Source organism: Phodopus roborovskii, unplaced genomic scaffold, assembly GCF_943737965.1.
Source record: "Phodopus roborovskii unplaced genomic scaffold, PHOROB, whole genome shotgun sequence".
Lineage (NCBI taxonomy): Eukaryota > Metazoa > Chordata > Mammalia > Rodentia > Cricetidae > Phodopus > Phodopus roborovskii.
Genome location: NW_026125059.1, coordinates 12,618,788 through 12,740,683, shown reverse-complemented (window position 1 = coordinate 12,740,683; position 121,896 = coordinate 12,618,788). Strand labels below are relative to the sequence as shown.

Genomic DNA, 121,896 nt, shown 5'->3' with positions numbered 1-121,896 from the left:
GACTAATAGATAATAGTAGATAATTGAGAGATGATTAAACCTATAGGTTGATTGACAACAGATAATAGATTGGTAGATAAAGAATAAATCACTTTTCACAAGGCAGTCAGCACCAGTGATGCTATGCTCACCAGAGACCACTAGGGGGCAATGTGACCACAAGCTAGCCAAGCTGTGGGACCAGATATCAGCAGTACAATGGACCTACCCTAGACAGGATTTTGCAGAGCAGTCACCGCCAGGCTCAAGAGTTATCAGAAGGGCACTTTGCCGGTGGCCCACACTCAGACACGCTGTCTATGAAAGACAACAAAAACGGTGGACCGACATCTCTGAATACTCTCGTTTTCCACAATAAAATTGTCATCATAATTTAGATTATTTTGGGGGAAATGCTGGGTTTTTTGTTTGTTTTCTGATGGGTTTTGCTTTTGGTTCCTTGAGACAGAGTTACATGTAGTCCATTCTGGCCTCCAACTTGCCAGGTAGCAGAGGCTGGCTTTGTATTCCTGATCCTCCTGCCTCCAACTTCCAGAAGTTACGATTCATACCACCACACCTGGTGGCATTTATTTATACACAGTAGCTCATTCTAGGATGGTGATAAATCAGCTTTGATCAGAAACTGATTTAAACATCAATATTATACCAGGGACAGTGGCACATGCCTGTCGTGCACTTAAGGGCAGACTTAAGCTACAAACTGAGTCCCTGTCTCAAGGTTGGCATACACACACACACACACACACACACACACACAATTAAATTAAAATTCAACATTACATCTGTGGCCAGAAATGAGTACTGAGTCTTCTGACTGAAAGCTGAGTGTTCTATTTCCTGTGAGTGGAAGGAGGTGTGGGGGAGGGAGGGAGGGAGGGAAGGGGAGAGAGAGGGAAGAGACAGAGGGATAGGGAGGAGAGAAGAGATGGGGAGAGACATAGAGGAAGAGAGGGAAAGAGAGAGGAAGGGAGAGGGAAAGAGGGGGAGAGGGAGATAAGGAGAGAGAGAGAATTGACCTGTGAACCGTGGTGATATCTCGCTTGCACAAATAAAGCCTGCCTGAGGGTCAGAGAATGGAGCTTGCCACTAGCTAACTGTAGAGGTCTGTACAGACAGACAGGAAGTGAAGCAGCTGAGCAGAAACCGGATGTAAGCAGGGAGAAACATGCTATTACTCTCTTGTCTGCCGAGATGCTAAGGGGGTAGAGTGTGGAGGTGGCTTGCTCCTTCTGATCTCTCAGCATTTTCCTCTATATCTGACTCCGGGTTTTTATTACTTAGAACAATTAAGAACTCCATTTACAATGAACAGCAGCTGTTCAGCCTGAGTTGGGGGCACCCTGTGGGAATCTAGACTGGGCCACCTCCCAGCTGTGAGGTCATGGGCTGGCCATGGCACCTGAGCCTCAGTTTCCTTCCTGTGAATTTAAAGTTCTTTAATTTTATTTGCCATGGCTTGTTCAGAACCAGTGTTCCCCAAACGGGCTGTGACATTGACTCAAGACTAAGGATGGAAAACCACAGGACGTGTGACCTCGGCTGGTGGGGTTGGTAGGGCTGGTTTGGAAGCTTGGGAGACCCTCATGAAGTGGAGGCTCCAGGGAGGAAGTGGATCACTAGAGGCAGCCGTTAAGCTTTGAACCCAGTTTCACTTCCTGTCCGCTCTCGGCTTCCTGGATACAACATGATGCTACATTCACCACACCATGGGATGCATCCGTGAGCCAAAACGAGCACCCACCCCCCAGGTCACTTCCCGTCAGGTGTTCAGTGACAGGTACACATGGTTACACATGCTTTATTCTGCACATGAAAATGAGCTGTCATTCTTCCGTTTTTTTCAGAGTTGTATGTCTCTGTGCTGCCTAGGCTGACTTGAACCACTGGGCTCAAGTAATCCTCCTGCCTCGGGATTGCCTGAGGAGTCAGTCACACATACATGCACGCCTGGCTGCCGTGTGTATTTTCATCATGGAGGACAGCTAAACAGTTTGGAGACAGAGGCAGATGAATCACTGCACAGAGAAACCCTGTATCAAAAAAACCAAAAAAGTTCCATCATTAGGCCTTTTATTTAAAAAAAAAAACAAAGTCCGGATTAGCCTTCAACAATTGGAGCCACCTAGAACGTGACATATGTGGTTGATTTTATTTCCAGTGAGAATGCGATTTCTCTGTGGACAGAACCAACCCTATCTTGGTCATGACTGTATACCCCATGCTTGGCTTGACAAACTACGGAGCTGGAATGAACACTTTCCATCCATTTTTCTGTCCCCAGCAGTCTCGTCTGAGCTGCAGTTATGCACATAGCCACTAGGTGGCAAGAGCCAGCCTCTGCCATCAATGCAAGCTCTTGTTAAGAAGGAACAAGGTTAGTGGCCACTTCTGTGCGTTCAGACCCCTTCATGAACTTTTCTCATTCTCAGATTTAGCTTGGCATCTGAAAATACTTGGCTGGGGGCCTGAGATGTAGCTCCAGTAATGGTAGCCTGTGTGAGACACAGGGGTCCACGCCACCTCAAACACTCCTTGCCCACTCCAACCAAGGTCACAAGAATCCCGCAAGCTGTGTGTCCCCACCTACCTGCCACACACACACTGGCCACCTGGGCAGCAACTACGACTCCACTGAGACCAGTGGGGACAGTGTGACCACTTCCCCACTGGAAGGAGCAAGGACATTCTGCATCTCCCTTGAAACCCTGAGTGAAGCCAGGTGACTGACGGAAGGTGTCACATGTACTTCCTGCGCCCTTGTGTATACAGAGTACTGTGTAAATGCGGGACACTGAGGGACATTCGAGGACCCTTTCAAACCTCTAAGCAGTAGTCATGTGACTGCATTTGGTAGTTGAACAAATGAAAAAAAAAAAAAATCAAGGTTCACATCATGTATTTATTCACTCTTATTTGAGGCAGGGTTCCGCGTAGTTCAGGTTGGTCTCAAACTCATTACCTAGCCAAGGGTGACTTTGAAGCTGTGATTCCCCTGCCTCCCCCCTCCCAAGTGCTGGGATTGCAGGCATGTGCTACCATTATGAAGTGCTGGGTGCCTTCTGCATGCTAGGCAAACACCCTTTCAAGCAAGCCCTAGTCCTAAACGTCAATTAAAAAAACAAAAAATAAATAAAAATAAAAAAAATAAAATAAAACCCACCATTTTTCTACCCATGAGTAGGCAAGTCAGCTCTTCAAGTCTTTTCTTGTGTGGAAGGCTTGGGGGGGGGAGGCAAAGGAGAGGAGGGCCCAGAAGCTTTGGAGGGTCCTCAACCCTTTTTTAACACCTGGGGACACAGGATGGAACAGTGTCAACCCTCCCCCTCAGAACTCGCAGAGACATACTTGAGCATATGCACCTACATGAATATATATATGAATATATATGTATGTCCACACACGTGACCCAGTCCAGAGATATGGGTAACTCCTACCCAGAAAACCACGGGAAACTTCAGCCTTCCAAGATGGACAACTGACCTAGAGCAAAGGCTGATGGACCAGTTGCTTCCAGGATATCACTGCTGACGATGCACTCAGAGCCTGGTGGCTCTTGACCCACTGCCTTGACCTCAGCAAGACTGCAGCTACCCTGGCTGGGACCTGGCCAGGCAACCCTTGTAGGGTGTCTAGGACCTTGGGGGACCTCCTAGTGTTTAGACATTCAGACCTGACAGCCACACCCTGACACCCACGGGACACTATCGTGATCAAACCATTTTTTTTTTTTTTTTTTTTTTTTTTTTTTTTTGCCAAAACAGTTTAGTAATTAAAAAAAAAAAATTGGGATGTTGAGAAGAAAAACCCCGAAAGATTGTAACCGCGCAAGACCACTGGCTCAGTCACAAAGAAACACCATCATCAAAAAAGATATTTAAGTTTAATACAAATTTTATACAAAGAAAATGTGAAAAAATACTCCCATATGCTAAAAGCAGTTACGCTTCCCAAATAAGGCCAGCTAGGCTAGATTGTTTGTTTTTTGTTTTGTTTTGTTTTGTTTTGTTTTTTTTTTTGACAACTGCAATTCACAAATGTTCTTTCTCTCCTGTTTTCTTCTAGCAGTTCTTTCTCTTTCTTCTCTAGTAGGGGGTAAACTAGCTGGACAATGCACAGCTTGCATTCTCTTATCAACAATGAAGAGAAAGTAAACAAAGACTAAAATGTACAACGGAATGTACTGGAATGATATACAATTAATTTTTCTCATATACACACATCACTTTTTGCTTCGATCGAGGCTTGTTTTACACAACATACAAAATGGGAATACAGCAGACATAGCGTTAACGGGACAGCATGACCGGTCCTGGCTTTCTCTCACACTGCCTGTGTTTCATGCTTACATAAAAACGTAGAACTCCAGCATATAAATAATACATACATGCTCCATCCGAGGGCTCACATGTCCTCAACGTGCACCTTGCTTTTGAGTCCTTGCTTCTGAGACACATATCTCTTTACAAACGTGTGTGAGTGTTTGTGGGAAGCACTCAGCAGAGAGAAGGGACATCCCCACATGTATGCTATCTGCATCCACCATGGACCTTCTGTAAACAGCAGGCTGCCCTGCCGCTTCCGGAACCATAGCGGAAAGCATACCGAATGCACTTGCTTCTCTGTGTCCTTGGAGCCCAGTGAGCTTGTGTTTCATGACATCGTCTTGTAGGGTCTGCGAGGGGCCGATGGCTTGGTGTGGTGGGTCCAGGACAGCACAGCCTGAGAGCCCCGATCGTGGTGTGCTGCAGAGTGACAGTGGCTCCCTCCCTCCCCTGAGTATCCAAGAAGGAGTGCCTCTGTGAGAATAGCAATCCCTGGGCCCAGCCCTGACACCAGTGAGGCCAGAGGGCTAGCTAGCCAGCCCTCTGTATTAGCAAAACATTCTTTTTGTTGTAGATCTGTTATATATAACTTGTTTTTATAAGTTAAGGTCAGTATAGATATGAAAAAGGAAGGTAGGCTAGGTCAGTGACATCACAAAGTGTACCTACTTACACCTACAGTGTTGGGCTCACAAGGTCCAGCAGTCCCAGCAAGGCCCATGCTGGGATGGAGTCAAGTCGCTGCCTTGCAGCCAAGCCCACGGGCAGAGCCTGAGTGTTGGGTATTGAAAAGGTGGCTGTTCTCCAGTTTCTGTTGCTTCCTGTTGTTTGGATTGTTTCCCCCTACAGGGGGGTGTTCTGGCTCACAATGCGTGCACCCTAGTCCCAGAAGGTGTCTAGTCGAGACTCCCGAGACTCTTTGGGCAGGAGGTTCTTCGTGCTGGTCCCTGTGCTGTGCTCGGAGCGGGCTGATCCTCGCTTCTCCTCACTGCTACTCCACAAACCTGTCTTGCTGCTCCTGGAATGGTCTGTGGAGGAAAGGCAGCAAGCTCAGCTTCCCCTGTCCACCTCCCCTCATCCTCCAGCTGCACAACCACTAGAGTTGTAACACAGCTACCACTGAGATCCCTTATCTGGGGTATACAGAGCAGAGGGACAGCTTCAACCATGGCTAACTGGAAGATCAGCAGGGTGTCATGCTTGCAGAGTGAAGGTTGGTGAGTAATGGTGCCCCATCCATAGGGAATCCTTGCCCCTTAAGTGACCGAATGACACCACTCGACCTGACACTGGCTCTGGGAGACCCTTAGAATCTGGCAAAACGTGGTCTCTGGATGTTAACAGGACTCTGGGTTAATTTAAAAGACTCATATCCAAACCAGGAAGAGATTGTAAGAGAAGAAATGAGGCCCAGATGAGATGGCAAAGCCTCCCGCCCCAACCCTGCCCCGGACACACCCCCCATGGGCTCCCAGTAAGGATCATGTTAGGGGTCAGTGACCAAAATGGACCCCAACAGACACCTGGGACGGCTTTGAGGACACAGGCACCAAGCTAGATAGTGGCTGAGGAAGCAAAGAGGAAGCTAAAAGAAGAGTCCAGAAGCCATCTCAGAAGAGGACAATAGCCCCAATCTGTGGGCACTACTGGTGGCTGCGATGACAGCCTTAATGGCTGTCCACTACGACAGCTCGCTGTTTAGACCATTCCCTAAGGCTCCCTGGTTCTCTAACTCTCCTGAGCTCTGAAGTGTCACCCTGAGAGATGGAACAGGGCCAATGAGGAAGGGCCACTGCTGCCCCTAAGGGACTATTCTTCTGTCTGTCACAAAGTGCATGCAGAGAATGCTCCGGTTACTTTTATATTCAGCCAGAAGAGGACAGTGTTCTAACAGGCAGAGGGGGCAATTACAAACCGCCCTCTTAGGCACGCTTCTATTCCTGGCAGTTACACTATAATCCTATAGAATGTCTTTGAGGGGCTGACATGGACTGTCGGTACACATCGCCAAGTCCTTCCAGCTCTGGGGAGAGCCAAGATCAGTGGGGAAATAGAGCCCAGAGTCTGCAGGCCTGAGCCTCAAGTGCACGGGGCCTGGATGCTGGCTGACATACCCCATCATGGCAGGAGAGATGCAGGGTCCAGCTAAGACAAAACAAAAGCTCCGAGAAGCCAGACCCATGCTGTCCTCCAGCAGTTTGCAAAGGCAGACAAGAAGACCAACTGTAAAAGCGGAGGACTTAAAGAACAGGACACGCCCACAAAGACACACACGAACACATAGAACGAGGCGTCTGCATGCCAGGAATGACTCCCCAGCAGCTTCCACGAGACAGGGTCATACTTACACTTCTGGGCTGGGTAGTTGGGGTGCGGCTGGTGGTCTGTAGTGGTTGGGGTATAGGCAGGTTGCTTGTCACACCTCTTGCTAACTGAAGAGAGCACAGGTAGCCTTAGAGTCTGTCCCAGCTCAAATTCCACACAACCCCAGGGGCCGACACCCACGGTCATGGATGGGCTGGCTGCTCCTTCACGTATGTCACTTCAATGGATGTGCTTGCAGGTGAAAATGTGTGCAACCGCAAACAGGGTCGCTGACGCAGCACCACAGGAGGGAAGTGGACATACGGGGACATAAAAGCAACCCCACACTTTGCAAGGCACAGATTCTCCGGGTTTTGAAAGCTCTGCCAAGAGCCTGATTCCAGCAGGGAAACTGAGGCTGGAGTGAGGCGCACTAGGGTGGCAGACACCACACGGTAGAGCAGAGAATGGACTATCTGTGAAAGACAGGAAGGCAGGCAAAGATGCCACACTGAGGACAACAGGGGACAGCCAGGAGGGAGTAGCTGACTAAACCATAGGCCACAATAAAGAGACGCCCACAAACCACATCCAAAGTCAAAGAGCCCCTCCCCCACGTCCTCAGGAAAGCCAAGAGTGCTGACAGACACCTGTCATCCCAACACTGAGGAGGCTGAGGCGGGGTATCGGGACTTTGAGGCCGGCCCTGGCTCCACGGCAAGTGGAAGGGGTATGAACACCAATGAATATCCTGAAGAGTTTAGTGGGGGGGGGGGGGGAGAAACGGAATTAAGAGCGAGGAAGGAAGGAAGGAAAGTATCGCCACAGTAGACCACATGCCTGGGCGATGAGTGGCAGGCATTCCAGTCACTGCAAATGGAATTGTGGGATTGCAACTTTTCACACTCAGAAAGGAGGCGAGAAGAGACAGGGAAGCCGCATGTTCAGTCTTGATGCCAGCAGGCCACAAGTGGGGCAGTGTGGATGTGGCAGAGTGACAGGCGGGAGAAAGCGAGCTGCCAAGAAAAGACTGCCTCTCCTGACAGGCTGGGAATAGGGGAGGCTCACACAGCCGGGGTGGTCAGACCACATAAAGCACCGGCCTCAGAAATCAGGGAGGGGGAAGGGAAGCCCACAGATAAAGTCTAAAGACAGGCTGGAAGACAGGCCTGTACAAGTCAGGTCCCACAAGGCCAGCGTGTCAGCAGGGCCAGCGAAGGGCACCTTGCCAGCTCTAGTCTAGCCTCTGTGTTTGCATGCAAGGACACTCTGCTTAAAGGACAAACTGCCCCTGAGGATATGGCTCCCTGGTTTACCCAGGATGCACGGGAACCGAGAAATCAATCCCCAGTACCACACAAAAGTCCATCAAGTATAAAGGACAGAGGCCCATGCCCATCTACTGAGGTAGCCAGTGCCCCTCCTAACATCTCTGTCCTCCCAGACCCTTCCCTTCCCACACTGAGGGCAGATGCAGACACAGCCAGGACCTCAGAGGCCTTCGTTCCTCAAAGATACACCACCACGGGCAGTGACCCCAGGGCCAAGTACTGGAGAGAGGGCTCAGAGGTTAAGAGCACTGGCTGCTCTTCCAGAGGTCCTGAGTTTTATTCCCAGCAACTGCATAGTGGCTCACAACCATCTGTAATGAGATCTGGTGCCTTCTTCTGGCCTGCACACATGCAGGGAGAACACTATATATAATAAATAAATAGGGCTTTTAAGACTGAGGAATGGAAGTGATGGAAAGTCATCAGCATAGATGGTGTTGGTGGAGAAAGATGAGGAGGCTTCCAACCCCCCAGCACTCACTGCCAGGAAGCTCCCTTCCCCTCCCCATTCTGCTCTTAGGGAGGGTGGGAGGGGGGTGTACATGTGAATGTGGAGGTATTACGAGCACTTTCAGGCTGTCTGTCTGTCTGCCTATCATCTATCCATCTTCTAACACCTATCTTTCTTTCTATCTATCCATCTATCTGCCGGTTTATTTTCAAGGTGGGGTCTCAGTAAAACTCGTGTCTGGCCAGCGAGTCTGAGAGATCGCTAGGCTATGGCACTGGAGTTACAGACACATGCTCCCTCACCTGGCTTTTTACATGGTTGCAGAATCCAGGTTCACGTGTGTACCCACCAAGCCAGCTCTCCATTACCCCTGCCTCATTCTTTACCCTGGACTCAAGACAAGGCTCCTTCTGAAATCTCTACCTGTCTGGGCATTGCCTGAGATGAAATGTCAGAACGTGTCGGTTGGGATGCTGCTGAGAAAGGAAAGCACCAGCCTGGCGGAACCAGGGCTCTGAGGTCTTTCCTGGGCACAACACCAGTGCCCAGCACTTTCAGACATAAAGGAATTACATTAATAATAAAACTCAACAACATTTAGACTTTTTAAAAGTTCTTGCTTGTCAATGTCTCCCTTTTGGTTTTTCTTTGAGATATTATCTCACTATGTAGTTCTGGCTGACCTGGGACTCACTATGTAGACCATGCATGCCTGCCTTTGCCTCCTGAGTTCCTGTGCTACTGTATATGGCTGAATGGACGGTTTCATCCGAGACAATGGTGACATGCCAAAATAGAAGGCAGCTGAGTGAGCTGAGGTGTGAGAAGGGAGCTGGAGACGGGGTACAGGAGATGCTGTACTTGGATTGGGGAAGCTGAGTGGACAGGGTTCAGGTTGTGCTGCTCAATCCTGTAGGCATGTGCCAACAAAGTTACTATTTTAATCATCTAAAATAAAATGTCCAGTCCCAACCCTTAGTCACATAAACGCAAGGGTTCGGTATATATTTCCAGGATGGACAACACAGACCCGGCCACGGCTCTTGTTGTAGAACTTTCTATCAGAAATATGAGGTGTGGAGTAGAAGAAGGAACATGGGAACACGGGTGAATATCAATTCTCCCCAGGAAAGATCGAGAGAGACAGCTTAGCTGCCAAGGACAGGAACAGAGAGGGGTAGGTCAGGTGCAGGAGGCCAGCCTAGCAAGGAAAGGCAGAGAAAATACTGGCACTCGGCCTAGGGCAGTGCCCACGGCCGATGCTCCAAAGGATGAGGAGGCAAGGAGGGCCAGGCAGCTGGTCTGACAGACAGGGAATAAAACTTGGGATGCTGCTGATATGGAGTAGGGAATCAGAGACTCACATTAGGGACTTACTAAACAGCAGGTGAAGAACTGTGCCCCGGGTGTGTGTGTGTGTGTGTGTGTGTGTGTGTGTGTGTGCGTGCGTGCATGCGTGTTTCTCTTATTGGTTAATGGATGAAACACTGATTGGCTAGACAGGAAGTGACATAGCTGGGCAGAAATCAGGATATAAGCAGGGATAAACAGGAAATTACTCTCTTTTCTGCTGATATGCTTAGCAGTCGCCATGTAGACCACCAAAGGAGTAACATGTCTGGACCCTTCTCCAGTAAGGTAAGACCACATGGAAATACTTAGATTAAAAGAAGCGTGTTAATAATTAGGATAGATCTAGCCAATAAGAAGCCCTAGTCATCAGCCAACAGATTTATAACTAAAAAAATAGCATCCTTGCGTTTATTTGGGGCTCAGGGGCCGCAGGAAACATTATTGGTACAGGGAGACACAGCTGGAGGGGAGGGGAGACACAGCTGGAGGGGAGGAGAGGGACAGGAAGGAGTGGTGGGATTGGACAAACCAAGACCCATGTGACAGCCTGGGCAACCATCTCTGGCTTCCACTGACAGCAATTTCTGGCATGCACTGCACCTGGCATACTACAGAAGAAACATCTGCATAGATGCCCCAGCTCTGACATCACTAGCTAAGCAGCCTAAGTGTCTAAGTCAACTCCTGTGGACAACCTTCTCATCTGTCCCCCAGAATCACAGGGGCTGCTTCCTCAAAGAGTCAGGGGCAGTGGTGCTCCCTTGGAGCACAACTCTATTCTGAGCACGCATTGAACTGAAGGCTGACCCTCCATTCAGAGCTATTCTTTCCAGTCCCTCTGACCCAAGATGCTCCAGGTCAGGGGTCAGCAAAGGGAACCCACGGGCCAGAGCAGACAGCCATTTCTGCTAGCCCGTGGCCATGCATTTCGCTCTCTTTATGTTTGGTCTGTAACTTGCACAGCTGTTAGGGAACACACAGACTTCTGCAGAAAAGTGTGGCTGCCCTGGCCTCAAGAGGAGAGACACAGGACACTCCTGGGAAGAGTCCTCAAGCAGGTCCCCACCAGACCTCAAGGTCATCCCTAGATATCAATTCTCAGCTCTAACTCCTCTACAGCACCCCAGAGTCCCAACGACAATCCTCTTTATCTTACTCAAGTCACGGTTTTCTATGCTTCTTTATATTTGAGAGTTTCACTCTATAGACCAGGCTGGCCTTAAACTCACGAAGATCCACTTGCCTCTGACTCCTGAATGCTGGGATTAAAGGTGTGCAATCACCATGACTGCTTTTATTTAACACTTTATTTTTATTTAAACACCATCACTAAAAAGTGGAAAATCCACAAAGGCACCTGTTCAGACGTGATTTTAAAAAAACACAAAGTGTTCCGTACTAAGGGCAGCGAACTGCTAGAATCCCGTCCACTCTGTCTTTGTGAAGAGCAGAACTCAAGCCAGGCAAGGTGGCACAGGCCCACTGACCCAGCGCCCAGGAGGCTGAGGCAGGAGATCAAAGACCAGAATTTAAAATGATCTATGACGTTAATGACATCGCAGAATGACAGAGCCCCTGAACTCAGAAACATGCAGGGACTGAAGGAGATATTGTGGGGGAGGGGGTATTTGTCCACTAGCAGTCTTCAATTATATTGTACCAAGTTTTCAAATTTCCAAAAAAAAAAAAAAAAAAAAAAAAAAAAAAAAAAAAAAAGCCCAGCATGGTAGCACACACCTTTAATCCCAGTACCCAACACAGAGGCAGGTGGATCTCAGAGTTTGAGGCCAGCCTGGTCTACAGATGGAGTTCCAGGACAGTCAGGGCTACACAGAGAAACCCTGTCTCAAATAACCAAAAACAAAACCAACCAGATGTGTGTGTTTATGTCCTCCCTAGTGTCAACTCCTTCAAACCATCTTGAGCAAACTTTCTGTCTACTGTGTAAGTGAAACATTAATGTTTGCTTTTCAGCCAAAGAAAACCAACGGACAGAAAGATCCTGGAGCCAAGACAGGAGAGAACTTCAAATTGGCCAAAACGGTTGTTGAGAAGGAAGCCATGGTTCTGATCTCTGGGAACGAGTTTAGAAGAATGTGGAAAGAATCCCAGGAAGGAAGTGTGGCTCCAGCTCCACCAGAGAAGACACCACATGGCTAGCAGGGTTTGGGGAGGGGGAGGTCCCACTCATCATCATTTTCTCACTAAAGGCTTTAAGGGGTCTTTATGAATCAAATATGGCCTGAGGACCTCAGGGATCCTCTGCCCTCAGTAAAGACAATAAACAGAGATGACCAATGCAAGGAGGCACCCACATAACACCTTGCCTAGCCACACCCCATCAGAACCCATCCAAGGTACCCCAAAAGATCCCAAGCTTTTGACTTCCCCCAACTTGACCAAGTGAAAGATAAAAACACCATCTGCCCACCAGGGGGCGACATACCAGAGCCTTGGTTGGAACCTAAGAGAACGGAGGAGGGCGTCTCTCTGGAGCCAGAAAGGTCCAGGGTCTAGAAATGCAAACAAACAAAAAGATGGGACCACAGAACCCCAGGAGTCATGAGAGGGCTCACTACTCCCCACCCCCCACCCCAACCCAAGACACCTTACAAGGCAGAGCGTAAGGTGGCCACACACCTTAGGCTCTGCCTGCCAGATTCAAAAGGGCAGAACAAAGCTTGGGGGTGTCCCACTTATCCCTACTGTCTCACTCCTAGAACATCCAATGCTTCCGAAGCTCCACTGACAGACCTATCCAGTACCATTCTGTGCAAAGAATGTATATACTGCTCAAAAGTGCTAACATATTACTGGGCGACACTATCTGTGAAGTCAATAGAGATATTACTGACCATCTAATGATTTGGTCTCTTGAAATACACAGTTAAAAGTATAAGCAATGATGACCAAAGCCCTTAAAACAGCCTATGTATTCAACTGTGACCACAGACACCATGGGAAGTAAGCAGCTGTGACCCCTGAGATCCAGTGGGACAACACTGACCACAAGGGGCCACTTAAATATCAAATAATTTATTTTAAAACAAGCAGGTCCTTGGTCAACATCAGCCACACTTGTGGTCCTCCATAGTGACAGGTGGCTAGAAGGGGCATCGATTTCACCTCTGCAAAAGGTCTTGGCAGAAGCACCCTTGTGAACTTTGAGGGACCCTAGAGAATAGCTCTCTACACTCTTGCCTATCACTGGAATCTAGGGCATAGTGGCCAGAAAGAGCCAATCCCCGCCCAGATAACCCCAGACAGCAAGGGACAGTCGGGGTGGCAGATACAGAGGATGACAGTCAATGGGGACCCTCACCGAATTGTCCTTGCTCTTCTCCGCTGGTGTCTCCTTCTCTTTGGAGGCACTGGCTGTTTCTGAAGGTGCTGACTGTGCATTGGAGGAGCTGCCCTGGGATGACTTATTTGCTGTGTCCGTGCTTGCCTCGGCATCTGCTTCCTGCTGAGGGGCAGTAGCTGGGGACCAATGAGAATGTGAGAATTCATGAGGATGCTTAAGACTTGTGATGGTTTCAGGCTTCATCTGGGGTCCAGCTGTAAACCTGTGCCACAATTAGAGGACCCCGTGGCTCAGGCCCTATCTGACCCCACCAGGCTCCATCCTCCTCAGTCCCACCTAGAGATCTGGCATGGGCCATGGTCTCCAAAAGCCAGAGCTCCAAACTTTATTTGCAAATAGGTCTTTTAATATTGAGCAATTCACATTTGAAATCATTTTGCTGAGGAGAACATGGTCTCCGAGCAAAGGAAGCTTGTGCAGACCCAGGCTGTGACAACCCCACCCCCGATCTTCATTTAGGCTTAGATCTACCTCAGGCCAGTGAACCCGTTTCTGAGGGGGGACCAGAGCTTCCAGGTGAATAGAAAAGCAGGGAGGAATTAAAGACACAGATATCACCATGCCACAAAGAAAGTTGGAAGAGTTAAACAATCCACATGGAGCCCTCCCACCTCCCACGTGCACATTACCAATCATGGCTTTGAATACCCCAGTGCCATGTTATCATAAATTCTATATATACAACTTAAAATCACTAAAAATGTGGACAGTTAGTGGTTCCTACTGGAGGGGGTGGGGCTCCGGGCCCTTCAGCTCACAACAAGAGATGATGGCTACTGTGGTACCCTAACAACACATCAGTTAGTTCCCAGCCAACAAGCACGTCTTCCTTGCCCTAAGAACAGAGATTCTCAGTGCCAGGACCACTGATTTTGGGGGCCAGGCCACCTGATCAAAAACTCTGCCAAGCTAACTGTTAGAAGTTGCAGGCCCTGTGCCAGGTGTGATGTGTAAACCCCACAAGGGCATCTGTTGTGTATCAGAGCAACAGCTGTTTGCAGGCAAGAGCCCACCCGCAGCCTCCCAGGCACGCGCACCCACAGTACCTGACTGGGTACAGGACTTCATGTGCTCAGGCCAGTGGGCCTGCTGACAGGGGTAGTCGCAATAGCTAGTGTTCCAGCAGCAGTAGAAGATGGCCTCCTTCTTGCAGTTGGCACACCACTGCTTCTTCTTGGTCTCATCTACTGCTTGCTGCTTCTCCAGCTCCAGCTGCTTCTTCACCTCGGCAATGAGCCGATCCCGCTCCTGCTCCAAACTCTGCCTCATCTCGGCCATGGTGAGCTCTGGAGGAGGAGGAGACCAGCTGCATCATTTGACCCAGCACGGGATGCTAAGCATCAGACACCTAGGATCACACAGACCTGATCTTAAGCCTTAGAAATGGCCCCCCACTAGATTGGTGACCCTGGGCCATTAATCCAGCTGGGACATTCATCAGTCAAGTCTGATGACCTGCCACGCTGTCAGCGATGTGCCCAGGATGTAGGTAACAGGAGTTCCCAGCAATACCATCTCAAGCAACTTGAAGTTGTAGGAATTCCACAAGGCCTTCAAACATTTTCGACTGATACTCGTTCTCTCTTATTTTTTCTGTCAATCAAACATGTATATGGCACCTACTGTGTGCAAGTGTGGGTCTTGAGACACTGAATGAACACCATAGTTGACTGCTATGCTAACGGGGCAACAACCGAACCACTCATTCCAAGACAGTTCTACTCCAGGCAGTACATACACTTACAAGTAAACCTTACATTGAAAGTAAATGGCCCTTTGATCCCACACAAGCTCTTCTTGAAAACACCAACAAAGGGCCACGAAGGTGGCTCAGCTGGTAAAGGTACTGTGGCCAAGCCTGATATCCTGAGTTCAATCCCCAGAACCCATGTAAAGGCAGCAGGAGAAACAAAATGTGTTATTATCGTGAGAGGGAAGGTGGAGTCTGCAGCCCCAGATCCCTGAGGACTGTGCTCTCCCCAACTCCAGGTACAGAGCAGCCAGGGGCTCAGCCCCTCAGGGGACCCTCACACCCTCAGGGGGCTCACCCAGATTGTGCTTCATCTCAGCAAGCTCCTGCTGGTGCAGCCATTGCAGCTTCTCGATCTCGATCCTCAGCCTTCGAATCTGCAGGGAGGACACCGGAGCCTGAGACACCACCCATGCAGCTGGTCCCCCTCCTGTCTGTCCCTGAGCTCTGCGTGGCAGCCTGCCTCTGAGCCTACCGTCCCCAGCTCAGGTGGTGGATTGTGTGGTGGGAGGGAAGAGGTCGCATTCACACACACACACTTGAGGATCCTGGTTCTGAAGGCCAAATCAAGTGAGCCACCCCCCCCCAAATGCAGCAGGAGGGAAAACCAAATAATACATTAAATATTTAATTAACAGGGGCTGGAGCGATGGCTCAGAGATTAAGAGCATTAACTGCCTGCTCTTCCAGAGAACCAGAGTTCAATTCCCAGCAAATACATGGAGGCTCACAACCATCTATAATGAGATCTGATGCCCTCTTCTGGGATGTAGGCATACATGTAGACAGAGCATATATATAAATATATAATAAATCTTATAAAAGAAATGTAATCAGCATGGGGCAGTGGTGGCACACATCTCTAATCCCAACACTCAGATCTCTGTGAGTTAGAGGCCAGTCTGGTCTACAGAGCCAGAGAAAGCTACACAGAGAAACCCTGTCTTAAAAGTTTTGGAAATAAAAAGTTAAATAATAACATTTAATTAGCATGATTCTTTAAAGCATATGAATCAAGGCTACCGAGGTGACTCAGCTGGTAAGGGTACCTGATATCAAGCCTGATGCCCTGAGCTTGCTCCTAGGGATGGACAAGTTACAAGAGAGAATGGACTCCTCTAACCCTACTTCTGTGCCCCTCTCCCTGCCCCCCCCCAGTCCCAGTGTCCCATATCATTCTCGACATCCCAAATCCTGCATCTCTGAAGACCAAAGGATCTTGGGGGAAGGATAAATTTGAGGTCACTCATTTGGAAGGGAAAATAAGCCCAGACTTCTATGGTGGTTCTCCAGCAGGACAACCTGCCCACCCATGACAGCGATAATGCCTGGTGTCATTCTGGGTTGTCACAACTGTGTAGCACTGCTGACTCGGGAGGGTACGGAGAGCCAGCAGCTGCTCTGTAGCCTCCAAGATATATAGGACACCCCAGAGCCAAGGACCACCTGTGCCATATGCTTGGGCAACTGAGTGAGCAGTCAATGCAGTCATATGGCAAGGTTGGGGGCTGGAGGGGCGTGGTCATCCTAGCATAGGCTGGACCCAAGGTTTCGGGGGAGACACATGACCAGAGTTCAACCACACACAAATGCTTAAAATGAACAAAAAGGGCCAAGTGTGGTGGTGAGGCCTTTAATGCCAGCTCCCAGGGAGGCAAGGTTACTTGAACTCACTTGAGTTCAAGGCCAGCCAGCAATGCATAGTGAACTCCTATAGACACCACCCTCACCGCTGCCCAAAGCTCACTGGGGACAGAGAGATTTCTATTTGTTGATTGACACTGAAAAACAAACAAACCGATTCGAAGGCCATTGTTTCTGCTTGGGATTCATTCTCTGTATGTCACCTGATGACTGAATACAGGCCACTAGGCCACCGCCAGCACCATGCTGTCCACACAGGTATTAGCAGGTGCTCGCTCTGAGTGGCCTCCAAGGGAGAGGCAGGGATAGACTAACTTTTATGTGTGTTTCATGATATAGGAGGTGACTTCGTAAGTAAAAAGTTAGCATTTTAATTTTTTTTTTCTCTCTTATTTTTTAGCTGGCATTTTAATTTTAACCACTGTCTTAGCTCATAGAGCTATGGTGCCTCTGGTATACAAATTCTTACCTAAGTACTTTTGTCAGGCTGGGTGGTGGCACACACCTTTAATCCCACCACTCAGAAGGCAGAGGCAGGAGGATCTCTGTGAGTTTGAGGCCAGCCTGGTCTACAGAGCGAGTTCGAGGACAGTCAGAGCCATCACACAGAGAAATCCTGGGGGGTGGGGGTGGCGTCAGCTACAACACTAATCACACACAAACCAAAGCTGGTGTCCAGTCTCACTGTGCTCTAACAGGATGTAGGCAGAAGCAAGCTGGTCTCCCTAGCCACCTACTTAATTTAATACCCACACATGCTCCCAGCCCAAAGAGCAAGCCGGGCGCCCGGGCTCCCTGCCCAGCTTCCCATGGCCCTGGCGCCCAGCTTCCCATGGCCCTGGCGCCCAGCTTCCCATGGCCCTGGTGCCCAGCTTCCCATGGCCCTGGCGCAGGCCTGAACTGCTGGGGACCCCCAGCTGCTGCTGACCTCAGCTACTGTGCTTCCTGTGGTGTTTTTGGAGAGGTCATTGTAGATTTCCGTCATTGTTCCTTTTATAACATCCATCATCTGAAAAGATAAAAACAGAAAAGCCTTACGTGAACGAGGGAGGGTGGCGCTCTGTGGCTATTGGAGGTGACAAGACACACAAGCCTGACACTAGTGAAGTCTGGGACGCACTGTCCCTCCCAGGCTGTCAAGATGCCTGGCAGGGCAGGACAGGGCTGCTTCTAGCATCCCAGGGGTGGAAGCCTAGGAGGTGACTAAATGACCTACAGTTTACAGGCCAGCCCCTTGCTGAGCTGAGAAACTCTGCACAGAACAATGTCAAAGCCACCTAGAATCCCTTTTAGAGCCCAAACACCACCCCCCCCAGATGTGTCTTGTTCAGCCCACACAAAATGTTTAAGGTTTTGTTGCTTTAAGTTCTTTTTATCTTTATTTAAAATTATTAATTTTTTTTTAAAGGTCAGGCATCCATCTGGTCTACCTCACTATGTAGCTGATGACTCAGGTTCTGAAGCCCCCGACTACAACCAGTTTTTAAATTCAGTGGTAAGGGTGAGTCTAGATGTTCATGCATTCTAGACAGGCACTCTACCAACTATGCCACAACTCCAGCCCACTGATATAACTCTTTTGAAGGTGTGTGTGTGGTGTACAAGCAAACAACTTTGTGGAGTCAATTCTGACCTTTCACATTTACATGAAAGATCAATGTCAGGTTACCAGACTTGCACAACCATCATACACAGAGCCATCCTGCTGACCCAAAAGTGCATTTTAATGAGATATAAGTAATGCATTATCCGTTTCACCAGCTACAATGCACAATCTGCTGGCTCTGAGGTTCTACGCTTCAGTGGCTGTGGGCCAACTCACACACACACACACACACACACACACACACACACACACACATTTAATGGCTTTGCATGTCTGGAGCTATACATCCAACAGCACAAGCAATTCTAGAACATGTTCACCACACACACATCCAAGAAGACAACCCTACTCTCCCCCCAGTCTTCACTGTGTCTAAGGGTGTCCATTGCAGTGGCGAAACACCACGACCAAAGTAACTCGGGGAGGAAAGGTTTTATTCCATTACATTTCCACAGCACAGTCCATCATCAAAGGAAGTCAGGACAGGAACACAAGCAGGGCAGGAATCTGGAGAGCTAATGCAAAGGCCATGGAGGAGCGCTGTTTATTGGCTTACTCAGCCTGCTTTCTTACGGAACCCAGAACCACCAGCCCAGGGGTGATACTACCCACATATTGATGTGGGCCATCAATCAGTAAGAAAATACTCTAAGGCTCTGCGTACAGCCCAATGTTATAGAGACATTTTCTCAACTGAGGTTCACTCTTCTTGGACGACTACAGCTTGTGTCAAGTTGACTTGTAACTGGCCAGCCCAACTCCCAACATCCCCATCTTCACCCAGGTTCCTGGGAACACTACTCTACTTTCTGTTTCTATGTATTTGTATGCTTTGGACCCATCACAGAAATGTCAATCACCCCCCACAACGAGGCCTTAGGACTATGGTCTAGGACGCCTCAAATCTACAGCATGTACCATACAATGCACCTAGCCTTTTCCTGGTCCATCAAGTGGACATGGCTGGCTTGTCACTATAATGCCTTTTAGGTTCCATGAAGCAGCCAAACTCAGAAACATATTTGTAATGTTCCTTCTGCCCCCTACTGGCCCTTCCCTAGCCACTGCAGCAAAAAAAAAAAAGGGGGGGGGGTTTTAATCCTTAAAGTCCTTAGCTATTATTGCTCCTGTGTTTCTAGTGGGAAGGGAAGACAAAGTGTGCCTGTGCCTTTGGTACTCATTCATATTCTCTTTCAGAGCCTCCTCCTCCCGGATAAAAACAGACAACGGCAACCACACGTGGGGGGCACACCTCAATGGAGTGAGAAAGCAGGAAGCCCACACTTCCAAGCCTTTAATCCCAGCACTCGGGGGCAGAGACAGGCGGATCTCTTGAGTTTGAGGGCAGCCTGGTCCACAGATCAAGTTCCAGGACAGCCAGGGCTACAGAGAAACCCTATCTCAAAAACCAAAGAAAGAAAACAGAAATACCTGTTCTGTTCACACACACACACACACACACACAAAACCATGCTAATGAACATGAAATTACTTAACTACCTCCAAGAACAAAAGCAGTAACCCAAAATGGGTGTCAAATGAGTAACTATTTGCAGGGAGTTACACTGCGGCCGATGCTGCCAGCACATGCCCTGGGCTTCCGTGGAGGCCGGCCTCCTCCTGACTCCATCTTTATACCTCACCCACCACATTAATATTTTTTAAAAAATTTTTTGCTTTAAGAGAGAACTGAGCGGGATGTGGTGGCGCTCGCCTGTGTTCCCGGTGTTCCCAGCACTTGGGAGGGAGAGGCAGGTGGATCTCTGTGAGTTTGAGGCCAGCCTGGTCTACAGAGCGAGTTCCAGGACAGGCAAGGTGGGGGGGTGTTTTGAATAGCCAAGCCAATTCATCACTAACATAATGTCTCTAGCTTTAAAGACCCTGAGAATTCATGACTGACTCACTTGCAATCACAGCAAAGACCGAGTGCCCCTCTCTAACCAGATCTGGGACTTTAAAGACCTCATCAGGACAGGCTGCTTCATTAGCTCCCCGCAAATGTCACCATGTTCAGTTTGAGAACTGCAAAGAAAGTATCTCCCTAAACAGGCCACTCTTCATTTCGATTGTCAGAATCCAAATGGTTGCAGGAGCTGTGGCAGATCATTCTGCAGGCCTCAGTCTGCCCATCTGTAAGCAGTCTCCCCTTTGGTAACTGAACAGCTTGGCCCAATCAATGAAGGTAACAATGGAGGGGGGGCGATTGTGAGTCCCCCCCTTAAATCTGTCCACCACCACTACAACCTCCTTTCCCACCTCTCATCTTTACCTGTAGAGTCACAACACTGCGCCTCCCCCACATGGATGTGTGCAGTGTGCACGTGAGTGTGTGTGCTGGAGTGTGCGTGCCCACGCAGATGCCAGCAGATGCCAGGTGTTACTTCAATTTCTCTCCACCTTCTCCACTGCGGCCAGGCTCTCACAACTGACCTCACCTCTCACCGGTAATCTAGTTAGCCATCTTGCTCTGAGTATTCCAGCTCTGGACTAGAGAGGCGGAATCACAGGCAGGGCCACAGGCCAGACCTTACAGGCGAGTTCTTTGTCCCGAGAGCTTCCCAACTCCGACAATACCTTCTTCACCGAAGGAAGGGTGGACAGGGCTGTGTATGTATGTGCTGTATGGTTTCTTTAGGGTCCGTGGGACTCTGCCACAACCACTGGGTAACAGGGTAACAGGTAACAGGTAAAAAGGATTCCGAGGGACAAGGAGCAAGGAGCAGCTATCGGGACTATAAACCACCCAGAATTGTACACGTCTACTGTCAACCCTATGCAGTAATGTTTAACACAAGACTTATCTATGGCTTTCACGTAGGGGGCTGGAGAGACTGGACAGTGGTTAGAGCACTGGCTGCTCTTCCAGGGGAAGGACCTGGATTTGCTTCCCAGCTCCCACATGGCGGCTCACAACCACTGTTAAAGCACATTCCAAAAGGTCTGTTTCCTTCTGATCTCTGAGGAAAAGGATTTCACAAGTGGTGTGCTGAACCCTCACCCTACCTAACCCTAACCCTGCACATATGCGAAACACCCATACACATCAAAATAATTTATTTTAAAAATAAAGAAAAAATTCCAAGCTGGGCAGAGTGGTTCACACCTATAAATCTAGTACTCAGGAGGCCAGGACTGGAGGTTTACTAAGAATCTGAGACCAGGCTGGGCTATACAGCAAAAAACCCTGTGCAGGCAGGCAGGCAGGCAGGCAGGCAGGCAGGCAGGCAGGCAGGCAAGCCAAGAAAGAAAGAATGAAAGGAAGGAAAGAAAGAAAAACTGTCCTCCATTCTTTTCAGCTGCCTGCTTTGTAACTTGAACAGCTCTCTCACTAATTACTAAAGAATGATTTCCTCATTAGTAAGAAAACAAATTGTTCTCACTCACACAGTAATTTACTAAACAGGAAAGCATTTACCATTAGTGACCAAATCAGTGGCAGTGATAAGCCCAATAAGCAGGCAGCTGCCTAGCATGCACTAGGTTGGCAGTGATGGACCAAACATCCACCAGCCAGGGATCATTACTGTCCTTGGGGTGAGCCGCCAGCCAATCACCAGTGTAGCTGGAGCCCTGGGGCCATTATCACTTATCTGCCGACACCTGCAGGCCACTGCAGAAGGCTCCATGATGCCAAGGAGATGTGTGGGTTTTGTTCCTTCAACCATACAAGCATTGGCCAATTAAGAGAAAAAGAGACTGCCAAGTTCACACATGGTGCCAGGCCACCAGCAGGGACTGGGTCCTCTAGTGGGTGACTTAAGGGGAGGCCTCACAAGCCCCAGTCCCTCTTGGTTCCTGGCATCTCACCTTGCTGGTGTCACAATGAAGTCTGTCACTGACTTAGCTTTCCTCCCCTCAGTCAGCTGTACACAGGACAGTGACTCGCTCCAGCACTTCCTGAACGAGCAGCTGGAGATCTGGTGATACACTGGGCCCACATCATAGGGACTTTAAAAGCCAGCCCTCTAACCCTGGCCAGGAAGTGTTTCTGGATTACTGAAACTTTCCCTCTTCAGGGAGGAGAGGAGCAACCACACAAGGAGCTTCCTAAAGTTACAGAATTCAGAGGCACTGAGGTCATAGGAAATAGTAATGGTAACTCCCACAGCTTCACCCCCTGCCAGGTAAGCATCAAGGTCCAGGGAGGCAGCAGGGTGGTGGTGGCACACGCCTTTAATCCCAGCACTCGGGAAGCAGAGGCAGGCGGATCTCTGTAAGTAAGAGGCCAGCCTGGTCTATAGAGCGAGTTCCAGGACAACCAGAGCTGTTACAGAGAAACTCTGTCTTAAAAGAAAAACAAACAAACAAAAAACAAAACAAGGTCCAGGGAGGCAATTTCTTCATCCCTGCCAATTTTTGAATAATGCAGTTAGCTGCCTGAATCACTCCGACTCCTACACCCAACCCTTACAAACTCAAAGGTCCACCAAGTGAGGACTTCTCTTGTCTGTCGTTGGTGCCTTTTGTGGTGTCAACAGACATTTGTTCACATCTTCCCAATAAATCAAGAACACACCTAAGGTGGATGGGAACACGGTGGCATGCCTGCAACCCCAGATGCTTAGGAGTCCCTGGAGGCCAGCCTAGCCTACAGAGGAAGACCCCGTCTCAAAATAAAATAATGCTGGGAATACAACGAGGGTGGATTGTTTCCATGGCATATTCCAAACCCCAGTTTTGACCACCTGTGTGACCCCAAGTGTAAGATTGCCCTTAGAGATCCTGTTGTAATGCCAGCAACTTAGCCTTTTTTACAAACCACCAAGTCATGGCCCCAAGAATCCCACCACAGCCACAGTACCCCCCACTCACTTTGCTGGTGTACTTGGCAATGTCGGCGGCCACATCAGCTGAGGCAGTGGCGATGGGCAGGTCGGCATTGATAGCGGATGCCAAGGTGCTTGCAGAGCCGGAACTGCTGACCAGGGCTGCCGGCTGAGTACTGGTCACCAGCGTGATGGTGGAAGTGGATGGACTCTGTGTGACCTCCTTCTGCTGGACAGCTAAGAAAGCAAAGGGTCCGGTCACCCTACCCATGTGAGGAAGTGTGACCCAGCACACAGCTGGGCTAAGAAAGGGAACTCTTCATGTAACCAAAGGCAGCTTTTGAGCTATGAATGCCAGTGTCTCACCTTGACCAAGCCAGAGCTAGGCTCCTGTGAATTCTTAACTAGGCCCTAACCTTGGACTACAAAGACTTTAGCAGATGCAAACATCTCTAAGAGGTCAGGGTGGTACAGTTTAGGTGAGTTAATCTAGCCTCGAATAGCCAGGTTACCAAAAAACTAGAGGTGGACAAGCCAACATCTGAAGATGTGGCACAGGGCCGTCTCCATCTCTATGAGAAGAGCCAAAACCAGCCAGCATCACACACAGACCCTTCTGCTCTCTTCCAATATTTAATTTTCCTTTCTCTCAGCTGCCTCCTTCTACTTTTAAAAACATCAGCCACCCCTGTGCAAGTCACATTGGACCCCTTCCTCAGGCAGGGCAGTACCAGGGTTCTGCTAATTAAAAGCACTTCCTAACACATTCACTGAAGGGAATAATAGTCCATCGCTCGATAAAATCTCAGACCTTGACATTTTTGGAATTCTGTAGCATTGAGAACTGAACCCAGGGCCTTGTGCACGCTGGGCAAGCATTCTAAGACTGGACTATTCTCATGACCCAACAACTTCAAAAGTCCAACAGCACAGAAGTCATTAAAATCAACACCTACCTCTTTAATTGGTGGCAAAACAGTATTGGGGGGAGGGGCGCTTCACCGATCAAAGCTGGGCCCAGCAGACTCCCATACAATCTACGGTTGCAGCAGCTGTGCTTACTGATTATAACCAGTCCTTACCAATTGAACTAAACCTTTCCTATCCTACCGACACAGGACTGCCTATCTGAAAGCTGAGCCCTCTGCTGCCACCAGGTCTGAGTGCTGCACCCACATCCGCAGAGACCGAGTCCAGCAAGGAGTGTGATCCTAATCTCAGCTCAGCTCAACTAGCTTGTGTGCCCAGCATCAACCCAGCTTATCTTGAGCTTGGCCTGCCTTCTCCACCCACTCCATCTTCAATCCCTGTAGGTATCCCTGGGACAAGCCTCACACCAGCACTGTCAAGTTTCCACACTGGGGCGAGCTTTAATAGAGGGAACACCGGGGGAAAGGGTGGGTGTGGAGGAAGCTATTTTCCTGTAAGGAACCAGGCCCAGACTGATGCTGTCCAGACCCACATTTGGGCTGAGCCCATCAGCAATATGACAGGGACAGGCTTCCAGCATTGAGAGCAGAGTTGATCGTGTAACTGGATTGCAGAGTTGCAATAAGGCTGGCTCATCTTCTACATGGGACAGAGTTTTAAAAGGAAACCTTTCTACCTGCCAACTTCTCATACTCTATAAACCTTCCCAAAAGTGCCAACAGGGTCACCAGACATATTACACAAAGATATAATGATTGCAGCGTAGCTTATGGTGGGGAGAAACCTGAAAGCATCCTAAATTAAATCTCTAGCAGGGGACTGTTTTGAATAAATTAGGGAATACTACGCAGCAGTCCAAGAGAATAAGACACAGACAGACCTCTAAAACATGCTGATGGATGAGAGGAAAAAAAAAGTCAAGAATGGTACCATTTTTGCTTTAAAAAAAAAGGGGGGGTAAATTTTCATGGTATAAAAACATATGTATATACATGCACTGGAGAAGGCTTTTCACAACAATTACTCAAGATTGTCACAGAAAGGTGAACAATGACATGGACAGTGAATGGGCCCACACTTAACATTCAAAGTTCTACGAATGGATTCTGTCTCCTTTGTAAGGAGGGGACTTGTGTATCATTTATAAAATGAAAAACTAAACATCTTAAATAAAAGAAAAATTCAAGCAAATGGTAAACAGCAAGCCAATTAAAAAAATAATAATAACGACACCATATGGGGTGGGTAAGGCCTGCAATGACCATGACACACACAGGAATGGGGGGAAAAATTAAATAGCGGTGGCTTTGTCTCCTGTTAATGTGGCAAGAAAAAACAGGGGGGGCAGGTGCCACAGAGAACAGAAGGGGCGAGGTACCTTTCACGGCCTGTCTGGTCTGATATCTTGTCCCCTGGGAAGAGTGAGGCTGCTGCTGCTGCTGTTGCTGCTGCTGCTGCTGCTGTTGCCGCTGTATCTTCTGCATATGCCACTTTTGGGAGGACGTTTGAAACTTACTTGATGAGTTCCACACGACCCGCTGCACGGCCGGGGCAGTCTCCTTCGGTAAGAGCGGCCTCTGCTTCTTCGCTGGGCTTCCGGTGACGGCGGTGGCCGGTGCTGTGACTGTGACAGTAGACATTGTGCTGGTGGTGGCAGCCACGGTGACCCCAGCCGAGGGTGCTTGGGTGGCTGAGCGGGTGAGCACCGGCGTCTCTGGGGGAGACTGGTTGCCCGCTGCAGTGGACGGTGGCGGTTTACCTATAGCTACAGCCAGGCAGGCATGGAAACAAGCAGAAACTGGATTGAAGTCATGAGCAGGGACTTAGGTCACACCACTGGCCAGTTCTGGGTCAAACCCAGTAGAGGCAGCCTGCTGAAGGGATTCAGAAAGCCCCTGCAGGTCCAAGGACAAGCACAGCCTCTGTGGCAGCTATGAGTTACACCTTACTGAGAGCAACTTCACATCCCAAATCAAGATGTGACAAGTGTGTGTGTGTGTGTGGGGGGGGGGGGGTTGGCAAGACCCAGCCCCCTGCAGAGCAGCCATAAGCGATGGCACAGCTGGGAATGATGAGGACACCCCAGGAGCAGCCCTCCAGAGAGGGGAGAAACCCTGGGCTAGAAAGCCAACAGGGTGTGGGCTCCAAGCCTAGATGGCTGATTCTGTCAAAGGTGTACAACACCTAATCTTTCTTCCTACACAAAGCGTCTGGGAGGGGCCTCCTAGACATTTAACAAAGGAATTCAGCCCCAGGCCCGACAACCTAACCCCAAACCATCAGCCTGGACATCCTGACCTTCACATAGCCCAGCTTCACCTTGCATTCTAGATGTTCCTGCCACGGCCCTTCCTGGATAGCTCACAACCCTGGATGTCCTATTGCGAAATACGCAATTTAAGTCTTAAACAATTGGATGTTGTTTTAAAGCATTGTTTTAAAAGCAGTAGTCAAGGGCATGGGAAGGAGCTTGTGGTGGGGCACCAACCACCTGTGCTTAAAGACATCTGGGGGTGGCCGAGGGGGGGGAACAGGATGGGAGGGCAGCACAATGGGAAGTCAGTGGTGAAGCTCCTGGAAAAAATGAGCCATGGCACTGAGCTCACTTATGAAGGGCGGACGGCAGCTACAGAGGTGCCAGCTTGCACCAAGGGCTTCGCCTTGGTGGCCCACACTCCTGGGCACTTCATGAGGATGGAGCTTGTCCTTTGTATTCAGACCATCCAGAAAAACACATAGGTCATTTCGGACAGGATTTGGGGCAAGCTTTGGGTTACAGGATGCCACGGAGGAGAAGGGAACAATTTCCTGTCTGGTGATCACACTCCTCTGGAGACCAGTGTTCAGTCAACTGAGTGAGGAGGCGGGGAGGCAGGGCTGGCTGGTCCTCTTGGATGGCCTGACATGACACCAGACAGACCCTGTCTGCCCTAGGTCCAGAAGCAACTCTAAACTTGGCCATTCTGTAGGTGTGGTACCCAGCAAGGGTTCTAACCCAAAAAACAGCTGTGGTGGCTTGTGTCTCTGCCAGTGACATAAGCGTCATTATCACTGCTGACTAGCTAGCCTGGTTCACTTTTAGGGGCTCAAAAGGTCAGTTCCTCTCTCCCGACTGGCTTTTTGAGGTGTGACCTTTCCGCAAAGGAAAAGTAGAACAAAGAAAAACAAGCGCTATGTAGTGTTTCCTCAGGCTATGGCCTGGGGCTATCAAGAGACCGGACATTTCTTCAATGGGACAAATTCCAGAAATTTCTTCAATGGGGAGAATTCTGGTGTTTGGGGTGTGGTGGTTAGAATGCATTTGTCCTATATGAATGAAATGCAGATTGCCTACTAGCCCATGAAGTTAATAAACCAAAAGACAGAGCTTTGCATTTATAAGGACTGACTAATAGCCCTGTCAGGGTGATAATGCTCACAGTGATGGGTAGTTGGGGAGGTTCCCCACTGGTGTGAAAGCTCTGTCTGCATCTGCACTGTGCACTGGACCTTGGGCCAGAGAATGGCTGTACTCCACCTCGGACCAGAGGGAACATGGTTGTAAAACACACTAGCAGCGCCGGGAGAAAGAGGATCCACCATCCACCCATTGAGGGGCATCAAGGGGACTCTCGCTTATACAAGTTTTGCCTCAAAAGCCTTGGAAAGTTACTCTGATTGTGTTGTGTTCTAGAACCATCTCTAACTCAGTTTTCTACCATTCACTCAGGTTTTCAGGGTCTGCAGGAGTGTTTCATCAAAGGCGGGAAGAGCTCTGCTCTTAGAATGGTTTTGATTCTTTAAAAGTATGAACTCTGTTAAGGAACTATGCCTCCCTTTTTGCTTTCCCTGCTAGGAAGCTCACAGTGGCAATGCAAACTCTTGTTCATGATTACCCTGAAGCTGGGGCAAGTTAGAACAGTATGGTTTAGGTGTTTTTTTTTTTTTTTTTTTTTTTTTTTTTGGTCTGTTTTGTTTGAGACAGGGTCTGATGTAGCCAAGGCTGGCCTTGAACTCTTTATTCTCCTCTCTCTACCTCCAAGTGCTGGGATTAAGTTTGTGTCACCTTGCATACCTTAGTACTTATTTGTATATAAGAAATTTCCCCAAAACCAGAGCAGACAGCAAGTCAATCAAAAGGTGTGTTTGGGGGCTGGCAAGATGACTCAGTGGGTAAAGAAACTTGTCACCACGAATGACATGAGTTGTCCTTGACCCACACATACACAAAAAGCCTCTCAGAAACAATGGGAGATTCAAAGTACATACACACATGCACACGCACAAAGCCTCTTTTACAAAGGACGGGAGATTCTAAGTATACACACAGACAGCCTCTTTTAGAAAGGAGTTTCTAAGTGTTCACACACACACACACACACACACACACACACACACACACACACACAAAGCCTTTCTTAGAAAGAATGGGACCACAATCCCCACATGGAGAAAGTTACGCCTGAGTAGTAAGTAACAGGTGTGCACAGGTGTGCACGCTCTCCACCTCCACCCCACCCCACATAGACTTCTGATGTCTTCCAGCCTAATCAACAGTTTGAGCATGCCCTACCTTCTCCACCTCACCCCCCCCCCCCATCACAGGTATCTCATTCCCTCTTTCTTGGTCACAGAAATCTATCTTGATTAAGAGCTGAGATTCCAGACTGCCCATGTGGGCACCTCATAGGGAAAAGTGCTCTGGACACAGAAAGGACTTGTGTTAGGCCACCAGGCTATAAGAATGTGGAGGACACAGATTCATACCTTACTCCTGGGTTACGATGAGAAATTGGCTCCTGTCAGAAACTAAGCACAATCCAAAATGACACCTTGCTGTAGCTCACCAAGTACACCCAGCTTGATGGCTAACCTGTAGCGTCTACTTAAGTCATGCTATCCCTGGGCCCTAGCTGAATGATGTTGTTTGAGTCCTCTGGCCCACCAAAAACTTGCTGCTACTCAACCCCTTCTAGAGAGGTTACCAGCATGCCCACTGCAGGCGTTGCTTGCCCACGCTTCTAATCACAATAGCAACAAGCCTAAAAAGGCTCAGGTGGTGATCCTCTGGGCGCTGAAGGTTTCGCCCACTAGGTAAAGACATGTTTGATGGGCAAGTGATCCTGTCATCTAGTGGCTAAAGACGAGAATTGCACTTACACCACTTCACTGCAAGGGACAAAGAATTAGTGAGAATCCCAGGGTTCAGGTAGTTTCAATGCACATAGGACAGGTTGTCATTTCCAGAGAGTGCTGACTCTTCCACTTTCAATGGTCCGAAACCCCTAATGGATTCCGCTCCTAGTAAGAAAAGCTATCTGCCCATGAAGGGCACAAGAGAAGGGGAAGCCGAATCTAGATCTTTCTACTGAGAGAGCCCTTGATTCCTGAGCCTCACCCAAATGTCTGAATGTTAAAGGCAGTTTGCTGGAGATGGATGGCATGTATTGGTAGAGAGCTAGCCTGGCTACGAGGCCATGGGTTCAAGCACCAGCACCGTTAAATCGTGGGTAGTAGTCTGTCACATGGGAGGTGGACGCAGGAGAATCCAAAGCTGAAGGTAACCGTTGGCTGTATACTCCCAGGCCAAAGTGAACTATATAAAACCTTAAGTAGGCAGACCCAAGGCTAAAAATGAACTTCATAAGCAGCAGCTACCAGTGACGTATCTTTCTTAGTGATGAGGATCAAGCAGGCCCATGCGCAGGTCATGGCTCTGGCTGAAGCAGCTGGGGACCAAGACACTCCCTGTCATGCTGGGCTTGGCAATCACACAAATTCAAGATGCAATGGCTCAGTGGCAGAGCGCTTGCCTACCATGCACGAGGCCCTGAGTTTGATCCTCGCACATCAACACCAAACAAAATTCACACTTCACAATCTACAGGCTGTGGATGTGGCTTACCGTCGCGCTTAGGTGATGGCACTTTGGGCTCCTTCTTGTTTTTGCGACCCTCCCGCCCAGAAGGGTCTTCTCCTAAGTCTATGACAAGTTCACTCTCTGAATCGGAGTCCAAGCCCAAATGCACCGTGGGGGAATCTGTGTCATCTTTTCCCTTCAGTTTGTCCTTTGTGGGGTGAGGTGATGGCTTTGCCTGCTCTACTGAGTCCTTCTCGGGCTCAGGGCTTGCCTTGTCCTTGGAGGGTGCAGGGTCTGCCTTCTCAGTGGCTGGCGAGTTGCTTTTCACTTCCTCTTTGACCTCCACCGGGTTTGCGGGTTTGGGCTTTTTTTTAATGGCGGGGGCCTCTTTGTCCACCCGGCTCCCCTCTCTGTCTTCAGGTTCCTCTGGCTCATTCTTGGGCTTCTGCTCCTCGTCGCTGACATACTCACTGTCGCTGCTCTCCGACTTTTCGGAATCCTCCGAGTCACTGTGCTCCACGGCTGTGTAAACATCTTCCGAGATCTCATTTATGCCTAAGGACAGAGAGAAACCAGCACAGCTTTAGCTACAAAAGAAAGGCGGGAGGGAAGCGCTCGCCGCCTTCAGGTGGCACCGCCATCTCAGTGGGGACATCAAGAGGAGAACATGGGGGAGATGGAGATCCAAAGAAAGCAGGGGACCTAGGGACTGCCGGGTTTATGCTAAGTCTGCAGCACTGACTGATACAGAGATGGGGGACATTAAAATAAGGGCACAGAGAAGCAGAGTGGCTAAGCACAAAGAAAAGTGACTGGGAACGAAACAAGAAGCTCGGGCTCCCGACCCAGCACCCCTCCCAAGTGTGAACAGGCACCTTCTGCCTAGGTCTAGGGCTCCACAAGGCCAGAGCCTTACTTAGCACGGCGGCCGCTGTTCAGTCCGTGTACATCTGCCCTCACACTTCCCATCTGCCTTGCCTGTATGCATTGTCTTTCTGCCTTTTTTTTTTTTTTTTTTTAAATTAGAATTCTCTGCCCAAGTCACGACTTAAGAATTTCCATATAGGCCTCAAGGCGGTGGCTTCTACGCACAGAGCATAGAATCCAGCCTCTGTGGGATGCTGGTCTGCGAGCAGCAAGCAACAGACAGGCAAGGGGAGAATCTGCTGCATCCCTTAGGGAGGTGCAGGCGTCCAGATGACCTGGAGCCCAGCCTTCCAGCTGGCTCCTGCGCTGCACCTCAAAGGCTCATGGGAACGCCTTGTCCTTCCACTGCCAAAGGGACAAGAGGAAAGCACACCTGTCTCTGTCCATCAAAGGAGATGGAATAGCAGGTGTCACACACACAGGCTTCCAGCTCAGGCAGCAGGCAAATAAGAACAAATAAACCCAAAAGAATGAAACATTGTTTCATCCTGGTGCAACAGCCGGGACCCTGCCATGACCTGGACACATCAAGGAAGAACTCAGGAAGGTCAAGAGCCATGCAGAGTGTAGACATCGGTCAGCGGAGTTCCTGGGGTAATGGTATCGGACTCCCCCAGGGTCCAACAACCACACAAACGTGAGGTCGGAAATGATGGTGCAGTCAGAAGCTTGTGCTACTGGTAGGCAAGCATCAGGCACAGGGCACCTTGGGAAAATGACCCACTCTTAAGCCTCAGAGTTTTCATCTGTTAAATTGGGGCTGGGGATGATTATATAACTCCCAGAATAATCCAGGCACGGGGCTCAGCAGGGTGCGGTGGGTCCGGGAGGGGGGTGGTAGATGAAATAGGAAAATTCTTACTAGAGCTTTATGGAAGGCTGTAAGTGAGACACCAGAATGTCTGACCTCCAGTCCCTGCCTCTCAAGAGTCCTAATGGGACAGGGACCTAAACAAGGAGAACCATGGTGCTGGCAGGAGACATCTAGAAAGGAACCCTTGTGCCATCTCACTATTAATGGATCCCTGAGAAATTTTCATTTCCCTAGCAACTTCATGAAGGGAAGGTCACATCATTCTAAGAACATGTCAGCGCCATCTCAAAAGAGCTGAGACAATGATGGGGTCACTGATGGGAAGACCATATCTTGACCAGGATGCATAGGTATGGCATGCACACCTCTGGCCCTCTACTTAAACATAAACCACCTATTAGGGCCCCCTTTCTTATTTGTCCCTCTTCCCAATGCAGCCACAGTGAACAAATCTTCCCTTCTCTGCTTTTCTCTATTACCCACTTCTTTAACTGGCCTGTGGAAGACAGTGGCCAAGACTGACAGACCAGAGCTTTGATCCTAAAACTTAGTGATATATCCCTAGTCATCCCCAGACAAGCCCTACTTACAATTCCTTCTCAATTAAGGATCCAGGGCACCCACTAGCAAAGACCTCACTTCAGGATGACCCTTGCTCCTGGGGTCCTACTACCCATCACTTCTTTATCAGCCCCCCATATTCATTTACTACCCTCAGTCACTATTCCAGACCATATGCTGTATGCACAAAAAAACAGCTTCTGAGCAAGAGGGTGGGCTTTTAATCCCCACACTCAAAAGGCAGACGCAGGTGGATCTCTGAGTTTGAGACCAGCCTAGTCTACAGAATGAGTTCCAGGACAGCCACAGTGAAACCCTGTCTCAAAAAAGCCCCCCCCCCAAAAAAAAATCCATGGAGGGGAAAAACCCAAGGTCCCCTCTTTCTTTGGGGCAAGAAAGGAGGCCAGCCAACAGATAAAGACTTCCAGAAGGTGAGGTGGGGTGGGGTGTGTGTGTGTGCGTGTAGGGGTGGAGAGGGGAACACCTAGAGGGGAGGGTTGGGCTTTATAAGAGCCATTCAAGAACAAAGCTATGCCATCATTGAGTTTGGCGAGAAGCCAGGCAAACTTGGAACACAGGTGGTTTCACATTCGCACCTGAAGTTCTCAGGCTACCTGAGCCGAAGAATACCCTCCTCTGAATTCAAAAGGCCCTTCTGGAAAACCAACTAGCAAATCTTAAGTCTCTCCGGAGTAGAAATGCAGTGCGTTCTAACTAGGCAAATAGAGGGAGGTCAAGGCAGCTGGTGAGATCATGCTGAGCCACGCCTTCTTCCATCCAGGTGCATCTCCAAGAATGGTACCCACAGAGCAGGCAGGCAGGGGACACACCTAGTTGTGCTTTGCAGCTCTCTATGGTCTTGTCCAGGTTGAGCTGGAACCGGCTTCGAATCTGCCGCTTGGGAGAGATGAGAGGGACAGGGGCTGACTGCTGCTGGACCGACTCGCTCAGCTCCTTCAAGTCCATCTCAGCCTTGCTTCGATCTGGAAGACACCACCACATCCTCGTCAGGACAGACATGTGGGGAACAGCAAGCACCACCCACCACTCAGGTGAGCAGGATGTTAAACATGTTTTTATCAGTCAACCACAACAGTATATCCAGCTGCCAGGGTGCTGGGCAGGGTAACAGGAAACACATGGCAGGCTCACTTCCCCCGAAGAATTGATTGTATGTAGAAAATGCCGGTTCCAGCTGGCAGTAACATTTATACAGCTCAGCTGCATTGAGAAAGCTGCTAATAATCTATCCAACCTCAAGCAACACTAGGGAAACACCTGAGTACAGAGTACCGACACAACCCTCTAGCCAGAGGCATGGCACCCCCCGGAGGACAACCTGAGCACGGATCACACGGTTTCATTCCCCGGCCAGCCTGGCTGAGGCTTGAACAACAAAGACAGGAATTAGAGAACGTGTCCTTACTAGCTTGGTTGTCAGTACCCAGGGCAGGCAGTGGCACTGACCTGGACGGAAAGGTCTTCAAGTAAGAACCGAGTTCCTCAGCCTGACACTCAGGTCTCAAATCCCCTGGCTACCTCTGCCAAGGGCTGGCTGTATGACCAGCTAGACCAGATTTCTAAGGGCCAGTGAGTTCACTGTTTGAATTGTTTCCTACCCCTCCTCAGTGCCCAACACTGCAAGAGAGGAGGAAATGAAGGTAGCTGTGAAGGTCCAGAAAGGAGGGGCAACCTGCAGGTGGCGCTACAGGTCCTTAGTTGGCCTGCTCCCCACAACAACCCCCGCTGCTGAGCCCCCTCCTGCTGGATCTGCATTCCCTCCACGGTACCTCAGGTGCAGGGCCAACACTGCTATTACAGAGGTGACCCAGAAGTGGCCTGAGAGCTGGACCCGAAGGACTGTCAAGGCCTTCACCAGTTCCTCTCTGGTTCTTACTTGAGTCATGCCCCTTCCCATAGTACAGCATTCTCTAACACCACCAGGCCCCCCAAAGCTCCTGCCAACCCATACAACTCCAACTCAGTGCATCATCACCACAACGAAGGCCCCACTGTGAGACGATCCCCCAAACACAAACATTCACCTCAGGATTCCAGAAGGAAGGGAAGGAACATTCCTTAGCAAGTGGGGACACCACAATCTTTTTAAAAATATTTTTCCTTATTTTACATACAGATCAATTCCCTCTCCCTCCCATCCTCCTATGTCCACCACACACACACACCCGCAACCCCAACTCCACATTTGTAAGTCAAGCGGTCCCACTGTGTTCTTGTGTGCATCCAGGATGAGCTGGAATAGTCTAGAAGGGATTCAGAAGGTGCAAGTCCCCCTTGCTTTCTGGACCTAGCATCCATCTTTATGACCTCCTCTACATGAGTTCCTGGGAGCACACAGAGACATGCTTCAGGGGGCTTCCATGGATGGGGAGAGAGCATTTAAGTCTACCGGAGAACAAAAAGGGAAGCGGCTCCCTACACCCGTCTCCAGGCACCTGAAGGATTACCTCAGGTGGCTTGGAGGATGGCTGGACGCTCAGGGTCGCTGAAAATGGGCACCAAATGTAAGAACTATCTTTTGTGAGGAAATGAAACACAGTTTGCCTTAACTGCCATGAGTCCATGTCACAGGCACAGAGACAGAGCTGGCCTGATGTGTGTAATTGCATGTGCTTGAATAGACGCTCTCCTTGACCTGACCCTGAGGCAGGTGGAGTGCCATGAGTTCAAGGCCAGCCTGACCTACATAGCAATCAGGGCACCCTGGACTGCTATGTGTGCCTATGTCTCAAAGACTAATATTGTACTACTATAATCCAAAATTGCCCCCCCCCCGTTTTACAAAATTAGGCATTCCCTGGTCAACAAACTAATATGTATCCAAACCATTATTATTCATCTCAATGCATGAGGGCTAGTATCAGGCTTTTGGGGACTTAAGCCAAAATGGTCTGTCCTGGAGTGCTGGCTAGATTTGGACTCTCCTCTCCTGCGTGGGGAGAAAGCAAGCTTTCTCTCCCTCACCACAGGGACGGCCACCACTGCCCTTCTATACGGGGAGCCGCTCAAGCTCCCTGCTGGCTGCCAGCGCTTTGAACATTTCGGCTGACATAAAGACAGCTCCAGCTAAAAATGGAAACCGGGGAAGAAAAATAGCCATGCTAGAAACAGAAAGGCACAACTCCATTTCTTCAAGGGAGCATGAAGCCAAGCAACTTCAGGGTAACCTGACAACTCTCTCCAAATGTCAAGCCTCCGGCCCTTCCTCACCTGTCTATGGATTTCCCTCCCACGTGGACAGAAACGTCTTCATTGCAGCTACTTTCAGCATCAAAACAGACAACAACCTATGTTCATCAGTAAGGATGAAGGCTCCAGGTTACTCACAAATGGGATTACGATGAATACAAACGCTAATAAAAGACAGCAGGGGCAGACTCCTGAGTGAACATCAACAGATAACCCCTTCTAAGAAAAGGAAACCAGGGGTACAGCCAGGGAGCCTTGGAGTGGGGAGGAAGGGATAGGATAGGTATGTGAATACTGAGGTCCTCAGCATTGCTACCGATGACATGGGGCTCAGGGAAATCACAGTGGGGATGTACTGGTTCAGGGTTAGTAAAAAACCCTAGTCCCACCACCACCCCCAGTCAGGGGTGCCCACGTCCTACATTACAGATATTGCCAAGGATAAAACTCAGAGCTGAGAACCAAAGGTACAGACGCATAAAGGAAATGGGAAGCAAGTGGCAATGTCACCTAGGAGAAAGGGAAGGAGAGGGAGGAACCAGCAGAGCTACAGCAATGCTCTCCCAAGGCTGTTAGCATCACCAGAGGACAAGGACACAAAAGTCACTGTCAAGACTGCCAGCCTGCTGGGCTGCTCCGTTCTCTGGGAGACAAGAACAAGCAGGAGTCTAGAAGCAGGGGAGTCAAAAGTTCAAGGCCTGCCTTGGGTATATAGTGAGTTCCAGGTCAGGCTGAGCTATATGATAACCTGCCTCAAGAGAGAGAGAGAGAGAGAGAGAGAGAGAGAGAGAGAGGGCCCAGCGAGAGCTCAAGAGTCAAAGGCTCCTGCCTCCAAACCTAACAGCTGCATTCAAGCCCTGGGACCTGAATGGTGGAAAGAACAACTCCCCAAGCTGTCCTTTGACCTCCACGCAGGCATGAAACAAATACATGACAGGGAAGAAAAGAGGAGAGAGATTCTGTTAATCCCAGCATTCGAGACAGAGGCAGGCAGAGTTCGAGGCCAGCCACAGCTACATAGTAAGGCTCTGCCTCAAAAGAGTGGGGGGAAAAAAAACAGAAAATATAACCCACTTCAAATTTGGAGTCAAAGCCAGGTAACTGCTAGTCTGTCGGGCATTTATCTAATTTGGCTTCTCCATGCGCTATCTTAAAGGGAACCTCGCTTCGCTGGACAATAATGGCTCCATGGTCTGCAGCACTAATACACAATCAGGCAGCATGCCCTTCTGCCCTAGAAACCTCCCCACCCCCACACAGAGCCCTCCTGGGTTCCCACAGAGCACCCCTCTGAGATTGAAACTGCATGCCAGGAAACTATCCTCGTACCCAATGTTCTTGCTCCCACTGGCTGAGAGGAGACATATATCCCAGAAGGAGTTATGGGGGAAGAGAGGAGAGAAATCCTGGCTCCCCTGGAGCCACCCACTGTTACACCCACCTATCAGGCCAAGCTTCAAAGACCCACGGTGTCACTAGGATGCCCAGGGGACCCCGGTTCACAGAAGGAACTGTTCTTGCCAGGCATGACTGACAGAGAGGAAATGTCACCGTGAGAACGCCTCCACTTAATGCCTTTGTTCAGAGCCTGAAGGTGGGAGGCGGCCGAGAAAAGAAACCACATTTCCTAGAACAAATGTCCCCAAGACGGCAAGCGGCTCCCTTCTGAATCAAGTGAGCAATCAGCTGGTGGTTCTGGGTGGAATCTTAGAAGGACCTGACTATCCATCTCCAGCCACAATGCAGATAGGTGACAGAGGTGGATTGTCCCTGGCGGCCTCCAGCCCTGTTACTCTGAGATCTCCAAACCACCTGTTCAGGTCTTTGAGCCACCATCTGCAACAGCACTGCAGGGTGCTGAGAACTTACACACGATGCTGCACACAGGTGCCTCCCCCACCCCCAGCCAAAATGTTCTGTCCCAAGGTTTCCACGGCATCAAACTCCTAGAAATGCTTCCTCTCTGCCCTCCTGCCCCCTGCTCTTCCTTTTACTGATCCCTACCAGCTCCAGAGACCCAGAGCCCTTGCTCCTTCTGAACACTTTAACCCCAGCTCTCAACCTCAAGATCCACTGTGGCTGCCTCACAAGCATTGGATACTTAGCTGCACATCCAGCCTCCTACCACAAGGTGGCAGCATTCAGTTACTCAGCAAAACAGGAGCTACAGGCCCAAGTCAATTAACTTTACAGTAATCTCACCGTTTGCCCCTTGCTCCCAGGGATGCATGCAGGCCACCCACCCTAGGCCGCATAGAAAATTAACTGCAAGCTAGAACTTCATGGGTAGATCCTGTCACTCACTCATACCACTCATACTGTCTTACACACACACACACACACACACACACACACACACACACACACCCGTACCTACTGCAGCCAGGCCCAGTGGTATGTGCCTATAATCAGCACATGAGAGGTAAAGACAGGAGGCACTTGAAATCCAGGGCAGGTCTGAGCTACAAGAAGGCAAGCTGAAAGGCAGCTGCAGTACACAGGCAAACCTTGTCTCAAAACACACTTGTCTAGCATGCACAGGACGCTAAACCCTAATCTCCAAAGGTGTAAAGAAATAAAACAGCCAACCCAAAGCTTGTGGGCATAAAAGCCAGTAATTCAGGAGATTAAAAACTAACAGGAGCCAAAGTTATGAGCCAGGGTTATGAGCACTAGCTCTGCTAACAAATCCAGGTTCAGGTCCCAGTACCAACATTGCAACTTCCAGACATCTAACTCCAATTCAATTCTGGCCTCCACAGGCCCTGGGGAAGCATACTCATAAAATAGTAAATAGGAAAATTTTAAACACCCACCCAGAAATGGTAAGACTCACGAAACTCACCTCAGCCATGTATATTTACACAGGAGGAAACTGGTTTGTAAGGATCACTTGTAAGGACAGGCCCAGAATAATGTGTGGGAAAACACGTTTGCATGCCAACAAGCCTTGGGCAATCCTTTGCCCTGGTCCTTCCTCTGGTTCACCCCTTACCTGCATCCACCGAAGTTCTTACATTTCCAATTGCCAAGAACCCACTCACAAAAGAACAAAGCGCAGAAGCTGTTACTGCCACCAAACACACATCTGGAAAAGCCACTGACCCAGGTTCAAATTCAGGATGCTCCCAGTGGTGGACGTCTTGTCTGTCTTCGTCATGATGGGTGTCGGTGCTTGCGGAGAGAAAGGCTTCGGGCTGCCAGACAGACTCCCTGCTTGCCCCGTCTTTGTGGAGGCTGGGGAAGCTGGAAAAGCACGTCATGGTTAGAAGCCAGCTTCACAAATCAGCAGTACTCACAGGTTTAGGACTGGGGACAGGAGAGAAGGCACAAGGTATTCTGCATGTGCAGCCCAGTGTCCTGGATGCCATCTGATTGGGAGAGTGGCCATGAACTGCCAACAAAGGGCTGTCACCAAACAACAGGGCAGCCAAGCTGGGCAGCCTATTAAACACAGAGCTCTTAAGACAATGGCTGAGCTACCATTGCAATTGCCTTAGCCCACTCACGGGTGTTAATCTCAGACAGTGACCACAGCAAACCCCTCCCATATCAAGACCATAGGTCAGAACCAGGCTTGCCAAAGGCATGGTGACCATTACAGAGAGTCCGAGGGGCGGCTCACAGCCTGCACCACCCTCTGACCAGTGATCCTAGGGAGTTCCAGCTCCTGGCTCAGGGTTTCTCGGGATACATGAAAGCTGGGTACAAGATACAGGGAGGAAAGAAGGTTTTGGCAAATTGTCTTCTTCCTTGGTGAGGTTCAAACTCCTACAGTACAGTAAGGACAGTAAGCCTCATGTCTGAGACTTTTAGACTTATTCTTAAAACGATTTCTGTCACTGACTTAGAGAGGCTAAGAGCTGTCTAAGGACCCACCCAGTCTGGACTTGTTATCTCCACACATTACTTCAGACATTTTTGGGACCGCCCAGCATGGCTCCTGGTCCCTGAAAACCTCAGCCTGAAGTCAGGAGATGCTGTGGCGATCTGGTCCTGACATGAACGGCCCAAGAAGGTAGGAAGCTAGATAGCATCCGAGAGTATAAAAAATGTAGGCCAGGTGTGGTGTTTCTGTAATCCCAGCAGAGGAGGCAGATGCAGGAAGATCAGGAGTTCAAGGCCATGCTCAGCTATAAGGCAGGTTGCAAGCCACGCAGCTTGCACAGTGAGACCTGCCTGCTCTGAGGCAGAGAGCTGGGCAGGTATGGTCTGAGTTCTGTGTATCAACGGGGGCGGGGGTGTGAGTATGTGTGAGTCTGGGGTAAGGTGAGATGTGTGAGTCCAGGGGCCCACTGGGACCATCCGGCATCGGATCCCTCACAACTGAAGAGACAGCAAGTGCAGAGCACACTCTTGGCCACCAAGCAACTTCTCCAGCCCTACAATTTAATTTCTAGCATAAGAGCATGGGGCTAGAGAGACCTGGACTCAGAGGTGGGTATTTAGGGTTCAAATCTCAGCCCTGATGACTTTAGGCCAGGTGCCTGTGTCTGCAGTTCCCTTGGAGAGAGGGACAGAAGAGAAAAGTACCCACACCCATCTGGTTAGAGTGAGAACCGAATCCAACCGTCAATCATGTCTAGGGCACCGGGCATCCAGGAAGTGTGGTGTCCACAGCACCTTACTAGACTTTGGTGTCACCATGGAAACCAGTGGTCCTTGCATCATCCTCACCGGCACCTGCTAGGCAACATGTGCAGGTAACTCTAGTTGCCATGACTAGGGACATGGGTTGCTACTGCTATCTGGTTACAGAAATACCCTACAAGGGACAGGAAATCCCCACCATGAAGAATTATCATCTAAGGGCTAAAGAGGGGGCTCAGCAATTGCTGTTCTTACAAAGGACCCGCATTCAATTATCATCGCCCACATGGCTGAACTCAGCCATTTTTAATTCTAGTTCCAGGAAATCTAACACTCTGTTCTGGCCTATGCGGGCAGGCATTAACACACACACACACACACACACACACACACACATCCATGTGTAACTACAGTCCCGGGGACCCTGACACCAATGTAAATAAATTAAAATTCCTTTAAAAATAAAAAAACACTTCTTAAAATAAACCTTAAACATAAATAAGAAAAAAGGATCCGGTCTCAAATGCCACTCCTGAGTTGAAAAAAACTACATGAATCAAGGAGCAAACGTGGAAATCCTTTCCCGCCTCTGGACATGAGGCTGAAATAACAATCAGATGCATGTTCACTCTCTTGGACAGTGTTCAACAAACATTAAAAATTATTTGAGAATGAAGTTTTATAAATATTAAATCCATTTTACCATAGGGATTAGCAGACTACGTGGCCTAGTCACCAGGCAGGCTGCCTTCCTTTCCCTGCGGTTGTTGCTGGGGTAATCACTATTACTTCCAAAGTACTGGAACAAACAGGTTGGCGTGCTTGCTACAGGGAAATGAGAAGAAGCGAGCCATGTGTGCATGTATAAGCATGCTTGTGGGGCAAGGCACGTGTGTACGTTTCGTGTACAAGTGTGTCATGATGACCTGAGGACAGTATTGGGTATTGTGCCCAGCATGCTGTCCACAATTTGCTTATTTGTTTTGTTTTTTGTTAGCTTCTCATTAGCCTAGAACTCCCCCAAAGTAGGCAGCCTCCTGCCCAGCACTGGGATTAACAAGCATGTACCACCATGCATGCCTAGCATTTTTACATGGGTTCCAGACATCGAATCAGGTCCCCGTGCTCACAAGACAATCACTTTATTGAGACATCTTGCCAGCCCCAAGTGAGGCATTTTAAAGCATGCATTACCAACAAAACTGCTACTAGAAGAATGCTTTAAATAATTCATTCACTGCCGTTTGAGATAGCTAAAAAAGATCGGGGAATGTAATGCCCCCAAGCATCAAAGACCTAGGCTTCTCTAGCTGTGTACTGAGTAAATAAGCAGGTCTATCAGGGCTCTGCTTGGGCCTTCAGGGATGTGATGAGGCTCAAGCATGAAGGGCAACAGAACCTCAAGCCAGCACTAAACAGCAAAACGTCACAGACTGCAAATGAGTGTGCCATGTTTCAAAAGTAAAAATGTAGGCCAGCTATAGGGCTCAGTGAGTAAAGGTGCTTGCCACCTACATGGTAGAAAGAAAGGACTGGATCTCATGAGTTGATATTTGACTACATCACATGTGCCATGACAAACCCATGCATACAAATTAATGAATGAAAGCATAGATCAGATATCAGTGGCATATGTCTTTAATCCCAGAATTCTGATTGCAGAACCAGGTAGATCTCTGTGAGTTCAAATCTAGCCTAAGGGGTTGGAGAGATGGCTCTGTGGTTAAGAGCACTTGTTGCTTTTGCAAGAGGACCTGGGTTTGGCTCCCAGCACCTACATGGTAGCTCTCAACCATCTATAACTCCAGTATCAGGGAAATCTGATGCCCTCCTCTGGCCTCTACAGGCAACATATGGTACATGGACACACAAAAACAAAACAACAACAAAAAAAAAATATTTCAGCCTAGTCTATATATTGAGTTCCAGGCTACCAGTCAGGTTTATAGAGTAAAACCCTGACCCTGTCTCCCAAAAACAAAAAAGTAAAATGCAGAGTGTGGCGAAACCTGCTGACACCCAGAGGATGCTACTCTGCTTGTGATAAAAATCAGACTTAAGGCCATTGTTTTCTGTGTATATTTGCTGTGGTGCTTATCACAGCAACAGACGGAAGCTAGAGGACATGGACACATTCGCACACACAAAATGAACCAGTACTTAAAGCCTGAATCTTCTCCTGCTGTACCAGCAATCTGGCCTTATTGCATCCACATTTGTATCAAGAGCTAGGTGACAAGAAGTCCCGTGCCGCTTTAGTTCAGGATTTGGGAACCTTCAGGTCATATGCCACTCATGAAGGAAGTAACCCTTCCTTAACAAAATACTAAAGAGCAACTCCTGGGGCCAGAGAGGCGTCGCAGCTGGTGAAGGCACTTGCCCTGAAGGCTGATGACCTGAGTTTAATTCCTGGGAACTAAGTGGTGGTGAGAACTGAGTCCAGCAAGATGTCCTGTGATCCCCACACATGTGCCACAGCAGACACAGGTGCATGCACGCCTACACACTCACACACAAGTGTGGAAGGCATCTGGGGAGGCATTGTGCACACCAGTGCCCATGAGCAGAAGCGCAGGGCGGGTCACACTGAGACAGAACACTGCTTCTCATTGCCCCGCTCCCCTCCCTTCATGGCTCTGAAGTGCCTGAGGTTCAACTTAATAGCACACCGTGTAACTCCTCGGGAGAGCTGGCCATAGGAGGGAGGGTTAGTAGTGACTTAAGTATTTGTCATAGACAGCTCTTTTATGACAACTATTGATTTCCCAATAAAAGGGAGTCTGTGCGAACACTTTCCCTCCTCCCTGACAGCAGCCCCACAGAGGAATGCAAAGACCAAAGCACCATTAGCTCAGAGGGCTTTGCAGGCTCAGGACGGGACCACAGCACACATTAACATTTCCACTGGGGTCTTTTGGCAACAGCTGGCAAATGCTGATGAAGCCCCATTTGCCCAAGCGGCCCCAATGAGGGGGTGGGATTGGTGTAGAAACCACTTTGGTTTGAGGCAAAAATGGGACCCAGGGCTGTGGCAGCTACAGGCTCCCTGATGAGCAGAGGGCTGCTTAGACAGCTTTATCTGCTTCTAGGATGAGAAACGGAGTGTCCCAAATAGAAAAATGGCATTGGGGCTAGTGAGACAATGCAGCAGGCAAAGGTTCTTGTCGTTGTGCCTGGTGACCTGAGTTCAAGAAGCAGAGGCCTGGCCTCAGCAAGCTGCCCTCTGACCTTGACATGAAGCAGGCATGCTCACCCACATGCATGCACACACACACACACACACACACAGGCAACACCCCTTTAATTCCAGCACGAGGGAAATGGAGGCAGGCAGAGATTGGATTTAAGGAGGACACCTGAGCTTATATGCTGAGCCCATCACAAGAAGAAACAAAAACCAAGGCTCTAAATTCTCCTGGTAACACATGGCCCATCACAGCATAATGGGTCCTCTGGATTCTGAAAGGTACTTCCATGCTTTTTCTATTTTATACTATGATAAATTTTTCTGGCATTTTGGATGGACCCCAGCCTGATCTCAACTGCATGGTCCCTAACTGTGGGGAAGTCTAAATGAAGATGCACATCTGCTTCTCGAACTGCTAACGGAAGAGGGAGAGAAGGCGGTGTAGGCCCGCTTCATGACCTGGGTGGGAAGTGTGCCACCTTGACAGGAAGGGCTTCTGATCCTTATAGTCTACAGTAACAGCTATGGGATCAATCTGTCCCCTGCCCCTGTGTGGCTTGCTATTTAAGAAGGGTATTTAACCTTGGAGTAGGGCACCAAAAATTCAATACTTCTTTTCTTCCTGGGCATGAGTGTTTTGCCTGCATTGTTTGTGCACCATGTCCATGCCCAGTGACCAAGGTCAGAAGAGAACACCAGAGCGCCTGGAACCGGAGTTACAGATGGTTGGGAGTTGCCGTGCAGGTAAAAAGAACTGAATCCAGCTGGTTGGCATGAGCAACCAGTACTCTTGACCATCCAGCCATCTCTCCAGCCCAACTCACAACTCAATAGTTCTTAAAGCATACACTTCAGTCTTCAGTGTTCAAACAACACCAATAAAGTTTTATTGAAACTCAGTATCAATGTCAACAGCTGCAGCCATGACCAAAACACAGAACCTACCCCCAAAATGTCGGTTGTGGGTCCCAGACGGGAAGGGGTACAATTTGTGAGAGTGAAGCCATTCTGAATGTCACCCCTTTTTCTTTTTTGAGGGTTTAGTTTTGTTTTTGTTTTATTTTTAGTATTTTTGAGATAGGCTTTCATGTGATCAAGACTGTTTTTACACTCCTGATCCTCCTACACAACCCCACCATGCCTGAGACATTTGCTAATCCTATAAGATGGCCATATAAAATGAAGTAAGGCTGGTTTTATATTTTTAGGATCGGGACTTTGAAGTCTAAGCTCTCACCTTTAAAAAAGTAAAAAACATCTCTCAATGAACAATTAATTGTCATAAGGCTTGATGTCACGCTAAACGACAGGCGTTCTTATATTCCTATAAAACTTTTTGGAAATGCAGAACAGGAGAGCAAAGGGGAGCTTGCACATGAAGATGCATATTTTATTATGCACTAACTTCGAGCCAATTTTTAAAAGGGCAACTGTGGTAGAGCCCACTTGTAATCCCAGCACCTGGAAGATGGAGGCAGAAGCATCAGTCAGAGACCAGCCTGCACCATCTCAGAAAGATAAACTTAACGAATATGAAATATGCGGTTCAATTTTGTGAAGAGTTTTTTCTACTTAAATCACCCCTTCATTGTACCCCTTCTCAGATCCATGGAGACAGCAGATTAGAAATCACCAGGAAAATAGTGCCATGGCCCAACTCATTCTGTCCTCAATAGAGCCCACAGGCAGCCAGTTAGGGTTGTCATGGTTACAGTGGGGAGACTAAGGTGTAAAGACATCAAATATGCTGCCCAAAGCCACATCGGCTTTGAGTGGAAAGCCTGGGAATAGACACTAGCACTAGCATCATCCCCAAAATGCAGCCTTGAAAGGTGTGCAGTAACTGGGAGATAAGTTCCACCTTGTTTTCACAACACCTGAGTTAACCTTACCATGAATGTATCGAAAACTAAGCTTCCGAGTACAAAATAATGAGAAAAAAACAGTCACAGAACACTGCTATGAAGAGCTAAGACGCCTTGATATTGGCCTTGAGCCCTACAAGGTTTCCGCCCATCTCCATCCCTTGTGGCTGGGATCTGTTACTCATTTAGCTAGTTCATCACAGTGCCCCATGATGGCTGTGTTGACCGGCTTGCTTGTACCCATGGGTGAGTCACCCAAGGAACCAGAGTGTGCCAAACAGCCTCCTACCCCACTCTCCCAACTGGGGCTGACCTGTGCTCTTATCAAGGAAGTCCATGGACTCCTCGCTGGCGCTGAAGTGGCTGGATGGGGCCTTCTTCTCGGGGTCCTGCTCCACGTCGGAGCCCGTGTGCACAGAAGAGTTCGTACTCGTAGGGGAGCGTGGCATGTCAGACAGGGAGATTCTGCGGCCTGCGCCCCCACTCAGAAGGGGCTTGCTGAGGAGGATCTTGGGAGATGCTGTCATGTCAAAATTGAGCTTCACCTTCTCCTGTTTGTCTGTCTTGGCAGTGCCGGCGCTGGGGTTGCTAGGATCGAGCAGCATTTGGTACTGGCTATTGGGGGTATAGGGTGTCCTGAACGGGGAATAATTAAAAACCCCAAACTTCCTCCGTATGTTCTCCACGTAAACTTCCATCTCTTGCATGGCGCTGTTGAAGATACTTTTAGTCTTTTTCACAGAAAAGGGGATTTCTTTAGACATGAGGTAGCAATTATTGATTGGAACCCAGGCTCTAGGAGGGCAAAAGAGAGAGACCAAGTCAGCTTCACTCATTTCCAAGATTGTTTATTCTTTTAATTTTCTTAATGCAACCCAAATTAGCCCAGCGGCCACCTGCCAAAACTCCTAAATGTGGGTTCTCCTTTTTAAATAAGCGGCTTGTTTTGAATGGTTAATGAATGATCCACTTCACAGAGGTATTAAGGATGGAACACGAACAACAAAACTTAGCCAGGATGTGAAAAGGGTTCATGCACTTGGCCATCTTAATCTGTTAGAAACACAATGGAGGCCTTCAAGATGGCTCAGCAGGTGAAAGCGCGTCTGCCAAGCCTAAGGCCCTGCGTTGGCAGACCCACATGAGGAAAGGGAGAAAGCCACCTCCCTCAAGTTGCCTTTTGGTCTTCACCCATGCGCTGTGGCACTCCCAGGCACGCACACAAAAGTGACCAAATAAATATTAAGAGGCAAAAATAAACAAAACGACAATCCCTTTGGTTTTCTGCTGTTTCAGAGTAAGAAAAACAGTCAAAGAGTCCTGCTTGCCACATCTGAAGCGGGCACATTTCCTGGGCCAGCTGAATGTGGATCCCCTCTCATTGCAATTCCAAACTCGGGACTATTCTTTGCAAGTCCATATTCCTACAAGGAGGTGCAAATTTCAGATTCATTTGAGACAGACTCTCACTACCTAAGTCCAGGTTGGCCTGCAACTCAGGATCATCCTTGCCTCCACCTCCTGAGGACCTTGCTAGGCCTGGCAGCTTATGAGAAAGCAAGCATGGGGTAAACTAAGTAGCCTTTGGCTCTGGGCTGGGCACTCTCCACCTGCTCCTCCAGGGAGGGAGGTGCCTTTCCCCTCTGTCAGCCCCCACACTCCAGGAAGTTTGCAGAGACCCTGAAACCAAAAGCATTGGTGATGCTTTTCCAGAACCGGAAACTCCCCATGACTCCCCCACCTCCTCCCATGACAGAAGGAAGGACAGAGAACACCCAACCACACTCCTGTGGATTAGGGACAACAGAACATCTCAATAGCTGCAATCCTAACTCTACAGTCTCAGTCTCCTTCATAACTTTTCCATGGAGACCAGGAACTCTAATGGTTCCTGAACCTCAAACTTAAGCCTGCCATAAAGCCACCAAATATGGTGGGAGCCAGAAGGAAAGAAGCCACTTGCTCCTGTAAGAGAGCTACGTTGTCAGCACTGACACAGAACTCTGGGCCCAACCTTTCTGGTCTCCCTGGTCTTTGAAGAGAAGCAAAAGGCATTGGAATCCAACATCTGAAGAGGAAATGGCACACAAGAAAGGAGCCTGTGCAGAGGCCAAGCTCAGCACAGAGCCAGGCTGCAAGTGAGACCCCCAACACACAACTGACTTCAGGTGCTAGAAGTGAGCAAATCCCTGTGTGCTAGGGACAGCTTGCTGCTGGGACCTGAAGATACTCATGTCTAAGAAATTGTTGCAAGCAGCCGCAAGAAGAGACAGGGCTCTGGGCGGGGTAAGGGAGCAGTGAGAGCCACCAGAGTCACCAGGGCTGCCCCAGACACTCCCCGCCTAGGAGAAACAACTCCAAGAAAGCAAACTCCTGAGTCAGCACCAGGGGCTTCCCTGCCAGGAGCCACAAGCCAAGGTCCTTGCCCTTGCAAGGGCCATAACTGGCCCCCAACATCCCCTCCCCTACCTCCCTTCCCTACCCCCCAAGTGTCTTAAGGGCCCTAAACAAAAACAAGCTTTTTCCTCAAAAGGGGATGAGATTCTGTTTCCTCATCACAGAAGGCCTCGGGGAGGGGCCGCCACAGCAGCCTGAGTGCTGCTCTCTCCCCAGGGGCCCTGGGCACAGCACTGCCCTCTCTTGGCTTCCGCTTTCTCACCAGGAAGACTGAGGTGAAAGCAGCAACTTCAAAGAGTAGCAAAGTGCCTGGTGTCTGTAACACCAAACCCTCAGGAGGCTGAGGCAGAGGAAACACAAGTTCAAGGCTAGCCTGGCTACAACGAGGCCCTGCTCAACTACACAGAAGGCACATGGTGGCTAACAGGTATTTTCCCTAAGGCCTTGCGATCATTTGAACTAAGAGTTTCTTATAATTTTAGATAATGGTACATATGTCTGAGACCACACAAACAATTCTTTTGAAAGATAAAAAGCATGCCGGGCATGGTGGCACACGCCTTTACTACCAGCAGCACTGCTTCAATCCTAGCATTAAGGAGGCAGAGGCAGGCGGATCTCTGTGAGTTCAAGGCCAGCCTGGTCTACAGAGCAAGTTCTAGGACAGCAAAGGCTACAGAGAAAACCTGTCTCGAAAAACAAAACAAAAAAGAAAAGTCTTCACACAATCCCATGACTTTTGCCAGAGCCTCCATAGGCTTATTCTCAGGCTAAGCAACTACAAGCTGAGTGAGGGCTTCTGGGATGTGTCTTAGCCTGACCTAGATCACTGTTAACATGCCTAGGTTTTCACAGCTATGGGGCCTGATGTATGCCTCCCATGGCTCCCTGCATCACCACGGTTACCTCACACTTTAGCAGAGCAGACTGTAGATGTGCCTGCCTGGGTTGGTTTTCATACGTCGGGAGTGGTGGCACAAGCCCTCGATCCCAGCGCTCGAGGCAGAGGCACTCTGAGAGTTCCAGGACAGCCACGGCTACGCAGAGAAACCCTGTGATGATGATGAAGAAGAGGAGGAGGGGGAGGGGGAGGAGGGGAAGAGGGAGGAGGGGTCCCTGTCTGGGAAGCAAGAATTCATTCCCATGGGGAGAATCTGTACACCAGCTCCCAGTGACAGGTACACCATGGGCCTCCGAAGTGTTGGTACCAGAGAAGTAAGGACTATTCACACATCCACAGCAGGCCCACCTTGCCCAAACTGAACCCTGCAGAGGAAATAGGAAACACTACAGATAAACCGAGAAGGATGGGGATGTTGCGGGAGAACAGGAAAGCTCCCAGCTTTCAGACAACTGGCTCTAGGCCAGCTCCCAGCCAAAACCAAGGGAAGAACTATACATCTACGACAACCGCCTTGGCATGGAGGACAAGCAATGCTTTTGGGGCCTGTAATGCCCCCAAGGTCAACTTTAATGGCAGGCTGACAGGAAGGTCATAGTAGAAGAAACAGAGCCAGGAGCTCTGTGAGACAGGAACCATTTGGTAAATGGGGACACCCTGCTAGGCCACCCACTAATGTACACCCCTGTAGGTGAATCCACAGTGCTGTCCCACAGAGAAACCTTCACCTATTAAGATATGAACACAAGCCTGGGCAGTGGTGGCACACGCCTTTGATCCCTGCACTCGAGGAGCAGAGGCAAGTGGATCTCTGTGAGTTCAAGACCAGCCTGGTCTACAGAGCAAGTGCCAGGACAGGCTCCAAAGCTACACAGAGAAACCCTGTCTCAAAAAAAAAAAAAAAAAAAAAAAAAAAAAATGAACACAAGTGCTCTGTGATGAGATGCATAAGGCACAGCCAGCCACCAGCTCCTCCTGCTATCAGAACAGAAAGAAAACCCTCACTCTCCTCCAAACACCCAGCTCAAACCACTTAATTATAGCATAGCCTCTGCAGGCACAGCCCTCCACTGCCTCCGCCCCTCCAGCTCTGTGGACAGCTTCACACCAAGCCATTTCCTACAGATGGGAGATAGCTAGCCTAGCAGCCCACTTGGACAAGTATCTGCCTGCTAGCTATTGCACTGCAGCCTGGAAACAGCCCGGGGAAACACATTCCCGAAATGAAGGAATGCTGAAGTTCAGGATAGGACTGGATGGAGAGGGCCTGGGGATACAGCTCACTTGGTAGAGAGTTTGGCTAGCATGCAGGAAGCCCTGAGCTCCATCAGAACACCAGATATCAAGGTGTATGCCTGGAATTCCAGCACTCGGATGGAGAGGAAGATCGGGAGCTCAGGGTCACCTTCTAATGCAAAACAAATTGAGAGCAGCCTAGGCTACGTGAGCCCCTGAGGGGGTGGGGGGAGTTAGAGATGGGAGGGTCAAAATAGAAGTGTGACAGACACTCCCTGCCAAAGCCACCCCTATTCCCCTGACAAAGAGACCTGCTGGGATTTCTGTAAGAAACTGGATCTCTCAAATGAATTTTTTCCTTTTACTCAAAAAGCCAGGTGAAAACTTATGCTATGTGAGATGCCTGTATCACTAAAAATATGCATATGGTGTGGTACATGACTTTAACTCCTATGCACTCCCTCGCATGCCCTCTCGAAATGCTTTTGGGGGGGCGGGGAGGGGAGCTCTGCAGGAACCTTTGCTTCATTTAATCATAAGGTAACTTGTTGAAAGGGAACGCGTTAAGCAGCACCTCTGACTACCTGTTGTTCGCAGGCAGGCGGGGCGCCAAGGCAATGGGAGCTGCTGTTAGCTGGAATGACTCCATAACTCCATTCAGCCTGTGTGGGAACGAAAGGGGAGGGTGGGGAGGCTTGCGAGGGAGGGTTCACACCTGTCAAAACATCATCCCCCCCTGTCATTTCCCATTTTAGATACAGAGAAGGGGGAATGGGGAGACTACTCCACCTAATGCTAAGAGAACCATTTAGCGGCAATCTAGAAAACTACCTCAGTCCCTAAAAGCATGACTTTTAAAAGTAATTTGCACAGAGGTTTAATTTACTCCAGAAAACAAAATAAATAAAAAACTGCATATCAAACAGCAGCACTTCACACAGCCATGGAACTCGCTCCCAGCCAGATCCATCAACAGAACCATGGAGGCGTGATTCTTTCCTAAGACTCTTAAAGCCACCGAGTGAAGCCCTCCCCTCACTGCGCCTAACACAGAACCGGTAAACGTTATTTGCCAACACTCGACCAACGGTTGTTATGACAATGAATCAAACAACAGCTACAGTCGTTACTAATAAAAGGCAGAATTTGCTTTTAAAAACAGCACAAACAACAGCCAGATGCTCCGCCACCTTTAAGATCTGATGTTAGTACCCAGGGTTCCACTCGGAGCCTGTTCTTAAACTCCCACCTGTCATGTTGTCCAAAGAAACGGGCATCAACCTGCCCATCTTTGTCCCTCAGAGCTTTCGCTGGCCAGAAGGGGAACCCTTTCAGTTTTGCCCAGACCAAAGGGTGCGGATTGCTCTAGAAGAAGAACAAAAGGCAGAGTTGGCATTAGATTTGGCAGCAAGACACACAGTAAAGTCTGAAAGGTAATCTGAACGCAGGGAGATAGGAAGGAATGCAGGCCCGGTTGCTTAGGTTTTTGTCAACTTGATACAAGCTTACGTCACCCTGGAAAAGGGGTCACGGTGAGAAAAGGCCTCCCTCAGACTGGCCTGCAGGGGTATTTCTTGATTAATGGCTGATATGGGAGGGGATTAGGCCACTGGAGGGTGGGGCCACCCCTGAACCGGTGGTCCTGGGTGTGTAAGAAAGCAGGCAGAGTAAGCCATGAGGAGCAAGCCAGTGAGCAGCCCCCCTCCTCTAAGGCCTTTGCTTTGGGTCCTGCTCTGACTTCCTTGGATGACGCTGTAAAATGACATAAACCCTTTCCTCCCTGAGTCGCTTTTGGCCATGGTGTTTATCACAGTAATTAGAAGGCAAAACGGGACACAAGTCAAACATGGAAAGAAGACAGCTGCAAGCAGGGTCCTCACACGTGTCCCTCGGTGGGGTGCAGCCTGGACACAGCTGGGGAGGGCCTTAAAAGTTGGAAGTGAGCCTGGCATGGTGGCACAAGCCTTTAATCCCAGCACTCAGGAGACAGAGGCAGGCGGATACCTGAGTCCACGGCCAGCCTGTTCTACTGAGTGAGTTCCAGGACAGCCACAGCTACACAGAGAAAGCCTGTCTTTAAGAAAAAGAAATGTTGAAACATTGAAAGGAATCAGGCTTGGGTCCTGGCTCTACTCATTATTACGACAGTGACAATGAGTAAGAAAAGCCACCTCTCTAGGTACCATAGAAACAGCCAACACTCAGTCTGTGCTGTTTGGACAGTAGGCGAGTAAGCTGCAGGGACCACTCATCTGTGGGGGATACTGCAGTCCATATGCTGCTCTTTATCTCCAGAGGCAAGACGAAGCCTGAGCTATGCTTTAACAGTCACTTGTCCAGTCTTGTCCTCTCCAGCCCTCCACCCTGCCTCTCTCATATACCAGTCACTCCACCCCACAGTACACGTCTCTGTAAAATAATAGTTCTCAACCTATGGGTCTTGACCCTTTTGGGGAACCGAATGGCCCTTTCACAGGGGTTGTCTAAGACCATCAGAAAACACAGGTATTTTACATTATGACTCACAACAGTAGCAAAATTACACTTATGGCGTGGCCACAAAATAACTCTATGGTTGGGGGTCACCGCAACATGAAGAATTGTATATTAAAGGGTTACAGCATCAGGAAGGTTGAGAACCACTGCTTAAAACGTACTGGATTTGCCCTGTGGTAGTGGCACACGCCTTTAATCATAGCACTCAGGAAGCAGAGACAGGCGTATCTCTGTGAGTTCTAGGCCAGCCTGGTCTACAAAGTAAGTTCCAGGACACTCAGGGATATGCAGAGAAACCCTGTCTCAGAAGAAAAAAAGAAATTACTGGATTCAATCAACTCCCAACACTGTAGGAGAAACAGAAGTCCAAGATGGTGACTTTGCCACACATAAAATAACAATCTCTCGGGAGAGACTAAGGCAAAGGTCTTAAAACAGACCCGACAAGATTTAAAAATGACACAGCAAACTGCAGACTGACTCTGACACATCCTATGACCTGCATCACACTTGCTACATGCCTCTTTTGAGTCAACCTAGTTACCAGAACATTTAACTCTGGAACAAAACACTTCAGCCCAAGAGGGTTCACCCAAGGCCAGTTCGTTCTATTGTGCCCTGACTTTTTCAGAACTTATGTAAAACTTCCCAACCTCATCTCATGAATCCCTGGAGAGGGGCCTCTTGGTGCAGCCACCGAAGGCACCAGAGTTGCAAGAGTGAAATAAAGGGATCTCGTCCAACTTACACAGGGTTCACAGAACCAGTTGTCTCGTTTTTGGCAAGCAGCAAGATAACATTCTGGACATACTTCAATTTCATTCATCTGCAAGGCAAGAATACATTAGAGTAGGGAGCCCCGGGGAGGGCCTCACATCTGGCAGCCCTCAGTAAATCCGATATTTAAGTGCTTGTACTTTGATTTCAAGGTCAGATTTTCTTCTTTGGGTTTCTCTCCTGTATTAGGAGCAACAAGATAGCCAATAGAATCTTACCAGGTAGCCCAGGCTAGCCCCAAGGTGATCAAGGGAGTCTTTTGCCTCCGCCTCCCAAGGGCTGGGATGAGAGGTTCATAACAGTACACAGAACACAACACAGTTTGCTTAGTAATTTTCTTTCGCGCGCACGTGTGTGTGTGTGTGTGTGTGTGTGTGTGTGTGTGTGTGTGTGTGTGTTTGTGCACACATGCGCTCTTAACCACTGAGTCATTTCTCCAGTCCCCTGGCTTGATGATACTCAAAAGTTAAAAACTCTTTGAAGATGAAACCAACTACTGGTCAACACTCTGCTTCATGTAAGTGTTTCTCACCAAACCTGGAACTCACCAATTTGGCTAAGGGGATGTTGAGCAAAGCCTCCTATAGCTACCTTCCCCAGTCCTGCAAGTACAAGCATACGCTGTCATGCCTGGGCTTTTACACAGTGCTGAGGATCAAACATTGATCCTCATACTTGCACTGAACAGATGCTGCGAGCTGAGCTGTATCCACAGCCCCAGCCTCCATTCAACTCCCAATGCCGTTCCCTGAACATCCAGCCTAGTTCACACCCTACCCAACACCCAGAAGGGACTGCAACACACCTCAGCCACACCTCAGCCTGAGCTTGCCTATCTCTTACCAGCAGTTTCCAGAAACCTCTGTCACACTAGTAGCTCTGTTTGGCATATTCGCCCCTACTCAACTATGAAAATAACTTGGTAATATCTAGAGGCATTCTGGTTGTCACAAGAGGGAATTCTCCATCCTCAAATGCCAGCAGGGCTAAGCTGAGAAATTAACAAAAAACCTTCAACAACTGCTAGGTTACATCCAGGCCATGTGTGATCTGACCTCCACCACCTCCGGAATTGCAGCTGGACCATTTTTGTCTGGAATCCCTGCTTTCCACCTTCCCCGTGCCCCATGCTCAATTTCTACATCACTGTCCAGAGAAGTCAACCATGACCACTGTCACCTACATCATTTGCAATAATGACAACCAGAACATTCAACCACACAGGGGCTGTCCCCCTTCCTTTTTAAGATGATACATTTGGGGAAGTGGACAGCAGACTTCGAACCAATGGCCTCAAACTGAAGACAGTGTCTAGCATGCACTAGAGCAGAGGCTTCAGAAAACAACAGCCTGTGCCTCTGGGCCTGCATCTCTTCCGGCACAACAGAATCCACACAGCAGTAAATTCCACAGACTAGCGTGCCTTCCCTCTCCATGTGCCATGGCATCTACAGTTACACCATCTTAAACACAACCAGACCCGAGTCTTCCAGGCTGGGAATGCATTTACTCCTCACAAGTGGGACAAGGACAGACTACTGTCATCTCACCTTAAAGTTTGGAGGAAAGGGATGAAGCCCTCAAAATTCAAGTAATCTACCCCAGAGTTCACAGTGGCAGAGAGATAAGGCAAGGATCTGAACCCAGGCAGCAGATCTCCAAGCCTATGAGTCTCCTCAACGCACTTGAGAGGCTATTACCTTCCCAGAATTGATGGCTCGCATTTCTCTTTGTGTCCTGTCTCTTCACAGGACCCATGCTCCGTGATGTCTTCATCTTATAACACATATCCATCCCCGACCTCCATCCCTCCTGAGCCAGCTTAACTGGAGACTGAAGGAAATGAGTGAGGGGGGATTGGCTTTCTCTAGCACACCACTCACAGTACTCCAAAGGTTATATACAGTGAGGGGTCCGTCACGACTCGCTACCAACAGTCATGCATGCAAGCAAACTGTTCTGGGATTACATGGAGGAAACAGATACTATAACATATAATTTTTATATTTAGATGGGCTCGACAGGCAGCTCAGAGGTTAAAAGTGCTGTGTTTGTCAACACCTTGGGTTCAGTTTCCAGCACCCACCACAGGAAGCCTGAAACCACATGTAACCAAATGCCCCTCCCCCCCCCACATCTGTAAACCCATGATGTCCATAAATACACTGGCACCCATATATACATAAATATATGAACAGGGGGCTAGAGAGATGGCAACAGCAGTTAAAACCACTGACTACTCTTCCAGAGGACCCAGGTTCAATTCCCAACACCCACATGGCCACTAATTACTGTATGTAACTTTGAGACATACAGTCATACATGCAGGCAAAACACCAATGCACATAAAATACAAAGAAATAAATTTCTTTTAAAAATAAAATAAATAGCCGGGCATGGTGGCACATACCTTTTAACCCAACACTCAGGATGCAGAGGCAGAAACATCTCTGTGAGTTCAAGGCCAGCCTGGTCTACATAGTGAGTTCCTAAGCTGGAAAGAACACACGCTACCACATAGTTCCACCTCAGACTGGTACCCTCACTGTCACAGCCATTGTGGAAAGCAGTTAAGAAATATCCACTAACTAGCAGAGACATCCAATTGACCTTAGGACACATTGTTACCTATGCATTTCATGCCTGAGAACCACACAATCAATGGGGGGGGGGGGGGAAATGCGTGGACACCATCATGGCCAGGCAATGTGACAGGAGCCATAGCATAGTGGAAATAGCATCCTGGAAATAGGGTGGCAGAGACCAGCATGATCTACATAGCAAGTTCATAGGCTAAATGATAAGAACTCTATTTTCAAAAAAAAAAAAAAAAGAGAGAGGAGGAGGAAGAGATACTTTATAAGTTTATCCCCTTCAGTCAAAACCACAAACCTCTGTAAAAGGAATGACCCCATGGAACTTTGCCAACAGGCAAAAGTCGAAAACTGACAGATTGACAGCCGAGAGAACTCAGAATTCCCTGTACCAAAAATCAGTCCCATCCCCTTTAAATCACTGTGGAACTAACTAGCTCCTATACCATCGGGGACACCTCTATTCTGCTTTCACACGCTTAAAGAGACAACAGGCTGCATACAACACAGTGAACACAAAAGTCATGGTAGCCACCCACCCAGCTGCCCTGTGCCTCGAGAAGACCCCTACACCACACAGACAGGAAGCACGTACCTCATGCTCACAGATTTTGATGACGACTTTTGCTATTTGCGTCAACTTGTGATTTCCTGAGGGAGTAAGAAAACTGGATTACTTCAAAGGCAAACAACCAGCCTCGTGCCTAGGGATTACACTTACATTAGCTAGCAATTTTAAAACTTGGTTTCCCCCCCCAGATTCACCGTTTAACGGCTTAAAAAACCCAGGTTTCAGGCTTCCAACACTGATTCACATTATTGACCAAGCTTTGTCATCATCTTGCAACTGAACAGTTGCTGTGGAATTCCCTATAGATGGGGTTAATATTTCAAAGTACTCTGACAGTCTAAAGGTTATAATTACCAAAAAGGAGCCTGCTTTAACCCTATAATCCCAGAACACAAAGCAAAAAGGAAATGGAGCGTCTGGAGCCCAGCAAAGACTCCACTGGAAGCAGTGTAGGACCACAGATGAGGAGATTCTCGTTTTACTTAATGACTAAGGCAAAGTCAGAAGGCCCTGCCAGAACTCTTAGCTAATGACCTACACACCTAGCCCGGAGGTAACACCAAGCTTTTCTGATTTGCACTAAAGCAGAGGTCATGATAGCCAAATGACTGTGCTCTCTGATCCTAACAGTATTTTCAGAAAGTGTAAATGTGTTGGTATGAGGCGATGGCTCAGTCAGCATGTGCATACCTCAAAAACATAAGGATTCCACAGCCAGTCATTCAAGCCTAATTAGCCATCTACAAACCTGAGAAGGCACTGTCCCAGAAGATGAGGAAAAACGAAAATAGATGGTACCTGAGGTGGAACCTGGGACTGACTTCAGGCCTCGAACGAACACACACACACACACACACACACACACACACACACACACACACACACACACTCGTGTCCAACCACACACCCACTCCCACACCTTCCCCACACACACACCTACAGGAAGGATTATTCATCCAAACACACACACACAGCTATTACTCATCCAAAAGCAAACACACAGCTATGAACTAAACTAAACAGCAGTGCACAGGAAGAAACCTGTTAATGGCACCCTCTGCAGACCTGTAAGCACCGCTGTCCTCAATCCACCCCACACCACTGGCCATCCTAGTTGGAGCAGGTGTTATGCTCATCCACCAGAGCCAAGCATGTTTGTATGATCTGATAATCAGGGCTCAGTATCAATTTCGTGCTTAGTTTGCTCTGCAAGTGCTTTGAGACAGAGTCCCTCACTGAACCTGCAGCTCACTATTCTGAGAGTTCTAGAGTGCCCTGTCTCTACACTCCCAGTGTTGGTGTGACACCTGGCTTTTACACGGGCATTGGAAATGGATTTCCAGACCTTAATGACCCAGACACAGAAACCTAACACTATTTTCAATATTCTTTTCAATTATGTGTATGGGGGGGGGGGGCGCGTATATGTGAATGCAGATGGCTGCAGAAAACGGAAGAGAATTGGATCCCTTGGAGTGGGGACACCTGATTGATTTCATCAGCGGGCAGGAAACTAGGGCAGAAGACTGCCACGCCCATATCGCGCTATCTTCCTCGGGGACCTCCAAGCTACTCACCCCCATTGTAGATAATGCAGTTGTGCAGGATCCACTTGGCGTCAGCTAGGAAGGCTTCCGTGCAGCCGTACATCTTCTTTTTTGCATTCTGGGAGAAGAAGCCAGAGAGCCGTATGACCATTGAAGTTGATACAGGCAGCAGTGCTAACACCTAGGTCCCCTATGCCTGTCATAGAAGCCATCTGCTGAATTAATAAGTGCTCTCTGACTCATTTCCCAGGATGCTCTTAGGTTCAAGATCTATAACCCTATAAAATGCACTCGGAGTCATCACAGGGCCTTGAACATGGTCATCTTGAAGATGATGTCATTTATTCAGCAGTGTCATCCAATGAAGGGCACAGTTCATATAACTGAACATCACTACTAATAAAGTCACTGTATCACATGCCTCTCCCAAAAATCCAATGAGGGACTTCTAACAATGTGAGGAAACTGAGGGATGACAATGTGAAGACACCTCATACCTCCCCACTCCCCCACCCCACCTGAAGTTGGAATTCCAACCCTGTTTTTTTTTTTTTTTTTTTTTTTTAATGCCTTCTCTTTCTGGCACACTGCTTTTGGGGGGATTATTAATGCAGACATTATGGCATCATGTTCTGCTTAATGGATGCCTTTCTTACAGAATTGGGGATCAAAAAGAAAGCCTTGTACAGGCAATGCCAGGCCAGCCCCAGCCCCACAAAAATGTGTTTCAATCCCCTATTTAGCTGCAGAGTTGGGAAATCTGCATGAGGATAGTGGGCTCAAGCAGAGTGCTTCAAGTGTGATTTTCACAGTGGAATTCTAGCACAAGCTCTTCAGGCATTAAAGAAACAGCCTGATGGGCAAAGGGAATTCAGTTCTAAGAAGCCCCTTTAACGATAATCTGGAGGTTTCCAAACACGTCATTTCTCCTCCTCCTTCCCACTATTCTCATTAGTGCCTCGGAAAGAGGAAGTGAGAAGCCAATCAATCAAGTCACTAATTCTGAGAGGCGGGGACTATCCCTCTCAAAAGCACTGCCTGTGGATTTCAACAATCGCCTGTGCTCCCCTCCCCCTGGGGGAGGTCACGGAGGAAGGGCATGTAGGAAAAGAGATTGACCCGAATCAAACGGAGCAGGATAATGTCCCCCATGAAAAAATCTAACTGGAGCTTGGCCAGAGAAAGACAAAAGCCTTAGCCATCTCAACAGCTGTGCTACCTCAGCCAGGCCCTATAATAGAGGCCAACCTTTTCCAATGTACAAAGGTCCATGGGGTGGAAAATGTATTCTGCATAGTCAGGATGCTGCTCCAAGGGAACGGGCTTCTGGAATGCATCTGTCTGTAAGAGAAAAAGACGGTTGCACAGGCAAAAACCATCACTGCTCTGGAGACCACGCATGGACAGTAAAGGGTGCTGAAAACTAGACACACTTTCACAGGTCTAGCAACAGCCACAAAAGATGACCTCAAAAAGTTTATGGTGACCCATCTTCTAATTCCACTGACAGAGTACTGGGCCTGGCTGAATGGGTCTGGTTTTGTTATTTGTTGTGATTTCCGTGCCCTCTTGCGTTAAGGTTAACAATCACAACATTGTAAGCCACTTTAGGCCTCTAAAGGACACTTGCTGTGTGGTCTACTTGATGGTAAAATGGTGCTGACTCAGCAAAAAAAAAAAAAAATAGTTCCCTAGGTGTGAGCATAGGGTGTGACCTGGGGTAAAACATACAAAATGAGATTCTGTTGCTCCCTCAATGAGCTGGCTGAGCAAGTTTTTGATCTTACCTACTTAAGGCATCAGCTCAAGGGGCAATGTACAGGGCAGGGCAGGTATTCACTTCTCAATGTAAAGATGCCAGAAAGAGATGCGAGACAGATGGCTCTGTGTTTAAGAGCGCTTTTACTCCTCCGGAGGACTCAAGTTCGGATCCCACACCCACACTGGCCAGCTCCAGGGGATCTGATGCCCTCGTCTGGCCACCTTGGCACTACACACAAGTAGGGCACGCGCGCACACACACACACACACACACACAAACACAACCTTTAAAGAAATATAACACCAAAAGGTTTGATTGAATGCTAATTTACACTCAAGCAAGGCAACTAAGTAGCTCTCTACCTGACACTGGCCTATGTCATCTAGAACGAAAGTCTGACTACTATAAAATGTTAGAAAGATGACTCTGTGGAAGGAATGTAATTCTGTGACAGAGATCTTGCCTGACTCTACACACACACACACACACACACACACACACACACACACACACACTTGGGGTGGGGCTGCAGCCCAGTGGTACAACACTTATCTAGCATGGGAAAGGTTCTGGGTTCAATCTCCAGCACCTTACCTCAAAACAAAGATAACTTCCACCAAATAATCTGGTCAAGATGATCCTTTTATATAGAAGATCTTTAGCAGACACAGTTTATAGACTAAAAGAGTCAGAAGCAACTCCTCACCACATTTAACCTAAAAATCACTCCAAAGTAAAAACATAAAGATCTTCTTTTTTGCTTGGTACCGAATTCTGGCTATACACTTTACTCCCAAGAAAGATAGTTTCCCATTTTAACAACAGCCAACTGGAAGGGTCTGGATGTTTTTCCAAAGACAACAACAAATTTCAGGATTCTTCTCCAAGAAAAAGTTGGCTTCTATTTTGTGTATTATTACATCTACTTATTTAGTGTGTGAGTGTGTGTGTGTGTGTGTGTGTGTACACAAATCAAGAGACAACTTTGGGGAACTAGTTTTCTACTATCATACAGAACCTGGGGATGGAACCCTGTTCAACAGACTTCAAAGCAAGTATCTTTACCTACTGAGCCGTGTTTTGTTTTTGAAAGAGGTTTAATGGGCGAGCCCTAACCCTGAGTCTACATGTCTGTGAACTTAGAAAATAAACAAAGAGGAATTTCACTAGAAAATAAGGTGTTTTTGCACAAACAGGAGGGGGACCCTGCCCAAAATGTTGCTTGAATTCACCTGTAGGGAAAATGCAGTAAGCAATTTTAATGTCTTGAGGCAATGGGAGAAAGGGGGTTTCTGTGCCAGAGCCTTGCTGTGGCCCTGGCTAGACTAAAATCTGCTTAGGAGAGCAAGGTAGCCTTGAACTTCCGCCTCCCCAAGTGCTGGGACATAGGCATGTGTCATCAAGACTAGGTTTAATGTTTAAAAAAAAAAAAAAAATTACATTTTAAAACACAATATATTTTGGGAATGAGGATGGTTAGAACTCAATAACAGAGCACTCAGCTTGCATTCACAAGGCCCTGGGTTCAATCCCCATGGCCACAAGAAAAATAAAACAAGGAATTATTATTCTGACATTTTCCTGAAGCCCTGGGAAACCCTGAACACAGCACGCTGGTGCAGGAGAGGCTCTCAGGAGGGCACTGCTGTGAGGGACACACCTGGACACACAAATGTGGCAGCTCACCTCTCCCCACGGCTCAGTCAGAAGATTTAAACCCCACCCCACTTAAGGAAGGACAGCCTCACCCACCTCGGAGAGCTCAATGGTTCATTCTCACTACACTAGGCTGGCTGCACTTTGCTCTCACACAATTTCACAAAGGCATAAGGAGGAGCAGAGTCCCCCAGTCCCCTCCTTGGCCAATGGAGTTTGGACATTGTGAGGTTTGACCTCATGGCTCTTCAGAACCATCCCCAACCCCATCCTACTAGCAACTGTCTCCTGACTAAACTCTTCCGGGACAGAGTATCGTATCTTATGCCTGAAAATACAGGAAAGTCCCAAGCGTATGCCTGTGTGCCTGAAAAGCAAGGCCACCAGGAACACACAGGACATTAAAGGAACAAATAGAAGCCGCCATCGCCATTATGCTCACAGCATCGGGAATCTCTCTTACCCCGGGCTGCTTCATTTTCTGAATGGCAAACTTGAGCAGGTAGGACAGCTGTTCAATGGTCAGCATCGTCATGGCTTTGCTCTGTGTCTCGATGCATTCTGCTACTGTAATCTTCTACAAGTCAAAAACCACACACACACAGGTCCGTTAGGGGGAAAACACACCACTGTCGATGCATCTGTTCTCCTTCTATTCTTGTTAATGCACTCGATTCCCAACTAAATGAGAACAGCTATTAGTTCAAACTACCAGACCAGCACATACTGGGTCCATGGTGGGCAAAGTTGTCAATCGTATATATGGTACAGGAAGTGATCTGGACTGATGTAGACATGATGGTGGCAGATTGCAACCTTTGAATCTTTTTAGTTATTGTTTGGTTGGTTTTTTGTTGTTGTTTTATTTTTCTGTTTTTTGGTTTTTGTTTTTGTTTTTCTTCGAGACAGGGTTTCTCTGTGGCTTGGAGCCTGTCCTGGAACTAGCTCTTATAGACCAGGCTGGTCTTGAACTCACAGAGAATCTACTGCCTCTGCCTACCGAGTGCTGGGACTAAAGGCATGCGCTACCACAGCCCGGCAACCTTTGGATCTTAATAATTAAATTTGGAAAGAAAGACCGCAGAGAGTAGATGGAGGGTACTGCGATACAGAATGTATGCTCAGCAACCATCATCCACATCCTCTGGGGCCCTGAGCTATAGCTGAGCACTAGCAAGGCCTTTCTCAAGGATGCCCCTGGTGCAGGGAGATGGAGCTCCCTGTAGAAGAATTAGGGAAGGGGCTCAGCCAATGAGAAACACGCCTCATTTCCCACACCCAAGGACTTGAAGCCACTGTGGGCATCCTACAAGAGGAACTTCTCCTTTATCCTTTCCTTGTTTAAAGACCATCTCACTGTGTAGACCAGGCTGGCCTCAAACTCACAGAGAACCACCTACCTCAGCCTCCCCGGAGCTGGGATTAAGGTGTGCACCACCATATCCAGGGCTCCCCACACACACTTTTTCTTTTCTTTTCTTTCCCTTTTCTATTCCTTACCTTTTTTCTTCTTTTCCTTCCTCCTCCTTCCCTTTCTCTTTTCTCTTTGGAGAAATAATCTCACTGTGAAGCCCAGGCTGGCCTCACTCCTAATCCTCCTGCCTCAGCCTCCCAAGTGGGCTTTACAAGTGTGTGGCCCCACACCCAAGTCAGAAAGGCCACTTCATAAAGGGCATCCCTATCAAAGGAAAGATCCAGCAAAACAGCTATAAGCAGATCGCTGCAGAAGCCCCATGCCAGACCTCGGGGACTCTGAGGATTATATGACAGCAACAACAAAACTAGCAAATCCTATGACATCAGGGACTCGTCTGGCCTGTCTGTGGAAGGAGAGGTACACATTTTCTCCAATTAATTTGGAAACAGTTTCCATCTGTCACATCTCCGGGGCCTCCCAGTGAACTCCCAGGGTGGCTGGTTGTCAAGAAAGGGCCAAGCAGAATGACTCCAAGACTGACAATGGTACAGAGTACACAGATCAGCCCCATTTTATCTTCTCAGCTGTCTTTCCAATGTACCCCACGGGAAAAGCTGAGGGCCCTGGATCTGAACACATGGCAAGTTCACCTGCTTGCTGGAGTCCCGTTTCTTTGTGACTGCTACATATCCATAGTGGACATGTAGGGAGTCACCTGCCCACCCACCTGTCACGCCCTCCTAGCTCCTTAACACGGACTGGTGAGCACAGCATAGGAGTCGCAGGCAAGCTTTTTCAATAGGGAAATCGGTGAGCAATGCTGACCAAAGGCAAATCAGCTGGAGGACACGGGAAAAATTCTTCCACTTGGCAAAAGTGAAGTCTTAGGGAAATCGTTGACTATCCACACATGATAGCAAAGCCTCTCTCTAGCAGCCATTGTGTGTGCGGCCGAGGAGACAGAGAGGACCCACCATGGTGATGGTGAGACAGCAAGCTTTGCTCCCAAAAGCCTGGCTGACCTACCTCGCTGGCTGTTCCCCACACACGATGGTCACAGGCTCTGGTGTCTCAAACACCGTTCACTATAAGCATCACTTGCAGAAAAGGCAGCCTATCTCAACCACTCTCTATTTGGTGACCCAGACAACGGGGGAGGGATGCACAAGACAGAAGAACACTGCTGAAGGCTCAGGGACCCACAAAACTATGGGGAAGCAAACCCAGCTCTAAACAGAGGAGCGAGCTGCCAGTACAGAGTGTGCAAGTCTGTCTGGAATAACCCCTGGGGAGCCATCAACCAGCTTTGGCTGTGACAGAGGCACAAGACCCCTTCAATGGCATCATCATTTGTTTGGAAGTCTAATTTATTTCGAGTATTTCTTATTTTTCTCCTTTCCCCACCCAAGAGTGGCATCATGGGCGTTTTCCTGTATTGAGTTCCTCCCCCACACACATCTAGGTGACACTTCCCTCTCACACACAGGAAGCATCCTCAAAATCTAATGCAGTGCACGGTGGAAACGCAGAGACGTCCCACATGAGATGATGTGTATGGCTGACGCTTGCTTGCAGCAGTGCAGAGAGCATCAGTGAGCTACGCAGCACAGAGGGGGCTCCAGCAGTCAGCTTCCTGATGGGTCAGCTCAGCTGACGAGAGGCACAGAGTGGGCTACACACAGCCTCGCACGCTCAGCCGCAGCTCTGGACCTGTGACTTCCTCTGTCCAGCTGTCCTCCCCTTCGGATCCTCCTCATATCTCAGTGTGACCTTCCCAGGCCTGGATTCTTAAAGGGGGCACGCCCAGCGCCTCAGCTCCCTCTCCCATCTTCCGTTTCCTTTTTCTCCAATTTTCTTCAACCTATGTATAATAAGTAACTCGTCTCTGGGACTGGGCTTTGTTCCTCTTTTGCCCAAAATAAAAAGCTATCCTCTCTGTCCAATGTGCTGTGGAATTCCTCAGCACTGGAGAAGCGCTTGTCGCATGAAAGAAAGCATGAGGCAGGCGGTCACCATGTGGAACACGTGGAACACACACACACCAGAGCGGTCTTCCCAGTCGGGCGGAACGCAGGAGGGAAGCAGCACAGGATCTTTTCAAAAGGCATCAGCAGCCATTACAGGCCTACCAGGTCCCTGTCCAAGGCACTCACGGCAGAAGCAGCAGAGGTACAGCCGCAGATCTCAAAGCGCTCCCAAGGCTCGTGAAGAAGCAGGGACAGGCAAGGCGACATGTCTTCCCAAGAGCTGCCCCACTGCAGCCAGCGAGGAGACGGTCCCCAGAGGGGGCGGCCAGGGTGGAGCAGGCAGGAGGCAAGACATTTCTCTTTCCCTCTACTGGGTTATTTGAAATTTTTAAAAAATAAAAGGAAGAAAAGAGAAAGGAGAGGAAATGAGGCAGGTAATGAATTCATTCATCGGGAACTAACCTCACATTCAGGACAAAACCAGTCCCCCTCTGGTTCCGATGTCAGTCTCAGACACTTAGCGTGATAAACCCGGGGACAGAGCTCACAGCAAAGGACTTGTCCTTCCCGGTGACAAACCCAGCAGTAGAAGTCATTCCGTCCGTCCTGTGGTACAACATCAACAGGGTCTGTGGTGAGTGGCTGCTTCATATAGTAAAACGGACCATGTCTTAGCTCTGACTGAAATGTAGGCAAGAAAGACAGGTGGGGTTTCAAAACAAATGTGGTTTCTTAGCAGTAATTTGCACAAGTACATCACAAACAACATACCAACATCACACACCTCACAAGCTTACTACACAGCTAGACCACCTCCATTTCCCAACTAAACACAGCAATAGCTAGCTGGGCAGCGGTTGTAAAGCCAGTGTTAAAAGGCCGGACATTAAAGGCTAGCACCTGAGAGTTAGTGACTAGGTCACCCAAGCATACCCAAATGCACAATTTAACTTCCCCATTGACCAGCTGCGTGACCTGGGCCATGTCTCTCTCCGCCTCCTAGCCTCGATTTTCTCATCTGTAAAATGGGGTTGAGAGTCAACATGCTGGTATTAAGTGGTGGCACAGCCACTACTTGCAAAAACTGTGAAGAGCCCAATATGTCTCAGTTCAAATTTACAAAGCCAATGTAAATTTGGCAATTTGCCCTGGTATGCTTTAAATAGCAGGTATTTGGAGGGTAAAACAATTGGATTTGGTTCACACAAAATTATCCCCCATTATTTAAGCATCTCTCCAGAGCAGAAAGTATCTCCAAGAGCAGGGTGTTCGCATCTGCCAGGAAGCCCGGTCACTTAATCCCAGCCAACAGCGGCAGAGAGTGGAAAGGGCAAGCCACCTCATGGGAACCAGACACCATCCTGCAGGACAGCGTCTGGAAACATGTCTCTAGAATGAGCCATTTGAGAACACAGCAAAGCAAACACAGAAAAGCCTTCAGAAGCAGCCCCAAATAGCCAAGTTGTGACTGTCAAACGGCCTAGTAAAAGCTGTGTGACCTTCAGAACCCACCCAGAGACAGGGAAACAGGATAGCCTTCCCAACAAACCCATGGATATTATATAGATATCACATTTACACAACACAAGCTCCCTGCCAGGAAAACATTACTATTTCCTCCAAAAGATCTCACCCTGGCTACATACTGCAAATCCTTATAATATGAACAGGGAAAGCAGACTATGTGTGTGAGACCCTGTCTCAAAAACAAAACCAGGGCTGACAAGATGGCTCAGCAGGTAAAAGCCAGTCTAACAACCAGATTGATGCCTGGAGCCCACGGAAAAGAAGGAGAGAACCCCATCACTCACACACACACACACATACACTCATACATACACATACATTCACACACATATACATACATACACTCATACACGTGTGCGCACACACTTCTTACACATATACTTTGTTTTTTTAATTTTGAGAGAGTGTAATGAACAGTGGTCTCCTATTACATTTTTATGCACACATATGTCTACATTTTTAATACTGACTGAGTATGAAAGCAACTGTTATATTTTGTTAACTAAAAATCTGATTTCTCAGCTTAATGGTGGTGGTGGTGTTGGCACACACCTTTAATCCTGAGTTCAAGGCCAACCTGGTCTGCACAGTGAGTTCCAGGACAGCCAGGGCTACACAGAGAAACTCAAGTCTTGAAAAACAAAAACAAAAACAAAAAAAAAAAAAAAAAGAGAAAAGAAAAGAAGTGCTAGGCCATGGTAGCGCACACCTTTGATCCCAGCACTCAGAAGGCAGAGGTAGGTGGATCTCTGTGAGTTCGAGGCCAGCCTGGTCTACAAAGCTAGTTCCAGGACAGGCTCCAAAACAATACAGAGAAACCCTGGGGGGGGGGGGGGGAACACAACACGTATGTTTTCATTTTTCAACATACAGCAGCAAGCAAGTTCAGGCAACCTTGTAACTTAGCAATACCCCATCTCAATAACAAAAGGGGATCAAACAGGATGGGTAACCTAACATAACACCTGGGTCCACAGGCCCCAATGGGGACATTTCTTTTGTTTCTTTGATGGCTCAGAAGAAGTTTCCCCCAGGACCCATCAGCCAGGTGACTGTGCTTTCTTCAGAGACCCACCCACCCCAGGAACCTCAGTGGCAGCAGAGGACAGTCGCCCTGTCAATCACACATTCCCCTCACAAGCTCCACAAAAACAACCTGATAACAAATGAGGATGTTTTTAGAGGAAAAGCCAGCAATTTCACGTAAAACCAATTCTGATTTCCCTCTCCCATGAGTCTAAAGTATGTAGCCGGCCCTACAGCAAAGCGCACAGGCTGTGCAACAAGGGGATAATTGCAGGTTACAGAGTAAATGTTTTTATTCCCTGGCTCCTGCCCCAGGTCAGCTTAACAAGAAAATGGGAAAGACCTATTCACTCTCTCCAGGGATGTTCTCGTCTAAGCTAAAGCTGACAGATGTTTTCTATTCCGGAGTCTAAGAATAATAAGGGCTAGAGAGATGACTGGTGGCCCTCCTTAGGACCCAGGTTCAGTTCCCAGCACCCACAGTTCCAGGGGATCCCACACCACTTCTGGCCTCCATGGGCACTATACACAAACGAGGCACATACATACATGCAAGCAAAACCCATACAGATAGAATGAAAAAGAATAAATCTTTTAAAGATAGTAAGTAGCAAGGACAAACAGGCCATCAGGACTCAGTTTCCAACACCTACACAGCTCCTCACAACTTCCTACAACTCCAATTCCAAGGAATCTGACCTCTAAGGGCTCTTGCATGCACATGATGGACACAAACTCATGCAAGCAAACACGTAACATAAATTTTGAAAAAAACGGATAAATCTCCTCTGAAAAAGTCAGGCATAGTAGCACACACCTTTAATCCCAGCACTTCAGAGACAGAGGCTGGGGGATCTCTGTGATTGTGAAGCCTACATAATGAGTTCCAAGTCAGCCAGGCCTACATAGTGCAGCTCTATCTCAAAATGAGTATTTGTGATCCCTTTGGTAGTGTGCATGAAAATTGCCCCTTTCTGCAAATGCGTAAGCTAGAAACAACCAAGAAATCAAGGGGCCAGGCTCTCTTCCCTTTGCCTGGTGAGCCTGATCTGCCTGTCAATCAACCTTAGATAGTGCTTACCCAAGCCCTCTTGAAGATCTAACTGAAGCTCCTTCTACAACTACTGCTGCCAAGTCCCCAGAGGCCAGCTCAAGCAGGCCCTGTGTCCCTTCACCCTCACCCCTCTGTTCCCATTCCCTAAATGTCTTCTAAAGCCACGGAGTCCCACCCTCCGTGAAACCCTGAGCAACAGCAGTGCAGAACACTGACACTTCTATGAGGCCGCTGATAAGACAGGTGATACAGAGTTACAAACAATCACAGAGAGGATGGAGCTGAAGCATACTGAACTGGGTGACTTTGGAGAGAGTCATGATTGTTGTTTTTGTTATTTGCTTGTATAAGACTAGGCCTTGATGGGAGATGTCATTCTGTAAATATGTTTCTCTTATTGGTTAATGAATAAAGCACTGTTGGCCAATTGGAAAGCAAGATAGGTGGGACTAGGAGAGGTAGAGGATTCTGGGGAAACAGTTGCAATGTGATCTCAGGAGGAAAGGACGCGAGTCTGGCGTTCTAAAGGATAAGACCATGTAGAAATACATATATTAATAATTATGGATTAATATTTAAGACAGAGCTAGCCAATAAGAAACGCTAGTAACCGACAAACAGTTTCATAATTAATACAGTGCCTCTGTGTGTTATTCTGGGACTGATAAAACACTGGGACCAGGCTGGCAGGAAACTGCTCGTAACAAAATGTCACCCAGCATGCTAGGTAGATAGCTCAGGCTGGCCACTAACTGGCTATGAAGCCTAGGGTGGCCTCTAATTAACCATGGAGTTAAGCAAGCCTTGAACTCTGATACTCCAATCTCAGCTTCCTAAGTACTGGAACGGCAGGTGTGGACAGCTGTCACTTGGCTGAGAAAGCTACCTTGTATAGGAAAGGAAGGGAGGGAGGGAGGGAGGGAGGGAGGGAGGGAGGGAGGGAGGGAGGGAGGGAGGGAGGGAAGGAAGGAAGGAAGGAAGGAAGGAAAGACAACTGCTCTCCTGGCCACACTAACAGAAAGATGGCCTATTCTCAGAGAGCCAAGGACATGCACTTGAGAGCTCACAACTGTGTGGAGGCCAAGGGTGGCATGATGACCTCAGGCGTGACCATTAGGAAAGCCCTCTACTTCCTTAAGACAGCCTCTCACTGGCCTGGAACTCACAAAGTAGGCTAGCCTGGCTGGCCAGTAAGGACACAGTAAGGATCCTCCTGTGTCCACCCCCACCCCATCCCCCCACCTCCCATCCACCCCCCACCCCCATCCGCCCCCCACCCACCCCCCCAGGCCAATGGATTACAAGCAAACACTTTTGGCATTTTTACATAGGCTCCAGGGTTTCTCAGGTCGAGTCCTCATGTTTGCAAGGCAAATTCTTTTACAAACTGGGCCAAGCCGTTGTCCCTCTGTTTCTTTTTGAGTCTTCACTCCTACTACCTATGATAACTCCCAGGTGACAGGGGCACCAGCCACACAAACAAAGCTAACCCCTGTAGTGAGATATCCACCCTGCCTGCACCTGTTGTACTGACCACGCCCATTGGGGGGGTAGGGACAGGTGCGGGTGTGACCTAGGGGGACTAGGAAGGGGGTAGAGGCGGGAGGGAGAGAGAGGGAGGGAGGTTGGGGGGGGCAGGGAGATAGAGGGAAAGGGAGGGAGAGAAAGAGGGCCTTCTTTTCCTCTGTCACCCTGTTCGCATCATTCATTAATGGTGTTCGATGAATGCCCGAAGCAACCCTGTGGACTGGGCAGTACCACAATCCTCATCGGAATGAGAACGGCACACAAAGGGTTAACTTGCTCAAAGCCTCAGAGAGGAGGCTGAGTTGGCCACTGGCTATATAATTTGAGTGGAAATAGATTTATGCTCAGAAACATATACGCCAGGCCTTAGGCATTTAACCACTGCAAGGCCTCTTCTAGTAAAAGAGGCAATCTTGCTTAATTCAACCCTGGCTCCCCAGAGCCCACTCCAGGACTTGGGAAAGCACAGGATGGATGACAATGTCAGCACAGACCTCACAGTCACTGAGGGGACAGACATCCTATCCCAGCCAGTCCGTTCACGGCTTCTCATCGGTTCCTCCGAATACTACCGAGCCTCAACAGAGAATATAAAGCTAGAAGTTTCGTTAGACAAGATCCAAGAAGACAGCTTTTTCCATCTAGCTGACAGAACTAATGGGTTACGGGGAGGGGGGGTGTCTGTGCACCGGCAGAAGGGACAGTGACCCATGACCAAAGCGGGACTCAAAACAGTGTCCCTCCCACACTGACCAACATTTTACAGATGAGAAAATGCCCTCAGCCACGCAGCCCCCTCTGACGGCTGTCTTAGCCCAGAGGGAAGGAAAACACTAAGACCACCAAAAACTAATCCAAGGAAGAACCCCAACCCATTCCAAGAACAATGCCCACCCCAGCCTCAACTCTGGCTTACAGCTCTATCCTCTGACCCCCAAACACATCTGAAACCCCACTGAAAATTTTTTGCCCAGGCCTCTGAGCTGCCCTTTATGTAAATGACAGCTACTGCCAGGTAGCCTGCTACGTTAATGCCAACAACCCCACACCACCGCTGCCTGGCATCCATCCCACTGGTACAGAAGCCACTCCTGGTGGCTCTTTTACCTGCTCCTTATTGCTACTGTTCAATAAGCCGGGTTTCTTTTTCTTTTTAATGGGGCTTGTGGATGAGTCCTGGGGCGAATGGCCGTTGGAGGAATGTGGAGGGCTGGGGAACTTCCGTTTCTGGGCCGTTCGCTCCGTAGAGCCAGGATCTGAAAAAGACATAGAGGACCATATTTGAAAAGCTGTCAAGGAGGCCTGAGTCACTTGGAGAGGGTGTGAAGGTGACCCAGTCACAGTCAATTCTGTCCCCAAACTCCGAGTGACATGTCACTGCTTCCCTCCCAGAATCGACCCGTCTCCTCCATCAGTACAGTCAGTCTTTCTTCTTACATTTATGTAAACAAAGAGGAAGGCCTCAAAACACCTAGGTTTTTTTGGTTTCTCTTTAAAAAAAAAAAAAAAAAAACAGGGCAAGGGCCACAGACCCTGATGGAACCAGCTACGGCTATGAAGCAATCACCTATCTTCACATGGGAAGCTAGCATCTATTTTTAAAAATAAAACTACACCCTTCCCTGACCACAGCCCTGGAACAGCCCTGGAGACAAAGCCATGACCACGGCTTGGATGTGGAAAACCCCCCACAGGCTGTGTATTTCAACACTAGGTACCGGCTGGAGGCACTGTTTGTGGGAGCTGTGGTATATTTAGGAAATGGAGCCTCACTAGAGGACACGGGTGGCCAGGGGTAGACTTCGACATTTTTGAGCTAGGCTCTGCTTCCTGTCAACTCTCTATTTCCTATTTGGGAGATATGTAAATGTGAGGAGCCCAACCGCACACTCCCACCCCATCGATGAAGGAGCCACCTACCAGCAGGCCTCCTAAGACGGCAGACTACATCCCCTCAAGATGGAAGCCAAGATAAACCTTACCTTCCTTAGGTTGCTTGTCTCGTATTTGGTCATAGCAACAAGAAAATAATACATCAAGTTACAAGAAGTAGTCACAAGGCAGAGATGTTGCTCTTACAACTGAGAAACAAGTCTCCATACCATGCCCAACGGCAAAGTCAAGATGCGCAGCAAGACACATCCATTGAGCTAGGATGAGACCCTCCCACACGCACATTCTCATGCCTCACCCACCTCCAAAGGCACTGACACAAATAACACTCACTGATTCCCACCTTAAGAACCACCCACTCCAGTTCTACCCACCCACGTCTTTTCATCACATCCACCCATTATCCACCTCAGACTTGATGGTGGGCTCCTTAGCCTGGGGACAAGGGTGCACTCGGAGGGACTGAAGCCAGAGATGCTGAAGGGGGCACTGAGAGCACCAGCCGATGCTCTGCCTCAACTTTGCCTTTTACTGCTATGACCAGACACAAATTCAGAGACCACGAACAGAAGTGGCTTAATGCATGGCAGCCAAACAACAGAATATTCTCTGGCCATAAAGAATGTTTAGTGCAGGCCAGGTGTTGGTGGCACACATCTTTGACTCCCAGCACTTGGGAGGCAGAGGCAAGCGGATCTCTGTGGGTTCGAGGCCAGTCTGGTCTACAGAGCGAGTTCCAAGATAGGCTCCAAAGCTACACAGAGAAACCCTGTCTCGAAAAACTAAAACCAAAAAAAGGAAAAAAGTATGTTTAGTGCAGAACGAAGAGATGTCTCAGCAGTAAAGAGCCCTGGCTGATCTTCCAGAGGACCTGGGTTCAATTGCCAGCACACACATGGTTACTTACAACCTTCTGTTAATCCATCACCAGGTGATGCCACCTTCTGGCCTCTGCAGGAACTGCACACACATGGTGCACAGACACACACTTGTAGGAAAAACCCGTACACATTTTATAAAAGAATACTGAACATTGCCAGGAGGCAGAGGCAGACAGATCTCCATGAGTTTGAGGCCAGCCTGGTTGACAAACTCTGTCTCAAATTTAAGTGTGGCAGTTACGGGGGTGGGAAATTGGGTAAAGTGCTTGCCATGCAAGCTTGAGAAACCAGGTAAAGTTGGACATGGTTGCCTGAATCTAATCCCAGCACTTCTTTAGCAAGATGTGAGGCAGACAGGAGGATCCTCAGAGGCTCATGGGTCAGCCGCTAGCCTGGCGTATACTGTGGCAAACAAAAGATTATCTCTGACAAGGTGGAAGGAGAAAGCTGAGGCTGTCCTCGTGCCACAACATATGCAACACACACACACACACACACACACACACACACATACACACACCATGGTTAAGAAAGACAGGCATAGTCATCGGCCTTCGGAATCCCAACACTCTGGATTGCTGGGTCCTGGCTGCTGGATCCCAGGCCAGTCTAGGTAATGGAGTGCCACACAATCCCAACCCCTCCCCCACTGAAAGACTGATGAGGCAGGGCTGAGGGTGCCATTTAGTGGCAGAGTACTTGCCCAGCAGGCACAAGTCTCCAGGCCCAACACCAGGAACAACATCACTTTTGCCATAGAAGGAATGATGTATGACAATCTCCAGCCTGGGTCCAGTTACAAAACAACACATCTAGTGCCAGCAGGAGATTCACACATCCCTCTCCGAAAGGATGCAAAACACATTACTCCAGCCACTTACAGAAGCCCAGCCACTTGGGGGGATGGGGGAGGACAGAGGGTGCCTGAGGGGGAGGGCACGTGGGAAGGGATTATTTTTCAACCGTATACCCTAGTGTACTGTATTCATCATGTACCCAGATGACTTTGTCAAAGTAAGGGAAATGAAAGGGATTTAGAAGGCTCAATTTCACAGGAAAAGCAGCAGGTGCAGGCAAAAGGCAATAATGAGGAAAAGAGAGAGGCATTCCAGATAGAAGTCACAGATGGATAAAGTGGGGGGCCGGGATGCTGAGGGGCTCAGGAAGGAGTTTGGGGTTTGTTCTACATGGATCTAATAGACCCCATTAACTCCTCTCAAGTGTCAAGAGTCTATCACTTAATGCAGGTGATAAATGTAGGTGACCAGGGGACTCACAAGAATGTGTCTCAAAAGAAATGATACTCTGGCCAGTCCAAACCAGAACCTGACCAGACAAAGGTTACACTTACAAAATCTCGGCTAGTAGTTAGGTTGAGAGGAGATTCAACAAAGGGAGACACGTCCTAGTGTGTCTCCGGGTTTCTTAACTGGCTATGGAAACACCTCACACCTCACCCTTCAGTAAAACTCAATCCCTGAAGGAGCTCCAAGGGCTGTGACAACAAAAAACAGCCCACCAGAAGGGTGTAGGGCACCATGGACCAGAGCAGTGCAGCCTCAGGGACTATGCATCAGCTCAGACCAGCTCTAGTCTAGAATCCACCCCTCCAGAATCCCCCAGTGTGGGCAATGGTTCTTATGACCAGCATCACCTTAAAATATGTAAAAAATATGCGAATCACGGGGCCTGGCCTGGAATCCACAGAACCGCGGGCCCTTAGAGGAAAGGGCTGGGAATCCTGGGTTTGAGAGGCTTCAGGATGCATGCATGACTGAGGTGGGGTGGGGAGGTCAGCCCCACACACATATATGAAACCCCCTAGGGGCTGCTATGGGACTCCACAATTAGACGGAAAGGACCCCAAGCCTCTTTGCCTCTCAGGGCCTCGTCTGCCATATGGGAAAGAGGGAAATGGTAGCCAGGGGTCCTTGGATGGCTTCGTGTGAAGTCTCAAGAAACAGGAAGTACAGGACACCACTCTATATGCAAACAGTTTCCTGGATATGGGGGGATGGGGGTGAGCCTTCACCTTTGTAGAGATGTTCTAAAAAAAACAGAGTTGTGTTTAGATAGAGGCACTTGCTGAGGAACATGGAAACCAGCTCTCAGGGCCGTTCTCTGGGTTCTGGCTCCCACACACGTGAACAAGAAGAGTCCCTGGAAAGAAACCCTGTCTGCAGAGACAGACGACTGACAAGAACCAGTGATGTGGAGAGTTGGAATGATGCAAGTCCACAGACTGACCGTCTTATCCTGGGCTAGTTCTAGCCATTTCACCACTCCTTGCCCAGCTCTCTGTCAAAAGTGACATTCTGTGACTGACAGACAGATAAAAACCTTTTACAATCTATTAATGTGGCAAACCACTAGCTTCCACCAACCCAAAAGCAATGAATCTGAGGCCTATAGGAAAGCTTCCTCCATCTCTCTGCAGCTGACTCTTTAATGTTCCCACCAACATATTCAACTTGCCTCGATTTTATGACTTTGTCCTGTAAAACTATAAGGAAAAAAAAGTCCTGAAACTGCTCCTACGTCAGACCATGGAATTTGGGGAAACCAAAATCATTCCCGGGCTGTGTAAATGTACACATGGGAAATGGGGGAGGTGCAAGGCAAGAGAACTGTAAACATCTTTCTTTGAACTTTAAAATATTTTCAAGGGAAGGGGGGAGAATCACTGGAAAGTAGCATACTTGTAAGCTATGCCTGACAAGGAGTTTTGTCCCAGCCTACTAGGAAACAAAACTGAATCCCACCCACTTGGTGAGACTATGGGTCTGCCTCACGGTTGCCCAGGTCTCAGTACTCCAAACCTTGTCTCAGCAAAACATAAAAACTTCAATTCAAGATGGATGGGCATGGTGGTGCACACCTCTAATCTCAACACTCAAAGACAGTGGCACTCGGGTCTCTGTGAGTTCAAGGCCAGCCTGGTCTACACAGCGACTTCCATTCCATTCAGAGCTACATAGTTAGAAACTGTCTCTGGCAAAAGAACAAGTCTCAATTCTATTTGCTGTTACAAATACTAGGATTTGTGGACACTCAGCAGCTGTATCTAAGAGCTAACCCTTCAGCTGCTCTCTAAGACAATCAGCAAGAAAAACCAGGAGATGCCACAGAATACCAAATGGCAGGCCAGCCCTAGGGCTTAACCACCCCCCTGCTCCATAGGGAACCAGGCATCCGGTGACTGTACAGAGATGGAAAGCAACCCAGCTGCTGTCATGATAATGACAACACAAGGAGCTCTTCCAAAAAGCTGAGTCAGATTTTTACTTCTCTAATGACTTGATTCTGATGAGACTATGTTGCTAAGCATATCTCATCCATAAATTTGGAGTGATAATACCCTGCCATTGCTGGCTGTCTCCCTAAGAAATGGTTCACCTTGCATCCAAGATTTTTCCCCTCCCCCTTCTCTAGATTAGAAGGATTCTATTAACCTGGCCCTGTGCCAACCCCCTGCCTCCAATCCACTCCCCCAACCCCAGCCGTCAAAATAAATAAGTCTGGCTTTGAATGTGTTAACATGGGTGGGGGGACAGGGCTGCCTGGTGGAGGAAACTTGTGCAGGCAATGACTCAGGAACTCAGCCTGGGGTGAAGCTGGCACCAGAAGCGAACCCTCTTTGTGACGTTTCCCTGAAGCCTCAGTAAGCAGTCTCCTGGGTATTAAGAGCTAAGCATGTGATGTAATCCTTCCAGAGCTCATGCCTTGTGAACCACCAGAAACAATCACACTCAGCAGTTCCTGCATGTCCTCTGACTTAAGGGACACCTCACCTCACCATAACCTGGCCATAAGCTTCGAATTCATTCCCACTCACCCAAGACAGTACAGCTGTCAAAGTGTTGAGGCCAGGATTCGAACCCAGGCAGTACAGTAACTCCAAAGCCAATATTCCTGACTCCTGTGGGACAAGGCCTTTGAACCAGAAGGGTACAGTCACTCCTCAGCTGAGGGGAGTGGGGGGGGCTGTTGACTGGGGTCCAGGGCTCCAGCATTCATCCACTTGCTTTTGCTTTTTAAGTGCAGGGGGAGGAATGGGGACAGGAAGGACCCCGGCAGAGTCTCACAGATGAGTTCATCCTCTCAAAGTCCGTCTCTGGGAGCGCAACATACCCCTCCCCCAAGGCTACATCAGAACCTACACTACGCTCTGAGACAGCAGACATCTGAACCCCACCCCCTCCAACCACACTTCCCACCTCCACACAGGCCTGGCAACCTGCCACACCACCCACACCCACAGCCACATCCAGGACCTGAGTCAGAGCTCTCCAGGGTCTATGCAGTGACATACCTCACAGAGAGCCATTTTCTCTGGGGGGGAAGGGGTCACCGAGCTTAAAAGCTGGGAGCTTTGTGTGTGTTTGTGGGTGTTGAATTTCCTTAACGATGCAGACAGCAAGCCCTGTGGTGGTCAAAGAGCACTGGGGCAGAGGTGACAGTGTGCAGCTGGCTCCGGTCCAAGAAACAACTCTTTGGAAAGGGGGGAGCAATTAAGCACGTACTGGCTGTTCCAGGCGCCAGGTTCAATTCCTAGAACCCACTCTTAGCCGGTGAGCCATCTCTCTAGCCCCCCCCCCAACAAGGATCCTCCTTCCTCCTCATGCTTCCTCTCCCCCTCCCCCATCACAACCTAGTCTAAAAAGAGGTGGCTCTCTTCCCAATGGCATCCTAGATCAATCCTATGAGTTGAAAATAACAAAAAATGCTGGCCTCTATCAAGAGGAAAGCAAATAATCCAGGACGTGACTTCAATGACTCTGCACACACTGGATACCTCAGAGGCCTCTGGGTCAGGAACAGCTGGAGCATCAAGTATCTCAAGTATCGGCAACACTCCCAGTAACTACCAGGCTCAAAGCTCCAGCTTCAAACAGGACCACCCGTGGCCAGCTCTCCCAGAAGTGGCAAAGCCAGCCCCTCGTTAATCATTTCCAAAACTATTCCCAAAGACAGAGAGCAGGTACCCAAAAGGGCCTCCCTCCCCAGGAATCCCTGGTGTTCCCCACTGGGTAATTACATCATAAAGAAACAAAAGCCCAGTACTTCCTCCTCTCAAAGAGCAAAGGATGCAAAGGATGGGGGCAGGGGCTAAACTGTCCCTCTAGCAAAGAATGTGGGCCCTGTGCGTGGCAAAAACTCCCTGGATGACCCCTCACTCTCACGAGGAGTGTGTTTTAGGCAGGCCCTCAGAGACCAGCCTGAATGGACCTGCCTGTGCTGCGGTCAGAGACACCCAGACCCAGAAGGAAGCAGGGCCTAGCAGCTGCTCACCCAGAACCAGGAAGTGGGTGGAAGAGGGAGAAAGGTCATTCTCAACTTGGGAGAAAATGTCACTTCACCTGAAGGCCAACATGCCAGCAAGTGAGGGCCAGATGACACAGAGGGGGGGCACTTACCTGCCATAGAGGCAGCTTGGTCGCTCAGAAAGCCTAGCCCCTCTGTTCCAAAAGAGGACACAGGCAGACTCCCGGCAGACATTCCTGCTTCCGGCTCCTCGGTGGCCTCTCCCAAGGGGAGGAGGAAGCAGAGAGCAAGCAGAGAGTCACCACTTAGCAGGCCAGCTCTGGTCTTAGACGTATTAGATCGCCCAGCAGAGCACAAGGACACCTTTGCAATAGGGCAGGCAGAGCCTTGCCCAGTGTCCACAGGCTTTGGATTTAATTCATCACCCTGGACAGCATCGTGGCCATGCAGGAAGTCGTCCACACACTGCACCCAAGAGCCATTTATTATGGTAGACGTGAATAAATACACGCAATCACAATGGTTCTGATGACAGGGTGGTTATGGGAAAAGGGAGGTAGTTTGCATTTTGAACATGTTCTTAATATTTTTTATTAGGTGTTTCCATCTCCCTTTCACTACAGAAGAAGCTAGCAGATAGCTAGCAGATACATGCCCACAGTGGCCTCCACCCTCTAGGCATCAAATCAATACGTTAAAAAAAAAAAAAAAAGGCAAACCAAAGACTGAGCAGGACGGGAACTGCCGACATCCAGGAAAAGAGGCTGACGAATGGATGTGTTTAGCCCTCAGTCACCACAACAGCGACTGTGGCCTGGGCCTTCCTCATCCTCAGCTGCAGGACCCCTGGCACTTTCCTGGCTGGAAAATAGCAGGCTCCTTCCGACAGTACAGGAGGAAGAGTCGTTGTGGCATCCCGCCATGGCCTCCTAGTCCTGAGACTGCCTCCATCATGGATGACTAGTTCAGGCCCTCCCAACCGCGGCGGGCTCTGGTACCCAGCTGCATATTCATCCCCACCCCCACCCCCATGTGTGTGTCTGTGGCTCAGGCGCTGCACTGAGGGACTATGCAGACACAAAAGAAGGGGCCGAAGCTCAGAAATGGGCTGGGAAAAGAAAGGGGAAATAAAGGCACCTCAGAAAAGAGGGCAGATGGAGGAAGAGGGGCTGCCGGGAACCAGGGCCTGCTCCCCACAAGCACAGAGGATTCAGCCTCCAAAAGTCACCCTAATTAGAACAAGGAAAATGCCAGAAAACAAGGGGGAAGGGACAGGCCTTCCAGGCAGCTCCCTCGCTCTTCTGAGCAAGCTGACTTTAGATGCGGAAAGTCACCCAGATTACCCGGGTACGAGGGTTGCTTGCCCTCCCATCCCTAGAGCTCTTAGGGTGTGAGGCCTGCCTGGTACAAGGCTTGGAGCAGCCCAACACAGGAAGCAGCAGGGAGACTTAGCCAGACAGTGGATTAGGAGAATCCCATGGGTAAGGGCGTGTAGGAGAAATCCTACTGGAAAGGTCAAGAATTAGGCAGAGTGCAAAACAGAGGGCCACGGGGACCCTGAGTTTGCAGCCTGGAGGAACCCTGAAACCAGAAAATGGAGATTCCACGTCCCACCCTCCACTTGTTTGGATTGGCATCTCTTGTTTGCTACTGCATCGGCCAAGCTACCCGGCTCAAAAGCTTGAGAATTCTCATCTTTGCGCCCCCCACCCCCACAAGGGAAACACTAGGGTCACCACCTCTCAACCACAAACAGCTCCAGCATTAAACAGTCCTGGGGATCTGAACTTAAGTCCTCACGATTGTGCGGCAAGCACTTTACCTACTAAGCCACCTCCCCAGCCTTTGAAATATCTTTTTAAAGACTTATTTGCATATATATATATATATATATATATATATATATATATATATATATGTCTGTACACCAGAGGACAGCATGAGATCTCATTACAGAGGGTTGTGAGCCAGCCACCATGTGGGTACTGGGAATTGAACTCAGAACCACCGGCGGAGCATGCTCTTAACCACTGAGCCATCTCTCCAATCCCATGAAAAAAATTTTTTTCTAGCTACGGAGAATATGGAACACTCGCCACAGCAGGGACAGCCACACTTGTATCCTCAGCATGGAGTACAAGGGGACAAGGAACACCACCAATCAGGGTTTCAAGGGGCTCAGATGTCCAAAATAGTGTAAGGCAGTGGTTCTCAAAGACTAGAGACATGTTTGGTTGTCACAAAGGCTCAAGAGCATTTAGGAGTGTGGAGATATGCAGCGTCCTTCAAGGTACAGGGACTGCATGCACCCAAACTTCCAACACTGCTGAGGCTGTGAAGCCCTGGTATCTAGAAACTTGCAGTGAGCTACCTGGACGGCCTACCCAAGAGTCAAGGCGCCATCCACAGCGGCTAGTGAAGTCAGTGGGAAGGTACTTCCCAGACACCCAAACGACCAAGAAGACGCACAAGAGGAGCAGAAGCCACTGAACACTTACTATCTGGGAGGTGCTGTGCCAAAGACAAATAAAAAGTCACCACAATTCTGCCAGAAGGTGAGCTCTGAGGATGTCCATTTTATGGATACAGTAACTGGAGCCCAGAGAACAAACTGTCCCTGGTGGGCAGGAGAAAGGGCTGAGGTTGTGAATACAGGCTCTAGAGAGGGCAGGGGCCAGAGCGAAATGTTTCTGTTTCTTCCTCAAAATAAGCTCATTTTAGGCCAAGACTGTTTTTTTTTTTTTTTAAATATTATGTTGGGGGGAGGGGCACCTACCACATGCATGCCTGATAAACAGAGGCCAGAAGAGGACATTGGGAACCGAAGTCACCAATGTTTGTAAGCCACCATGGGGGTGCTGGGAATCAAAGTCCTGTCCTCTGCAACAGCAGAGCAATTATTTATGAAATGCTACTTTAAGAATTCCCCCCCCCCAAGGGGATTTCCAGAAAACTGGGTGGGGGTGGCTAACGCCTTTAATCCCAGTACTTTTGTGACAAGCACTTTACCCACTAAGCCACCTCCCCAGCCTCTGAAATATTTTTTATGGGCTACAGGGAATACGGAGGCAAAGACAGGCAGACCTCTGTGAATTTGAGGCCAGCCCAGTATGCAAAGTGAGTTGCAGGGCAGCCAGGTTGGTTACACAGAGAAACCCTGGGGGTGAGGGGGTCCCCCAGAGCCAGGATGTAGCTCAGTGGTAGTGCTTATGTAGTTCAGTTTCAATCCAGGGAAGGAAGTGGGGGACTCAAAAATCTCATGACAATGTAGGCAGCCCCAGTCTGCACTGCTCCAGGTGCCATCCCGATACCCTCCTGCCCAGGCCGACCCTGACAGCCTAGGTTCTGACTGGCAGCAGCCATGCTTGAGCCACACGTTAACACTGCCCCATAACATAGCATACTGCGGCTGTGCATACCCTGCCACACGGTACCGCTTTGAATCCAAGGGCTGGGTGCCTTTGGGCAAGTTTCTTGATCTCTCTAAGCCTCGGTGAATTCAGCTGTTGCTATTAGAATCTACGTGTGAGACAAGGGTACGATTATGTGTCAGTGAACCACCAGTGTCAGTGCTATGAGTAACCATTGTCCCTCTCCCCGTTACGGAGCCAGGGAAAAGACTCAGAAACGTCAAACCCGGTTCCCCAAAACTTACTGTGCCCTGTGAGCATACTTGGCTGGTAAAACCTCTCTGGCTGGCACAGATCCACAAAGCCAGGCTCAAAACCTGTCTAGGCTCAGGACTTAATTTCCTGGCCAGTTCAAAAATCTCCTATGCCCCATACTTCATCAGCCACTGCTCCTCTAAGTGTGTGTTCCCCCTCTCAAGGCATGGGAAAGGCTGGCAGAGAAAAGTACCTCGGGCAGCTGTGTGTGTGACCTTCACTTCCCTGAGCTTCAGACTTCTAATTATTCATTCAGAATGCCAAACCTAAAGCCAGCATGGTGGCTCACACCCGCAATTCCAGCACTCAGGAGGCTAAGGCAAGAGGCTCTTCATGAATTTAAGGCCATCCTGGGTTACAGGAAGTTCTAGGCCATCCTGGGTTACCGGGTGAGTGATCATTCCCACCCCATGCCAGGTTGAGGTATGCTCAATTCTGTTCATCCAATCCCCTCACCCCAGGCATCATGACCTCCTTCTCTGTTATATAGTCATGTTTCCTTGGCTCTCAGCTGGCCCCTCCCTCCACCTAGAATGTTCTGTACTCAGTCTTCTCCACAGTAGCTAACTTCAGCCTTTGGCTCAAAAGTCACTTCCAGTGGGCCTTCCCCAACACCCCACCCTGAGGTTGTGGGGATGTTTATTCTCTGTGCCAGCTATCCCTGGGAATTACCAGACACTCACTCCCTCCGTGGCTCACTCGCTCAGTCTCAGTGCATCTGTACCAGCTGCTTTTCCAGAGAACCTGGGTTTCATTCCCAGCATCCACACAACAGCTCAACCATAACTCCAACAACAAGGGATGACTCCTCCGACTTCCACAGGTACCTGCACTCATATATTCATACCCACATGCAGACACACACAGTTTAAAACAATAAAAATAAACCTTGAAAAAGGTTTTGTTGTTTACTTTGAGACAAGGTCTCATAGTATAGCCCTGACTGCCTGGAGCTTGCTGTGTAGGTCAGGCTAACATAAAACTCATAGAAATCCACCTGCCTCTGTCTCCCAAGTGCTAGAATAAAAGACCTGGCTTTGAAAAAGAAATCTTTTTAAATAAAGGCAGGGTTACCATAATTATGCATCCCAGGCTGGCTTTGAACTCATGATCCTGCTGCCTAGGCCTTCATAATGCTGGGTTTAGTCTGTGTCATTCAGGTTGACAATCCCTAAACTACAGTGAGGATTAAAGATCCTGGGTGGGTAACCAGCAGGCAGAGTCATGAAAGCCCAGAGGACTGAGAGCTGCTGAGAGGGAGCCAAGGTCCAGAGGGGAGGCCAGGCCATGGGACGGGAGCCCCGTTACTACAAGGGCCAGAGACTTATCTACTCAATCCAGTCCATCCACAGCTGGGAACTACCTTTAAAATTTCAGTAAACCATGGCCTGCCAACTTGGAAAGGCAAGGGGAAAGAAAGGACACTCCAAATAACAGCAGGCACCAAGGGTCTGACCCAGAAATTGGAAGCTTCCTCCATTCTCTGTAGTCCCTGACCAGGGATCTCCACCTGCACCCCCAGCATAGGGCTCAAGCGTCTTAGATCACAGCTTTCTACAGTGAAGGTGGATGCTCGGATCCTGTCTGCGCCTTGCTGTCCATCACGGAAGTCCGTTCTCACTAGAAGTGGGGCTTTGAGCCACTGAAAAGAGAAAAGTCATTCTGCTTATGCACATCTCAACAGTCACACATAATCAGTAGCAGCCATTCAGGAGGGCCTGGCAGGCAGAAGGACAATTGAGAAAGGACCCATCATCCCATGTGCCCGAGAGACTGACTCCCAAGGCACAGTGAGAGCTGAGGCCTGGGCATGACTTTGATTCCTTTCACCTGGCTTGGAAATTCTCCATTCTGTACACTCTGATCAAAGGTAGCTCCTTTGGTAATTCAGGGCTCTTTCAAGGGCAGCTTTGACTTTGGAGCCTACGGGAGTCTGCTGGCTCATAGGGATGCTGTTTATATTGGGGGGGGGGGGCTTTGGGAGTTGCTTTACAGTGCTGGGAATTGAGCTGAGGACCTGGAGTTCAACATCTGCTCTGCCACTAAGCCACATCTCCTGCACCCAAGAGACAGGTATATGAGTAAACAAAAGTCTGGGGAATTGGGCAGGGGCAGGCGGTACTGGAGGGGATGGGAAGGATGCTGGGGGACCACAATCCAAACACAACACATAACCTGGTGTCTGGGGATACACATGAGGGAAGGCAGTCCTCAGAGTTACCAGCCATATCCCACAATTCCACTTTCAGGTCTGCACCCAGAAAGAAGAGAACACAATACACAGAGACACACACAATCTCCAGACAGGATGCTCAAGGCAGCATCAAGACATAACTCAATGTCCATCAGCAAAGGCAATAATGAAGTAAGACAATCACAGACAACAGAGGTCTGGCACGATGGGCTGGCCTATACAGTCTCAGCTGCTTGGGAGGCGGGGCACGAGAATCATGTGAGCCCACAAGTTGGGATGGGAATATGGCTGGATAATAGAGTGTTTGCCAGGCATGCAGAAGGCCCCAGCACCACCACCACCCTCACCCCCAAATACCTCATGCTCTTTTGCCCAACCTAGTGCATCAAGCCTGTAATTCCAAGTACTCAGGAGACTTAAGACAATAGGACCCCCACCTCCCAAGTCCACCTGGCATACAAAATGCCTAAATCCTGAATCCACAAAACAACATAGTGAGACTCACCTCCCAAATCTCAAATGCCACTAACGCATAAAATGTAACTTGAAGAAGGAGGAGGAGAAGAATCTACTGCCACTGAAACCAAATTGAGGACAGACAGAGCATCATTCATCTCAAACACTTGAAATTTGAAATGCTCTAAGATCAAAACATCTTTGAGTGCTGGTCATGAGTGGAAAATTCCACACCCGTTATCATGTGTTGGCTCAAAGTCCTTTGGAACAAGAGCCATCTGCCAGAGAATAGTGGCTTACATGGTAACCCCAGAAGCATCAAGGTAGCAGAAGCAGGAGGCTGGGGGTAGAGTTCCAGGCCAGATGGGGTTGCATGTCAAGATGGCTTCAAAAAAAAAAAAAAAAGAAAAAGCCACCAGCAACCTGAAAATATTGTCTGAAGGCCATTGTACTATGCAAGGAATACACAAATGAGTTTCAAGTTTAGACTCAATACATCTTCAAAATACACCATTGTGCACAAGCCCATATCTCAGTTTTTCATAATCTGAACTCCAGGATACTCCTTGCATCAAGAATTTGAGAGAAGAGAGATTCAAACATGAATATTGTTTGAAATGTTTGGTTGATAAGAGGGGTCCTGATGCTAAGGCAGGCTGTCCACCTGGTATGTTTGCTCTAAGGCCTTTGGAGGAAGAGACAGAAGGTCCCTTTTAGTGTGGAAAACCATCACTTTTGGAGGCAGTCTTCTAACTTGATAAATAAACTGCATATTAAAAAAAATGGGACTTCAAAACTGGGGCAGGGGCAGTTCCCCCACATCAGCAAGAGATCAACTGCATCAAGCTGGAGAGATTGGTCGGTCAGCAAGATCCTTGCTGAGCAAAAATGAGGCCATAAATTCAGATCCCCAGCACCCCTATAAAAACCAGGTTCTAATCCCCATGCTTGGAAAGATGAGACAAAGGATTCCTGACACTCATTTGCCAGCTAATCTTGAGAAATTGGTCAGCCCCAGATTTGGTGAGAGACCTTGTCTAAAGAAATAAAGGGGTGCTGCTGGGCATTGGTGGCGCATACCTTTAATCCCAGCACTCAGAAGGCAGAGGCAGGCACTCTCTGTGAGTTGGGGCCAGCCTAGTCTGATAGGGGATGTCCTTCTGTATGCTGTGAATATGTTTCTCTTATTGGTTGATGAATAAAGCTGTCTTGGCTAATGGACAGGCAAGACTTGGGCAGGTGGGAAATCCAAACAGGGATAGAGAAAGGTAGTAGGCGGGGTCAAGGAGACAGCTGTCTCATAGCTACCCAGGAAGCAAGAGACCCGGACACCACTGGTAATCCAAGACCACATGGAGATACAGAGATTAATAGAAATGGGTTAATAATTAAGAAAGCTAGCCAATAAAAAGCCTGAGCCATCGGCCAGTTTATAATTAATATAAGCCTCTATGTGTTTATTTGGGACTAAATGGCTGAGAGACCAGGCAGGACAGAAACTTCTATCAACATTGGTCTATAGAGCAAGTTCCAGGGCAGCCAGGGCTACAGAGGGAAACCCTCTCTCAGGAAAGGGAGGGAGGGAGGGAGGGAGGGAGGGAGGGAGGGAGGGAGGGAGGGATTAAGGAAGACATCCAGTGTAACCTCCACGCCCATATGAATATGTATAGGAAACTGAGGTGGATGGGCAGGTGGGCAGGAGAATGGGGAGGGAGGCAGACAGACAGACAGACACACACACACACACACACACACAAAACTACATGGACATGCCCAGCAGGACACATGCCCATCAGGTAACAATTGCCAAGAGAAGGCAGGCAATTTCTAGTCTGAAAGCCATGATCAGACGGCTTAGCATTCTGGGATATTTTAGACCTTATTTAGGGGAGGAGGAGGACAATATGATAGTTCTCTCATTCATGAATACTTGACAGGACACAATGTAGAGTTGGCACTTCCTGGGATCAGAGATGTCAAAGTCAGGACAGTTCAAATTACTAACATTTCTTAAAGGAAAGCCTCCCTGTGCTTCTGCAGCCATGGCTCAAAAGTATTGACAGTCTGTTTTCTTAGAGATTCCTTGAAAAATGACAGAAGGCCCCTCACCTCACAGCCATGCTCACAATCAATCTCTTTGTGAAGGTCTCAATTTACATACAACAGAGAGATAGAGGATCCTGTGCTAATTAAGGTCTGGGACTAGTTAGCAAATGTCTCTAATTGTAGATTCTCTAGCATCCTGGCTCTGTAAACACATCCATAGGCAAGCAAGTTTCACAAAGAATGACACTGTTTGGGATTTTAATATGTCGGGCTTCCGCTACATCTGTGCCTGGTTTCCAAGGGGGCCGTTCTCTTGTGCCCGTGACACAACACAGACACCGCACAGCTGCACACCACCATTATGCCCACAGTGTACATGCAGCAGGATCAAGATGCAAGCAGCCTGAATGGAGAGCCTCCATCTGGGGAAGTGAACCAGACAGACTGCTTTTCAGACTTCCAGTCTCCGGCCTTCCAGGCAGGGCCTTGTGTGACTCATACAGTTATGGCCAAAACCCTGCAAGAAGTGTGCTGTGACCCGTCTTGCACAGAGAATGCAAAATTACAGCCCTGGGCCATTTCTGTCCCCTTGATGTGAGTTTCTGGGTTCACATACCGTCTTTGAGAAATTGGTCTGCATTCCTGTGTCTAAATGAGCTACCGCTGCAAGAGAATGGTGGGGCAATCCCAGCAGGCATCACCAGTGAGCCCAACTGCTGGCCCTGAGCAGTAAGTACATCCCTCCCATCCAGTGACACACACTCCCATTTCCCCCGTGCCAGCAGCCACCACGGACATACCTGCCTGTCCTGAAGGGACGTGACCTGGAAGATTAAAGGAAAAGACAAAACAAGGTCCCAGAACCCTACCTGGCCACTTCATACCTCTTCATGAGCCTCAGTTTCCAAGACTGTGAAATGGGAAAGCACCTATCAGAGCCGTGAGCTGAAAACCAGTGAGGTGACATCCAAATAATACTTGGCACCTGGTAAGAACCCAGGAACTGCTCGATGTGCCAACACTCTTGGAAGCTAGATGGTGCTTGTGATTTACTCCTGAATAGCTTTCAGCAAATTGTCACCCTCAGACACAAATGTCACCCTGACATCTTGAAAGCATGAAGGCTTTGTCTCCTGAGAAGTGAGAGCTCTGGAAAATGCCAAGGATGATATAAAGGCAGCAATAGGCTTGGGAAAGAGCCTATTAATAATAAGTGATCACAAAGGAAGAGAGCAGCTGATAGAAAGTCAGAGAACCTAGAGGCCCTACAGACAGGTGTCTGAATAGGATATGAGAATTCGGACCTAGGCCTGGAGAGAAGGCTCAGTGGATGTCTTCACATACCACCAAATGTGAGTTTCCGGGCCCTGAGCTCCGCCCTCAGGACCCACGCAGTAAGGAGAAAACCAACTCAAAAGTGTCCTCTGACCTTCACACACTCACAACAGAACATGTGCACACACACAATAAATACATGGGGGGTATGGGCGCATTGCCTTTAATCCAAGCATCCTGGGGGCAGTCAGGATGCTCTCTATCTCTAAGTTCAAGGCCACGAGGCCCGATCTACAGAGCAAGTTCCAGGTCAGCCAAGACTGTTACACAGAAAAACCCTATCTCAAAAAACAAAACAACAAAAAAGAATTGACTATGTTGACACGTGGCCTGCTGTCCCCAGCCACTCTCTTAAGCCCACAAGCTTGGGACTAGCCTGAGCAATCGAAACAACATCTCAGCTCAAAGAAAGACACAAAACAAAACTTTAACACTTGGGATATATGAGGCAGAAAGATTTTATCTGGTTTGAGGAAAGCCTGTGCTATATAGTAAGTTCTTGTACTAGGGAAATGACTCAGCAGGTGCTTGCTGCCAAGCCTGAGGACCTGATTTCAATCCTACGGCCCCCTTAGTTGAAGAAACAGGTCTTACACATAGTCCTCTGGCCTCCATACATAGACTACGACACAAAGACATCCACACACATATATCAAAATAAACCACTATCAACTCCTGAGCTCCCAGAGCCAGCTGGAGCACACTCGGATCCTATCCCCCCCCCCACATTAAAGTCTTGAGCTTCTCCAGATCCCCCCCCCATCATCTCCTAAGGAATTTTCCCTTCCCTATGGGTGAGTCCTAGTGTCTAGACAGTAGCCAAAGGGCAGACACAGACACATGGCCTGTGCCCTATTGTTCCTGTGGAGGCCAGTGAGCCATCCACACCCAGCCGATGGCCTTCCTGTCACCACCATGAGAGAAGTGACCAGTTTCCTTCCAGTCCCTTCTGTTCCTGCCCAAATGGTCCAGAGAGGCTTGTGCTGTTCTTAACAGAAAAAGAGAAACCAGACAGGACACACACACACACACACACACACACACACACACACGGCAGTGAGACACGTGTGTCTCTCTTCCCCCCCTCTCCAGGTTAATTAATTACTTTTTTTTAAAGACAGGATTCTGTCTTTTGGGGACTGAAGCACTAAAAACATTGTGAAGAAAGGGGGTCTAAAGAGACAATTACTGTTCACAGCGTGGATCACCGCACAGGGAGCCTCGGAGATAAATAGGGTGGAAAGAGGGATAAGCCTTGTCCCAACACATCACAAAGGCCTCATCTCAGCCACACAGACTTCGACTCTATGAACCTCAGTGCCCTGGGATAAAGCTCAGGCTGTAAAATACAAATGGCACTCAGGGGACCGTCAGAAGAGTGTCCTGACAGGGGTGCAGTGGTCCCTTGTAATCCCAGCACAGAAATAAGGGATACCCAGAGTTCAAGGCCAGCCTTTGCTACATAGCACATTCAAGGGTACCGTGGGCCAAATGAAAATCTGTCTCATAAAAGCACACATACCTTTAATACCAGTGCTAGGGAGGTAGCTCAAGGCTGGTCTGACTTCCAGAGTGAAACCACGTCTCAAAATACTAATAACAATAGTAACAATCACAATAATAAAACTGGCATCGTGCCACTGACACAAGTTTTTATTCCCAGCACTCAGGAGACAGAGACAGGTATCTCTATGAGTTCAAGGCCAGCCTGACCTACAAAGCAAGTTCCAGGATAGCCAGAGCTACATAACAAGACCCTGTCTCCACCAAAAAAAAAAAAAAAAAAAATCATCATAATAATGAGATGGCTCAGCAATCAAGAGCACATACTACTCTTGCAGAGAACCTGAGTTCAATTCCCAGCATTCACATCCAGCAGTCTCTTCTCCCGGCCTTCCAGGTATCCACAGTCTCTGGCACAAACATATGTAATTTAAAGTAAATAAATATTTTAAGAGAAAGATGCCCTAAAAACAGCAGCAGCCAGAGCAGGCTCCTCCCCACAAGGACTGCCAACAAAGGGCTGACAGAAAGTCCCTTAGAAACAAGGAGGCCTCCCCTCAGACTCTGAGCAAAGCCAGGGCCTCTAATCACTTTGAATAGTGCAGAGGCCAGCAGGTCAGCAGGCTGAACCACTGTGCAAAGGAGGAACACCACACACACACACACACACACACACACACACACACACACACACACACACACTTACTTCCTACTTCCCAGTCAGCCCTAGGCAGCCATACATAATAGCTTACCAAGCTGGCTGGACACTTACCTCCACACCCTCTTCTTCTGAGAGCAAACACAGCCAGAAAGAACTCCCTGTCTCTTCCAGTCTATTCTATCTAATCATGGCTAGCTTCTGGGAACACTCATGTTCACACACCATTGTGAGCAAAATTCATACTTCCCAATCCCTCTCAGGGAAAACTGAGCCATAAACTAGACTTGGGCTAGCTGCGCCCACGGCTTTAATCTCAGAACTCTCGAGGCAGAGGCAGTGGGATCTCTTTGAGGCCAGCCTGGTCTACACAGTGAGTTCCAGGACAGCTAGGACTGTTACACAGAGAAACCCTGTCTCAAAAAAACAAAACAAAACAAAGAGGAACAAAGCTCTGCCAGGGGCAAGCAGGACCCTGGGAGTCTGGCTCTCTGGCTGGTTTAAACACCCTTCGTGGGCTGTTGATGTAGCTCATCTCACATCTGTAATGGTGCATAAAGTCTGGAACATGGAGCAGTGGCAGGAAGATCAGAAGTTCAAGGTCACCCTCACCAGCATTACAAGTCTTCCTGGAATCTGTGAGATCCTACCTCAAATAATAAAATAAGTCCTGGGATAAAGTGCCCACTGCAAAAACCTGGCAACCTGTAACAAAAGCACCATGTCAAAAGCCAGACACAGGAATGTAAGGGCATAACCCCAGAGCATGGGGGAAGGGGGAGACAGACAAACACCAGGGGCTTGATAGCCAGGCAGTCTAGCCAAAATGGCCAACTCCAGGTTCAGTCAGACCGGGTCTCAAATAACTGAGGTGGAGAGCAATTGAGGAAGACAACCAAGGTTTACCTCTGGCTTCAACAAGCCACACATAGTCAAGCACTAGTGACTCGCACACACATACAAAATGGAAAAAAAAGCCACCCCACCTTTCTCTCAGATGGGAGGTAGGGCACACTTGGAAAATCCTGTGCTCTTGAAGGGCAGCAAGCAAAACAGCACAAGAACACAATGAGAATAATGATGGAGGAATTTTCTAGACAGCTAGAAGTATTATGTATTCCATTATCCTTTTTTTTTTTTTTTTTTTTTTTTTTGGCAGGGGAGGGGTTTCTGAGACAGAGTTCTCTATATTGCTTTGGAGCCTGTCCTGGAACTCGCTCTGCAGACCAAGCTGGCCTCAAACTCAGAGATCTGCCTGCCTCTGCCTCCCAAGTGCTGGAATAAAAGGTGTGCGCCACCAATGCCCGGCTCCGTTACCTTTTTTTTTTTAAGCCTGTGTATGTATGTGTGTGCCACATGTGTGTGCCCGACCAGAAGGGGTTGAATCCCCCAGCACCTGAAATTCGAGGCAGCTGTGGATGGCAGGAACCAAACTCTACTCCTCTGGAAAACAGCAACCATAACCCTTAATCACTGAGCCATCTCTCCATCCCCCATCACCCCGAGTGGATCATGGCCTACTGAGTACACTTGTTAACAGTTATCACTGTACTGCAGATCAGGCTAGAAATACTCCAACACAGTACACAAAAGGCAAGCAGGAGAGTCAGCTTTCTCAATGTTGGGACTGATGAGCTAGGGAAAGCTGGAGATGGCCCATACTAATGGAAGGGAGCTAGGGGCTGGTGAGTTGGCTCAGTGGGTAAAGTCGCTTGCCACCAAGACTGGAAACCCAAGTTTGATCCCAGAGTCCCATGTGGTATAAAGAATCAACTCCAGTATGCTATCTTCTGACCTCCACATGTATGTATATAACAGTATATGCATGTGTGTTGTACATATGCACACAAGTATTCAGACAGAATCAGTCACTGTGAGGACACACACTTGCTTCTTGATTAACTCAAGAGAACCTGGAAGCAGATCCCCCAGCATGGAAGAGCATACCCAGCACACCTGGATCTTGGTATCTAATACCTCTATTCCAGAAAGGGCCTGAAGCAGAACACAAACAGAAAGTCATAAACGGAGCCCACGGTGACAGAAGCTGTCCTAAGGATACCAAGAGCCAATAAAAGCAATTTGTAGCAAGTAGCAATGCATCAGCCCAAGAGTACAAGACTGGTCCTTGGGTCCATGATAATATAAAAGAACAAAGAAACACATAGGAGAGAGGGCTCAGCAATTAAGAGCACTGGTTCTTCCAGACAACGTGGATTTAATTCCCAGCACCCACATGGCTCACAACCACCTATAATTCCGAATCCAGGGGATCCAATTCCCTCTTCTGGCCTCTGTGGGCACCAGGCATGAACATGGTACACAGGCATACATGCAGGCAAAACACCCATACACATTAATTTTTTTTAAACAATAAACCTTTAAAAAAAAAAAGAAAAAAGACAGATTGACAGGGGAAGGCATCTCCGCTGTACAGAGTTCTAATGTAGTGGCCCTGCCTGCAGAAGGAGGGGGCTCACGGAGGGGACAGACCAGGGACACAAGCTTCTGCTCTGAGGATGTGGCTCAGTGACTTCCTTCCAAAGACTGTAGTGTGGGGACGGAGATGTGGCTCAGTTGGTAGAAAGCTCACCTAGCATTAACGAGTCCCTGGTTCCACCCCCCAGCACCAAATAAACCTCGCATGGTGGCACACGCCTGGAACCCCAGAGCGTAGGCACATCACCCTTGACTGAAGAGCAAGTTAAGGCCAGTGTGAGCTACATGAGTCTGTCAAAAAAAAAAAACTTTCTTTAGGAGTAGAATTTGGAAAATGTCAAGGTCATCAAAAATAAAGGTCTGAGAAACTGTAAAGGAGAGAATGCCATGTAGTACCGTAATAGCATTCTGGATTAGAAACTGGGGGGAGAGGGGGAGCCTTCCCAGGAAATCTGAATCCAGTGTGGGCACGAACTCTGAACATCTACATGTGCCAAAGAGGGCAGTGGGTGGGGGTTGTGCCGCCTCTTTAGTCTTCTTGAAATCTAAAACTCTTAAAATGCACTCATTTTAAAAACACGTCTCAAAACGGCAAGTGACTCCTTCAGAACCAGCAGCCACCCAAAGCCTTTTTAGCAACATCTGAGATGAATCTGTGTGTTAAGAGGCAGTGCCAGAACCCAGGACATCGTGTTCCAGGCAGACAGAGGACACAAGGAGTGAAGTCGGAGAGAGTTGGGACAAGGTGAATGGGTGTCACAAGAGGCAGATCACAGTGACTTCAGACAAGACTAAGGGTAGTGGAAGGTGGGTGGAGGGATTAGAAGCTTTGGAAGGAAAGGCATAGGGAAGAGGCGTCTGTGCACAGGCATGTGTGGAGGCCAGAGATCAACCTCAGGTGCTACTCCTGGGCTATCCACCCACCGTGTTTCTCACGCTGGGACCAGGGACTGGAGACAGGATTTTTACACGAGTCCTGCAGACTTTACCAACTGAGCCATCTCCCAACCCTCCAGGTGCTTTTGAACAGTAGTCCTCGCCACCCTGGGAAAGGCAGATGGACTCTGGTCAACCACAGCTGGCAACTTTAGGCAAGGGGGGGGAGCATTTAGTTGTGAATTAAGCACCTCTTATTGCATAACAGAAAAGGTCTCCACAGTGGGCAAGGCAGGAACCCTGGTGAGCTTTCCCAAGTTGGTGACCCATGACTGTGGGCCTTCTGGAGGAGGTTCATTTTGCCTGCTGAAGGAGTCCAGAAAAGAGACAGTCTTAACTGACCATTTACCGCCCATTAGAGCCTCAGTGTCCTCCCCCACAGAGTGGGGACACCTCCCACCTCAGAAGGGAATTGGACAGGTTCAACACCAGAAGGCTCATGATGTCCCACCAGTCTTCAAACACATCAATATCGTTGCCATAGACGATAGGTGGGAGGAGCCTAACATATAAAGTAAGCCCATATCTGGGTTTACAGATAACAAAAGGAGCCAGACACCGGTGATGGTGCACACCTTTAACCCCAGCACAATCGGGAGGCAGTCAGGTGGATTTCTGTGAATTCAAAGCCAACAGGGTCTACAGAGTAAATTCTAGGCCAGCAAGGGCAATATAGTGAGACCCAGTCTCCAAAAAGAAATAAAAATGGAGGGACACAAGTCAGGCAGGCAAAGATGGAGATTCAACCCCACCCAGCCCCTCTCCAGACTGTCCCTCACCCTCTCTACTCTGTCACATGCCTTGTCAGTCAATCCCCAGCAGCAAGGCTTCGAGGGGCTTCCTTGGTCATGGTCAACTGCCTCCAAATGCTCGGATGGAATGACACTCCCTGCTCCAGCTCTCTGGGTTCCTTGCCACTTGAAGCAATGAAATTCAGATGGCCTGCACATTCTGGGACAGTGGAGACAGGGGACAGGGCGGTGACCCTGCCTCTTCCACCCTGCTCTCCAGCACGGAGTAGCCCCAGGAAGCTCTGTGTGGCCACCTGACCCTTAGCTTGACCCAAATAACAGGCTGCCTTCTTTTTAAGCCCTGAAAGGTTCTTTTCTTTCAGGTGCCTTTAGGAAGTCACACTTTATGACATCCTGGCCAGATGAGAGTCTCCTCCTGGAAGGATCTATAACAGCACTTCCTGCCAACCCGCCCCGCAGGCCCTCCCACCTCCCACCTCCCAGGCAGAGCAGTGAGCTGCATCGAGGGAACAAAACACAGTAGTTAGCTATTACTGCAGATATGTGACAGTACTCCAACCAGCTGCTGTTGAGAGCACCCAATGCCCATGCAAGTGCTCCCTTTGGGGTGCTCCACAAACCCTCCCACTGAGCAGCAAGGCAGAACCTGCCCACTGCAGGCTCCCAGCATACAGAATAAACAGCAGAGCAGACAGGCAGTTTGCTCTGAATACAGGCCCTGGCCTCCTTACTCCCTTGTTACTGCTAACCAAGACCACCACTTTCCAATGAAGCCGGCCCCCTCCACCCCAGAGGCTTGCTGTGGAAATCAGAAACCCTGCCACAGCTGCAGACCCCGGTGGCTCCTGCAGGAAGCACATCATTTGGACTCTTGAATCTTGTAAGAACCACTCTGGGAAGAGGCAGGCAGACACCCTGGCCCAGACACACACCCCAAATTTACCACAGGGCAACTCCAGACAAGTCAGCGCACCTACACAGGCACAGGAGGACTGAACAATGTCTCCAGAAATTAGGTTCATCCATCAAAGGAGCCGACAGTGCTATGGGTGTCACAGCCAGCAGCTCGGGGAACATTTCACCCCTCCACGACAACAAAGGAAAGCCCCCCCAACCTCTTCCTCAAGAACTGAGCCGATAATCTGAGATTTTTTTACTCACCTTTGGAGCGAGTAGAGATGTCCATTCCCTCTACCACCTCCGGTTCAGTTTTTATTTCCTCCTCAGCCAAGCTGAAATAGAGCAAATTATGTATGTTTAGGTAGGCTGCCAACAGCCCCTGTGGGGGCAGCAGCTGGGGAGCCAGAGAGCAAACCCGCTCTCCCTCCAGGCCCTCCTCGTCCTGTGAATGGGAAGCACACCTGATTTCAGCCAAGTGTGAGGATGCTGAAATTACTACTTTCCATTACTAGGAGAGTTAAAAAAAAAAAAAAAAAAAACACACACACACACTTTTAAAAAGCCAAATTAGTATTTCAGTTGTCATACCATTCATGAGGAGATGGGGGGCTGTGTTTTTTAGTTTTTAAATTCCAGTACAACCTACCCACTTCTAGCCTAAAGAACCCAGCCATCAAATTAACAGGTCTCTCATTGCTTACACCAGGGCACCACACAGGCAAGTTAGAGACCTTCCACCCGGTACCTGGGATCCCTAACTCAGAATTTTACCAGTTCCCAGGCCTCCCCATCCTGAACATAATAGCTCTCCGATGAGGCAGGAACATGAAAAACGACGGACTGGTTAAATTACAAGGTAAAAAACATGGCCAGGCTCAACCAGCCTTTATCCCAAGAATCAGGACCCGGGGGTCTCCAGGCGGTCTGAACCCCAGCAGGAATAGCTTCCTTCTGAACTGTGACTAATTACACTCCAGCACAGACAGAGGGATGAGGAAGGATTATTTAGGAGACACAGGCTGAGTGGAGAGCTGGGGAAAGGAGGAAGGTAGGCCCCCTTAGCTAGGAAGGCCTATCATCCAGAACCTTCTCTGCCTCTCTGCTGGAACACAGGTTAAACCAGAGCAGGCCCTGTCAGATCTCAATACCACACACACACACATACACACACAGAACCCCTAACACTTCACAAGCCAAACCAAAGGAAATGTAGACCTGCTCTTAATACACAACTTAAGGTACTAGAATGTTCCAGGCATTTCCGGATGCTGCTTTTATGAAAAGCTAAGCAATCACTCTAGGTGCAATCCCAGCAGACCGTGGTTCAGCAAAAAGAAGCAGACGCATCACCAACTGATGTGGCTGGAATTTTCCATCAGGAAGACTTGAAGGCAAGACAGAAAAAGAGACTGGAAGACGGTCCTGTCTGTGTTCAGTGCTCTGCGTCAGTGACAAGGCAAAGGATGGGTCCAAAAGATAGCCTCATGTCTAGAAGCTCAGGGTAAGATGGAGTCCTGTTTGAGAGAGCCCCAGGTGTGTTGGGAGGACAGAACAAGACAGGAACTAGGCAGAAAAAGAAAAGATTATTGCTCCCGACAAGAGCTGAGAGTCCTCTCTACTTTAACTAGTCTCAAGAGAGGGAGACAGTTTGGGCTTGAATTTGAACATTAACATGCTTAGCATTGTGATAGAGTCTTGGTAACAATTTCATTTAGTCGGCTTCTGTAGAAAGACAAATGACACAAACCACCAAGGAAGTAATGATACACTGTCACAGGTGATCCTCCTCAAAAGACACCAGCGGGCCAGACCTGGGGATAGAACAATGCAAGGAACAGTAGAAGGTACACTTTTTACTCCAGCTTCAAGAAAGAAGCACACCCAACTCAGAAAAACATGCCTGGAACGGCGATTACCTGCCTGGGTGCTGCTGAGGAGGTGAGTCCTGCAGCCGCCAGACATGGGGTAGATGGTTTAACTTCAAAAGAACAACCCAGAACCCTTGATCTTTCTAGCAACTAGAAGTCTGTTCCCCTCCCTAGCATGAAACGTGTAAAAGAGATCCCGCCAGGATTTTGTGGGATGGGAGGGAGGATGCTAATCTGTGCTCCAACTAAAACACACCAGTGGGAAAGAAACAAGTATGATTCACAGAAAGTGCCAACCCCCCCCCCCAAAGAAACCACTTGAAGTATGTCTATCATGGAAATCTTTCGTGGAAACATTCAAAGGTGTATTGATCAATCGGGAGGGCTGCACTGAAGAGAACAATTATGTGGCTTGTAAGAGCCCAGAGGGGCTGAATACTTCAGGCAGGGGTGCAGCTGAGAAGCTAAGAAAATGCAAAGCAGTTTCTCGGGGTGGCTGTTTGCTGCTGAGTTTGAGATAATCAATTCTGAAACAGAAGTGGGGGGTAAGCTGTTTTATCTTCCCAAGCATTACCATAGCCACCTGACTTAGAGACAGCACCGCCAGTGTTGAGCCTAGGATTTCCTGCACAATTGAGGAAAACCATCTTTTTCACACAACAGCATCTGTGCAAGTACATTCGTGCACGTGTGTGCACACGCGCACACACATGCACAAGTGCACAACTTGTATTTGACTAAATTGACATTGCAGTGGCTGTGAATTTAAAGGGGAAAACAAACAAAAACACTCCATGTACAAAACCAAAGGCCAAAATATAAAATTAGTCATTTTGAAAAAAACAAAACACAAAATTAGTCATTTCGAATAGCCACATTCAAGACTTCCTTTTACCTACAATCTCGGGTTTCTTTTCATTCCTTTTTTTTTTTTTTTTTTTTCCTCTTGTTCAATGTTAAGCACTGGCGTCATACTAAGAGGGGATCATATCAAAAGTGCTGATGAGGAAAGATTGGTACCTTTCTAAATGCCCCACAGATCTTGGGCAATTCAGTTTAAGAGCTGTCTGGAGGTTGTGGGGTGGAAGTGGGGGGGGGGGGCAGGGAGCCAAACAGCAATCTTGAGGAAGAAAACTGCAACTGGAGAAAGATTTTGAACTTTTGCCATTAACATGTTAAAAGTCCTAGCATACACAGCCCCTCCGACACACACACACACACACACACACACACACACACACACACACACAGCTGCTAAAATCCAGCAACCCTGATCATTTCAATCAACAAAGAAACAAGTCCTGTTTACAAACTGACATTTCTATTTTTGTAAAGGGTCTGATGGGGGTGAATGGATGCACAAAGAGCAGGGTAAAATAAGCCAACAGGAAAAAAAAATAGAAAGTATCAACTAGTTGCTGTACTTGCCCAAGACACCTCCACTAACTGCTACAGAAAGGAGACAGGCACCTGCAGACACAATCAACTCCATCTCTTTCTCCTTTCCAAAAAAAGATTAAGGCTCCTGCATACTCATTGTCTGCGTAAGAAATCTGGTCTTACTTCCAAACCTCCATCCACTGGGGGGAAAGGAGCAATTAAAAGTTACATACGCGCTCCTGTCCATCCAGGGAGCCTTAAACCTTCTGGTTATTAATTCTGAGAACTCAGGGCTGGTCCATAATTCCCAGGCATCTCACCCCTTCCACACTTCCAAAGGAGAGAGAGAAGAAAAAGCCTATCATCTGTTTGACAGGGTATGGGGGAAGAGCCTGGATGGAGATACAATAGGCAGATAGATCCTCCTTTTCCCCAAGTGCCCTAATACTTGACTTTTACAACAATCTGTAACCCAGCTAGAACATATTACCAGCATGCACAAGACCTTGTTGCCCCAGTCAGAAGAACATCACACAGCAATTCAGGGATCATGCATCATTCTCAAACACTTCTAGGTTTTACTTTCATTCAAAAAAATACCAGAAAGGTCCAGGCTGTAAGAAATACTTAATACCCAAGGAACAGCATCCTCCTTCTCCTCCATGTCACAACAGTCAGCATCAAAATGTAAAGGGGAGGGGGGGAATAAAAGCAAAACAAAACCAAACATGCTCCTCTGAATCTGCAAATAATTTCCTTTAATTGGGGGAGGGGAGGATGGTTAGCAAAGCGCTTTCTATAACCACTCACCTAAAACGGGCAGTCATCGGAGCTAAGCTATTTATGCAGGATTCTTAAAATGGCGGCTGGCAACAGTGCCTCATTCCTGTATTGAAGCTAAAATGGTAGCAGTTTGTTCAAAAGCTGAGCTCATGTTTAAGGAGCCCTGCTAGTTCCAAAGCTGCCTCCATAAACATCAGAGCTAGGAAACGCTCCACCAAAGGACACCAACAATCCAACGTTTGAAGAATAAAAAAAAAAAAAAAGAAAAAGAGAGAGAGAAAAAAAAAACCAACAAACTGCAGTGGCAAGGAGTTAGTGAAGTCACACGTTTCTAAGGAAAAGGCCCCCCTTCCCGGCGTTCAGCCTTCCTCAGGAGACTGTGCTGGGGCCCCTTGCCCTGCACTGAGGTGGGTGGAAGGTTAGGAGTTACGCAGCCCCCTGGCATAAAGTGAAGACAGACAGGTGTCCCTGCGCGCAGATCTGTCCTACAGAGCAGGCTGCAGGGGAGGCAGCTTGTGCCCTTCTGAGTCCAGAGCTGCTCCACATCACTTCTCCAGGTAAAAATGAAAGCTCCCGGAACAGCAGGCATCGAAGATGTACAGCGACAGGGCTGCACCTCTGTCTGAGGCCAAGGTGAAAATTCAGGAAGAATGGTGATCCTAAAAACTGCCACCAAGTACAGCAGCCACCCCTGATAAGAGGGATGACCAAGGACAGACTCCCCCTCAGGTCTGCAGAGGAGGAACTCTAGTCCACAGACCACTCTCACAAACCGAGGCTTGCATCCACCTCCCCTACCAGGGCCTGGGAGGCAACGATGCATTTTTTGCAAAGCCCCCTTTCACAGGCCGAACTAATAATAATAGCCAATGTCATTGCCTGCTAAGGTCTAAAGGCTGCAGGATTCCTCCCGTGATGGGGGCAGGGAGTTTCAAGGTGACAGTTTTTCAGCTCCTAGGGAGAAAGGAGGGCACCATGCCCAAGGCTGAGCAGGGCGAGGCTGGGCCGCTGGCTGAGAGCCGGCCTGCAGGTAGGTGATCCGGGTAGGAAGGGCTGGCCTGGCAGCATGCTAGTTGCGGGCCTGGCAGGGCCTCCCTGTTTGTCTGTAAGAAAAGCAGAACCCGAGGGGGGAAGGGCAGCTAGAGCCGAGCAACCTGAGGCCAAGGGTGACTCCTGAGTTGCTTTTGCATTTGAAGAACAATCTTGGAGGCTTCTAAACCCAACACTGCCTTTTACATCTCAGCCGTGGAGCCAGGGCCCCTTGAACGTGTCTTTCTTCTCAGGGTCAACCAGAGGCAAAGATATCCACAGGCTAGCAAGCTTGTGCCTGGGCCAGAGAAGCCAGAAGGGGAAAGGAAGCAAACAGAAACAAAAGAGATCACACGCATTTGACTAGGTTGGACTTCCCAAACACACCGTGCCTCCAGGGTCACCAGAACCCAGCCTTCAAAAACATGACACCACCCCCACCGCAATCTTTAAGACCCGATGCACTGGCTCCCTGGAAGGGAGGAAAGTATTGTTTCCACCACTAATTTATAATCCAAGGGACCTCGTTCTTTCTTTCTGACTCAAATCTATTGAGCGTTGATTATAAAAGCAACTGGACTTCTGCAATGCTCTTGCTCCACAATTAGAAAAACCCTGAAGAAAGTTTACTGAGTGATTATATGTAATTAATTCCTAGTTAAGCCTGAGCACTGGCCATTTTCTGGAGCTAATAAAAGCAGTCACTCCCCTCCCCCACGTGAATGCCACTTCATCTCCCGAAGCAGAATGGTGTACCCATCCTAGAAGGTCTTAAAGGGGTGAAGGGAGGGGAGAGGGGAGAGAGCTGGGAGGGAGGGAGGCAGAGGGAGAGAGAGATGGGGGGGGGGGAGATCAAAAGCGCCAGTGTCTGTATTTGTTCCTTGCAGCTGTGAGTCCTCTTTGGGGACCAAGGAGGCAGAAGAAAAAGGAAAACAGGCCCTCAGTTTGTTTTCCCCTCCGCAATTTGCACAAGGGTTGAGAACCTTCCACCTTGATGAGGAAAAGCGAGGTGGGGGATGGGGAATCCTAGGGATGGAATGTAGGAGACTCTTCAGCTTGGCCACCTGCTTTTTCCTAAAAGGAACAAAACAATGGTAGAAATTTCCAGAACTCCTACACTCAGACCACTGCAATTGTCAATCTTTAACCTTTTCCCAAAATCTACTGGGTTAAAAGTGCAGGAGGGGAAAACGGAACCCATTGGGCCACTCTGTGAGCCAGCACTGAGGTCCACCTAGTCCAACTGCAATGCAGCCCTTTTATTATTCTCCCTTTAGTAAGTGGGAAAGAATGCTACTTCGAAAGCAATTAACTTTTTACCAACCCGGGCATGGTGGTGGCCATGAGGAAAACCAGCCAGCTTGAGCCAGGGCTGGGAAATTGGCTGGGGTTCACATTCACAAACAGAGACTGGCTTTCCAAACCTGTGGGAGCCATTTTAATGCAAGCTTTTGGAGGACAATCGCTTTGCCCTCAAGTTTCTTTCCAGCCTGACAAGTTCTGCAAATACTGACAGAGGCAAACCAGGAGGCTTCTGATTAGCCACTGGTTCTGGGGAAGACCAACTGAGAACTTCAGTCTGTAATTTCCATTTACAGCAACGAGATAAGAAAGACTAGCAGAACTTGTGCAGGGCAGTGGCACTGGCTAAAGAGCCTTACACTCCATCTGTATTTGTGACTTCAGTGATGCTGGCCTGCCTCACACAGACTTCCCAGTCCACAATTCAGTCCATACACCTCTGTCCTAAATGAGCCTTTCTCAACTATGTCAAAGGTCGAGTTGCTTGAACCCTAAAAGAAAAAGATTAGTGGGTGTGTGACGTTGGCCTAAGACCACCCCTGCAAACGGGGGAGTGCGTCCATGCAGGTTGGCTGGATCTCAAAGCTGGGAATACACGTGGTGAGCTTCCAGGCAGACCCTGAAGATAAATGCTAACAGAAAGTCGACTTCTGTCACTTTAAAATTCTAGCTGCACCCTTAAAATTAGGGCAAGTGAAAAGCCAACATGCACAGAAGTATGGACCAGGCTTGGGGGGGGGGGTAACTAAAACTGGTGGTCAGTGAATCCTAAGCCAAACCTAGTTTGGGAGTGGATAGGACTCTCTACCAGATGTAAACACCATAAAACTTATATATGACAACACAAGGCACACACGCACAGGCACATACCCTGTGTGTAGGGCTCTGGAACCCCTGAGAACAAACAGAGTTTGGTTCCCATTTCACAAGCAGATCACCTACCCAGAGGTCAGAAGAGCCAGACACAATTCAAGGTCTAGCTGCAAGTCACAATGAACCCAGCCAATTCCTCCCCAGCTGAGGGTAAACAGGAAGTGAGATCTTGAGTCCTAACTGCAGGTTAGCAGGAACAACAGTGGATTCAAGCCATCACCTAAACTCAAGACACTCTCTAGAAGCCACCCTCCCCCCATTACAACAGACCCCAAATGTTCACGGAACTCTTGCTACACAGCCAGAGGAGATGGATTGCTTTACTTACCCAACATACGTTCAAGCAACGGTCTCACTTTTCCAGTTAGGAAGAGAGAACAAGCTGGAAGATTTGGGACTTGATCAAAAAGGAAAAATTTTTGTAAACAGTTACATGGTACTATTAAAAACCGTGCACCACCACCACAACACAGCCCAGCAACTGGATCTGGGATGCTGTCATGAGCCTCAGGTATGATCTTATGCCCTCTACACTGTATCACAGAGGCCAGAAGATGATATAATGTTTAAAAAGAGAGAAGGAGAAGAAAACAGGATGAAAGAAACATAAGCCCATGGAAAAGCATGCAAAAGCAGAAAGCTAAAGAAGTCAGAGTCCTCCCAGGGCTTTTTTTTTTTCCCCTGCAGGATGTTATTCAAAATCTCTCTCCATCCTCACCCCCACCCCACACCCCAGGCACCATCCCTACTCCACAAACTCCCTCAGAGGCTAGAAAACACTTTCAGAACCATTTGCTGGCTGTAGGCTGGCTTGAAGAACACTCTGTACCAAAGCTTAGTCAGGGAAAAAGGCTGATGAACGTAGCTGTAAGTGCGAAGCACTGTAGAGGAAGAGAAGTCCACACGCCACCACCCACCTAGGCCCAGGAGCCAGCCTGGCTCTCTGAGCACTGCTCTTGCTCAGGCCTGGGTTCTGTTGCAAACAAACACACATCCTGTCTTGTCAGAACTTAGCCCAGCCTTTCCCAGAACCTCTCTGGAGAAGCAGGGTTGCTTGCTCTGCTAACACGCGCAGTCCTGAACAGTGCTGGGAGAAGACCTCCTGGCTTACCTTCTGTTTTCTTCCCCCAGCAAGCATGTGACAGAGCAAGACAACAGTACAGGGGTGGGGGTGGGGGGCGTCTGTTCAGAGAGGCAGAGAGGGAAGACAGAGAGAGGAAGGGAGTAAAAAAAGAGAGAGAGGAGGGGAAATAAAATAATAGCTACTCTTTTGGCATACCAGGATCTAGCTTCAAACTATTCCAGAAATTCTATGACCTGGTCAGAGTAAAAGTGTCCCAGGCCCTCACCAGGCAGTAAAATCAAGCTAAGGCTAATGGCTACTTAGCCATGTGACCCAAGAAAGGAAAAAAAAATCTCTCTAAACAGTCCCAAGTTAGCCTAAGTGCTCTGGGGGGATGAGTGTGCCACAGCCAGGCTACAGAGAAATCACACTGCTAGTCCACAAGTCGGATGACTCAGAGGGAGGGAGGAAAAGATGGTTAAAAAGGCGAGCTTACCTCTGTGGATGCATTGTTAACTGTGTAATGTCAATACTTATAAAACATGGAGGACAGGCTCCTAGTTCTCACAGAAAAAGGGTTTGGCACTTCGGCTGATGATCTGGCCGCCTAATAAAAGCTCATCCGCGATTGGCTGCCCCGGCAAATCGGAGTGTAAAGCCGCCGCGGATTGGCTGAAACACTTCCTGAGCGATTATCTTTGTGAGGCTCGGGTGAGCAAGAGCCATCCTGTGCATAGAAAAAGACAGGCCAAGCTAGGCCTTTTGCAGGAAGAAAAACTTGGGAAAGGGGCCCCCGCACGCACTTCTCCCACACCCTGGCGAGATTCCCCGGTCCTGGCAAACCTGTGCAGCCAGCCTGACCTGCTCCAGCAAAGCCTGAGGCCAGGATGCCACTGGGAAGAGCCCTTTTGGGGTGGGCTGGAGAACTCATCCACACCTGCCCCCACACAAAAGTGCTTTTCTTAGGAGGAAAGCAGCCCGTTTTCTGGAACAAGCCAGCTTGAGTGGATCTCAAAGGAGAAAAGTCGAGCTGAGGGGTGGAAAGCCCCAGGGAAACAGGAGCAAGAGGGACAAGGCCAGATGCAGGCCTCTGAGGGGCTGAGGGGGGAACAGGCAGCCCAAGGGAGGCCCCCAACAAATCAGCAAGGAGCAGCCAGGTTCCTGGGAGCTGAGAGGAGCCTCTGCCGTGGGAAGGAGTGGTCAAGTTTGCCTAGTCATGGTCAGAGTGCCTGTAGGAGAAAACGGGCCCACATTGCCATTTGCAAGGCTGGGAGCCTACAACCTCTCACCAACCCCCCGGTCAGTCCTCAAATTAAAACCAAAAGGGTCTCTCTGTCAAGATGGCAAGGGGGGAACCCTCTCCAGGCTTACCCTAGGAAAAGCCAAAGGCGTTGCTAGCAGGCCACATGCCTCCATCTACAGACCTCCCTTCCCAGCTCCCTCCCCCACCAATGAGGCCTGCTAAACCTGTCAGTTAAACAAAAATCTGACTTCCGTATTAGTCTGTGATGCCTTCAGCTTCCTGCCTGTTAACCCTCTCTCGGACTCTGGGCCTTGCTGGGAAAAACTAGGCCCTGAGATTGCAGAAAAGGCCTGTGGAAAAATACCAGCTGCAGCTCTCCCGGGCAGATGCAGAAAGAGAGAGGGAGAGCTAGCTAACTGCTGTCTCGCCTCTGCTTCCCGAGGAGGCGTGGACCTTCTGAATCCAGGGCATACAGGCAGTGTCTGAGAAGCCATTTAAATCCAGAGGGACAGAGAACGATGTCAAACCCAGCCAGGAAACAAGAACCTCCATTATAGTCAGGCCTACACACCCACAGGTTAGCCCTTTCGGCCACAATCGCCTCTGTATGTGTGTTCTGGGGGGGGAACTGGGCCCTGTCTGGTGGGCAGACAAATCCCCTGGGCTTCGCAAGGGTTCTTGCTTCAATTTATTTCCACAGAGAACTGCTTCTTTTCGTCCCCTAAGGCAGAGGGAACGGCGACTTCACACACAGCCTCACACTTGGCAATTCCCCCCACTCCCCCAGTCCCTGGCTCTGCTCCCCAGTAAAATATTAACTAGTTTCTCAGACCTGCTTATAATTCTACTCGTTTCAATAGTGCTGGGTGGGAGGGCGATGCCTGTTTCTTCCTAAAAGCTGCATCTGTAGAGAGGGCAAAGATAAGAACCTTAAACCGTCCAAGCCTCTTTCCTACCCTTTAGTTATTTTTAAACAATAATATACTTAATTAACAAGATATATTAAAAAAAGAAAAAACAGATGTGAAGTAAACACCTTTCCTTGGGGGCTGGAGCTGAGGCAGCCAGACACCAGGAGGCAAACCCAGGAAGCAATAAAGTCTCCCTCAGCGACAGAAATTCAGGCTCATCCCTGCCTCCCCACCATTCCTCAAAGAAATTGAAGAGCTCAACTGCTGGCTGGCTCTCCCTGCCCCCCCAAGGACAACAGATGCCCAGCCGGCCAGCAGGCATTCTCCCTGGCTGGGGCTCTGCTATCAGGCTATAGACCCAGCCAGGAATCTAAACACTACTGCAGGGAAGAGCCCTGGCTTTGGAAAGGAGACAGGATTTGTTGTTTTAACAGGCCGAGGCGGAGACACAGAGAGGACAAAGGCACTCAGGACAACGGGCCTGGCCTCACCCGAAGGGAGGAGTCCGCTCTTGCTGGGGAGGGAAACCTTACTGGGACCAAATGGGGAAGCAGAGACCTGAGGCAGGCACACTCTCCTCTCCCTCCCGTTCATGTGGCAGAGGCCTCCACCACTGCCCAAATGAAATACTGCCTTAGGGAATAAACACCACATGGGGTTGGTGCTAGATCTCATGGGCACCTAACTTCACAACTGGAAAAGGAAATACATTCACAGCTGGGCACTCATGGATATCCCAGGTTAAAGCTTGTTACTAAAGCAACTGCACACACTCACACACACACGCCCTCCCTCACCCTCTCCTTTCTCCCTTCTCTCTCCCTGCATCTGATCACTTGAACTGTTTTCTGGGGCAAAGAGCAGGAAGCTGCCGGCCTGTGCTGGCGACCTTTTGGGGCAGCTTTGTTTGAGGAATGTTGCTGCCATTCAAGCTTGTCTGAGGTTATCTGGGAAATGTAAGTGGGCTGGAGACAGAGACAAAGGTAGGGTGCAGACAGGATTCCGGGAAGGACACAGATTGAGGAGGAAGCCTGAGGCCTGCCTCCCAACCAAAGCTAATCCTGGACCTGATGGAATGTGGCTGACAGGCAAGCAACAGAAAACACTTCTGACCGCTTCTCTGCTCGCCTCTGCTTGGCTGCCATATCTGTGCTGCATAGGCTAATTGCATCAGGGCAGGGATTGGCAGCAGACCTTGAACCAGGCCCAGAGAAGCCATGTGCAGGGCTCAAGGTCGCACAGCAAGCAGGTGTCTCCAGCAGACTACCAATCCAGCACCAACCCTGGATTGCTTTGGCCTCCGGAGAACAACACAGAAGTGAGGATGAACTGGGGCTGCAATGGCAAGCCTTTTTCTCTCTCTCTTAAGAGATGCACCCTTGGCACTGGAGAGATGGCTCAGAGGACCTGGGTTCAATTCCCAGCACCCACATGACAGCTCACAACTGTCTGTAACTCCAGTTCCATGGTATCCAATACCCTCACACAGACATAAATGTAGGCAAAATACCAATGAACATAAAATAAAAGTAAATTATAAGATATATAAAAAAAGAAATCCACCCCCTTAGGTGGGCTTTGAATTCTGAGCCACAGAGCTGGTAGACTTAGGACTCAACTGATGCAACCATCCATTACAGAACGTCGGAAGGGGGGACCGGAAGGCAAACCTCCTGATAGACTACCACCTCAAAGAAGACTTGTTTAAAAGTCTGCATTTCAACAGAAGCAATTTTGTCATGCAACCTAGGTGACAACTGGAGACTTCTGGGCTCTCACAACTGGAGAAGACCTGGCTACTGACACCCTGAGTAGAAAGCAAAGACACAGTAAAAACACTGTGGATGGCCCCCACACTGCCGGGAAGTGCGAGGTCCAGAATACACTTTGTGCTGAGGTTGGAGTCTGTGTCAAAGCAAAGGAAGAAAAGAAAAAAGAAAAACAACCTCTGTGCTTCTGCATCGAAAGTTGGCACAGGCCTAAACAAATAGGCTCTTCTATGATATTAATAAGTAATGAGCTAATAAACTTATATTAAAGCATGTCTCTTTCCCTAAGCCTAGTGGTGCAGGCCTATAATCCCAGCTCCTGGAGTGAGAGGCTAAGTTAGAATGACGGATAGTCAAGACCAAACTTGAGCCTCATAGAGGGCCAGCTTGGGCAACTCAATGAGACCTTGTCTCAGAATAAAAAGTAAAGAGGCTTGTGCATGCAGCTCAGTGCAGTGGCTCTTACAAGGTCAGAATGCGGCTTCTGGGAAGCCATGCAGTGTCAGGACAGCTAGCCTTGGGGGGGGGGGGGGGCTGGTCCACCTCCCTCTCCTTTGCCTCACTTAGCAGAGGCCAGGCCTCCCTGGGATGGTTCTCAAAGCCTCTGGCCAGCAGCCAGGCAGCAGCAGGAGGAGCGGCCTCTGCAAGCTGCATCCCAAGATAGCTTAGGCAGCGACTAGGAAGCAGGCGCCCTGGACTTATCTGCCTTGGGCAAGAAGGCAAGCAGCCGAAGTCTTGTCTGTCTTGTGAAACGATGGGGATTGAGGCAGGGGTGGTGTTTAAAATATCTTGGTTTTGTGCTGTTTCTGTTTGGCCAATTAGATCTGGAGCCAACCTTGAGGACAGTGACAGCAGGACTCACTTTCAAGGATGAAACTGACAGCATCCTGCTGCAGCCACAAAGACTTGTCCCTCCCTTGGACAAGATGTCTGCCCTGGGAGGAGGAGAAGGAGGAGGGAGAGAGGAGGGAGGGAGGGGGAGAGAGCGAGCAAGAGTGATTTTACTTCTTTCTAGAAAGGACTGGCAGAATTAGAGGGATGGCAAGAGGGAAAATACAAAGGGCTGGGGCAAAGGGCAGCTGGTAGAATGAACAGCCTGTGCCCCATCAGGCAGATGGCTGACAGCACAGGTAGGTGTGTGTGTGTGTGTGTGTGTGTGCGTGTGTGTGTGTGTGTGTGTGTGTGTGTGTGAATGGCACAGGGTCAAAACAAAGAAGGAGGGCGATTCAGGGTTACCCGAACCTGCTTTTCTAAGGTCCCTATTGTTTCACCGTTTGTCTCTCCTTCCCACTAGACCATCGGTTTTCAATGGAGGAAAACATTTGTCTCCCAAAGGACAGGTGGCAATCTCTGGAGAGGTTGTGGATTGTCACATCTAGGGGCTGAGGGAGGAGATGCTCCAGGGATACTGACTGTGTCACATCCTACACTGCACCCAGGACAGCCTACCGGAGAGGCAGCCTGCTTCACTGTCAACAGAACTGAAGCTAGGGGTTCTATGGGGCCCAGGGGTTTCACTGAGCTCAGACCCTCTGCTCAAGCCTTCTCCCTGGTACCCCACATTGATCCCAGTGCAGCCCCAGATTAGTAAACTCTATAAGCCATCACCTACCCATGGGTGTAACAGGCACAACAAAGCCCTGAATCCCATCCCCAAGTACCACAAATAAACAATAGGGCCAGGAGTGGTAACACACACTTTCAATCCCAGCACTCGGGAGGCAGAGGCAGGCAACTCTCTGTGATTTTGAGGCCAGCCTGGTCTACATAGCAAGTTCCAGGACAGCCAGAGCTACATAGAAAGACCCTGCCTCAAATCAATAGATGATAGATAGATAGATAGATAGATAGACAGACAGACAGACAGACAGACAGACAGACAGGCACCTGCCACAGTCTCCTACCACAAACCTCTGCTCCAGTGCCTGCAAAAACTGAACATACACACACACCACATCCCACCCAGGATGCCAGCAATACTTGTCCAAGTCCTATCCCTTCCTTCTCAAAACTCCCTCCCTGATTCCCATCCTTCTAAGAGCAAAAGCCAAGTCTTACAACTGACTGAACAGCCATCCTCTCCAGCTGGGTACCATCCCCGTCTCTGGTTTCATCTCCTTCCTCGGACCCCTCCACTCTGCGTGCCCATCTGTTCTTTCCTCCCGCTGGCACACCCTGTGCCCTCCTCTGGCCTTTGCACTGAGTCTCCAGCTCTGCTCTCTATCTCCTCCCCTCAGCCCGTCTCTGCTTCCCCAGCCCCAGCCCACTTCAAAACACTAAGCCATTCCCTCCTCTGAACCTCAACACATCTGTCTCTTCCTTCCAGCTTCAGAAAGGACTCCTCCAAATCCTGGTGTGGTGGAGCATGTCTGTAATTCCTTCATTTGGGAGGCTGAGTTCAAGGCCAGCCTGGGCTACATAGCAAGATCCTGTCTCTAAAACCCAAAGGCTGAGGATGTAGCTCAGTGGTAGAATAGGCCCTGGGTTTGGTCGTTAGCACAGCAAAATAAATAAATAAATAAATAAATAAAAAGCAGAACGGGTTCCCATGCACACAGACACTCAGGCCTGCCTTCCCCTCCCCCACCCCCAGCTCACTCAGGGCCCCTTTCTCTTGCAGCCTCCACTCTTTTCCTTTCTTCCCCACATCAAGAGGCAGAACGGTGCAGTGGTTGAATGTGTGGCTGCCAGCAGCAGACTGCCGGGTGTGAATCCCAGCTGCTCCACTCATCAGCTGCAAGGCCTTGCCCGAGGTCCACAATTCTCCGCGCCTAGATTTCCTCATCTACACAAGGGAGCAGTCACGACACCGGCCTGAATGCACCTTCTCATGGAGCACTGTGACTACAGCACAAAGCCAGCCCATGCCCAGTTTCCCAGCCTGTTTGTTTGGCTCAATGTCATAGTTTTCCTCCAGGCCGACAAGAGGGCTCCGGAGGTAAAGGTCCTTCCAATAACCCTGCCGACCTGTCTTCAGTTCCCAGGATCACATGATGCAAAGTTACTCCTCTGACCTGCACACAAACTCACATGCACACATGTGAGTACACGCAAGTGAGTGCACAAGAATGTGCACGCGAGCAATCTCACATTCTTAAAAAAAATAAAATCTGGGCAGGCGGTGTTGGCACACATCTTTAGTCTTTAATCCCAGCACTTGGGGGGCAGAGGCAGTTGGGGCAAAGGCCAGCCTGGTCTACAGAGCCAGTTCCAAGACAGCCAGGACTGTTACACAGAGAAACCGGTCTAGAAAAGAAAAGAAATCCACGCACAAGATAAAACATTAAACTGAGGCAAACTACTGTAAAGAGGAGGAGGGGGTGAGGAGTCTGTTCCAGGAGGGTAGCACTGTTTCCGAGAAGGCTGGGGCACTGGAGCTGAAAATGGGCACGGCAAACACACACAAAGGCCCTGAGACGGGGCTGAACTTGGCAAATCAACTGTCATTCAGTAAGCGAGGTTCTGAAGGTTTCACTTGGAGACATCACTGTGTCAGCCATTCTTCTGTGACTGAGCCAACATATTCCAGGACACTCTTTCCATCCCATCCCACTCTCCTCCATATCCAGTCTGCCCCACCCCTGTTCTCCTGCCAATGAAAACCCGCATGAAAGATGAACAGGCTGGGGATGGGGCTCAGCACTGGAGACCTTGCCCTGCAGGCACAGAGATCCTAACCCAGCACTACATAACTACATGTGCTAGTAAACACTTGTAGACCCAGCACTTGGCTACACTGTGAGTTCAAGGCCGGCCTGTGACATGCGAGACCCTGCCAAGGAAGGCAGGAAGGCAGGAGGGAGGAAAAGAGAGATGGACATGGATACACTGGACCTTAGCTCCTCCTTAGCCTTTCTCAGGTTCTTTCTGCCAGCTGCAGAATGCCAAATAATGCCCATGGATCATTTGGGAGCGCAAGTACCATAGAGCTGACTGCAAGATGAAACAAATAACAAAATACAGGCATCTGTCTACCCTGAGAGAGCACTGAGAACCCCCAACAGTCACTGCCATTACTGTTCTAACAAAAAAAAACCCAGCAGTTCCCTAGCACTCCAGTGAAGATGATGCCCTCAGTAAGGCGCCCGCCTCCTCTGACCCCAGCCTCATCTTCCTGCTACTCCCAGAGATGACACCAGGTTGCATCCTCTGTCTTCTCCAGGCCCTCCTGATGAACAAAAGCCCGGCTCTCCAATCCTGAGGGCCTTTCCTACCTGATTCCCACCTGGAAGCCTTCTTGGTTCCAAAAACCTACGGTGTGAAACACATGGACTTGCAGGTGCGATTTCTCCAAGTCCCCGATTCCTAGGACCCGATGGCAAACCAGTCACAGCCAGCGTCCTCCTGCCTGCCAAACAGCAACTCTGGCCCAGGGTCCCTCCCCACCCGACTGCTCCAAACTCACCCTCACCCTCACAGTCCTAGGCTCTTGTGTCCCATCACCCCCGTGGCTACAGTAGGCACCAGTGCCCTCTGCCCCCCCCCCCCCGCCCCCAGGGAGCTGACTGTCCCTTACCCTGCCAGTCTCACTCCCTCACTCTACAGTTCTCTGGGCCAGCAGATCCCAACAATGAGGGATGGCCAGCAGCCATGGGGATCCTATCCCCAAGGTGACATGTCGACTGCCTGCTCAAAAACCTCCTAGGCAGTCAGGCTTCAGGACGCAGGCCTATGCTTCCAGTCACTTAGGAGGCAGAGGCAACAGTATAGATCCTGTCTCAAAAGAGAAATAGGACTCAGAAAACTGTGGAGGTGTGGTGGTGTGGTGGCACACGCCTGTGATCCCTGCATTCAGGAAGTGGAGGAAGGATCAGTTCAAGCTGAGCTGAGAGTACATGAGTTCAAGGCCAGCCTGGGCTATATGAGACTGTCCCAGAGATGGAAATGGATCCACCTGTAATAGCTTTTGGCTGCTGCTGTGCGCCCACAGGAAGCCAGGTACCTGCAGAGACAGATGGCCAACTATATCTAAAATATTTACCCAAAGGGCAGGAGAGACGGCTCAGTGTTCGACAGCAGGGAATGCTCTGGCAGAGGACACAGGTTTGGTTCTCAGCACCCACGTGTTGGCTCACAACTCTCTGTAATTCCATTTCCAGGAGACTGGACATCATCCTTTGGTCTCCATGTGTACCAGGCAAGCAGTGGTACCCATACACATATACATGCATGCAAGCCAACACTCATATACATAACTGCATTAAAACCATGCTGAGGCAAAGGCTGAAGGATCACAAGTTTGAGGCCAGCTTGGGCTACACATTTATCTTTGAGTTTATGGCCAGTCTGACTTACATAGCAAGTAGCACACCAATCCTGTGGGTTGACCCTGTCAAACTAAAATAAAAAAAATTGAGGGGGAATAGTTTAAAGATAGGGTTTCTCTATGTAATAGTCCTGGCTGTTCTGGAACTCACTTTATGGACTAGGGTGGCCTTGAACTCACTGAGATCTGTCTGCTTCTGCCTCCCAAGTGCTGGAATTAAAAGCCTGGGCCACCACCACCCACTCAAGAAAATCTTTCTTTTTTATTTTACTTTTTTTTATTATTATTATTTCTTATTTTATTTATCAATCCCAGTTCCCTCACCCTCCCACGCCCCCCAACCCCACTCCCATCCCATCCCATTCCCCACCCACTCTAGAGGGGGGAGTGAGGCCTTCCAGGAGGGATCATCAAAATCTGTCAAGTCATTTGGAGTAGGGCCTAGGCCCTCCCTCCTGCCTCTAGGTTAAGGGAGTAGCCCTCCATGGGGAATGTGCTCCCAAAGTCCTTTTGTGCACCAGGGATACACCCTGGTTCCACTGTCAGAGGTCCCTTAGACTGCCCAGGCCTTCTCATTGAGACCCATGTTCAGGGGGTCTGAGTAGGTCCAATGTTGGCTTCCCAGCTATCAGTCTGGGGTCCAAGAAAATCTTTCTTAAGAGTTCTCTTGTCAAAAAAAAAAAAAAAAAAAAAAAAAGAGTTCTCTTGTCAGCTGGGTGTTGGTGGTGCACGCCTTTGATCCCAGCACTCTGGAGGCAGAGGCAGGTGGATCTCTGTGAGTTCAAGGCCAGCCTGGTCTACAGAGCAAGTGCCAGGGCAAGCTCCAAAGCAATACAGAGAAACCCTGTCTCGAAAAACAAAACAAATGAAAAAGATTTAAAAAAAAAAAAGAGTTCTCTTGTCAGCAAGGCAGTGGTGGTGCGCTCCTTTATTAATCCCAGCACTCAGGAGGCAAAGGTATGGAAATACATGTGAGTTCATGGCTAGCTTGGCCTCCAGAGCAAGTCCTAGAAAGGCTACACAGAGAAACCCTGTCTCATCTGGGGGTGGAGGGGGTCATCGTCTCTTGTCACGGAATACTGTGACTTATTGTGGCTAGCTCAGTACACAGGCAACTTCTATGGGCTTTACCTCTTCCCAAGGCAACAGCCCGTTGTCATGACAACACTACCACCCACTTTCCCTGTGAGGACAGCTTGCCTTTACTGAGACTCACCATGTACCAGATACTTTTTTTTTTAAAGATAAGGTCTTAGCTAGGCAGTGGTGGCACACACCTTTGATCCCAGCACTCAGGAGTAAGAGACAGGCAGATCTCTGTGAGCTGGAGACCAGCATGGTCTACAGAGCTAGTTCCAGGACAGCCTCCAAAGCCACAGAGAAACCCTGTCTCGAAAAATTAAAAAAAATAAAATAAAGTAAGGTCTCACTATTTAGCCCAGGTTGACCTAGAACTTTCTATGTAGACCAGGCTGGCCTCATACTCACTGAGATCTGCTGGCCTCTACCTCCCCAGGACTGGGATTAAAGGTATGCAACACAAAACCTGTCCCTGGTTGTTTTGTATCACCCTGTATCCCAAACTGATCTAAATTCATAATCCTTCTCCCTCAAACTCTCAGGGGTTGAAATTTCACCACACCTGGTTCATTAATTTATTTTTCTTATTACAGTTTCTTCTTTTGTTTCATACATGTGTCTCTCTGTCTGTGTCTGTGTGTATGCGCTGTGTGTGCTCTCCCTTATGTAGAGGTCAAAGGACAATTTGCAGGAGTCAGCCCTCTCCTCCTACCATGGGAGCCCTGGGATTGAATTCAGATTGTCCGACATGGCAGCAAGTATATTTACCTACTAAGCCATCTCACCAACTCTTATTTACTAATTTTTTATTTACTATTTTTTTTTGACCACATAGTCTCAAACCTACAGTCTTCCACCTGAGTGCTGAAATTAACCTGTGCACATTTTGCAAATGAATCATCCTAGCTGGGCTCCGAGGCTGGTACTATTAATATCTCAGATCATAGGCGGGTGACAGCAAGCATAGAGATTAATATACCTGCAAAAGGAAGGCAGTGTGCCCAACAGTGCAGCAATTACCCACCATGCTCAAGGCCCAGAGTTCCAATCCCCAGCACCAGGATGTGAAAAAGACATTTATAAAAAAAAAATAAAGTATAGGCCCTCTCCACCTCTAAAACTCCAAGAAACAAATCCTGTGGGAAGAGGACCCAAGTCACTTGCAGGAGGCCAACAAAACCAAGAAACATCCAAAACACGGCAACGACAAAATGGAAACCATAGCGAGCAACTTGATCACATCTCAGAGCCGGCCCCATCCCGTTCCCCCTCCAAATACATCCACATCCCACCCAGCCAGTTTGGCAAGCCCCCAAACATAACCCTTGATCTCAGGCCCAAGACCTTTGACCCCCAGCCCTGTGAGACATACCTTTGCGACATCTTCCAACCGTGGCTCCTGCAACGGCGAAGCTCCATGGGCAGATCACCCAGCCCAAAGAGCTTAGTAATCTGCTTTCAGGGTGGGAGGGAACCACCTCCCATCAGCCTCTAGGCCCTGGCTTTTCCCATCCCCCACACCCTCCAGCTACTGGGAGCTTTTGAAATTTCAATTCCGACCAGGTCACTTCCCTGTCCCCACCCCCCATCTCCATCTCCAAAACCCCTAAAAGGTCTTCCTTTGTTCTCAGGCGACCGTCTCAAATTCTTCTGCCTGCCTATGGAGGCCTTCAAGATTCCCTTTTCCCACTAGAGCGCCTAGCTCTGAGCCCAGGGCAACCAGGAAAGCTCTGCAGCTGAGCTGTCTGATTCAAACTCCTCCCCGTAAGTAATTCCTCAGAGCTTGTGATTAGGGGCAAGAGTACCCTCTGCACCACTGACAGGATTAAATTAGTCAACCCTCAAAACCCAACACAAATTCATGACTTCGGGCCAGCCCTCCTCCTGTCAATTTGTTAACTGTCCTCTTGGCATGTATGATAAAGTAAAAGAACACTTATCAGTGTTTGACAACTGAGAATAAGCTCTGGGCTGCGATACAGCTCATCCCACTGAGAAAGAAAGAAAAAAGGATTTAAGTCCCAGCACCCACATGGCAGCTCACATCTGTCTGTAACTCCAGATTCAGGGGATCCAACGCCCTCTGCTGGCCTCCGCAGGCACCAGGCACACCAGTGGTACTCAGACATATGTGTTAGCAAAACACTCATACATTTCAAATAAAATGTGTAAAACAAAGGGGAAAAACACATACATTTTTGTAACTGAATTTTCACTTAATGTCTGGCTCAATTTTGTATCTCCCTGGCATAGAGTATGTTCTTTTGAAGTATGGTGGCACTCTATGAGTTCAGGGCCACCCTGGTCTAAGAGGGAGTTCCAGGACAGGCTCCAAAGCCACAGAGAAACCCTGTCTCGAGAGATAGATAGATAGATGGATGGATGGATGGATGGATGGATGGATGGATGGATGGATGGATAGATAAAATAGATAAACAAACTAACATGGTGGCACATGCAAGCCGGCTAAGGGAGTAAAGTGTTGCTATGCCAAGCTGATCTCTGGAACGACGCGGCAAAAGGAAGGAAGTTACTCCTGCAGTTTGACCTCTAACCTCTGCAAGCGACTGTGACAAGCAAATAAATGTAGTAAAACTAAAACGTTTGGGAAGTTGTGGTGGCAAACATCTGTAATCCAGGACAGTAAGAAACTAGCCTGGGTTACCTAAGGAGCTCCGGGCTAACCAGTGCTACAGAGTCAGAGACCCTGTCTCAAAAGACAAGCCAAAAAAATGTGGTGAGTGGCAGTGACTCAAAGAACAAACTTCATGATTCCCAAATCCTTACTTTCCATTCAAAAGTGGCAAAGGGAGTCACACCGCGAATGTGAGAAGACCGAGGCTGGGGGTGAAGTACCTCCATTACAAAAGGAAGCTGCTGCAATTTGTATTATGCATGCAAAAGCAGGCAGGGAATGTAAGTGCCCGCGGGGGGGCGGGGGGGGGGTGTTAGGACCAGAGGCATCAGAATGTGGCCACCCTAGAGCTGGCTGTCTCCTTCCACCACAGCAGCTCAGGGGAACCCATAGGTAAATACCCAAAGCTGACCATCTGAAGGTCCCCCCTTGTCCCTTTCCCCTGCTCAGCAGCCTCAGGATCAGTGGCAGCCACCGTGCCTCCATCCCAGCTCAGGTTCCTCTATCCTGACATCATCAGAGGAAAAACGATGGTTGGGACAGGAGCCCCTGTGTTTGCTGTGGTGCCCTGCCCCTCTGGTCCCATCAAACCCTACCCTGCAGCAAAGTACCTGTGCTGACAACAGCCTCTGTCCCCTCTAACCTGACTGAATGGAATAACACACCAGCTGCTTAGGTGAGGGTGAGGCTGCCAGGAAAATGATAGAGCCCACTAAAGCATCCTTCTGCTCGTGTTCCTGCATCCACTAGATACCTCCCATGAGTCCTGCTGAACCCATCTTACGGAAGAGGAAAACTGAGGACTTAATATTCCATTGGAAGAATTAGAAATAAAGTAACTGCATAGTCTCTGTGTCCTCCTGATGACACTCTTCAATTCCATACCAAGCGTGACTACATAGTAAGTAGTCTGCTACAAACTGTCGTGTGACAAGACTTTTCCTGGGAGACGCAACACACTTGTCTGCATGTCCCATACAAGGAGCCCATGGCAGACCAAAATATGCATACCACCAAAGGCCAACTCGGTGAAGCACTGGTTTTATTGGGGTTACTTACAGGAGCAGAACTGACTCAAAGACAGGCTACTTGGTGATGTGAACTCCCAGCATGGGTGACCGCTCACAAAGCTGGGAACCTGGAGCACGCTGCACAGCCTGCAGGCAGTGTTACAGGGTGGAGGGTGTCCTTTCCAGGTGCCTCGGCTCTTCTAAACCTCTTCCAGACATCTCAGCTCGGTTCTGCTTCCTCCAGATCTGGCCCAAGCGCCTTCTTTGCAGCTTGACTCAGTCTGAGAGCAACTCTCAGTTTTCTTTACTTGGACAGGGAGGGGCCTGGTGAATCTGCTCAGTTTTAGCAAGTCCTGAAGTTGTTGATCTTCCTGCTTAATGATCTGAGCTCCCCTGCAGGATATTTCATTCTGGGAGAGAATTGTGAGGCAGCAACCCAGGGACAACTTCCCCGTGGCATCCCCAGAACTGACCACACAAGCCATGTAGAGTGTGACACAGGCCTATAATCCCAGGGGCAGAAAAATCAGGAGTTTAAGCCCATCCTTTGCTATACAGTGAGGTTAAAGCCAGCCTGGACTACATGAGAGCCTGTCTCAAAAAAAAAAAAAAAAAAAAAAAAAAAAAAAAATAGAAAATCATTGGTGAGTGGTATATACCTATAATTCCAGTATTTGTGAGACAGCGGCAGGCAGATGTCTATGAGGCCAAAGTCAGCCTAACCTACAAACAAGTTTTAGGCCAGCCAGAGCTATATAGTAAGAACATCTCAAAGCAAACAAACAAACTAGAAAATCAGTTACTGAAAGGAACAGCCCTATTGGGGGAAAGGTGTAAACCGTAGAGAAAACAACATAATAAAGTTTTCTTTTCTTTTTTGAGACAGGGTCTCATGTACCCCAGGCTATGTAGGCATATAGCCACGGATAACCTTGAGCTGAGCCTCCTGCCTCCATTCCCAGTTTATACTGCATTAAACTGAACCCAAGCTTCATACACGCTAGGCAAGCATTGTACTAGCCAAGCTACATCCAGCCCCAGGAGAATGTCCCTTCTAGCAACTGGGTACAAGCAACTAGGTCAGTGCATTGCCCTTGATATTATAGCAGTATGTTGTAGCCAGTTCTTGGTATGAAAGGTCAAAGATTCTGGGAAACCCAAAACCAGACTTCAGCCTTCAGGGTCACTGCAACTGTGCTGATTGTGTTTTTTTGTTTTGGTTTGGTTTTTCTAGACAGGGTTTCGCTGTGTCTTTGGAGGCTGTCCTGGACTGACTTTGTGTTTTATAGTTGTTGTTCTTGTCCTTGTTGTTTTGTTTTGTTGTTACTGGGGTTTCACTGCATAGCCCTGGATGGCCTAGAACTTGCCATGTAGCTAGACCAGGCTGGCCTCAAACTCACAGACTTCGCTTCTGCCTCCTTAATGGAGTGCTGGGATGAAAGGCCTGGTCTTTTCGGTTTTGTAACAGGGTCTCACTGTGTAGCTCAGAGCAATATGGAACTCAGGGACTTGCTTGGGCAGCAAAGGGAAGCACTTAAGGCAGCCATAGTCAAGAATGGCTTTGGACTTCAATCCTTCCATAGCCAGTCCCCAGGTGCTGGCATTATGGACACTCCCCATCGCACCCAGTGTATACAAAGCTGCAACCGGAAACCCAGAGCTGTGCCCCCCGCTACACAAGCACTCTACCAACTGAGACACATCCCCCCACTGAGCTGCGTCCCAACTCTTGGCTGTCCCAGAACTCCTGAGGAAGTTGTAGACACTTTGCAGACAGAATCCTGTCTATCTGGCTGTTCAGTCGATATCCCAGCTCCTAGTATGTCTACCAGACACATTTTATAAATCCTGAGTCAGAGCCTTGCTTGTTTTATCATTTATTTTTAATCAATTTGGGTTTTTTTTAGATCTATTTTTATTTATGTGTCTGTGTGTGCCACCTGTGTGGGTGCCAGAAGGCACTGCCGAACCCCCTGGAGCTGCCAGTGGCCGTGAGCCATCTGATGTGAGACTCTAGAAGAACGGCCTGCCTTGTTGGTTCTAGTGAATGATTTTTATTTGTATTTTGTGCGGAAGAGGGCATTACTGTGCATGTGAGTTCAGGACCCAGAGGAGTCCTTATCCCTTGGAGCTGGGGTTACAGGTAGTTGTAAATAGCCTGTGGGAAACACAACTTAGTTCCTCTGCAAGAACAGCCCACATAAGAACCATCTCTCTAGCCAGGCACTGGTGGTGTACACCTTTAGTCCCAGCACTCAGAAGGCAGAGGCAGGTGGATCTCTGTGAGGCTAGCCTGGTCTATAGACCTAGTTCCAGGATAGCCTCCAAAGCCACAGAGAAACCCTGCTGGAAAAAGAAAAAAAAGAACCATCTCTCTGTCTGGTCCCCATGTTTGTTGTGAGACAGCCCTGGTGGCCCAGGAACAGGTTGAGGCCAAGAGTGGCCTTGAACTCATCCTCCTACTTCCAAACCCACTCTTCTGGGATGTCAAGCCGGTGTACTGAGACTCAAAGGTAGGTGCCCTGTACATTACTAGGCTCACACTCAGTTAACTGGGCCACAACCTCCAGCTGTTTTTTTTTTTGTTTGTTTGTTTGATTGGTTTTTAAACAAGGTCTCATGTAACTCAGGCTAGCTTTGAATTCCCTACATAGCCAAAGGTGACCTAGAACTTCAGCCTCCACCCTTTGTGCAATGGGATCACAGGCTTGCTATAGCCATGCCCAACACAAAAGGATGGGCAGGGGCGGGAGAGATGGCTCAGAGGTTAAGAGCACTGACTGCTCTTCCAGAGGTCCTGAGTTCAATTCTCAGCAATGACATGGTGGCTCACAGCCATCTGTAATGAGATCTGGTGCCCTCTTCTGGCCTGCAGGGATACATGCAGACAGAACACTGTATAAATACATACATACATACATACAGATGGGCAGTCCTAGTGGCTTTCTGGAACTGACCTGGCCTGAACCTGGATCCTCTCCACACTGTGCCTGGGTGTGTAAAAGTGTCACTTTGTACATGCCTTCCCTATGCCCAGAGCATCTTTTCCTCGGGTGTCTGTGGGCTCACTTCCTTCTCTATATTCATGACTCTTCAAATCACCAACTCAGACAAACTCAAACTGGCCTTGGCCAGTGACTCTTCCTTATTTAGCTTTTGGGTTTTGTTTGTTTAATAGGGTCCTTTTACAAAGCCCTGGTTATTCTGGAACTATCGACGAAGACTAGGCTGGCATCGAGCTATGCCTCCTGAGTGCTAGATTTAAAGGCTTAAGCAAGCACCACCTGAATTGTTCTATTTATTTGTATGAAATGGGTGTGATGGGCCCATCCAAGTACTAACCAAGCCTGACCCTGCTTAGCTTACAAAATAAGGCACAGTCTGTGTGGCATGAGTATAGGCAATGGTTATATGCGGTGCCGGGCTGGTGGAGCTAGAGCTGTGAACCCGGATGTGGGCACTGGGAAACGAAGGCAGGTCAGAAGAGCAGCCAGCTCCCTTAGCTACTAGGCTATCTCTCCAGCTCCTGAAACCCTTTTTCTTTATAGGGTTATTTCTTTCGTTTTCCTGTTTCTTTGTATGTTTTTTTCGGGGGAGGGGGAATGGTGCAGGGTTTCTCTGTGTAGCCCTGGCTGTCCTAGAACTCTCTCTGTAGACCAGGCTGGCCCCAAACTCACAGAGATATCCGCCTGCCATTGCACATACCACCCCTACCCTGGGCTGGGGTTAAAGATGTGCACCACCACCAGACTGAGAGAGCAAATCCCCTGAGGCCACGGTCTCCCACTCAGACTTCAGTCACAAAGACTGGCATTTTTTTGCTCCTTGGAGACCTGTCAAGTACATACTGCACCAGGTCCTGTAGTCAGTTGCTGGAGATAAGAATTGTGGAGGCTAGACCAAATCGTCGGCTTCAGTAGCCTGTGTTCTGGTGAGTGGCGACTGCAGGGCCACCTGTCAACTGGGTGCTGAGTGAAAGGGAGAGAAACAGCAGGAAGGGGACAGAACTAGAGTGAGCAGTAGTGACAGCTAGGAGGATGGAGGCCTCTCAAGAGGGGACAGCCCAGCCCAGCCCTGGGTCAGACAAGTGGGGGGGGGTTTGGAGGTGCCTGGGGAGCTGCATGACAAGCTGGGCAGGGTTGGCCAGGTACCTCAGGGGACCAGGGACAGTGTCTGGAGGTCCTGCAGGATGAAGTCTGCTTCACCTAGTACATAGTGGCCAAGAATGCAGCTCAGCACCCCACCATATCCATGTCAGTAACAGAACAAACCCACTTTTTGTTTTTTGGTTTTTTTGAGACAGGGTTTCTCTGTGTAACAGTTGTGGTTGTTTCCATAACTCCCTCTGTAGATCAGGCTGACCTTTAACCCACAGAGATCCACCTCCCTCTGCCTCCCGAGTGCTGGGATTAAACTTGGGCACCACTACTACCAAGCCAACAATCCCACTCAAGATCCTTGGGATATATATTCCTCGGCTATGGGAGGATGGAAGACCTCACCCCAGACACTGTATGACTTCTGTTGGAACAGTCAGATGTGGAGGGTCAAGGACTGGGACCTGCTATGCCCAGGAAGGAAACTGGGCTTGAGGCAGTCAAAAATGGGAGAACAGGAAGAGATCACAGATCAGTTTCCAGCGTTCAGAGCTAGCCTCGTGTGGTGGCCCATGCCTGCAATCCCAGCAAGAGGAGGCAAGATGGGCAGTTCAAGCTCATCCTCAGCTACACAGCAAGTGTGAGGCTACATGAGCTCTTGTCTCAAAACCAAAGCAAACAAACAAACACAAAAGCCCTTGGAAGCTGAAGGGTTAAAAAGCACTTACTGTGCAGGGCCACCACTGCCCGGGAGGCAGAGGCAGGCGGATCTCTGTGAGTTCGAGACCAGCCTGATCTGCAGAGCAAGTTCCAGGACAGGCTCCAAAGCAATACAGAGAAACCTTAGTCTCGAAAAAAAAACCAAACAAACAAAAAAGTACCTACTGCATATGAGTGCTCTACTGACTTTATGCCAGGAAAGGGCATCAGATTCCACTAGAGAAAGCTACAGAAAAACCCTGTCACAAAAAACAAAAAACAACAACAAAAAAAAAAAAGGGGGGGGAGGGAAGAAAAGAAAAAAGCACCTCCTGTTCTTAAAGAACAGCACCCACTCGGGTAGCTCACAATTGCTTGTAACCTCAGCTCTAGGGGATCTGATGCCGCCTTATGGTCCCCAGACATTTGCACTAATGTGTACTTACTCCTTCATATAGCTACATAGACACAAAATCTTACATCCCTTCATAACATATCCCACCCTCCACCCCCATACAAGGTTTCTCTGTATAGCCCTGCCTCTCCTGGAACTTGCTTTGTAGACCTCGCTGGTCTCGAACTCATAGAGATAAGTTAGAGGGCAGCCTGGTCTATAGAATCTTATCTCAAAACACAAACAAGGGACTAGAGAGGGGTGACTCAGATGTCATAAGCACTTGTAGTTTCCTATTA

The 121,896-nt window shown here is 48.9% G+C and overlaps 1 protein-coding gene across 4 annotated transcripts; it reads right to left on the bottom strand.

Moving 5' to 3' along the window:
• Window positions 1-3,864: 3,864 nt before the first annotated feature.
• On the bottom strand, window positions 3,865-114,196 carry Zmynd8 (zinc finger MYND-type containing 8). Of its 4 annotated transcripts, none has more exons than XM_051186174.1 (24): window positions 114,135-114,196; window positions 94,457-94,527; window positions 70,380-70,528; window positions 64,601-64,819; window positions 61,218-61,331; window positions 58,585-58,677; window positions 57,367-57,454; window positions 55,814-55,869; window positions 52,596-52,673; window positions 50,601-50,716; window positions 49,936-50,013; window positions 45,131-45,612; window positions 38,281-38,421; window positions 32,796-32,948; window positions 29,709-30,218; window positions 25,203-25,589; window positions 22,941-23,131; window positions 17,451-17,531; window positions 15,177-15,255; window positions 14,175-14,414; window positions 13,087-13,244; window positions 12,211-12,277; window positions 6,674-6,757; window positions 3,865-5,353 (listed from the first exon to the last, which is right to left on the bottom strand). In XM_051186174.1, the coding sequence occupies exons 1-24, from the start codon at window positions 114,179-114,181 to the stop codon at window positions 5,205-5,207; spliced, it is 3,831 nt and encodes a 1,276-aa protein (XP_051042131.1). In that variant the 5' UTR covers window positions 114,182-114,196; the 3' UTR covers window positions 3,865-5,204. The 4 variants fall into 4 exon arrangements, with proteins under 4 accessions (XP_051042131.1, XP_051042147.1, XP_051042139.1 ...); XM_051186190.1 differs by lacking the exon at window positions 114,135-114,196 and adding an exon at window positions 101,759-102,104; XM_051186182.1 differs by lacking the exons at window positions 94,457-94,527; window positions 114,135-114,196 and adding an exon at window positions 77,464-77,706.
• Between the last annotated feature and the right edge of the window lie 7,700 nt (window positions 114,197-121,896).

Bases quoted from the DNA above. Each gene is read 5' to 3' on its own strand.
- Zmynd8 (XM_051186174.1), bottom strand. From the start codon at position 114,181: ATGGAGCTTCGCCGTTGCAGGAGCCACGGTTGGAAGATGTCGCAAAG. The intron at 55,870-57,366 runs GTGAGTAGCTTG...TTACTCCCTCAG, and splicing joins CTGCATTATCTACAATGGGG to GAAATCACAAGTTGACGCAA. The intron at 50,014-50,600 runs GTGGGAGTTTAA...GTTCCCACACAG, and splicing joins TTCTTTGGACAACATGACAG to GCTGAATGGAGTTATGGAGT.